Genomic DNA, 121,896 nt, shown 5'->3' on the forward strand with positions numbered 1-121,896 from the left:
GATTCCTGGGGGAAGCAGCAGGGCCCAGGCCTGTGTGTAGGCAGGTGGGGTGGCAAAGCAGGACAGCTGAGCCCTGCACTTGGAGCACCCTGTCCTCAGAGGTGGCATGTCAGGGGGTGGAGAGGTTGCAGATGGAGAAGGCAGCTGGTGGGGGGATGGGGGTGGGGGGAGTGGTCCTAGAGGGATAAAGGAGGGCAGGTGAAGCTGAGGGACAGGGGCTGAGCAGCTGGCCACTGGTGGCTAAGGGCAGGGCAGTGAGGTGAGTCACTGCAGGGCTGATGTGTGAAGGTTCACTTCCTGGGCCCCCAAAAAAGCAGATGAATCTTTCCCAACACTGCGACAGCCCCACCCTCAGGGACCAATGGCCCTGCCCTCCCAGTCTCCTCCCTTGAACCCAGGAGACCCAGGCTTCTACAGTCAGACCCTCAGTCCTTCCCATGGCAGGCCCAGTGCCCCTCACCCCTCACTGGTTGGATTCGGGGGCTTTGCCCACATCCCCAGTTGACCCTGCCACAGGCTGCAGCTGCCCAGAGATGGAGGAGGGCACCGATCTCTGCTCTCGTATTGGAGCATGGGAAAATCTCTCAGGAAGCCCCACCCCAGAGAGGCCAGTCTGACACGGATGGGAGTCAGGGTACGCTTGGAGGGCGAGGGCGCTCACGCTGCTACTCCTCAGTGCTTCCCTGCCCACCCCGCCCCCGCCCCCAACAAGGGAGCCAGCCATCCCACCCCTCCCCCTCACACACAATGTCACTTCCTGGTTTTCACAGGAAGCTGCAGTGCCAATTAAACACCCCTCACCCCCCAGGCCGCGGGCTGGGCATAGGCCTGACTTGGCCTAGAAGGGTAGGGACCAGACCTCCAAAGCCCCTCCTGGTCTGGGCCTGAGGGGCAGTGGACGCGCTTATCTTAACTCTGTGCTTCCTCCCTTTTATCCGCGGCTGCCGTGCGTCCTCCCGCCGGCAGGCTCAGTCCGTATCTCCGCAGCCCGCCCCGACGCCTCTCCCTGACCACCCCCCGCCAGCGGCGCCCACCTGCACACGGTGATCAGGTTCCTACGTTCCACGGCCACATTGCGGGAAGACGCTTTCTTGGAGGACAGCCCCAGAGCCATGGTGGTCTGGACAAAGCTCGCTTCCATCCAGATGTGCGGCCACTGCTGCCGCCACCAGCTGACCCCCCCACCCCGCCTGGAGCCCCGGCCCCCTCCCCCACCGGATCACAGCTGGGCCCTCTGCCCGCCGGGGCCCCTCGATCCCTGCACGGCCATCCCCCTGCCGCTGCTCCCGCTGCCCGGCCCCCTGGCACCCTCCCCCGGCGGCGATTCCAGAGCAAAACAAGGCCGGGGAGGGAGCTCTCCGAGGTGCTGAGCCGGGGCCTATCACCCCCTCCCTTAACTGCCCGCCCCCCTCGGCCGGTGACGTCAGGGCCCTCGGGCCCCGCCCCTGGCAGGCCGGGCACCAATCCGCAGAGGATGCAGAATTTGGGGGTGGGGGCTGGGGCCCGAGGGAGGGCGGAGGGGGTCCCCGGAAGAGGCAGCGATTGGAAGGAGAAAGAGGGGGCATCTGGCCTGTTCTCCACTCCCACACTTAGTGCGGGGGACCCCTCGCCTCGCGTCTCTGAGTTCCGACGACGAAACTCTTGTTTCTGACCTGTGATCGGTGGTGTCTCAGTTTTTCTCCTGCGGCGGGAGAAAGGAGGTCCTCACCTTCATCCCAGCCCTGCCTCTCCAACCGTTCTGTATGTGTATCTCAGCGAGGCCCGGGCCAGGTCTACGTCCAGAGAGCGCAGGTGGCCCCTGTGCGCTAACCTGGGAGGCCAAGGGGTAGTCGGAGAGACTGCATATCTGATGTTTGACTGGTCAGCACCAACGGATGGATTCAACTGCTCCTGGGGTGGGGGATGGGAATCCAGAACAAGCTGTAGAAGCCCAGGGCCTGGAACCACTCAGGGCAATGAGACTAGACTGGCAGCTACGGCCCTGGGTTCTGTGGCGGTTCCCAGCAGTAGGGCTGGTACCCATAGTGGTGCCAAGGCATTGCTTTCTCTCGGAGTCCTTCCCCCTCACATCAACCCAGGGCAGCTGGCTTGAGGTTTAACCCCATGGCTGCCAGCATTGCTGCATGGTGCCATCAAATCCCTGCAAGGCTAGGAGGGCCCCCAAAGCTGATTGCATCTTTTAGGGGAAGGTGAAGATGGATGCATGGTCTGGCTTTCTTGTCCCCCGGTTGCTCTCTCTTTCCTGGTCTCACCTGCTCCATTCCTCTACTCAACCTATTCTCTTTCATACACTGAAATCCCCAGCTCCTACAGAAATCTTTCTGTGTTGTTTAAGAGGGAGTCCACCCAGTTTCCCCACCTGGCTTTAGGAATATCCATCCTAGGGTTCAGCTGATACCTAATCACCAACTCTACCCATATGCTAGATTTACCCCCACTTTCCTAGCGTATTGTCTTATGTCTCCACATTGATTCAGATGTGCACCAACATCTGAATACGATCAGCAGGCAGAGACCCTCTGTTGGCACGATCAGAGGAGGAAGAGATAAAAGGCCTGTACAAGTTCACAACCCTGGTCTGACTCCCTGGGGGCAGGGCAAAAAGTCCTGGCTTCCGGCACAAATCTCACGCCTACTCAACCTCAGCCTCAATTCTTGGCTTCTGGGACCTTAGACTTGGTCTTTTCCATTTTCCCTTTGCCTTTCCCCTCTTACTTCACTTCTAGAAGCCCCTCTTATCATCTTCCTGCCTCCAGATACAGAGCCAATGCCAATCATGATGGTCTTCTGTTTTTCAATTGCAGGATATGTTATATGCACATAAGAGCACATAAAATACATAGGTTCAGTTTAAAGATTTAAAAATTTAAAGTTTAAATTTACATAACAAACATCCGTGTCTTCATCTTAAAGATCAAGAAATAAAAAGTTGTCAAGAACTCAGGATTTTCCATGTACTTCTCCCAGATCTTGTCTTCATCTGTACTCCCAAGAGATAACCGTGACCCTTACCTTTGCGATAATCGTTTCCTTGCTTTTCTTAATAGTGTTATCACCTATGTGTCCATCAATAAAAATATAGTTTAATGTTTCTTTATTAAAAGAAATTTCTCTCTCTTTTTTTTTTAAAGATTTTATTTAATTATTTGTCAGAGAGAGAGAGGGAGAGAGAGCAAGCACAGGCAGACAGAATGGCAGGCAGAGGCAGAGGGAGAAGCAGGCTCCCTGATGAGCAAGGAGCCCGATGTGGGACTCGATCCCAGGACGCCGGGATCATGACCTGAGCCGAAGGCAGCTGCTTAACCAACTGAGCCACCCAGGCGTCCCGAGAAATTTCTCTCTTTTTATTCGTTCTATTCTTTCCATATTATTTTCCTTTTTTACTATTCCAATGCATGTCATACTACAGTTTATCTGTTCTACCATTGAGGGTAACTTTGTGTATCAGCTGGAGCCTAGTAGGAAAAATAGAAACTGTATCATGTATTTCAGATAGAGGAGATTTAATACAGGGAGTCAGTTATACAGGAGTCAGAAGACTAAAAGCAAAAAGAGAAAGAGAACACTGAGACACCATAGAACTAGTAACTAGATGAAGCAACAAGGGCTGAGGGAACAAAAGAGAAGAGGTGGGATTACTACACCCAAGAAGACCACAGGTAGGATTCTACTCAGGCAGTGTCGTCAGTGGTCTGCTGCTTAGTCCTCAAAGGAGCCATCTACAAAGCTGATTCTTGGCATGCAGGAAGAAGCCGTAGGCTGGAGCCTACTTCCAACAAGAGAGCAACTTTGAGGGGCGCCTGGGTGCTCAGTGGTTTAAAGCCTCTGCCTTCAGCTCAGGTCATGATCCCAGGGTCCTGGGATCAAGCCCCGCATCGGGCTCTCTGCTCAGCAGGGAGCCTGCTTCCCCTCTCTCTCTCTACCTGCCTCTCTGCCTACTTGTGATCTCTCTCTGTGTCAAATAAGTAAGTAAAATCTTAAAAAAAAAAAAAAAAGAGAGAGCAACTTTGAACAAAACCAGAAAAATGGGGAGATAGTTTCTTCTCCCTTCTTCCTACGTTCCATCTCTCTCTAGTGTCTCCTATTAAAAAAAGATTATTTGAGAGAGACAGAGAGCAAGCAGAGGGAGAGGGAGACTGGCAAACTCCCCGCTGAGCAGGGAGCTTGATGGGGGGGCTTGATCCCAGGACCATGGGATCATAACCTGAGCCAAAGGCAGATGCTTAACCGACTGAGCCACCCAGGTACTCCTCTCAAATAAATCTTAAAAGGAAAAGAAAATACCAGTAGCTTCTATAATCCTTATTTCCGTAACTTGTCATAAGTTGATCTCTATAACTCTTCTCTTCCCTCATTACTCATTTCATTTTCACTTTGCCCTTAGCCAAAACCTCAGTTTGTTATTACTGTTTTTTAACCAGGTCAGGTGACCAAACTTTCCTTCTTCATGAATCTAAGTCCTCAGAATTGAGTTCCTATGTTTGTTTGTTTGTTTGTTTTCTTTAACTTTCAGTATTGGACTTGGAAGAAGAAAGAGCCATGCTAGAGAATCACATGAGTTCTAGACATAGTCCTCCCTCCCATCATTGTGTAGCAGCAACTCAATAACCCTTGGTATTTGGGATAGTTACCCCAGAAGGTAACCTCCTTCTGTGCGCTGAGCCCCAAGCAAGCCTTAATCTCCAGCTGAGTGGAACCATTGTTGCATCTCTTAAAAGGATTCTTCCCTCGGTGTAGTTAGTGTTCTCCATGCTCCTTCCCCATTCCCCAGGCCCTTGGGTACACTGGAAGAAACTCCAACTGCCAGAAAAACTGCAGTTCTTTCCCTGAGGGCTTTTCTCTGGTCACTGAAGCCTGCCTTACTAACCCTGGGCAGGCTGAAAGTCCTGGGGGATGGTCTCCCATCCAGAGCAAACTTCAGGGAATACTGGATGGGGATCAGTGAATAAATACCTCACCTCCCTCAGCCTTCATGTGGGAAGGTCCTGAGGCTCAATGATTACTGGTTCCTTGAGTTTCCCAACAGGATTTTAAGCTCTTGTGGTTCACATGCTTGCGTTGCTTGACAGTATACCCTTTATTGACCTCCTCTCCTTCCCGGTGTTACTTTCCCACCTGCTTCCTGGTGGTTCTTAGCATTGTTTCTCGAATACTTGGTTTTGAATCCTTGACTTAGGTTCGACTTCTAGGGCAAACCCTAAAATAGAGCTGGTGTCTGAGGTGGTCCCAGGAAGCAGATCTCCAGAATAGGATTCTGGAATTGGACCACTCACCTTCCAGATGGCAATAAGGATTCCATTGCTGAGGTAAGCAGAGCCCTGACATCCACTAGAGTGCCACACATCACTGCCACCATGGTGAATGTAGGGATGCACTACTAGTATTTGAGATATAAGAGAGAAATGATGATTACAAGGATTGTGGAACTGGCCAGTTAATGCATTTGTTAAATACCATCAAAGTGCTAAAAGACAACAATGAGAGACTCACTTCAGCCAACTATCAACTCAGGGTACAGTGTAAGAGCCAGAAAGCCTTTATGGCAGCATTTAAGGGAACTCTCATGTGCAGCTTGTGCTGGTCAGACTGTACTGAGAATCAATCCCATAATCTGAATGTGAGAACAGCAGAATGATATGTTTAAAGATGCAGCAAGACATGACCCTAGTAGAGAAAGAGTAGGACCCTCAGACCTGGTATGGGATCATCCGTCTAGGAAGCCCCAGGTTTTCCTGAATCCTTTGGGCCAACGGAAGTGGCCTCTTCTCGTTTGTGGAAAGAGCAACCTCTTCTTGCTTGGATACCATGCAGAGTTCTCCCCTGAGGCAAATGCCTCGCAAGATGATACATGCCCTCTTCAAGATTGGACCCTGACCCCCTCTGTGATCCTAAACCAATAACTGTGGTCAAGCGTCACCATGAACCAAGTGGGGAAGTACTGTCCCAGCAATGGGAAGAAAGGGATTATTCATCAAAAGACTATAGGATCTGGCTAACCTGTAGCAGCAGAAATTGAGAGAACATGCTTGGGAATGGATCTTGAGGGTGCTGGACTAGGGCCAGGGGGTGGAATATAAATAAGTCCGGATAATGGAGAGTTTATTGATCTGGGATATGCTACCATGACTGAGACTTCAACATTTTAAAGGCTTGGCAAAGACATCCAAAACCAGTTGCAATATGCTACTGGCATAGATCTTCAAAGTTTAGGAAATCTATGCACTACAGCAAATGAGTAGGAGATGCTGGAACTTCCTTGGCAGAGTACTGGGGAAGGGGTTCAAAGGCACAGAGAGGTGGGCACACCGGAATGAAATTATTATTGTACGTGACCAGAGAACCCTCCAGCCTCCTGTGCTCCTCATGAAGGTTCAGAGATACTTCCTTCAGTAGAGTGATAAGAAATGGGCTAGTTGTTGGGGGGCACTGGCACCATTTGTAGCTCAGTAGTGGCTCTCTAGGCAAAAGTTGATGGTAGTGGAAACTGCTGTGGAAGTGGGCTTCCAAGAGTCAACAGGTACAACAGGAGCCCAGAACAGAGGCCAAGTGATGGCCCTTAACCACCAGAGTCAAGGTGGACATGATTACTGTAATGGACAGAAAGACCAAAACGGCCATCTGGGATCTCTTGTGAGTCCCTATTTTCAATTCTTTTGCATTGCTGTGTCATATGGTTATTCTATGTTTAACTTTTTGAGGAACAGCCAAACCATTTCCACAGTGGCTGAACCATTTTATATCCCCACCAGTCATATATGAGGGTTCTAATTTCTCCACTGGCACTTGCTACTTTCCATTTTTTATAATAGTCATCTAGCAGGAGTGGTATCTCATAGTGGTTCTGATTTGCATTTTCCTAATGACTAATGATGTTGAATATTTTTTCATATTTTTATTGGCCATTTGTAGATCTTCACTATTCAAGTCCTTTGACAATTTTTTAATTGAGTTGTCTTTGTGCAATTCATTTTTAAGCTGATGCTGCTAATTTACTAAAAAATTCTATAAGCTGAAATAATTGACCTGTAGCTTCTTTTGGATTGTCTAGACACAATTAGGTCATTTGCAAAAACAGGTTTGTTTTTTCCTCACCAAGTAACAAGCATCTTTGCCCTGTTTCCGAGCTAAAAAGGAAATATTTTGTTTTTAAGTGTAATGTTTGCTATAGGTTTTTTTTTTTAAGATTTTAATCATTTATTTGAGAGAGAGAGAGAGAGAGAGAGAGCATGAAGGAGAGAGGTCAGTGGGAGAAGCAGACACCCTGCCGAGCAGGGAGCCCTATGTGGGACTCGATCCCAGGACTCCAGGATCATGACCTGAGCCGAAGGCAGTCGCTCAACCAACAGAGCCACCCAGGCATCCCTGCTATAGGTTTTTTATAGATATTCCTTATCAGATTACAGAAGTTCCCTTCTATTCTTAGTTTGCTCAAAGTGTTAATCATTAATGGATGGCAAATTTTATCAAATTCGTTTTGTTTCTGAGATGAATATATGGTTTTCACACTTTCATATTCATGTGGCAATTTACATTAACTGATTTTTCTAATGTTATAAATTCCATTTATAGGATAAGCCAATTTGGTCATGGTGTATTATCTTATATATATATATATTTTATATATTATATATATAATATATATTCCATAAAAATTTATGTTAATGTGTAAGATTGACCTGTTATTTTCCTTCCTTGTGCTATCCATGCCAGGTTTAGGTATTAAGATTATGCTGTTAAATGAGTTAAGACATACCCTCTTATTTTTTATGCTTTGTGGAATAATTTGTGAATCTTCGGAAATATTTGCTTCTTGACTATGTGGCTGAATTTGGTGATGAAACTATCTGGTCGTGGAACTGTCTTTGACTGCTGATCCAATTTCTTTAATTGTTGTGGATTATTTGGGTACTCTGTCTATTCTCTTTAGTGTTTTATTTTGACTTTGTCACTTGGTGTCCCCATTTTTAAAAATCAACATCACCGAAGAATAATTTACACACAATAAATGTGCCCATGTTAATTTTACAAGTCGGTGAGTTTTGACAGATATATACACCCACAGCAAAAATACGGAATATTTCCATCACCAGAAAGTTTTTTTTTAACCAAAAATATTTCTTTGTGCCTCTTCCCTGTCAATCCTCTGAATCACACCTCACCTCAAGCAGCCATTTATCTACTTTCTGTCACTGTAGACTAGCTTTTGTTTTTGTTTTTTTATTTTATTTTTTTTTAAAGATTTTATTTATTTGACAGACAGAAATCACAAGTAAGCAGAGAAGCAGGCAGAGAGAGAGGGGGAAGCAGACTCTCTGCTGAGCAGAGAGCCTGATGCGGGGCTTGATCCCAGGACTCTGGGGTCACAACCTGAGCCGAAGGCAGAGGCTTTAACCCACTGAGCCACCCAGGTGCCCCAGTTTTTGTTTTTTTTTTAGAATTTCATTTAAATGGAATCATATAGGAGACAAGATTTTGTGTCTAGCTTCTCTCACTTAGTGTAACATTTTGGAAATTCATTCATGTTGTTGCAAGTATCATTAATTCAGCCCTCATTATTGTTGGCAGAGATTGGTGGATAAATACAGTGGGTAATGTGTATTATTCCACTGTATGGCTGTAACACAATTTATTTGTCTGCTCACTTGGGATTGGGACATTGGGATTATTTTGTTTGTTTGTTTTTAAGATTTTATTTATTCATTTGACAGACAGAGATCACAAGTAGGCAGAGAGGCAGGCAGAGAGAGAGGGGAGGAAGCAGGCTCCCCGCTGAGCAGAGAGCCCAATGCGGGGCTCGATCCCAGGACCCTGAGATCATGACCTGAGCTGAAGGCAGAGGCTTAACCCACTGAGCCACCCAGGCACCCCTGGGATTATTTTGATTCTTTTTTAATATTTTGGCTAACACTACTACAAATAGTATTGTATAAACTTTCAATACTTGTAATTAAATTTTTTGTTTCTCTTGGGTATAACCTAGGAATGGAGTTGCTAGATCATAGGCGAAGTATGTGCTTAACTTTATAAGAAATTTCCGAAGTGGTTGTACCATTTTTTACATCCCCATCATCAATGTGTAAGAGGTCCACTTGCTTCATATAGTTGCCAAGATTTCGTATTTATATCCTTTTTCATTTTAGCCAATCTGGTAAGTGGGCGGTGGTACCCCACCATGGTTCTTCTTTATTGAGGTGTAATTTATAGATAGCAAAATGTTTAGATTTTGAGCACGCCATTCACTAATTTAATAGGTAGACGCAGTCAAGTATCCCACATACCAGTTAAGAACCCAGAATATTGGGGCACCTGGGTGGCTCAGTGGGTTGTGCCTCTGCCTTTGGCTCAGGTCATGATCCCAGGGTCCTGGGATCGAGCCCCGCATCAGGCTCTCTGCTCAGTGGGGAGCCTGCTTCCTCCTCTCTCTCTGCCTGCCTCTCTGCCTGCTTGTGATCTCTGTCTGTCAAATAAATAAATAAAATCTTTAAAAAAATTTTTTTTAAAGAACCCAGAATATTTCCATAACCCCAAAAACATTCCCCTGTGCTTTGTCCCAGTTAATCCCCACTACCACAGAAGCAACTACTGATCTCTAGAACCATAGATTAATTCTGCCTATTCTAGAACCTTATATAAATGGAATCATACAATAAATAAATACTCTTTGACACTGGCTGTTTTCATTCAGTGTGATGCTTTTGCGATTCACCGATGTCGAAGCATGGGTAAGTAGTTGTTTATTTTTATTGATGAGAACTATACCGCAGTTTGTCTAGTCATTCTTCTGTTGATAGACGTTTGAACTGTTTCTAGTTTTCCAGTAGTTATGAACGAATCTTCGATGAACGTTCTCATTCAAGGTTTTTGTGAACATGTATTTCGTATCTTCTTGGATAAATATCTAGGAGTGAATAAATGAATCGTAAGATAAATCTATGATTAACTTTTAAAGAAACTGCCAAACTGTTTTCCAGAGTGGTTGTACAGTTTGTACAATGTATAAAAGTGTAAGCTGTCCAATACTCCACCTCCTTTCCAATACTTGGTGCTGTCGATCTCTTCGCGTTTTAGCCATTTAAGTGAGTATGTAGTGATATCTCATTGTGGACTTAATTTGCATTTCTCTGATGACTCATGATGTTGAGTTTTTCATTAGCTTATTAGCCATTTATTTCTATGCATGTATGATGTATCTGTTCAAGTCTTTTGCCAATGTTTTTCACTGAGTTGTTTGCCTTTTTCATTATTGAGTTGCAGGAGCTCTTTACATAGTCTATATACAAGCCTTTTGTCAGATACCTATGTTGCAAACATTTTCTCTCAGACCATGACCTATTGTGTTTCTCAAGGGGCTGGATTTTGTTGTTTTCCAAAATGCTGGACTTGGTTCTAACAGGCAATTAATTAACTTATTCATGATAAACTTAATTCTTTTGAAGCGTATTTTTAAGATGTCAGGGAAGGTCTAAATTTGCCTTTACTCTAAGGTTAAAATGACCCTACTACTAAAGTGTTTGTTACCTTTCTGGAGTTTCTACTGAGTTTCTTGAGTGTTTTAACAAGGATTCTCCACTCTGGGTGGCCAGAACTTAACTATATCCTAGTCTTCTGTAATCTCTGAAGTCTTAGCTCACAGCTGGCCACTCACTGTCTCAGATGTAAGGAATTTTACCCTCATATTCATGGCTTAGTATTCAACAGCAGTCTCTAGGGTAATCTGATGCATATTTCTAGAGCTCTTTCCATGCATAGCTCCTTTTTCTTTAGTGTTCCATTCTGCAAATTCCAGTTGTTACAGCTTCCCCAAGCTCTGATCTCTCATCTCAACTTTAGGACAACGTCCCAGCACTGTGGTCTCGACAGTGCCCCCAGGCAGAAACTGGGACAATCATAGGGCTCATTTGTTTTTCCCCATTCTTCTAGAGATCTCGGCCCTGCACTGCCTAGCATCAGTCTCTAAAAATGTTGTCTCATATATCTTTTCTAGTTTTCTAGTTGTTTACAGCAAGACAGCAAGCCTAATCCTTCTAACTCCATCAGGATGAGATAGAATTCCCTTTTCTATTCTTGATTGGTTGAAGTCATAATTTTCTTTTCTTTATTTTTATTTTTATTTTTTTTAAAAGATTCCATTTATTTATTTGACAAAGATCACAAGTAGGCAGGGGGTGGGGGGAAAGCAGGCTCCCCGCCAAGCAGAAAGCCAGGCACAAGGCTCCATCCCAGGACCCTGAGATTATGACCCGAGCCGAAGGCAGAGGCTCAACCCACTGAGCCACCCAGATGCCCCAATTTTCTTTTCTTTAAGTCATAATTTTCTAAGACTTTGTCCATTTTATAGAAAATTTAAAAATTTTGGCATAAATTTATTCATAATATCCTCTTGTTTTTAATGTCCTTAAATTTGGTAGTGAAGTTTACCTTTTCATTTCTTTTTTTAATTTTATTTTTATTTATTTATTTTTTAAGATTTTATTTATTCATTTGACAGACAGAGATCACAAGTCGGCAGAGAGGCAGGCAGAGAGAGAGGAAGGGAAGCAGGCTCCCTGCTGAGCAGAGAGCCCCTCATTTCTTTTTTTTTAATTTATTTATTGGGGTGCCTGGGTGGCTCAGTGGGTTAAAGCCTCTGCCTTCCGCTAGGGTCATGATCTCGGGGGTCCTGGGATCGAGGCACCCCCCCCCTTGGGCTCTCTGCTCAGCAGGGAGCCTGCTTCCCTTCCTCTCTCTCTGCCTGCCTCTGTGCCTACTTGTGATCTCTGTCAAATGAATAAATAAAATCTTTAAAAAATTTTATTTATTTATTTATTTTGAGTAATGTCTACACCCAACGTGGAGCTTGAACTTACAACCCCAAGATCAAGAGTTGAATGCTCCTCTAAAAGAGCCAGCCAGGCGCCCCATCACCTTTTCATTTCTGATATTTGCAATATGAGATCTTTGTTTTCATGATAAATTGCACTGGAAATTTTTAAATCTTATTGATCTTCTATTTTATGTATTTATTTTTAAAGATTTTATTTATTTATTTATTTATTTTTATTTTTTTAAAAGATTTTATTTATTTGACAGACAGAGATCACAAGTAGGCACAGAGGCAGGCAGAGAGAGATGGAGAAGTAGGCTCCCTGCTGAGCAGAGAGCCCAATGCGGGACTCGATCCCAGGACCCTGGGATCATGACCTGAGCCGAAGGCAGAGGCTTTAACCCACTGAGCCACCCGGGCGCCCCTATTTATATATTTATAAATATATTTTAGATATTTATAGATAGATGTTTATATATTAACAAATACATATAGATATTTATATATAAATACATATAAATATTTATATTTGGTACATTTGATTTACTGCTTTATCGTGAAGAAATCCACTTACTCAGTTGGGGGGCTGGTTAGGCAAGTCCAAAGGCTATAGGGCAGGGGCTGACGCTGCAGTCCCCAGGCAGAAGTTCTTTTCCATCAGGGAGCCCTTACTTCTGTTCTAAAGGCCTTCCAACTGATTGGAGAGGACTATCCATATTATGCTTTACTTAAAGTCAACAGATTATAGGTGTTAATCCCATATACAAAATACCTTCACAGCAACACCCAGATTAGGGTTCGACAGAATGATGGAGTACGAGAGACTAGTCAAGTTGACATGTAGAACGAACCCATCACGCTGCTGCTCGGTTGGAATAGGTCTAATGCTTCTCTCATGATTAGAGGTTATAAGTATTAGGAAGGAAGATCATGGAGTCCCATATTCATCCCATCACATCAAGTATACATACTATCAACATAATTAACGGCTGGTGATGTTGACCTACCTCACAGCTGAGGTAGCATCTGTCAGGTTACTCCCCTGTAAAGTTATGTGCCTCCCCCACACCCCCATACACACTTCCCAAACTGTGGTCTTTTTGAAGGGAGTCACTATGCACTGCCTACACCTGAAGAATGGAGTATCTATCTATCTATATATATTTTTTAAAGATTTTATTTATTTATTTGACAGACGGAAATCACAAGTAGGCAGAGAGGCAGGCAGAGAGAGAGGAGGAAGCAGGCTCCCTGCTGAGCAGAGAGCCCGATGCGGGGCTCGATCCTAGGACTCTGGGATCATGACCTGAGCCGAAGGCAGAGGCTTTAACCCACTGTGCCACCCAGGTGCCCCGAATATCAATATATATTATCTAGAATTCTTCTGCTTGGGAGATTTATCTCTTCCCCTCCATTTATTAATTTACTCAATCATTTAAATATATCAATATAGACTCATAGATATTTATTTTATACTTTGGGTTATAATCCAATACTACTTTACTTTTTTCCTCAAATTGTTCTAGGTTGGACCACTGGGAACTGTGTGGTATGTATTTTCGCATCTTCTTCCCTATACCTTTCAGCATCGGTAGGCACATTCAACAAACATTTATTGAGCGTCTAATGTGTGCCATGCCCTGTGATAATCATCCACGACCTTCATGTAGTTTACCACATAAGTGGAGGGAATGGAGAGGAAGAAGGAAACTGGAAGTTAGAGCTATGAGATTTGAACATTAGCAAGGAATGACAGGCTCTGATTTGGGTTGTAGAAAGGTCATCAGTTATAGGGAAGCCAATGGATAGCTCCTTGATGATTGGCCAGATAAGGTGAAGTTTTGCAATTACTCCTGGGTTTCTGGCTTAAGCAATGGGTGGATGGGGATGTCATCGGCTGAGATAGGGCAACTTGGAAGAGCACCAAGTTACAAAAGTGTGCAGACTGTAAGGAAAAGATAGCTCAGGAAAGACAAACTTTCAGGAGCACTGACATGGGGGGAGGTGATAAGAGGAAGATGAGTCAGCCTAGAAGATAGAGAAGAAACCATCAAAGAGATAGGAGGGGAACTAAAAGCAAACGTTTCCAAGAAGGGAAAGGCTGCACCTGTCAAATGCTACAGAGAAATCCAGCTGGGGAGCTGGGCAGTGTCCATTAGATTTAGCAACTAGTTGGTTATTAGTGGAAAGGGGAGATGGGAAGACACTGGACAGTTTTGGGCAGAGCAGGGAATGAGAGGTGAGGAAGAGGAGTTGAGCTGTGAACGGGAGAGCAACAAGGCAATCGTTGTAGGGTCAACAGAAGATCGGTTATTTTAATGGGATAGACTTAAGTTCATTTAGAGCTGTAGACAAGACAGTGTGTGGGGGAGGGATGACATTGAGGAAGACCAGAAGTGGTGGGGAGGGCTGGTGACGGTGTGCTCAGGAGGGGTAGGAAGTCCTGAGCCTGAGGAACAGCCTGAGCCCCCTGGAGGGCAGGCAGTGTCACTACAGATAAGTTTACAGGAGTTGGGGGTGGAAGAGGTTATTTATTAAATTCATTAAAGTCCAAGGGCCTTTACCAGTGGAGAGAAATCCTCATTAGTAGTAAACTTGGTTTCATGTCCCATTTATTAACCTTCTGAATCTACTGAGGAATTGCTAGTGCTTTAAGCAATCAACATCTCTCTAATACTCACACAACAAATTCTCCCAAATCAGGAATTTGACAAATTAAATTTCTCTCAACATTTTCTTTCTCTAAACAGAAGCACGAATTGCCTTTTGGCAATGACAATGGAACTAGGAAACGCTGACTAGTGCGTTTACTATGTACCAGGCACTGTCTGACGTGCATTATATGCTGTATTTCATGGATCCTCACAACCCCAGGAAGAAGGTTCTAGACATCACCTGCTTCCATTCTGGCATCTGAGTGGACTAAAGCCCAGAGAAGTGAAGTAAATTGCCCAAGGTCACACAGCTGGAAAATGCTAGAGCTGGAATATGAGCTAAGTCACCTCGGCCATCATGACTCTACACAGTGAGGCACCATAATGAAAACAAGGCTGATGTGGGGGGACACTTTACACACCTTGAACAATCAGCAAAACATACACAAAGTTATTTCCAAACATAATATGTCTGGTTACCAGGCCAACTGAGGCTTCTTTGTAATGGGTATTTTCTTTCTTTTTCTTTTTTTTTTTTTAATTAAATTTATTTATTTGACAGACAGAGATCACAAGTAGGCAGAGAAGCAGGCAGAGAGAGAGGGGGAAGCAGGCTCTCTGCTGAGCAGAGCCCGATGTGGGGCTCGATCCCAAGACCCTGAGATCATGACCTGAGCTGAAGGCAGGGGCTTAACCCACTGAGCCACCCAGGTGCCCCAAGTAATGGGTATTTTCCAGGGATCTAAACTCTGCCTTTAAAGTACAAAATGAGGAGAGGGAGCTTAGAGAGAGCAACCTGGGTGTTGGGCCACATGTGGTCTGAGCGAGGACTTCCAACAGCCGAGTCCTGGATGTGAGAGGACACTCCTGTGGTGGGATCGTGCAGGGTTTCGGAGGCTGCTGGGCAGGAGGCCGATGGAGGAGGGCACTGGCCGTCCTAGCATTTGAGATTGAGAAGGGATGGTGGGACCCACCAAGTGGGTCCTATACAACACGTAAAGGCTTTGAGCTCATCTGTATACCTCTCTGCTACATCACGGTTGCGGGGGGCGGGGGTGGCACGGGAATTCCTGCTCATCCTGAGGTTTATAGGCCCAAATGAGGTATGACTTGTTGCCTGGGAGGCTCCCACGGGTTCTTGGCTGCTGCCGTTCCCTGCACAGCCCCAGGACTGTGGGGTTTACTCTCCCAGACTTGAGGCCGCAGGCCCCACAGCATGGGTTTGAAGCTTTTGTATCTCCAAATACCTAGTATGGTGCCTGACACATTATAGGGCAAAATAAATGTTATGGACCTACTCCTTGTGTGAATAAATGAACTAAGTCCCCGCCTTGTCAGAGTTGAGGCTTAGCAAACCTCCTGTCTTCCAGCTCTCTGAAAGATAAACTGAGGCACGGACTGGAAACACTTCCCCCATCCTCCACTTCCCGCCCCTATCAGACCCAGTATTTTTTCTCCAAGGAAGATGAATTAATGTCCCCTCCGAAGTCTCCCAGCTGACAGCACTGGCTTCTGAGATAGGGGCCTGGGCCCTGCAGACACTGCTCCCTACTCCCTACCCAACCCCACCCAACCCCACCCATGGCCCCTTCTGCACCCTGGGACAGGCCCAAGTTGAAATTAACCAGTGTGGGGGGGCATGGCTGAGGCTCTGGGTCCTGATTGGTTGTTCCACCGCATATTCAAAAAGAAATAAGGAGTGTGGGGGGTGGTCAGTGTTGGTGAGCTTGGATTTGGGGGCTCCCTGCCCTCCTCCAGGCTGTGGGAGGAGCCGCTATTGAAATGAGTCTGTTGGAGCATGGTGGCCTCCCCACCCAGGGACACAGAGGCACATGGAGGAATAGAGGTTTCTGATGTTTCCCCCATAAACTCTCCCCAGAGCTCAGTCATCCTGTTGGGATTAGGGGTGGGCAGCTCAAGGTCCCCTGATGTAGAGAGTTGGCAAAGGAGGAGAAGCTAGGGTCTGGGGGTTTTTGAACACAGAGACCTTGTACTTCTCCTGCCCCAGGAGCCCGGGCTTTGGGCATCTACCCCCACCTGCTGGAAATATCACGCCCCCAGGGCCCAGCATCTGGAGGCCTCCCTCAAGAGACTCCTGTGCTGACTTAGGGTTTTCTCCTTAAACGTAGCAATAGCTACTAATTATCAAACACAACTGCGAGCCTGGAGTTTTCTACAGGGCTTCCTGTACAAAATCTCATACTACCTCATAACCTCTCTGGGAGGCTGAATGTTATGGATGAAGGATCTGAGACTTTAATAATATCTGGGAACTCACTCAAGGGCACATAGCTACTAAGAGCCCAGATGCAGTTGGTTTGACTCCAAAGCCATTGGCTTAACCACAACTCCCTGCAACACACACACACCCACACACCCACCCACCCACCCACACACACACACACACACACACACACCCATAGGCCCAGCCCTGGGACAGACCCTGCCATCAGCTGTCAGCCAGAGGCGCCAAACATCTGGCTGAGCAGATAGGAGGAACAGAGAAGGGATGGAACTGTTGGAGGAGGGAGGAGCTGTCCCTTACGTCAGGCCTGGCCCTTGGCTGGAGGAGCCATCCGTCTCCTCCAGGAGAGATGGTAAGAGAAACCCCCCTCCCCCTCCTGGAAAGGGAGGCCCAGACAGGGAGGCCTACCTGCCCAGATGTGGGGCAGCCACACAGAGAGATCCCAGGAGACGCATATAAGAGACAAGTCGGGGCAAGACAGGGAAGATGGAGGGAAGATGGAAGAGGAGGGCCCCCAGTCCTTCTTCAGCTCTAGGGTGCTAGCGGCTGTCTTCCCAGACAGGCAACTGAATAGGAGCGAATTCTTGCGCCTCCTCCCCCCTCCCCGCTCTTGCCTCTCTCCCCCACCCCCCCCCCCCCCCTATCTCTCCCCTCCTCCCCCCCGATCCCCCAGCCCCGGCCCAGCAGGTGTGGAGCTGCGGCCATCCATCGCTTACTGTGGTCTCTTGTGGAGTCACAACTGCAGGCTTACGCATTCTATCAGCACTTTCCTTTAAAATAAAGGGCATAGAGAAGGTGACTGGGGGAGTCCCCTCCTTAATGCTGGGGTTCCTCTCACACAGCAATTTTTGGCCGTCTGCACATGGCACCCTGCTTACCTTGGCTCCTGGCATCAAGGATCCTCTGAGTTCAGAGGGATATATCGGCCTGGGGCTGACCCCTACTCTCCCCACCCCCACCCCACCCCCCACCCTCCGCCCCAGCCCCGCAGCGAAGGAGGCTCCTCCACACTTCCCAGTAGGCCTGGAAAGGACGGGGGAGGGCAGACAGCTTCCCAGTGGAGATTAATGATCCTCAATAGCTCGGATAAGGCGTAGGCGGCCTCCACCCCACCTAGTTCCAAGCTCCTACCGGGTGTGGGCCTGCCCTGTAAGCAGAGGGGGACTGAGTCACAGGGGGGCCCTCGGGAAGTGGAGGAAGAGCACTGTGGAGGTCCCCTCAAGAAGACAGAGAGGAGCAGCCACAAAGCGGGGCACAGTGGCAAGTCAACCAAAGGGGAGGTGGCCAGCGGGACTGGAGCTCAATTTTAAACACTTAACCAGGGGAAGGGACCAGGACTAGTCGGGCAGGACCTGGGATCAAGAGCAAGTTCACAGCCAGGAGGCCAGGCCAGGAGGTCAACAGAAACCGGGTCAGAAGGAAGAATTTGGACTTTATCCTGAGGTCGCCAGGAGCGGCTGGGAGTGGAGTAGGGAGGGAGGCCAGGGTCAGGCGGCCCCTGGAGCCTGTGGGTCCTGGAGCATGGGTCCCTGTGTGCCCTAGCCCCCTAGCCCCACAGGGAGGAAGAGAGGGCCACTCTCCTCGCTTCCTCCGCCCATGCATGGCTGCCACTCATGGGGTGCCCAGTGTGGAGTCTCTCTCCAGCCCACTCACCTGTGGGTTCTCTGCCCCACCCCCAAAGTCCCCCAGGTGTGGAGCTCCCCCCACAAACAGGCCTGCATCCTGTCCTCCCCCCACCCCCTCCACTGTCTGGGCCCTAGGTGGGGGGTGGCAGAATTCAGGCCCCAATGTGGGTTCAGCCCAAAGAAAGGGGTAATGAAGGGGCTGGCCCATCTGTCCAGCCCGCCCTCCAGGCCTAAGCTTGTAAACCTAGTGAGCCTACTGCCCCACCTGAGCCTGAGGGTCCTACACGGCTCCCCAGCTCCCTGTGGCTCCCTGCAGCAGCCCTGGGAACTCTGACTGAGAAGAGCCATTTCCTTGAGGGTGTTCCCTCCTTGTCGCCATCCCTGGCTGCCTGCGTGGGAATCCCATTCCACTTCCGCACTTATGAGCAGGGTGACCTCTGGGAAGCTACTTGACCTCTCTGTGGCCCATTTCATTCGAATATTGGGAGGATTAACAAAGAACAGCCTGTAAGACAGCTCACCTTTTTGAAGGGGGTCTTTGTGCCCTGTAATCAAGTCTTTTTTTTCTTTTTTAAGATTTTATTTATTTAATTGACAGAGAGAGACACAGAGAGAAAGGGAATGGAGCAGGGGGTGGTGGGAGGGGGAAAGCAGGCTCCCCGCTGAGCAGGGAGCCCTTTGCGGGGCTCCATCCCAGCACCCCAAGACCATGACCTGAGCCAAAGGCAGACGCTTAACGACTGAGCCACTCAGGCGCCACAGTAATCAAGTCTTTCTGTATGGCTGAGGAAGCAGAGGGTCAGAGGTTGCTGGCTAATGGGAAAAAGTTTGTCCCAAGTCTAAACTCTTCCTCATTCCAAAGCCCTTCAGTCTCGGGGGATTTGTGTGCCGTCCGTGGGCTGTGCTACCCTTGGGGACAGAGGCTAGACCATGGGGTCAGTGTTGGATGAGAAAGAACCAAAAAGGATGATTTGGACCAGGACGTGCTGGGTTGGGAAATGGAAGGGGCTAGTGCTACAGGGGAAAGAGACAGCATTGTCAAGGTTCTGCACCAGACGGTCCCACTTGTCTGGAAAGAAACCTCCTCCTTGAAGCCTTCCCTGACCACTCTGAGATTTTATCACAGAATTCCTGGGGACTGAGCAGTTGCAGCTCAGCCTGGGTGAGCAGGGTTACCTGTCATTGATAAGGGCCAACCATCTATGCATCACTGAGGCATTTCTAGAGAGCTTTCCTATGTATTAGCTCATTTAAAAAAAACTTTTTCATTTATTTACTTGACAGAGAGAGAGAGAGAAGCACAAGCAGGGAGAATGGAAAAGGGAGAAGCAGGTTCCCCACTGAGCAGGGAGCCTGATGCAGGACTTGATCCCAGGACCCGGAGATCAAGACCAGAGCCCAAGGCAGTTGCCCAACCAACTGAGCTAGCCAGGCATCCCTGTACTAGCTCATTTAATCCTCCCAAGGGCCCTGGGAGGGAAGGATGATAAGTTTACAACCTCGGGCCTAAGGTTCAGGGAAGTGTGAATGTCTTGCTCACCGAGCATCAGCAGAGACCCAAGTTGTGGCCCCCTGGTTCCAAGTCATACACGGTCTGCCCACTCCAGCATTTCTCCTGAGGGTGGGTTTGCCTCTAGGCCCGTAATTTAAATTCCAAATTTCCTAACAGCCACGGGGCTGGCGGGTAGGAAGATCTTATAAGATGGGTAGGTAGTTCTCCTTCCACTGAAACAAAGGGAAACAAAGAAACCTATCTCTTCCTAGCACTGGGTTCCAGGACGAAATAACTCATGGCTTCTATGTAACGTCCTCTCACCCAGTGATTTGCAGAAGAGTTACAGAAACCTGTTCAAACAACCAGCTCTTGTGTTGATCCCATTAGAAGATAAAGGCAGGCCGTGGTGAGAACTCACGGTGGAATTTCCCAGGGACACAGCACTAATAGACTCTACATGATTGTTTCTTGGCTTCTACCTTGATCCAAGGCGGAGCTGAGTGATCAGAGGAGCCGCATGATAGGTAGAAAGATTGAAACAACAACACTGTGGCTGCAGAGAGCAAGGTTCACATCTTGGCCGTGTCACCTGCTGTGTCACCTCAGGCAAGTTACTTGATCTCTCCGAGCCTCATTTTCCCCATCTGTAAGATGGGAATGAGAATACTTATTATTAAATAGTTATTGTGGGGAGTCATTCATTCATTCAGTAAAAATTCAGAGCCTACCTGTGCCAGACACTGTGCTAGGCTCTGGAGATACAGTGATGGACGAGTCTAGCAAAAAATTTGCCCTTGTGGAATTTATGTTCTCCTGGGGAGATAGAATTAAGCAGGAAACTATCAGCTGGTAGGAAAAAGAAGAGGATTTAGCAGGTGATGTGATTCTGGCAGAGATGACAGGGCGTCCTCTAATTTTCATTCTCCTTTTCTTCCCGTGTACTAGAACTCCGGACACAAGACTTCCCAAAATAAAGACTACATTTCCCAGGCTCCCTTGAAGCTGACTATAGCCATGTGACTTAGTCCTGACTAATGGGATGTAAGCAGAAACAGCCTCCAGGAAACGGCAGCTCTTCCTTGACCTTTTCCTCCTTCCTATTGCTTGGAATGCAGAAGTGATGGCTGAAGCTCAAGCAGCCATATTGGACCACGAAGAGAAAGCCACTTGCCAAAGATGCCACAAAATAGAAGGTACTTGGGTGAAGTTCCTGACACTGCAGAGCACCAGGCCACCAGGGACCTCCTACCTCCAGATTTTACTTCACAGAGAAATAAACTTCTGTTTGGCTTAAACCACTGAGATTTTGGGTTTTCTCTCACACACAGTCCACCCTGATTTTCCTTGACACAGTGATGGAGTGGTGGGGGTTATCTCTAAATGGTTGGTTGGAGAAGGTTTTTTGCAGGGGTGAGAGGCCTGGTGAGAAGGAGCAGCCAGGGAGGGACTGGGGAAGAGTATCCAGGCAGACAGGGGAGAGACAGGCAGGAATGATGCAGGTGCCTAGGGGGCCTGGGTGGCTCTATCCGTTAAGCATCTGCCTTTGGCCCAGGTCATGATCCCAGAGTCCTGGGGTGGAGCCCTGCATTGGGCTCTCTGCTCAGTGGGGAGCCTGCTTCTCTCTCCGCTTCTGCCTGCCCCTCCCCCTGTTTGTGTTCTCTCTCTCTCTGTCAAATAAATAAATAAAATCTTATAAAGGAAAAGAATGATGCAGGCGCCTTCGTGGAGGAGGAACGGGGGGATGGGCAAAGGGAGTAGGGAGTGGGTGGCACCTGCTGTGGGGAGTGGGTGTCACCCCGCATGGCGGGGAGTCATGAAGGATTTTACACAGAAGAGTGAGGTCTTCTGACCTGTTTCTAAAAGATCGCTCTGCAGGGCGCCTGATTGGTGCAGTTAAAGCGTCCGACTCTGGGTTCCAGCTCAGGTCCCCCTCCCAGTGTTGTGGGATCGAGCCCTGCATCAACTCTGTGCTTAGCACGGAACCTGCTTGAGATTCTCTCTCCCTCTCTCTCTGCCCCTCCTCCCCACACTCTCGCTCTCTCTCAGATAGAAAAACAAATCTTTTAAAAATATAAATAAATAAATAAATAAATAATAAACATAAAAGGTCACTCTGAATGTCGGAGGGCTCCTAGGGGGCCCAGGTGAAGTTGGGAGGCTCCTGGGGGTGGCTGAGAAGTGAGATGGTGGGATGCAGGATTCCCAGAGAGGAAGGCTGGGCTGGTTCATCCTTAAGCATCTTTCCAACTCCACTCCCATGCCCCGCCTCCCCTGTTCTCCTCCCCCCACTCCCCTCATCTGCCCTAATGATGACTGGTCCGTTCATAATGTGCAGGGATTACTGCCCCATTTCCATTAACCCCTGGCCGGCTCCTACTCACGCTGTACCTTACACCTCTGGTCCTTCCAGGTGGGAAGCCCTGCTGCCTCTTCCGATGCTCTTTTCTAAGACTCAGCTCAGAAGACTCCCTGGGGACATCTACATTTCCCAAATTGCTTGTCCCTCAGGCCCGCCCTTCCTTTGTTCACACCCCTGACATTGCACTCTGCGATTATGTGCTGCTCTCCACGCTGGACAGAAACTCCTTGAGGGCAGATGCTGTGATTCAGTACCCACAGCTCCTAGGGTACTTTACACGTGTCTGGAGCAGGTGACGTTGTCAAGCTAGTTCCCATCTTCATGTCGTCTAGTCATCATGACAGGGGATATGTCCAGCTCAAAGTCACATATCCATCTAGGTCACAAAGCCTCCTGCCCCAGCAGTTCCACAGAACCCAGACATCCCAGCCATGGGGCATTTTTTCACTGTTTGAGTCCCCACTCCATGGGGGCAGAGGAAGTCATATCTTAACCAGGAAATACCCATGGGCCCCTCCAGGTCACCTGGCCAGACCCTCTCTCATCTGGCCACCTCCTGGTTCCCTTCAGTGGGTTATGCCACGCCATCTGGACATCCCCTCCCCTTAGCGGCCACTGCAAACCATGGCCCTCTTTGTCGTGATCGTGGGCCCAGATCCTCCCTCCTGTGCCTACAGGGGAACTGTCCAGCAAGGTTTTGCTGGGGGCTTGCGGGGAGCCACCAAACTCACCAAATGTGTACCCAAGAGCAGCTGTGAGATTATGAGCCATGTCTGCCTTCAGTGGTTACTGGCCCAAGCTGCTCCACCTAACACCTCATTGCCAAGTCCATTGCAAGGGAAAGCTAACGGAATTGCCATGGAACCCCCACCGCCCCACTTCCTCACGTGGAATCTCAGCCTCTCCACCTTCAGGCCAGGAGAGAGAAGGCAACCTCCTTTCCAAGGCCCACTGTCAAGTCCTCACTTCTCACTGAGGACTGACTACATCCCGGGATGATAGAAAATGAAAAAGTCTCATCCCTTCAGGAGAACTGAACTCCCTGCCCAGAAGTTCTCCCTCTGGGGCAACCTGTGTGGTCTGCAATAACATCGTACAGGGAGGGCACCAAGTCACTGCTCAGGGTGGGGCTCCTCAGACTCAGTCCGGGGATCCACCCTTAGCTTCTCTTGTTCCTGCAGACACTTGGCCTTAGCTCCCAACCTTCCATGGGCACAGACTTGGAAAATGACACCTGTGAACATGGGGGAGGGGAACCTGGTAGGCTCTTCCCTTAGAGCTAGGAAATGGGAGCGGGGTAGGGGGACAGGAAGAGGTGGCAAGAAGGAGTCCATGGGAAGAAGGAGTCAGGATACACACTCAAGGCACCCTGGGGCCCTGCTTCACTCCCCCACTTGCCAGGCTTTCTGACCATCTCTGTCCGGCCCAGGGTCATGGCTAAAGGGAGGTCAGCCCCTCTCTTATTTGCCCAACGCCTCACCCAGCGCTAGGCTCGTGGAGCCTTCAGATGAAGTGAAGTCCAAGTTGGACTAAAATGAGTGATGGGAGCCATCCTTTCTTCCTGGAAAAGCATAAACAATCAAAATGCGACGTTGGGCAGATTTGGGGAAACATCAGCATTCAGTCAGGGCAGTAAGAATGACCCAGAACAGGTGGAATGAATAGAAAGAACCAGAAGCCTATCTGCTCTGCTGCTGCTCGGGTGTCTGGTGGGCTGTCAGGGGATGGTATCTGCAGAACAGCCCAACAGCTGGGCCAAGCGTCCTCCTAAGTCAGATGTGCCCACCACCACCCCACAGCTGCCTGTCCTTTCTGAGCCGGGGAGGGGGGCTCCCGTGCTGCCTCCTGCCTCCTGCTGCCTCTCACTCCTGGGCCCAGCGGAAGGGCAAGGTGCCCGGGGCCTCTGGGTCGCGGTGTGAGGGCAGGGGCTTCATCTGGCATCTGCTGCCGCCGCTGTCGCAACCCAGGCTGGCCAGGGCTTGAGACAGATCCTCCCAGCCCAGTGTGAGCTCCGGTCCTGGAGCAGGAGGAGGCATCCCCCAGCTGCCTTCAGCCGGGGCCTCTGTTAGAGGCTAGCATGATGGCCAAGGGCAGCAGGAGGGAGCACAGGGCTTACCATCAGGCAGGGAGTGGGCCTAAGGCCCAGCTCCAGTTCCCCCAGCCAAGAGGCCTGGGGCCGGTAGCCTACCTCTCTGCTCCAGCTTCCTCAACTGTCAGAGAACAACAAGGAGCCGAGCCTTCCTCAGAGGGGCTCAGAGAGTGCAGAGGGGTAGCGCGTCTGAAGGGCTGGGCCCAGGGTCTGCATAGAGCCTGTGTCAGGCCATCGGTTCCTCTCTTCACTGGGAAGCCACTGGACTCCTCTGTCCCTCCAGTTGCCTTTTGTGGGAACTGTGGACACAGCAAGGAGTAGGTGAAGCCCTCAGCCCAGTGTCTGGACACAGGAGGAATCGGCGGCCTCTTTCCCTCTCTGTCGGGCTCGGCACAGTGTAAATTTGTGGTCGAGACCCAGGAAATGGTGGGGAAATTGCTGGATATGCCATCGATCTGACCCTGTCTGTCTGAGTTGGAAATGGGGCTTCCCCAAGCTGGAAGCCACAGAACCGGGGGCTCTCACTTTATAGTAAGGACACTAAAGCCCAGAGAGTGCAGGCACTTGCCCAGGGTCCCACAGCCAGTGGGTTTGGATGCTGGCCTGGGATGGTTTTCCCTCTCGGTGCCTGGAGCCGTATCCATAAACCCCCTCCTCTGTCTGCTTTCAAGCCTTTCTTCATTCTTGCCCATCTGAACTCATCTTTCAGTCTCTGCTTCTCTAGCAACCGGAGCCCAGGGACAGGTGACTGGCCTGGCACCCGCAGGAGCAGAAGCTGCCCTGCTGGGGGGTGTGGGCAGGGGCACGGCGGGGGCCGAGAATGCGGGCTGCTCTGGCCTGGGGGCCTGGGCCGGGCTGCCGACAGAGAAGCCAGTGTGCCCAAACATTGCTGCTTTGTGAGCTCTGAGCTCTGTGTGGGGAAGGTTGTTTTTGTTGACCTGACATTGTTTCAGGTTGACTGAATGGCAGCGTCTTAGCACCCTGGGACCGGCTCTTTGGAGCCATCCAGGGTCTTGGGGAGAAGGTGGCTAGGGAGCCCTAGTCTGGGGCAAGAAGGGGACGGGGCCACCCGGAGCCTGTATGCATTGAGTAGGTCCCGTGGATGAGGTGTAGAGCAAGAGTGAGTTCGGGGAAGACACCGAGAGAGAAGAGAGAAGGCACCTGTGTCTCTCGGGGCCAGAGCAGAGGAGCATGGCCAGAGTGAGGACGGACAGAGGCAGGATGGGAACCCCCAGGAGCTGGAGCAGACCTGCTGGGAGGCTGAGAGCTCGAGAACCCAGCCATCACACCTTAGTCGGCAAAGGAAGACCCGGGAGAATCCCTGGGAGCCAGGAGGGCAGCAGGAGACCTTGGGGGCTGGCCGACTGGGGTGGGGTGGGCCAGAGGCACAGCTGTCCAGATGTGTGTGAGAGATAAGTCTGTTTACTGGGCACCCAGAAGGAGCAGGGCGGGGGGGTGGGAAGGGGCTCCTCGGGACCGTGGGGCGGGCAGATTAGGAGGCGGGGGCATGAGTCAGGGGTTTGGGAGCTGCCCCCGGGGTTTGGGAGCCAGGACTCGGGTGCTGTCAGAGCGGGTGTGAGCTCAGCTGGTGGTAGAGGACACCCGTAGCTGCGGGAGCTCGCCGAGGGACTCTGAGGCTCGTGAGCAGGTGAGCAGGGCTGGGGGGGGGTGGTCTTGCTGCACCTGTCTTGAGGGTTTCTGCAGTGCCCAGCCTGAATCCGTGCCCGGGGGACTAAGGCGCCCGACCTCCAAGGGGGTGCTGGTGGGTGGGATGAGAACGGTAGGATGTGTGTTGTTACCCCTAAGGGCACAGGCCTGTTGGCACCTCCAGCTGGGGAGCGCGGGGGTGCAGTGTTGGGAGAAAGACACGAGCACGTGGCGGCAGAGGTCTGTGTGGCTGGTGTTGGAGGGGGCAAGTCGAATCCCCCTCCAGGTATGGGTCTCGGTCAGGCTCCTATTTATGAGCCCCTTGGATCCCACAGACCCAGGTCTTGCCCTCAGCCATGCATGGGGACCCACAGGGCATCCTAAACCCTCTCTGTGAGGACAGTTGTTCACTGACCCTCTTTCCCATTTGGGACACTTTCAGGGACTCAACCGGGCAGACCCGGCTCTGTCCCCAGCCTAGGGGGTGTTTGAAGAGAAAGAAGGAGTCTCCCATCACAAAAGGATTTCAAAGCACTTAGGCTAATTCCATGGGAACAAAGCAACAAGATCAGAGAGAGAGGAAGATAGCAAGTCTGACCTTGGTCCCCAGTCACAGTGATAATGATGACCAACATGACCCGGAGCTCCTTCTGTGTCAGTCAGTGTTCTAAGGCCTCTACATAGACCAACTTAGTGCTACAACAGCCCCATAAGGTAGGGTTTATTCCTGTTACCCCACTTTGCAGATGAGAAAACTGAGACACAGGGAGGTTGAGTCACTTGCCCACGGTCACACAGTAAGTCACAGCTCTGGGATCCGAACCCAGGCAGGCCGACTGGAGAGCCCATGCTTTCAACCCACCAGCACTCGACCATCTTAGAGCTGTCTTCTCTTCTGGGAGGCAAATCAGCGCCATGGCGAGAGAGGTAGTGGGAGTCAGGCAGGCTGGCCTCTTTCGTCCTGCCTCTGATACCTACCTGCCAAGTTAACCTCTCTGAACCTCAGCTTTCTCATCTGTGAAACGGGGCTAGTGACATTACCCATTTCGCACAGTGCCTCGAGGGTTCTAAGAGATAAGGCAGGATGGCTCTGTGTGGTGGGGGCGGTGATCACTCAAAGGCAGTGCTCTGCCACCAGGGAGCCCTCCCCATCATCTGGTAGCCCCCCTGCCACGCCTCTGCCAGCTGTGCTCCACCTCCAGGGCTCCAGATGCCCTGCTCACCCTTATCTGGCCTACCCTGGCTGGCTGGATGGCCAGGTGTTTGATGTGCTTCCAGACGAGGGGCAGCCATCCTGTTCCAAGCTTTTATCAGTGCCAGAGCACGGCCTGCAGCTGGGCGGTGGGGCACTGGGCCCGGTGGGGGCTGCAATCTGGGTCACGGGGGCACCCTTTACGGCCCCAGCTGAGCTCCAGGCACCTCCAGTCTCCCTTCTTCTGTCTCTCACTGAGGTCTCAGAACCCTGGCAGGAAGGCCCTCCCATTGTACAGACGGGATGACTGAAGCCTAGAGAGAGGCTGGGGGCCATCAGAGGCTATTCAACCAGACAGCGTTCTCCGGCTGGAAGGCCCCTCTGCCCAGTCCACCTCTCAGATAGGAAATGGAGAGTCCCAGCCCAGCCCTTTAGCACCTAAGGCTTGAGACTGCTCAGGATTTGAGGCCCTGGCAGAGCAGAGGGCAAGGCCAGAGAAGGAAGAAAGAAAATAGAAGTGGGAGAAGAGGAAAGAGGGAGGCAAAAGAGGGAGAGAGAAGGGTGCCTGACTAGAGTCTTCATGGGCAAAGGCCCATGCAGGACGGCCCTGTCCTCGGTCCTTGGGACTGTCCCCTGGTCATCACTTTCCCTACCAAGACAGGAACCCCTGCCCTTGTCAGTTCGGTGGGGCTCTGCCATGCCCTCTCCTTCTCTCTATCTCTTGGGAAGGCAACACCCACCCCCCAGCCCTTGGAAAGAAATGTCTCTGGACCATTCTCTGTATGTCCTCCCCGCCCTGTTCCCTCACACAGCAGCCAGCCCTGCCTGGCACGCGCCTCCCTCTGCCCGCTCCTGGGCCGCACTTCCCTACCTGCCAGCCCTTCAGATCCCACCAGAGCTTCTCTGCCCAGCCCCGGGGTCCCCCCCTCAGAGACACCCAACCCGCAACCCCAGCAGTCCGACCTACCTTTCAACCTGCCACATGGTCCTTGGCACCCAACTCCTTCGGCTCATTTCTCATTGGTCTGAGGCACGTATTGTCTCCCGAAGCCCTTGGCCTCTCCTGCCTTCCCAGCTGCCTCCCCAGTCCGGGTGGGGGTCTCTTGCGAGAAGGGACAGTGTCTTGTTCATCTCAGCTCCCACTGCTCAGTGCCATGTGGGCACAGGGCGAGCATGTTCGTCACCCGACCCCAATCCCTGTTGCTGGGTGAGAGTGAAAGAGAACCCCTTCACATCCAGTTCCCAGGGAACTTCTGTGCTCCCCTCAGGCTGGGCTTCACCTTCCTGGGGGTGAGCATACCTTCCTCTATGCCAGAGGCACACTGAGCAAACCTGAGACACAGGATCTGGTCTCCTCTTGGCTGGGTCCCAGTCATGCTGACTCCTCAGTCCCAGAGACCCAAGCCTGCAAGGGACAGCCACACTTCCCTTCACCCAGCATGTACTTACTGAGCACCTACTCTGCGGCACCCATTCTGCTAGGAGTAAGGGATTCAGTGGGGACCGAGACACGGATCTTAGCACTCAGGTGGCATCCCTTCTAGCAGCATCCTCGAACAACAGATACACAAATGACTCAAGAAACCAGAAAATGACAGAGTGGGCTAGTGAATGATAGGGTGGTGGGAAGGGAATCTGAAGAGCTGAGATATGAGAAGGGATGAGGGGCAGAGGGGCACTGAGGATGTAACAACTATGTATGCAAAGGCCCTGGGGCAGGAAAGGGCTTGTAAGGACAATGAGACAGATGGGGGGCGAGCAAGAGAAAGGGAGCTCACGAGGGGGCTAAGGAGAGAAACAGTGACACTTCATTCAATACCTGTGAGCTGCTCCCAAGGATGCTACAGCCCCATGCCTAGCAGAAAATAACTGTTTCTGGGAGAAGAGGGTACGTTGTGAAGACTCCCAGGGGAACGAATTTCCTTGAAGAAGGAACAGGTCATGATGCCCCTGGAGTTGGCTAAGTCTAGGGAATGGACAGGAAAAGAAGCTAGGATAACTGGTGGATGGAAGAGGGAGTTGAGTTTGAAGGACAGCCCATTCTCTCAAACTGCCTTTGACTGATGCCGGCCAAGCTACCTCTTCCTGCCCCAGCTCTCCCAGCTCCTCCTGGACACCTGTCCTCCCAGCTCCTCCTGGACACCTGTCCTCACACCTACAAATCTAGGTCCTACCCCCCAGCTTCCTGCCCCTGACCCCACTGCCTCTCAACACCTGGGGTCCCCCTTGACTCTAATGTAGCCTCCTCTGGGGGAGGATGCCTGGGCCTCACTCAGCCTGTGCTCCCCCCTGCAGGGACCCGCGGTGTGGGTTATGCTGGGGGCTTGGATCGCTGTGGATAAGCGGACAAGTAAGACAACGCCATGGGGGACTGGCAGGTAAGTCTTTCGTGGTGTCTGCCGGGCTCCAATCTGGGGCCTCTGGGACTCCCCGGACTCCTACCTTCATGGTGGCTTAAGAAGCCCTTCCCAGCCCAGCCCTGACGGCCACTTCCTATAGGAGAATCATGAAGAGGGACTGGAGGACGTTCTAGAACAGGAGGAGTATGAAGACCCAGATGTCCCTGTGGTTCAAGTGGAGGAGCCAGTAGGTGAGCCCCAACTCTTTCTCTTGCTGGGATGAGCTGCTGAGCCCCGAACAGAGACAGTAAAGGAACTTGTCCTCTCCCTTCTCCACACCCCCTCCCCTCTGCCACCAGTCCCAGGGCCAGTTCTCCCCACAATCCTGGCTGATTGAAGGATAAACAGAGTTTTGTTTGAAATGATCACAGGAGGGGACTGGGGGGTGGGGGGGCAGGACTAGTCACCCATGGCCAGGCCCTCAGTTTGGGACAGGGCAGCCAGGCCCCTCGGGGACAAGGGCATGAGCCCACATGCCATCTGTGTCCATCCCATGCCAACTTCTAGGCCAGGCACCAGGCCTGTTCTGGGAACATCATTCTGTTTGGGGGTGTCTAGAGGTCCTGAGGAGTCAGGGGCCACAGGGACCCCCAGGGCAGAGAGACAACAGGAAACCTTCCTGGCCCTGCCAAGGTCTCAGTTGGGGAGCCCCAGATGGGGACCTGTTTACTGTCAATAGGTCTTAAGTGCTGGTCATTGGTATTGAAGATAAGAGGCCCCTCTGGGAAATGAGGGCCGGGAGTGGGGTGTGGAGTGGGGGACAATATAAAGCAGATCCCACCCAGGCTCCCAGAGCTCCACTAGGAGACAGGGAGAAGTGCTGGGCTGGTGGGATTGCTGAGGCAGCGGGGGACGAAGGAAGGGAAGCTGGTTCCAGAAAGCGGCAGAGAGGAAGGAGATCCTAGGAGAATCCTGGGAATTGCCGTTCGGAACTCTCCACTTTGGAGGTGACCCTCCCTGTCACCACTGAAGATGACTCCCAGGGGTCTTCCACAAGGCTCGGATGGGGCGTGAAAGAGCCAGGCTGGGCCAAGAATGGGCACAGGGCGCCAGAGACCCTTGAGCAGCAGTGGGGGGGGTTGGGGGCAGGCACCGGGTCCTAGCCAGCAGCCACAGGAGGGAGTAAGGAAGGCGTGACTCTCTCAGAGGCTCACTGTGGGGAGTGTAGGAGGACCCTAAGGGCGGGATTATCGGGGGGGCAACACTAACCCACCTCCGGTTTTCAGCTGACCACGCTGAGCCAACAGCCACAGACTACGAAACGGCCACAGACCCAGACGCCACATCGCACGCAGGCACCCACGAGGTGAGGACACCCGGCATCACCTGATCGCTGGGACACTGACCCTTCTACTAGGAGAAGGGAGGTGAAGAGGGTTGGGCACAGCTTCAGCAGTGGGGAGCCCCACACACAGGCAGAGAAGGCATGAGCATTTCGGGGAAATAGAAGGGAGGAGAGCACCCCTGCTGGCACAGGGGGAAGACTTAGGTCCCTCTCCCACTGAGCAGGGAGCTCCCTGGACAGAGATAAAGTGACTGCCAAAGGTCTGCGCTCCCAGGCTGGGCCGGCAGGTGCTCCTTGGGGAAGCACAGAATTGAATACGTGCCCCTCTGCCCAGGCCCGCTGGGCCCCTGCTGGACATCAGACTGTCTAGCTGGTTAGGAAACTGCATCTGCCCTCAGCAAGGCCCCTGGGAGTGACCAGCTGGCCCCAAGGAAACCCAAGGGCATGCTGAGCCCACTCAACAGTCTCGGAGACAGGAGACCCACCCGATGACCCCAAAGGCTTCCTTTTTTGTTTTCCTCCCAAGGGTCTGCTCTAGCACCCTTTTGGTCCAGAGGTTCTCCAAATACCTCTGAAATGGGGTAAGGGCTTGGTCAGGGAATTGGGGAATAGGGCTGGAGTGGAGGGCTATACCCCCCACCCCCACCCCGCCACCACACACACACACACACACACACACACACACACACACACACACACGCTTCTTATCTCACTCAATGCATCCAGGCTGTTGCTCCCACCCATCCATTCTGAGCTCAGGGTCTGCCCTGAGTGCTTCAGGACTCTGGGCCTCCTCCAAACACCTCTCAGAGCCTGCTGAGCGCCCACCATGCCCTGGACTGCCAGTCTCCCCAGGGTGCTGTCCTGGGCCCGGGCACTGATTCAGGTTTGTGGGGCCGCAGGCGTACGTGGAGCTTCAGGAACTGGTGATGGATGAGAAGAACCAGGAGTTGCGGTGGATGGAGGCGGCACACTGGGTGCGGCTGGAGGAGAACCTCAGGGAGGACGGGGTCTGGAGCCGCCCGCACCTGTCCTACCTCACTTTCTGGAGCCTCCTGGAGCTGCAGAAAGCCTTTGCCAAGGGTGAGCCCCTCGGGGCCCCTACCCGAGACCTGCATGTGCGTGCGGCATGGTGGCGGGCCGGAGGGCCACCGTCCGGCCGTCCGGCTCACTCCTCCATCCCTTGCAGGTACGGTCCTCCTGGATCTGCCGGAGACCTCCCTGGCAGGAGTGGCCAACCAGCTGCTGGATGGGTTTATCTACGAGGAGCAGATCCGGCCTGAGGCCCGAGACCAGCTGCTCCGGGTCCTGCTGCTCCAACACAGGTGCCCCTGCCCACCAGGACGCAGACTCTGCAGCCCAAGGGCCTACCTCCCCGGCCCACTGGCCTGGAGCTCTCCCTGACGGCCTAGGGGGTCTCTCCCCCACCAGACCAGGGCCCCCATTGCTTCCATGACAGCTCCTACCTCTGACTTCTTGAGGGGCGGCCGTATCTCTGTGTTCAGATGTGGGGGCTACTGGTCCTCAGGAGGGCAGGCTCTCACGGCCCCTCCCTCCCTCCCTCCATCCTGGCCCCACCTGGTCATTCCAGATGGAGACCGGCCGCTTGCATCCACAATATCCTCTCAAAGGAGGTTGACTGTCCTTTTGCCCCAGGGTCCCTCTCATCTGGTCACTGGGAAGCATTGCTTAATTCCTCCGACCACCGATCTCCATCTCGGTCTAGGTGTTACTAACAACCCAGCCCAAATAGCTTACTCAGCCCATGTCCCCTGTGTGTCCCACAGTCATGCCGGAGACCTGGAGGCCCTGGGTGGTGTGAAGCCCGCAGTTCTGACGCGTTCTGGGGACCCCTCCGAGCCTCTGCTCCCGCAGCACCCCTCTTTAGAGACACAGCTCTTCTGCCAACAGGTGAGGCTGTGGGGAGAGCCAAGAAGTGACCCACCTGAACAGGGTTAGAAATGAGAGTGTTTAGGGGAGGAGGGGGCTGGATGATCAATGTGGCCAGAGGACTCCCCTCACCACCCTCCACACCACAGGGACAGGAGAGCACAGAAGGGCATTCGCCATCTGGAATTCTGGAGAAGATTCCCCCAGATTCAGAGGCCACCCTGGTGCTCGTGGGTAAGCAGCTAGGGTCTGCACCCCTGATGCCCCCACACCCCCGAGGCGATGCTTCCTATCCCTGCCCAGCCTCTCTCTTCCAAAGTATGGACCCAGCCGCCGCCCCCCTCAGCCTGACCTGACCACCTCCCATCGCCCCCTCCCCGGCAGGCAGAGCAGAATTCCTGGAGCGGCCGGTGCTGGGCTTCGTGCGGCTGGAGGTGGCCACGGAGCTGGAGGCTGTGCAGCTCCGGGTGCCTGTGCGCTTCCTCTTCGTGTTGCTGGGACCTGAGGCCCCCAACACTGATTATACCCAACTTGGTCGGGCTGCGGCCACTCTCATGTCCGAGAGGGTAAGGCAGGCTTGGGAAGGGCTGGGGGAGCCCGAGACTGGGGGGCAGCTGAAGTCACTCACTGGACGGGCCTGGGTCACTTGAGTTTTGCTAGTCGGTCTCCCCTCTGCTGCTTCTACCATGTCTGGCCAGGGGCAGGTGGTCTGGCCCAGCCCTGCCCGACCAGACCTGGTTCCACCCAGTTAGGTGTGGCCTGGCCTCGGCTCACTGTAGCTCCGGCTGGTCTGTGCTAAGCTACCCCATTTGCTTTAGTGGATTCTCCTTTCCCCACGCTCCCCCAAACCTTTTTGTGGTGGGAAAGGAAGGGGGAGCGGGGGGGGGCAGGACAAGAAGGAGCTGGGAGAGAGGGTTCTGGTTCCTGGAGGCCACGGATGTGGACTCTTGGGTCCTTTCATCTAGCGAGTCCCCGAAGTCCTGACCCTCTCTCCGGCCCCCAGGTGTTCCGTGTGGATGCCTACATGGCCCAGAGCAAGGCGGAGCTGGTCCGCAACCTGGAGGGCTTCCTGGACTGCAGCCTGGTGCTGCCTCCCTGCGAGGCTCCCTCTGAGCAGGCACTGCTCAGTCTGGTGCCAGTGCAGAAGGAGCTGCTGCGGAGACGCTACTCTCAAAGCCCCGCCAAGCCCGAGCCCCGCTTCTACAAGGGCCTAGGTACCTGCCCTGCGGCTCCCACAGACCCTCAGGGTCCCCAGTGCAACCCTGCAAGCCCCTGCCTCCCCTCTTCCCATCCAATACCCTGGTGTCCCCTCTCTCTGTCCTCATGCCTCCCTGCCCCCTTGGTCACCTGTTCGTTCCCATCGGAAGATTCTCCCCACGATTCCTCTCCCCCCAACGCCTCCTGCCATGACCCCCTGTGACCATGGCCCTGTCCTTGACTACAGATTTGTACGGGGCTCCAGGGGCCCCTGGTGGGCCAGATGACCCTCTGCAGAGGACAGGCCTGCTTTTTGGGGGCCTGGTGCGTGACATCCGGCGCCGCTACCCCTACTACCTGAGTGACATCACAGACGCGTTCAGCCCCCAGGTCCTGGCCGCTGTCATCTTCATCTACTTTGCTGCCTTGTCACCTGCCATCACCTTCGGTGGCCTCCTGGGTCAGTGCCTCTGCATGATCCTCTAACCTTCACCTCTGACCCTTTGGCCTCTGTGTTGGCCCTGCCTTTTGACCCAATCAGACAATCTGGACCCCTACTACAGCCTGCCTGTGAAATGCTCTACTGGACCCTAGAAACAACCTCTTGACCTTGACCACACTGTAACTTCTACCCACAGGAGAAAAGACCCAGAACCTGATGGGGGTATCGGAGCTGCTCATCTCCACGGCCGTGCAAGGCATTCTGTTCTCCCTGCTTGGGGCTCAACCCCTGCTTGTGGTTGGCTTCTCGGGACCCCTGCTTGTGTTTGAAGAAGCCTTTTTCTCGGTAGCCCTGTTCTGGCCCCACCCAGACCCTGTAGCCGCCTGGCCCCCGCCTGCCTGACCACGGGGTGCCTGGGCCCACCTGCCTGACCCAGTCCTTCCCGACCCCTTTGCAGTTCTGCACGAACTACAACCTGGAGTACATCGTGGGCCGCGTGTGGATCGGCTTCTGGCTTGTCCTGTTCGTGGTGCTCATAGTGGCCTTCGAGGGCAGTTTCCTGGTCCGCTTCATCTCCCGCTACACCCAAGAGATCTTCTCCTTCCTGATCTCCCTCATCTTCATCTACGAGACCTTCGTCAAGCTGATCAAGGTGGGGGAAGTGGCAGTGTGGACACACGTGTGTGTGTGCGTGTGCGACTCTGTGCACAAACTATGTGGCCATGTGTGTCATTGTCCACGTGTCCTTGTGGCCCGTGTGTTGCTGTGCCTTCATCGTGCCTGGTTGTGACCACAGTCACGTTGACACCGGCTGCCTCTGGGCCGGTAGTCCCGCGGTGACCGCAGAGCGCCTGCGCCTGAGGGGGCGCCCCGTGTGCGCCTATGCAGCTCGTAACCTTGCCTAGAGTGACTAACAGGCCAGTGTGTATGTGAGCCTGGACCGGGGAAACTGTGTTAACGGAGGGGCAGCAGGGGTCCCAGATGCTCTGCTGTTCCCCAAGCCCCGCTGGCGCTCACCATCAAGAACCACGGGGCCTGGAGCAGCCTGTCTCCTCAGCTCCCGCACCTTCGACTGTGTAACCTGTACATCTGCATTGACTACGGAGACAGGATGGACACTGCGTATCCGCCTCTGATTCTGTTGTTTGGTGGGGCTTTCTGTTTCCAAGTCTTTGAAGCCCTTTTTAGGAGCCTCCTTGGCACTTCTTTCCTGCCCACCAGCTTTATATCTCCGAGACCCCGCGTGCTCCCATGCACACCTACACTCATTGCCGCCATGACCTGCCCCACCCAAGCTGATACTGGTCTTCACTCCTGAAAACCAAGCTGTAGAATCCCATTGTCCCTCTGTTACCCTGTCAGTTGAGGAAGAAGAGAAGTGGATGGATGGATGGATGCAGGATGGATGGATGGATAGACAGATGATGGGCAGAGGGACAGATAGATGGATAGATGATGGGCAGATTGATAGATGGATGATGGATAGATGGGTGAGGAAAATAGGATGCCTTGGTTTTCTGCTCCAGATCTTCCAGGACCACCCGCTGCAGAAGCATTATGACCACAATGTGACAATGGTGCCCAAACCTCAGGCTCCCCTGCCCAACACAGCTCTCCTCTCCCTTGTACTCATGGCTGGCACCTTCTTTCTCGCCATGATGCTACGCAAGTTCAAGAACAGCTCCTACTTCCCTGGTGTGGTCAGTACCCACCCCCGGCCCCGCTCTTCCCTATGCTGCCCTGGCCCAGTCCAAAGCACTCCTCCAAGTTCCTCAATGCCATTAACTCTCCTTCTTACCCTAGATTTCCATTCCCTATTCCAAGCCTTCCTGGCCCCCTGGCCCCCACTTCTTTAGGCTTTCACTCTTCAGGCAAGCCCATCTCCCTTTCTCAGCCTGTTGAGGCTGGGAACCCAGCGGGGAGCCAGGGACAGTTCTTAGATGGGGTGGAGAAGCTGTGGGGCCAGCAGTGGGGCTGAGCCAGGGAAAGAAAAAGAAGGCCGGTACATTGAGGTGCAGGACAGGGTGTTAGATGTCAGTGGATACCCTGGGAAGAGCAAGGACCCTGCATGAAGAGGGGGCAGGAGTGTGGGCAAGAGGGAGGCAGGAGGTGGGGAAACAACTGAGCACTGACTGGATTTTTCCACCTTCCCTCAGCTGCGACGGATCATTGGGGACTTCGGGGTCCCCATCTCCATTCTGATCATGGTCATTGTGGATTTCTTCATTGAGGACACTTACACCCAGGTGATACTCTCTTCCTATTGTCAGCTTATTCTCCCAGTATGCCCCCTCCCAAGAACAACTTTCCCAAACCTGAAGCCAGCTAGAACTCCCTCTACTCATCCTAGCCTCCCCCGAGAGCCCCAGGTTTGTCCCAGAGCCCTATAGGACCCCTCTGGTTGAAGCAAAGGTCGGGGTCAGATTGCCTTTTTACTCCTTAACCCAGGACAATAGGAAAGAATCTGTTCTGCAGCCAGGCCGATCTGAGTATGTATCTCAGGTCTGCCACCAAAGAGCTGTGTGATGCAAGGCAAACTACACAACCTCTCTGATCCTGTTTCCTCATCTATAAAGTGGGGAATGAGAAGATGTATATAAAGACCTTAGAGCAGTGACTGGGTACAAAGCAAGTACTCAGTATAAGTTCCCAAGTGCCCAGGATGCTGGCTCCCCTTTCCTCCTTTCCCCTATTCCCCTGCCTGGTGTTCTTACCAGCATCCCCCTCCCACAGAAACTCAGCGTGCCTGAAGGCCTCTCCGTGTCCAACCCCTCAGCCCGGGGCTGGGTCATCCACCCATTGGGCTTGTATGAGCCTTTCCCCACCTGGATGATGTTCGCCTCTGCCCTGCCGGCCCTGCTGGTCTTCATCCTCATCTTCCTTGAGTCCCAGATCACCACGTAAGAGCCAGGGGCAGGACTGGGCCTGGGAGGGTCTGAGGCAGGGAAAGGGACAGGCTCCAGGCAGGTGTGACAGCAAGGACTGAGAGCTAGTCTTAGTCAATCCCAGTGCCTCCCCCCCCAACCCCCTGATGAAAAGGAGTGATGGATGGGCAGGGACAGGGGCAGATTCTGTGGGACCTGACATGGTATCATTTGGGGAGGCCTTTTTAAGAAAAAGAAAACAAAATGAGAACTACAAAAGGAAGTGGCACACTTCAGAATGGACCTTTACCACATCAGCCTCATCAGCTTCAACGTAAATCTGCCTGTGGATGTTCTAGGGGCTGACTTGAGATCCTTCCACTCTTAGAGTCTGGATTATCAAGAGGGGGTGGGAGGGAGGGGAGAAAGGAACTCCAAGGGAGAGGAGCACAACAGGATAAACTAAGGTACAGAGGGACCCAAGCATGGAGAAGGAGAGAGGGGGCAAAGAGGGTGGGGATAGGGGAGAATGGTGCTTACCCCTGACCTCCCACACTCCCCAGGCTGATTATCAGCAAACCAGAGCGCAAGATGGTCAAGGGCTCTGGCTTCCACCTGGACCTGCTGCTGGTCATAGGCATGGGCGGTGTGGCTGCCCTCTTTGGGATGCCCTGGCTCAGTGCCACCACTGTTCGTTCTGTTACCCACGCCAACGCACTCACGGTCATGGGCAAGGCCAGCGCCCCAGGGGCTGCAGCCCAGATTCAGGAGGTCAAGGAGCAGCGGATCAGTGGGCTCCTGGTCGCTGTGCTCGTGGGTGAGTAAGGGCTGGCCACAGTCTCTGCCACCCTTTGGCCTTGCTTCCAGCCCCCAGCCTCAGCCTCTTAGGATCCAGAGCCTTCTGCAGCCCTCTCTCTAGCTTGGCTGCTCTATGACTGATGGCAAGTCAGGGCTCCGAGCATCATCTGGGGTGGGAGAGAGAAGACAGAACATCACTGGGGTTTATCTAAGTTCTGGAGCAGGTGAGAGTACACCTGGGGTCAGTGTGGGCAGCGCCACGGTTACTGATGGAGTCGAAGGGTGGTTTCTTAAAGGAGGCGAAGTTAGTATTAGCTGGGGGAGGGTTAGGGTGTGGGTAGGTGGCGGGGGATGGAGGCATTCTGTGCTGGGGTGATAGAAAAGTTGGGCTTCTCTGGCCTCTGTGAACCCCTGAGGCCAAAGGAATAGGCTTTGATGTCCTACAGGCAGGAGTCTGACTCCCTGATCTGCCACTTGTAGCTGTGTGGCCTTAGGCAAATTGCTTCCCCTCTCTGTTTCCTCATCTGTAAAATTGGGTACTACCTATTCAGAGAATCCACAGAAAGGGCTTCATATGGTCCCTATGGCTTCATTCTCCAGCCCCCAATGCTGTCAGCCCTCTGGGGGCCCCCGGGGCTAGGAGTGCATGGTTCTCCCGGCAGGTGTGTCCATCCTCATGGGGCCCATCCTGTCCCGCATCCCCCTGGCTGTGCTGTTTGGCATCTTCCTCTACATGGGGGTCACGTCCCTCAGCGGCATCCAGCTCTTCGACCGCGTCTTGCTCCTGTTGAAGCCATCCAAGTACCACCCGGATGTGCCCTACGTCAAGCGGGTACAGGGCCCTCGTGGCTCCCCAGCCCAGAGTGGGGTGGGGGTTGCTGGGCGCCAGGGCGGGGCAGGCAGTAACCACCGCCTCCCCCTGCAGGTGAAGACCTGGCGCATGCACCTGTTCACGGTCATCCAGATCATCTGCCTGGCAGGGCTGTGGACGGTGAAAACCTTCCCCGCCACCTCGCTGGCCTTGCCCTTCGTCCTCATCCTCACGGTGCCTCTGCGCCGCCTCCTGCTGCCCCTCATCTTCAGGAAGCTGGAGCTCCAGTGTGTGCGTGGCTGCTCCCCACCCCTACCCTGCGGACCTGGGATGGTGGGGGAGGGTGAATAGAGGGCAGAGGCTGAAGGCCAGGACCCCAGAACTGGGGGGGCAGGGAGTGGGTGTGCTCCACGTGAGCTGTCCTACCCTGGAGCCCTTGTCCTGGGCTCCTCCCATAGAATTCTCCCACAACGTGATAGTCACCATGGGGCTGCCCTGATGCCCTCTGTAGGCCCTCCCCTGCTGGGGCACCCCATCCCCAGGGGTCCCTCACCCCTTGGGAAAAACTCATCCAGACCAAAGCTAGGGGCTGAGAGGGCAGGACATGACTTGTCCACGGTCCAGGGAGAGCCAGTCCCTCTCCGTGCTCTAGAAGTGTCCTCGGTGCTGGGGGGAGGGCTCCTCTGCCCTAGCCGCTCCTGGAAGCTCACCCTCGGTCCTTCCTACTCTCCCCTCCAGCTGGATGCTGATGATGGCAAGCCGACCTTTGATGAAGAGGAAGGTCGGGATGAGTACAACGAGGTGACCATGCCCGTGTGAAGGGAAGACATGGGCTTCCGAGCTCCCTCCACCCTCCCACTTCCCCACACTCCCAGGAAAAGCAGAAGTTCATGGGTATCTCATGGACCCTCGTATCCCTCCTGGGGTAGCTACTGGAGCCCCAGGATTGTGGGTGGGGGATGGGAGGGGTGTCTAGAAACCCTTCCATGAGGGGTAAACCATCTTCTATGTCTAGAGATGGTCAGTAGGGTCCACACTAGGGATTTTGCTGTGAGGTCTCTCCTGCTGCCACGCTGTCATGTGGGGCTCCTAAGCTGGAGGGCTTAGATCTGAGCCAGCCTCTTCATAGCACAGGCAGGGGCAGTAGCAAGGGAGGTAGAGGGGGTGGGGTTCAGGTTCCTGCATGCTGTGCGACCTTGGGCAAGTCCCTTGACTTCTCCGGCCTCTACTTCTTCTTCTGTAAAATGGGTATATTTAGAATAATACCCACATTACAGGATGGTTACTGAGGACCAAAGACAAATGTGGAAAAGGGTTCTTGTCAGCTCTGAAAGGACTAGCATATGGTAGTTATCATTCTTCTCTAGGCTGGCCCAAGGTCACACAGCTCCTGAGTCCTATAGCTGGGATTTAAACAAGGTCTCCTGACTCTGAGGCCAGAGCCCTGTGTTCTACCTCAGTCACCTACCTTCCCATGCTTAGAGATGCCCCAGCTAACTCTCCACCTCTCCTACTCTGTTCCCAGCCCCATCCTGGGGGCCCTCTTCTCTGGGGCAGAGGGAGGTGTCCTGGTGAGGGCAAGATGGCGGTAAGGATACAGTCAAGTCTGGGACTCAGGACTCCAAAGGCTCACTCCCTCCTCCCATTCTCACACTCATTCACACATCCATTCATTCCACAAACATTTATGGAGGGCCCTGGACCCCCGCAGACACAGAGGCAACTGAGACGAGACCCTGCAGTGGGGTGGGAGGGAGTGGGGGGGGCAATGCACAAATCTGTTCTAGATTTGGATAGGGGTGGGAGGAAATGGGGGGAAGGGAGGGAGGTTTGTAATTTATTGATTGTATTTTCTAAGAACTCTCATTGTACTCTGGCTTCCCCCAAACACCCAGGCCTCTAGTTTGAGACGCAGTGTCCACGATCTTACTCCAGCTGAATCTTGGGGGGAGAACCCAGATTTGATCAACAAGGGGAAGGGCCAGTGGGCTCTGCAGAATATGGGCATAATCTATTTTTTTTACAAAACAAAAATATAAAAAGAGCTGGAAGTGGTGAGAAATGGTTGAAATGGAGAGTCAGGAGCAGGGGGCAGCTGCTGGGAGGCTCTTGGCGGGGGTGGGGGCAGCCCTGAAGGCTGACAGCCGCCTCTCACCACTTCCCTGTGCTATGCCTCGGATTCCTCATCAGGAAAATGGGGATGATAATGGTACCTACCTTGTAGGATTGTCATAAGGATTAAATGAGACAGTAAAGTGCATATGCTTAGCATAGCCTGATCTCAGGCCTCAGAGGAAGCGCATAGACTTTAGCTGCTGGTGTGGTGATGCTCACTGGGATGGCCCCACCCCCTCCTTCCTGCTCCTTGAACACCCCTAAGGAAAGCGGGGAAAAAAAGTCACCCACTCGGCTAGCACCCTTCCCCTTGATGCTTGGTTATAGGTTTTGCCAATAAATGCGTCTGTGGTGGAGTGACTGCCTTGCGGGCCTTTCCCTCTCAGCTTTGGGGTTCAAGGGGTCTTCTCTTGGTTGGATCTCTGCTTGGTGGGAAGCTGGTGCCAGGGTTGTAACCTTGGGTGGGGGCAGGGAGAGCCAGGCCAGAGGGGTTGGCAACGGTGCTGGGGCTGGGACAGAACTGGTGGCCGGGAGTCCTGCGGTGGAGAGGGCCAGCTGCCAGTGAGAGGGTGGGAGAGCTGAGGGAAGGCACATTGACACTGTGGACATCCTACCTCAGGACAAGCAAGACCCCTGTCCTGTGGGCCCCACGTCCTTTTGGGCCAGGCAGAGCCTTGGCCTATGCTCATCACCTCATCACGCTGGGCAACACCTCTGAGGGGGACTCCCAGGGTGGGAATGTGGTTTGCCCTCAGTTACAGAGGAACGGCGTCTCTCGACCAGCCTTTCCACTAGCCCTCACTCACGTCCCCATGGAGGACCAGCTGCTTCCAGCCATTCTAGGGGGCTGCTGAGCCAGGAGTCACTCTCCCCTAAAGGGGAGGCTGCTAAAACAGAACCCCTCCCCACCTTTCTGAGCCTTCCAGCAAGATGTCAGTGCCATGCTGGGCCGTCTGGCTTCCTTCCCTGCATCTATATTTACTTGCTGCCTATCCCCAGCTGACCCCTCCTGGGCTGCCCAGGGCAGCTGCCCAAGGGCCAGAGAGCCACCTCGGCCCCAAGGAGAGCAGTCCCGGCTGTCCACTCCTATGCACAGCAACTTCGTGTCCCCACAGCAGTTGGCCTGTCCTCGGGGTTTGCCAGAACCCCACTGGCCATCTTGAGCCAGGAAGGCATTAGGAAAGTGTGAAGGCCACAGAAATCAATCCAATTGACTTCCTGCCTGTCCTGAGGCCTTCCTCCCCTTGCATTTCCTGCCCCTACCTCAACAGATGCGGGACCCACTCTCTCCGCCCCCTCCCCCGCATTTCCTCTAAGAGCTGTCCTTCTGCCCCACTCCAACACCCCAATACATACACAGTCTCTCAAAATCTCAGCAGTTTTAAATGCTGCTCACCCATTCAACCCCATTTTTTAAAAAACCTTAACAAATGTAAAAGAACTGAAATCATAGGAAGTATGATCAATGCCCATAACAGAATTAAATTAGAAATCAATAACAGTGGGGCGCCTGGGTGGCTCAGTGGGTTAAGCCTCTGCCTTCGGCTCAGGTCATGGTCCCAGGGTTCTGGGATCGAGCCCGAATTGGGCTCCCTGCTCAGCGGGGAGCCTGCTTCCCTTCCTCTCTCTCTGTCTGCCTCTCTGCCTACTTGTGATCTCTGTCAAATAAATAAACAAAATCTTTAAAAAAAAAAAAGAGTTGCAAAAAAAAAAAAAAAGAAATCAATAACAGAAAGATACCTGGGGAAAAAAACAACAAGCCTCTAAATATTTTTTTTAAAGATTTTATTTATTTATTTGAGAGAGAGACAGTGAGAGAGAGCATGAGGGGAGAAGGTCAGAGGGAGCAGACTCCCCATGGAGCAGGGAGCCTGATGTGGGACTCGATCCCAGGACTCTGGGATCATGACCTGAGCTGAAGGCAGTCGCTTAACCAATTGAGCCACCCAGGCACCCCAAGCCTCTAAATATTTGAAAACCCAGCAAGTCACTTGTAAATAACTCATGGGTCAGAGACGAAGTCTTAAGAGAAATTAGAAAATATTTTAAAGTGAATGCAGATGAAAACAGATCAAAATTTGTGGGATGCAATTAAGCAGTGTCTAGAGGGAAACGGTATTAAATGCTTAAGTCAGAAGATAAGAAAGATTCAACTCAGTAATTTAAGCTTCTACCTTTAAAAACTGGAGAAGGGTGTCCCGCTGGCTCAGTCAGTAGAGCATGTGACTCTTCACCTCAGGGTTGTGAGTTTGAGCCCCATGTTAGGCACAAGTTTACTTGAAACAAAAACAAAAACAAAACTAGAAAAGAAGAGCAAATTAGAACCAAGGTAAGCAGAAAGAGAGAAATAATCAAGATTGACCAGAAATCAATGAAATTGAGAACAAATAATAGAGAAAATCAGTGAAACCAAAATTAGTTTTTTTGGGGGGAAAAAAATCAATAAAACTGAAAAACTTCTAGCCATGCTGACCAAGAAAAAAGGAGAATTGTAAATTTTAAATAACAGAAATTAGAGGACATCACTACAGACCCTAAGACATTAAAGAAAAATAGCAAAGAATACTACAAACATAAATATCCATAACTTTCACAACTTAGATGAAATTAACAAATTCTTTGAAAAAAAAATGCACTGTCAAAGCTCAATCAAAAAGATATAGAGACAACAATAACAACAAAACAACCCCATGCAAAAATAAGTAAAGAACTTGAATAGACATTTCTCCAGAAAAGATCTACAAATGGCCAAAAAACATGTGAAAACATGATCAACATCACTATTCATTAGGGAAATACACATCAAAACTACAATGAGATACCACCTCATACCCATTAGGATGGCAGAAGGAAGGAAGGAAGGAAAGAAAGAAGGAAGGAATGATAGAAGAAAGGAAGGAAGGAAAGAAAGAAGGAAGGAATGATAGAAGGAAGGAAGGAAGGAAAGAAGGAAGGAATGATAGAAGGAAGAAGGAAGGAGGGAGGAAGAAGGGAGGGAAGAAGGAAAAAAGGAAGAAAGGAAGATGAAACAAAGTGACAAGTGTTGGCAAAGATGTAGAGAAATTGAACCCCCTGTGAACTGTTGGTAAGAATGGAAAATAGGGTACTGCTCCTGTGGAAAACAGTTTGGTGCTTCCACAAAAAATTAAAAACGGGATTATCATATAATCCAGCAATTCCACTTCTGGGTATATACCCCAAAGAATTGAAAGCAGGGTCTCAAAGGGATATTTATGTACCTATGTTCATTGCAGCATCATTCATAATAGCTAAAACTCGGAAGCCTATCTAAAACTTATCCATTTGATGAACAAATGGATAAGCAAAATGTCGTCTGTACACAGAATAGAATATTATTTAGCTTTAAAAAGAAAGGAAATTGCGACACATGCTACAATGTGAATGAACCTTAAGGGCATTACACTAAGTGAAACCAACTGCGCACAAAAAGACAATGCATGATTCCAATTCTAGGAGTTACTTAAAGTAGTCAAAAATCGTAAAGACAGAAAGTGGAACAGTGATTGCTAGGGGCTGGGGAGGGGGCATGGGAAGTTATTGTTTAATGCCGACAGAGTTTCAGTTTTACAAGATAAAAAGAGTTCTGGAGATGGTTGGTGGTGATGGTTGACAATGTTATGAAGGTACTTCATTCATACCATTGCACTGTAGACTTAAAAATACTAAAGAGAGATTTTCAAATATTTTGAACAAAATGAAAATACAACTTATCAAAATTTGTAGAATGCAGCAAAAGCATTGCTTAGAGAAAAATTTATAGTATCAAATTCAAATATTTGTAAAGAAGAAATGTCTGCAGCAGCTGGGTATCTCCGTCGGTTAAACATCTGACTTTTGACCTCAGGGTTGTGAGTGCAAGCCCCATGCTGGGCATGGAGTCTACTTAAAAAAGAAGAAGAAGAAGAAAGCTCTAAAATCATAATCTAAGCTTCCACCTTAGGAAACAAGAAAGAGAAGAGCCATTTGTATCCAAATTAAGCAGAAGAAAATAAATTATAAAAATCAGAGCTGAGGAGGGGATGCCTGGGTGGCTCAGTTGGTTAAGCTACTGCCTTCGGCTCAGGTCGGGATCCTGGAGTCCCCGGATCGAGGTCTCCATACTCAGTAGGGAGTCCACTTCTCCTTCTGACCCTCCCTTTCTCATGCTCGCTCTCTCTCTTATTCTCTCTCTTTCAAATAAATCAATAAATAAAATTTTTTTAAAAATTTATTTGAGAGAGAGAGATTGAGAATGAGAGAGAGAGCGAGCATGAGAGGAGAGAGGTCATCTGGAGAAGCAAACTCCCTGCTGAGTAGGGAGCCCGAATTCGGGACTCGATCCTGGGACTCCAGGATCATGACCTGAGCCGAAGACAGTCGCTTAAACAACTGAGCTACTCAGGCGCCCAATAAATAAAAATCTTTAAAAAAAAATCAGAGCTCAGCGTTGTGAGATTGAGCCCTTGTCATCGGGCTCTGTGCTCAGTGGGGAGCCTGTTTGGGATTCTTTCTGCCCTTCTCCCTCTGCCCGCCCAGCCCCCATACACACACTCTCTTTAAATAAACAAATAAATAAACAAACAAACAAACAAATAAAATCTTTTTAAAAAATGATGTGAAACTCACTTTCCCACTAAGATCCAGAATAAAGCAGGATGTACCCTCTTGTCACTGTTTTTCTTTCTTTCCTTCTTTCTTCCCTCTTTCCTTCCTTCCTCCCTCCCACCCTCTTTCTTCCTTCCTTCCTTTCTTTTCTTTTCCTTCCTTCTTCCTTCCTTCCTTCCTTTCTTTCTTTCTCTCTTCCTTTCTGCTTCATTTATTTACTTGAGAGGGAGAGCAAGCAAGGGGAGGAGCAGAGGTGGAGAGTCTCAAGCAGATTCCCCGCTGAGCCTGGCGCTGACACAGGGCTCCATCTCAGGACCCTGAGATCACGACCTGAGCTGGAACCAAGAGTCAGATGCTCAACTGACTGGGCCACCCAGGTGCCCTGCCACTGCTTTTCTTTTTTTTTTTTTTTAAAGATTTTATTTATTTATTTGACAAACAGAGATCACAAGTAGGCAGAGAAGCAGGCAGAGAGAGCAGAAGAAGCAGGCTCCCTGCGGAGCAGAGAGCCTGATGTGGGGCTTGATCCCAGGACCCTGAGATCATGACCTGAGCCAAAGGCAGAGTCTTTAACCCACTGAGCCACCCAGGCACCCCCTGCCACTGCTTTTCAACATCATACTGGAAATCCTAGCTAAAACAGTAAGAGGAGAAGAGAAACAAAGGAAAAGGTACACAAATTGGGAAGGAAGAAATAAACATCTTTATTTATAGATGACACAATCATCCATATAGAAAATTTGAAAGAACTAACAATAACAACAATAAAAAACTTCCTGGAACTAATAAATGATTCTAACAAGGTTGTAGTACCAAGGTTAATATACAAAAGTCAGGGGCACCTGGGTGGCTCGGTGGGTTAAAGCCTCTGCCTTCAGCTCAGGTCATGATCCCAGGGTCCTGGGATGGAGTCCCTCATCCGGCTCTCTGCTCAGCGGGGAGCCTGCTTCCCTTCCTCTCTCTCTGCCTGCCTCTCTGCCTACTTGTGATTTCTGTCTGTCAAATAAATAAATAAAATCTTTAAAAAATACATACAAAAGTCAATCACTTTCCTATATACCAGCAATAAACAAGAGGAATTAGAAATGAAAAATGTGGGCACCTGGGTGGCTCAGTCGTTAAGCATCTGCCTTCAGTTCAGGTCATGATCCCAGGATCCTGGGATTGAGCCCTGCATCGGGCTCCCTGCTGGGTGAAAAGCCTGCTTCTCCCTCTCCTACTCCCCCTGCTTGTGTTCCCCCCTCTCGCTGCATCTATTTCTGTCAAATAAATAAAATCTTTAAAAAAAAAGAAATTAAAAATGTATTATCATTTATATTAACACTCAAAGTGAAATATTGAAATATAAATCTAACAAAATATGTATAAGAACTATATGAGGAAAACTATAAAACTCTGAGTAAAGATATCAAAGAACTACCTAAATGGAGAGATTTCCATGTCCATGGATAGGAAACCTCAATATTGTTTTGGGGTTTTAAAAAGGATATTTTATTTATTTATTTATTCATTCATTTATTTATTTATTTGAGAGAGACGCAGAGAGACCAAGCATGAGTGGGGGAAGGGGCAGAAGAAGAGGGACAGACAAGCAGACTCCCCACTGACTGAGGAACCCAACACAGAGCCCAATCCCAGGACCCCAACATCACAGCTTGAGCTCAAGTCAAATATTTAACTCACAGAGCCACCCAGGCACCCCAGAAAGCTCAATATAGTTAAGATGGCATTCTTGCCAGGCGCCTGGGTGGCTCAGATGTTTGGGCATCTGCCTTTGGCTCAGGTCATGATCCCTGGGTCTTGGAATCAAGTCCTGAATGGGGCTCCCTGCTTGGTGGGGAACCTGCTTCTCCCTCTGCCTCTCTCTCTCTCTCTCTGTCTCTCATGAATGAATAAATAAAATCTTTTTTAAAAAAAAGATGTCATTCTTGCCATTTTGATCTATAGTTTCAAAGCATTCCCAATCAAAGTGCCATCAAGTTATTTTGTGGCTATTGACGAACTTCTTCTAAGGTTTACATGGAGACGAAAACGACCTAGAATAGCCAATACAATATTGAAGGAGAACTGATACTACTCGACTTCAAGACATACCATAAAGCTACAGTAATCAAGACAGTGTGGTATTGGCCAAAGAATAGACAGATCAATGGAACATAATAGAGAGCCCAGAAATAGACCCACAAAAATATAGTCAACTATGACAAAAGAGCAAAAGCAATACAACAGAGGAAAGTAGTCTTTTCAACAAATGGTGCTAGACATCCACATGCAAAAAATTTTAATCTAAGTAGACCTTATATCTGTCACCAAAAAAATTAACGCAAAATGGATCATAGCCTTAAATATAAATTACAAACCTATAGGGGCGCCTGGGTGGCTCAGTGGGTTAAAGCCTCTGCCTTCTGCTCAGGTCATGATCCCAGGGTCCTGGGATGAAGACCTGCATCGCATCGCATCATCGCATTGGGCTCTCTGCTCCGCAGGGAGCCTGCCTCCGCACCCCTCCCCCCACCCCTGCCTGCCTCTCTGCCTACTTGTGATTTCTGTCTGTCAAATAAAAAAAAATCTTAAAAAAAATTACAAATCTATAAAACTCCAAGATAACATAGGAGAAAACCTAGATGACCTTGGATGTGTTGATCACTTTTTAGACACAACACCAAAGGCATGAAAGACAAAATCGATAAACTGGATTTTATTAAAATAAGAAAAAAGTTCTGCTCTACAAAAGACAGTGTCGAGAGAATGAGAAGACAAGCCACAGACTGGGAGAAAATACTTGCAAAAGATATGTCTGATATCAGACTATTATTGAAAATACACAAAGAAGACTTAAAAGTTGACAAGAAGAAAATGAACAACCTGTTGAAAAAAATGGGCAAAAGATCTGAACAGAGATCTCACCAAAAAAGATCTGCAGAGGACAACTAAGCATATGAAGATATTTGATATCATATGCCATTAAGGAATTGCAAATTAAAATAATGAGATATTACTACACATCTATTAGAATGGCTAAAATCCAAAAACATTGACAACGCCATTTGGCAATATTATATGTCCAATATATTTATATTCTATGATACAGGAATTCCACTCCTGGAAATATACCCAGGAGGAATGAATCCATATATCCACAAAAAGATATGCACAAGAATGTGTGAAGCTGCTTTATTCTTTTCTTTTTTTTAAGATTTAATTAATTTATTTGACGAGAGAGATCACAAGTAGGCAGAGACGCAGGGTGAAGCAGGCTCCCTGCTGAGCAGAGAGCCCAATGCAGGGCTAGATCCCAGGACCCTGAGATCATGACCTGAGCTGAAGGCAGATGCTTAACGCACTGAGCCACCCAGGTGCCCCGAACCAACTTTATTCTTAATAATAAAAAACTAGATACAACCCAAATGACAACTGAAGGCAGAAAGGATAAAGCGTGATGTTTTCCTACGATGGAATACTACATAGCAACAAAGACTAAGGAACCATGGCTACATTCAACATCACAAATTAATCTCAGACATAATGTTGAGTGAAACAGGTTGCGTGTAAAGGAGTTACATAGATAGGTATGATTCTTCATATATGAACTCCAGAAACAGACTCTATGGCAATGGAGCTCAGAACTGGTGACATCTGGAGGGGAATATTGACTCTGAGGAAGCTTCCTAGATAGTAGAAACACTCCATACCTTGATCTGGGTGGCAGTTACATTATGTATACGTACACATGTATAAAAAGCAAACAGTAAACTTAAAATGTGGGTACTTTGTTATCTGTAAAAAAAAAAAAAAGGAAAAAACTTATCAATTTTAATTTTTTTACCCATAAAAAAAGAAAAAAACAGGAGCATCTGGGTGGCTCAGTCATTAGGCTGCTGCCTTCCCTCAGGTCAGGGATGAGCCCCACATCCGGCTTCTTGCTGAGCAGGAGGCCTGCTTCTCCCTCTCCCAATCCCCCTCCCTTTACTTGTGTTCTTCTAGCTGTGTCTGTCAAATAAATAAATAAAATGTTTAAAAGCAATAAATAAAAGGAACACCCAAAGACTTAAAAAAAAAAAAAAGAAAAGAAAAGAAAAACAGGGGCACCTGGGTGGTTCAGTTGGTTAAGCATCTGCCTTTGGCTCAGGTCATGATCCCTGGGTCCTGAGGTCCTCTGATCAAGTCCCTGGTCAGGCTCCCTGCTCAGTGGGGAGTCTGCTTCTTCCCCTCCCTAGGCCCCTCCCCCTTGCTAGTGCAGGAGCCCCACCCCCTGTCTCTTGCTCTGGCAAATAAATAAATAAAATCTTTAAGAGAAAAAGAAAAAAGTAATAAGGGACAGCAGCTTAGGAAAAAAAAAAGGGAAGTCTTTATATCATCATCTTGAATAAACATTAAAAAACAGAACATTTCCAATATATATTAAAATACATTACTTTGAAAATAATGTTCATCTGTGTATCATCAAATAAATAAATAAATAAATAAAATCACTCCATGTTCCCCAGGAATTCAAGCACCACACTTTGGTTAACGCATTCCAGGCACACTAGGGGTTTGATGCGGGCTGGTGCTGGGATATTGGCAACCTGGGGAAGGGCTGGGGCCAAGTGGAGCGGGTGTAGCTAGGATTATGCCTTGTTACCAGCCTGGGCTGGGCTTGTGGAATGCCGAGGCTCTGCTTCAAGTACAGGGCAGAAAACTGGAAGGGAGGGAGGGTAAATTGGGAGAGGGGGCAAAGAAAAAGGACCAAGGGCAGATTCCCTCATGCTCTGGCCCATAGCCCAAGTCCTAGACTCCTGACCTCACCAGAGACACAATAGATGTAAAACAAGGCAGTTGGTTTCCAAGTGGGAAGAGTGCCAGCCATGATTTTTGCAGTCCAAGGAATGAAAAATCAATAATAATCATTTTTATGATACATGTTAATCCTGTTTCGTTCCAGAACACTTTACCGAAAGGCCCCTTGGCCCAGCCAAGAAGCTTAGGGCCAGGAGCCAGGACACCTGGACTCCAGATCTCTATGTGGAAGACTTGGGCCTTTCTTGGGATCTAAGATTTTCAATTGTGGTAAGTGACATTGTGGAGAATTCTACAGTTTAGGTACCTGTCCTCTCAGTTGACCCTCCAACCCTGGGAAGGAAAGCAGAGAAAGCAGGATTGCTATTCTCTTTTTATAGACAAGGAAACAGGATCAGATGAGGTTAAAAGACTTGATCAAACACGCACTGTTTAGGTGGGGAAGCTCAGGTGGGAGCTGTGACTTCCGACTCCAAACCCTTTACCCGTCAGAACAAGAAAGGCAGTTCCTGCCTTCTCCAAGTACAGTCTGAGAAGGATTGAGCCTACACAAAACACCCTGGGTATGTTCCAAGGGCAGACCTGGATTTGTGGAGACTTAACTTGTACAGTGAACAGGGGTCTTTAACAAAAATCATACCAAAGGATGAAATAAAATTAAGGATGGGGTATTGTACAGGTCCCACAGATGAGGGGTCATTAGCTCCAGGTTCATGAGCAACAAGGTAAATTGGCCTCTCCTACGCGCCCTGCACACTCAAAAATCCGGTCACACCAGATCTTAACAGGGGTTTCCTCTCTGTTTGTAAAACGTGGCAGATGTGGGCTGTGGAAGCCCTGGGAAAGGAATCTTATTCCTCCCAGGAGACAGGAGGAATTACAGCGGCAGGGAGGCCGCTGAGTGAGGATGGAAAAGGCTGCGTGCCAGGGGAGAGTCCAGAGGGGCTGGTGACCCAGCTGGCCGCGATGTGGGCAGTCAGCAGCGTCGGCGTGGGAGACTGGCCGCCGGGGAGCCCCCGAAGCCTGGAGCAGTGGGGCTACCTGAGGATCGACGGCCCAGACTGCGGGCGAGCCTGTGGGAAGCCGCCGCTCTTCAGTCGCCTGGCTCCCTGCGTTCCTGACAACCCTTCCTCCGAGGAGCGGAGGCAGAGGCGGACGACCACGGCCGACGGCAGTGGAAGGGTGGATAGTGGTCCCCGCCCAGGCCTTTTCGATCCCCGGCCCGCCGGACGGTGGAGTGCCGGAGGCCTACGCGAAGTCTGCCCCGCGGCGGCTCGGGCGGCGAGACCGGGTGCCAGGCTCCCCTCGCGGCTCCCCGCCGCCGCAGGGAGGAGAAACGGGGGGAGCAGCGCCCGCGGCCTGCTTTCCCAGGGCTGGCCAAGCCTTTTTGACAAGCTGATTGCATGGCGGGGATTGGCTGGTCCGGGCGTGACGCCGGTAACAACAAAGGTGGAGTTGGAAGAAATTAGATTAAAGGAGAGGGGGGGTGGAAATTAAAGGGGGAGCTGGCTGGGGACAGGAGGCAGAGACCGAGGGGGAGATGCGCGAAACGCGGTCTCCCGGCTCCCACTTCGCCCCAGAAGCCCCTTCGCGCAGACCCACCGGCATCAGGCTCTCCAACCCGGCCCAGGCGAACCACCGAAAGGGGGGGGGGGGGTGGGGTGGGGGTGGGGATGGCTGCTGCTTCTTGAGAAATCCCCCTAATTCCCACCCTGACACCCCTTGCTGCGGCCCAGGGAGAGAACTTTTTGCTCGGACACCTCGGATCCTAAACCCGGCGGAGGTGAGGGGCTTTGAGAACGACGAGAGGCTCGCTCTAAAACCTGGAAGGCCCTCGCGGGGAGCCGAGATCCGGCGAGGCGGGGTGCTCCCCGGGTTTTTCAATGTGTTGCAAATCTAAGAGCTTCTTTCTTGCCTTTTTTTTTTTTAACACCCCCCCATTACCCCCTCACCCCCTCGCTTTGGCTTCGGGGTTGCAAAAGCAAAGAGCAATAAAAAAAAAAAAAAAAAAAAAAACAAAACCCGCGCACACACTCAGACACACACCAGTGGCGACAGGGGAGAGTTGGAAAGACGCAGGAGAGAAGCAGGAGGCAGGAGGCAGCGGGGAGGGAGCAATGGGAGCGGGAAGCAGGCAGGTTCCCTCGCAAATCCCCCTCCGGCCCCACGTCGCTTCGCCGGCCCCGGCAGGGGAGCAAGGAGCCGGGCTAGCAGATGGAGGAGTGGAGCTCGCTCTAGGCAGCGGGCTTGGCCGGAGAATGGAGGAGCCGCCAAGCGACCGGCTGATTGGAAGAGAAACGCAGAGCGATGGAGGCGGGGGTAGGAGGACGATTTCTCTGCGGGGACTGGCGGCGGCGTATACGCCCGGGTCGGGCGCTGCAGAGCTTGGCTAGCTTTCAACCCGCGCTCGCCGGCTCCAGCCCCGCGCGCCCCCACCCCCAGCCCTCCCGGCGGCTCCGCAGGTGAGTGCGAGCTGGGGGCAAAAAACCCCAAAAGTCTCAACACGCCCGCCCTGCCCCCCAACACAAAAAAAAAAAAAAAAAAGAAAAGCATTTTTTTTATTTTTCTTTTTTTATTTTCGTGCAGCCCCCATCGCTGGTGGGAGGGAAGGGGGTGAGGCTGAGTGGCCCGGAGGAGGCGGAGGGGCCAGGCGAGGCCGGGGTGGCCCGGGAGGCGGCGGCGCCGAGGCGGCTCTGACGGGCGAGCGCTCGGAGCGGCGCTGCGCTGCGCCGAGGCGGGCGGGCGGGCGGAGCGGGGCGGGCGGAGCGCGGCGCGTGGGGCTCGCCATTAGCCGTCGCTCCGCTTCGCCATCTCGGGCTTTGTCTGGCGACTCGCGGCCCCGGCGTCGGCTGCGGCGGAGCTGCGGCTCCGCTCTTCGGCCCGCCGCACCCCTAGGTGCTCTTGGCCTGCGCTCCCCTTCACACGCTCGGTAAGTGAGCCCGGGTTCCGCGGATTTCGGGGGAGAGGGGTTGTGCGAGTGGCGGCGCCGCCGATCTCCATGCGCCCGGGCAGGCCTGGGGAGCCATGCCGGGCTGGATTGAACCGGCTCCCAGCGCGGCTCCTCTGCCGAAGCCCATCGCCCCCTTGCTGTTTCCGGGGTGTAAGGAGCAAAGGGGATTGATTTTTTTTTTTTTCCCTTAAATTTGCAGGGAGGGCATTTTGTACGGGTAAAATTTTTTTTTTTTTTTTTTTTTTTTTTTTTTTTTTTTTTTGAGTTTCGTGTGTGTGCTGTTCGGCAGCAGGGGACCGCGAGCTAGGCGCCGAAGCTTGGCGCCGCGCTGGGCGTGCGTGCGCCCCAAGCCGGTGGCCACGCTCCGGGGAAGAGGGTGGGCGCGGAGCGCCCGCTCCAGGAGGCGGGAGAGGGGAGCGAGTGAGGACTGCCGTGGAAACCCGAATCTGAGCTGGGAGGACTTGGGGGAGAGCTCCGAAGCAGGGCTGCTGGCACCCCTCAGCCTCCCCGGCCGCCGGGGGGCCTCCGGGCACCCTCTCTGCGGCCGCGCCTCGCGCCCTCCCTCCAGCGCGGGCCGAGCTTGCTAGTTCCCCCGCGGGTCTGGCGAGGTCGCTCTCGGCGCCCGCCCGCCCGCCTGGGCTCCGAGCCCCGCCGCCATCCGGGCGGCTGCGTGTCTCCCTGCCCCGGCCCCCCCTTCCCCGGCGGCGGCAGCAGCAGCAGCAGCCGCCGCCGCCACCACCACCACCACTACCACCACCACCCCCCTCCCCTCCTTCCTTCCCTCCGCCTCGGCCGCCCGGGTCCCCCCAGCTCCCGCCCCTCCTCCCAGCTGCCCCCCGCGGAGCCCGCCCGGGCAGGCTGTGGGAGGGAGCGGAGCCGGCGAGGCGGGCGGGCTGGCGCTCGCTCCCCGGGGGTCGGTGTGCGCTCTACGGGGAAGGACGCGCTCGCTGCCCCGCTTCTCCCGCCCCCCCTCCCGCTCCTCCTCCTCCCTTCTCCCTCCTCCTCCCCGCTCCGGCGGCGGAGGCTGCGGCGGCGGCGGGGGGTGTGCGAGCTGAGGCCGGGGCCGGCGGGCGGGCGGCGGGCGGGCTGCCTGCAGGCGGAGGGCGCTGTGCTTTGTGCTTTTCGCCGCGAGGAGCAGCAGGCAGCAGCAGCCACAGCCGCCGCCGCCACAGCAGCAGCCGCCGCCCCAGCGCCGCCGCCGCCGCCGCGCCCGGAGGAGGAGCCGCTGCCGCCGCGGGAGGGAGCTGCGGCTGTGCCCGGCCGAGCGGGGGAGGGCGCCGCCGCTCAGAGCCGGGGAGGGAGCCGCCGGAGCGGGAAGCCCGGAGGCCGCGCCGCGCCGGGTAACCGAGGTGGCTGAGGACGCGCGCCGGGGTCGGGCGGCGGGTAGCGAACCGCGGGTGCCGTAGACACCGGGGGGCACCCGGGGCGCCCTCCAGGCAGAGGACTGGACGAAAGAGTATCAGGGCACTGGAGAGGACGCCGAGAACCGGGGGAGGGGAGGGCAGGAAGCGAGGCCCCAGCCGAGCCCTGGCCGCAGGCAGAGGAGCCCGCGCTTCTCCGAGCCGGCAGGCGCAGTTCTCGCCGGCCGCCGGAGGGGGCGGCGGGGCCGGTGCGCGCTGCGCCCCCGCCTCCCGGCCGCCGTCCTCCCGCCCTCTCCTTGGCTCGGCTCCCCGGAGGCCCGGGCGGGGGCGCCGGCGGGGCTGGGCCGCAAGCTCGGGGGAGGAGGCGGCGGTTCCCGCCGTGGTCGCGCCTCTGCGCCGGGCTCCTTCGTGCGCGTCGGGGTGGCTGGGCGGTGGCGGCGCCTCTGGCCGGGGTGGGTGGCTCGGGGGCGGGGGGCAGGCTGGGCCGCTTCTCTCCGGCTGCTCGCCCGCCTGGGCGGGCGGGGACGGCGTCGGGAGCCCGGGAAGGGGGGGCGACGGGAATCCGGATCCAGTCCCCGGGGGCGGTGCGGCCGCTGCGCTCCGGGCCCGGCGGCGGCTGCGCTGCGTCCGGGTCCCCGCCGGGTTGCGGAGGCGGGGGGAACCGGCCGGGGGGAGGCGGGAGGAGGAGACTGCGGCGCGTGCCCGCTTTCTCGGCCGCGCGCGCCCTTTACCCGCCCTTCCTCCTCCCCCGCCCTCCAGCCTGGGGCCTCCCCGGGGCGGGCGCATAGAGGAGGAGGAGGAGATTTTTTTTTTTTTTTTTTTGGCCCGGGGGGGGGAAGGAGGGCGGAGGGCGGGCGCTAGCTGCACGCGGGAGCTGGGAGCAGTCTCTCGCGTGGGCAGGGGAGGGCGCACGCGGTGGAGCCGGACTGCAGGGGAGCGCGGGGTGGGGGGCGCACTCCCACACCCTCCGACCCATTAGGTCTGCTAGGGTTTTGGCAGGGTCTCCGCGAGAGAGTGTGGACTTGTGTCCCCCCTCCCCTTTGGGGGAGGGAGGAATAGAAAGTCTCTCACCTCGCATCCCCGCCTGAGTGGGGACTGGTGTCTCTCCAAAGGGTGAGGTGGTTTTGACCGCGGGTTGCCCGGCCAGCACGACCCAACGAGGTGGCTGGAGGAGGTGGCTGGACGGCCAAAGAATGAACGGAGAAGCTGACTGCCCCACAGACCTGGAAATGGCCGCCCCCAAAGGCCAAGGTAGGAGCACTTTAACTTACGTCCTCTTCTCCCACATGGTTGTCTGCAAGGCCCACTCCTCTTGGAAAGGGGTTAGACAGTCTGCATTTTCTGAATTGAGATGAGGGAGGTATATTCAGTTTCGGGAGTCAAGTTTGGCCAAACCCAAATTATTTGGCATCGAGGCTATAAACTGTATTTTTCACACTCCATTCTTCTGCTTAGAGAGGGAGAAGAAGGCCTGTGCAGGCCAGAGTGTGTCCTTTCCTCACCCTGTGTCCTGGAATGGGAGGAAGGATGAGGAATGTGGGGGAAGGGGGAGAAAGGCTTTCCAAGTGTTTTATTGTTATTCAGAGGACAAGGTTTTTGGTGAGGCAGGTGGAGGGAGAGGATATTTTGGTGGTCTGAGGCTCCCAGCCATAGGATGTCCATAACTAGACCTTACCCCTCCAGTGGGGACTCCCTGTGCATGGGGGCAGAGGGTAGGACAAAGCAGAGCATCTGGCCCTGACTGTGGGACACTGAGAGGAGAGAGGATTATTGTCCCATGTGACCCACCCAGTGGAAACCCTGACCCAGGTTACCAGATGCGAATGCAAATGAAGAGCCCTTTTGACTCCTAGCCCTTGGCTATCTGTTCTCCCAGCTTACCTTCCAGAGAGGCCGACTAGAGGTGTGTTTTCAATGGCTGGAAATAGCTGGTTCAGAACACACACACACCCCGCCCGCCTTTTTCTTTCTTTCTTTCTTTCTTTTTTTTTTTTTTTTTTTGCCTCCGTGGCGAGTTGGACCCAGAAGACAACCCAGAATTCTGGGGGTTCTCTTCTCCCTGGAACCAGGGCCCTGAGAGCCTTGCCCACCTGCCAGCCCTGTATGGTTTTTCCATTTCCATTCCATTTCTCTTACTTGCTCCAAATTATTCATGTCTCTAATGTTAGCTTCCAGCTGTGTTGGAGAGAAATGTCTGCATGGGTTCTCTTCAGTGCCCACACTCCATCCTCAGTCCTTGCACATCTGTGGGATCCCCCTAGAACTTAAACTTGGCATCACATTTAGATGTGTTGTGCCTCCCTGCTTCTCTCCCCTCTCCCAGTAAGTTAGCTGTTTGCCCACCAATTCCCAAATCACTGTAACTTCATTCTTTTCTCTCCTCTACAATAAGTAGTAGCTTGTGGCAACTTGGCGTGTGATCATAGTTTTGAAGGAAGCCAGACTTGACTTTAGGCCTGGCTTTCTAGGTATGATACTGCCTGGACTGGACTACCTGTTTTAATCCAGATGGTCACAGTTTTCCCTTATGAGTAGGTCATGTCTTGTCTTTGCCTTCAGATCAGAGGTAAACAGGGATTTGGGATGCTCTGGGAAAGAAGGGTTGAGCACTTAAGGACTGGGGAACAGATGAGGGGAAAGCATGAGCTGGGCGTGATTGCCTTTCTCACCCCTCCCCAGACCGCTGGTCTCAGGAAGACATGCTGACTTTGCTGGAATGCATGAAGAACAACCTTCCATCCAATGACAGCTCCAAGTTCAAAACCACCGAGTCACATATGGACTGGGAAAAAGTAGCCTTTAAAGACTTTTCTGGAGACATGTGCAAGCTCAAATGGGTGGAGATTTCTAATGAGGTAACTGACACCCCCCCACCCACCGCTTTCCTGACACATCTGTGTGAACCCCTGCCTCAACCTTCCTGGTGGGGGAGAGGAAACAGAAGTCTATAAACAGGAAGGAAAGAGACCAGGCGAGGTGCTCATGTGGTCGCCCTTGCGCATTTGGGAGGTGGCACGGTTGACAGCACTGGCCTAGAGTTCTCAGTTCTGCCACTTTCTAGCTGTGTGGCCTTGAATACTTACCGTCTTGGAGCTTCTGTCGCCTGAGCTGTTCTGGGGAATGAATGAGGTGCTGGCATGGACAACACATCGAGGTCAGGTGGTCACCTTGTTGCTGTCCTTTGGTGTGTACGGACTGCCTGGTCCTCTGCTGGAGGCATGGACCAGCGTCTGGGTGTCAGGGGCTGAGCTGTGGCTTTTGCCCTCTGCCCCTCCCCCTTTGATAAATTCAGTCTAGTGGAAATTAGAGGAGACCCACTGGCAAAGGGGGGGTACGCTCTGGGGTGGTGTTTCCCTTTCTGAACTTCCCCTTGCACTCACCGCCCTTCTTCCTCCAGGTGAGGAAGTTCCGAACCTTGACAGAATTGATCCTTGATGCTCAGGAACATGTTAAAAATCCTTACAAAGGCAAAAAACTCAAGGTAAGTTTCCAGGAGGCGGAGTGTGACCTGCAGGAGAGGAATGGGCCAGAGAAGGGATCCTGTCTGACCTTCACTGTGTCCTTGACCCTCCTTCCAGAAACACCCGGACTTCCCAAAGAAGCCCCTGACCCCTTATTTCCGCTTCTTCATGGAGAAGCGGGCCAAGTACGCGAAGCTGCACCCTGAGATGAGCAACCTGGACCTGACCAAGATTCTGTCCAAGAAATACAAGGAGCTGCCGGAGAAGAAGAAGGTGGGGGGAGGGGGGCGAGGCAGGGAGGAGGGAAGAGTCAGGGAGCAGCTGGTGCATGGTGGGTCAGCCATGACGGGGAGGCTTAGGCAGAGGGCCTCAACATTGCGTGGGGTGGGTCACAGAGCAGAGCGTAGGGCCTCAGGCAGCCACACTCTACCTCCTCCGCACGGTCAGGCACAGGCACAGGCACTGGCACTGTGGAAGGCATAATAACCGGGACTGTAGCAGGCACTCAGACCACCCTTCCCTGCCCTAGACCGTCCACAGTGTTCGCTCATACAGCATAACTTCTGGGCTCATGTTCTCACGGTCGGGCCGGCCCAGCAGTTTACCCTCTGACGACCCCCGCCCCAACCAACCTTGGTCTCATCTGATGCATGCAGTCAGTATCCCCATACGGGGAACCCCTGGAGAAGGGGTTATGCCAATTGTGTGGGCACGGAGCTGAGGCTCCGGAGGGACTCGTGTCCCCGGTCCCGCAGCCAGTGACAGCAGAGCAGGGATCAGGTGCACTTCTCACTGCCCATGCACACGTGAAGTGGGCTTCCTTCCTCTATGTGCGTGTTTGCCCAAGGATGCACCAGCATCCCTCGTGGCCTCCCACTGTCCCAGGCCGTCCAAGATCGTTGACATTAAGCAGAGGTTGCCCCGGTTTCCCTGGCAGGGTTGGACCCCGTCCCGCACTTTGAAGTCAAGTGGACCCTCCCCGCGGCTGGCAGCCAGGTCATGGAGGGGCCTGCCGCTGGGCCCTGAGTGAGATGGGGCCGGGGTGGGGTGGGGGGGATGAACAGCAAGGGTGCCGGGCCGCAAGGCAAGCCAGGGAGAGGTGTCGGTGAGGGGCAGGGGGAGGGAGAGGCGGGCACATCTTCGGGAAGAAGAGACCAAGATACACACAGCCAGCGTGTAGCCTCCCACCTTCCTTGTTTGTGCCCTGTGGCTGTACGCTCACCTCCCCCCTTAATTCTGTACCCAAAAAGGAGCCAGCTTGGCAGCGTGCAACCAGCTGTCTACCGCTGCTGCCCAGGCCCAGCGGGGGTAGGAAGTGGCAGAGTTCTCCTCGGCCCCTCTGATGGGGAGGTCATGGAGCAGACTGCGCACGTGACACCCAGACAGGGCGTGGGAGGCAGAGGCCCAGGGTCCCAGGACCGGGGAGGGCTAAGACACTATGTGGTAGAGCAGACAGGGTACTGGCCTGGGGGACCCAAGGCTTGGGCCTGATGATCTGACTACCCCTAAGTTGTTTTGTGCGTGACCTGCGGTAAGTTCCTTTGTTTCTCTGGACCTGGTCTTTGTCTCAGGTGTGGAGGGTAAGCCCAGCCCTGTGCATGAGTGACTTCTTGTTCCAAGAGCCACTGTTCTGTGTGAGGAGGGCTGTGACTGGGGCAGAGTGGGCTGGGCTCCGCTCCCTGTGTTCGGCAGGAGCCACAGAGGAAAGTGAGGCTGTCCCTGTGCCTGGTGCCTCTTCTGGGAGAGGCAGGGGTTGGGGTTCAGTTGCTCTGAGCCCCTGGACTCTTCCAAGGCTGACTCTTGTGACTCAGGGAAAAAGGGAGAAAGGAGACCTGGACATTGAGTGGTAGCCAGGACAGGAGGTAGGTAAGGAAAGGAAAGAGGTGGGAAAGGAAAGAAGAGTGAGGAATGGAGAGGCAGGAACAAGACAGGGAGGTAGTCGCGTGATGGCGGGAAAGGAGGCCAGCCTTACAGAAAGCGGTGGAGGAGAAGGAAAGAAGCCAAGGCAGAGGAGAGCCAGAGGGGTGGAGCGGGGAGGGCTGGAGGAGTCTGCCAGCCAGGAGCCAGGGAGAAGGTGATGGGAGGGGGTTCAGAATGGGGAAGGCATGTGAAGGATAGTAGCCAGGGGACCTGAGGTACTACAAGGTACCACTCATTGGATCTGGAAGGAAATCCAAATGCAGGGGACCGATCTGTTAGAATATCATTAATGTTGTAAGAGTTCTCTCTGGGTGCCTTGAACACCGTCTCCCCTCAGGCCTTGGAAGCAGGACTCGGCCTATCCCCGGCCCCATGGGCCGCCTTGGAGGCAGCAGACCAATACCAGCTGCCACAGACACGGGAGGAGGGAAGAATAGGGGCAAGGCCCACATCTCCTCCTGACTCATTGTGGGGAGTTTGCGGTGTTGGGGGAGGGGGAGGTAGGGTCAGGGGGAGTCCCAGCCCTGTCACTGCTCAGTGTGACTGGGCGAGGCCTGGTCCTGCTTCTGGGACTCTCCCTCTCTTAGCAGGAGAGACCAGGACATAGGATGTGTCCTGGGAGACCCCTGTAGCTCCCACTGTCTGGTTCTAAGTTGACAGTCTGGGCTACGGTTGAGTCTCCCCAACCCACTGGAAGGCAGGCCACCATCCCCTGCCAGCTCACGCCACCCTGTGTCTGTCCACATCACCACTGGGAGGCAAAATAGCTAGCAAGGAGCACTCAGTGGCTTTTATAGCTCAGGCTTTGGGTCGTGGATGACCCTGTCCCCTCCTCCCCCAGATGAAGTATATTCAGGACTTCCAGAGAGAGAAACAGGAGTTCGAGCGAAACCTGGCCCGGTTCAGGTAAGGCAGTGGAGCCCAGAGGAGGGCCACAGGGCACTGGGTGTGGCAGGATAGGGTAACCCCGACCAGAGCCTTGAGCTTGCCCTCTGAGGCATGGAAGATGGGATGGACAGGTCACATGTTGACCCTAGCAGGTCATACTCAAGGGCAGGGATAAGCAGGTAGCCGCTGTCCTACTAGGCCCCAATGTATAGGCCGTGGAGCCTTGGTGGGTGGGGCAGCTAGCCGGGGTCTCCCTGGCAGGGTCTCCCGCACCCACTGACTGTTGCTCCCCACGCCCGGCTAGGGAGGATCACCCTGACCTAATCCAGAATGCCAAGAAGTCGGACATCCCCGAGAAGCCCAAAACCCCCCAGCAGCTGTGGTACACCCACGAGAAGAAGGTGTATCTCAAAGTGCGGCCAGATGTGAGTGTCCGGCCCGGGGGCAGGGATGGAGGGCGCACGGTGGTGGCAAGGGGGGAGCCGCGTCAGGTCGGCCGGGCATGGTGCAGGGGAGCAGGAGAGGAGGCCCCTCCCCAGGGGTGGGCTGCATGGACAGGGCCTGGGCCAGCTGGCGTGCGAGTGTGTGTGTGCGTGCGTGCGTGCGTGAGCCTGTCCCCTTGCACCTAGGCGGGACCCCCGCCTCTCCACTTTCCCCTCCTGGCCTGTGGGGGACACTCATGTGACCTCCTGTGGCCTGAGGGGGCGGGGGCCTCTGTGCCCCCCTCCCCCCTCCCCTTCCCCTTCCCCTGGCTGCCTGTGTGTGTCTGACGGCTTTTGGTTTGCAGGCCACTACGAAGGAGGTGAAGGACTCCCTGGGGAAGCAGTGGTCTCAGCTCTCGGACAAAAAGAGGCTGAAATGGATTCATAAGGCCCTGGAGCAGCGGAAGGAGTACGAGGTTAGGCTTCCGCTGCGCTCCTCCCCGTCCGGCTCTTCAAGAGCCTCTGCCCTCTGACTCTGCAGCCTCCGCACTCTGCGGGAGGCAGTCGTTCCCTGTCCCTCCATTGAGGGAGGGGCCTTCTGGGCCCCTTGCCTCTGCCCCTACCTTCCCTGCCCCCCTCCCCACCGTGAGATCTCAGGCTAGGGCAGGGCAGGGCGCCATGTCTCGTGTGACGGAGCAGACACACGGCCACCCCCCAGCTTTTGCTCCCTGCCTCCCCTCCCCAGCGGCTCTCCCCGCCCCAGCCCCCCCTGCTAACCCCACCCCCCCGTTGCCCTCCATCCCCCCACCTCACTCTGCAGGAGATTATGCGTGACTATATCCAGAAGCACCCTGAGCTGAACATCAGTGAGGAGGGCATCACCAAGTCCACCCTCACCAAGGCCGAACGCCAGCTCAAGGACAAGTTTGATGGGCGACCCACCAAGCCACCTCCGTAAGTGCCACCCCCTGGGGTGGGGGTGGGGGGGGTGAGTGGGCCAGTGGCATCGAGGCAGTCCAGACAGCAGACCTCCGGAGTTGAAGCCCTGGTCCCTCAGGGAGGAGGCTCAGGGGGGATCGCGTCTCCTTTCCCACCGGTTCTGATAGGAACAGCTACTCCCTGTACTGCGCCGAGCTGATGGCCAACATGAAGGACGTGCCCAGCACGGAACGCATGGTGCTCTGCAGTCAGCAGTGGAAGCTGCTGTCCCAGAAGGAGAAGGACGCCTACCACAAGAAGTGTGACCAGGTGAGCCGTGCGGAGGGCGACTCCTGGAGACACTTAGGCCTGGCCTTGGGACTTTGAAGCCCGAAATCTGGCCCCGGCAAGGGGTCCGTCAGTGGTCGGGCAGGTGGATCTCGGACCCCCCCGCTCCAGACTCGGTGCTGTGCGAGGTTTGGCATCTGGGCTGTGGAGGGAGATGAGGCCCCATCCAGGCTCTGGACGTTTTGTAGAGGGCTATGGTGCCTTGAGAATCAGCAGGTTCGTTCCCAGACTGACCCTGACTCCCCTTCTGTTCCCAGAAAAAGAAAGATTACGAGGTGGAACTGCTCCGTTTCCTAGAGGTGAGTGTTCCCGTAGGCAGGGCATCCGGCAGACAGAGGCCTTGGGGTTAAGGCCCTTTGGACCATCCCCCACCCCCCCATCCCCCCGGGAGCCAGCTGGCAGCCAGGTGCGCAGCCCCACGCCACACCTTGTCTCCGGACCAGAGCCTGCCTGAGGAGGAACAGCAGCGGGTCCTGGGGGAGGAGAAGATGCTGAGCATCAACAAGAAGCAGGCCACCAGCCCAGCCTCCAAGAAGCCCTCGCAGGAAGGGGGCAAGGTGCGCAGGGGGCACGACTGATTGGGGGGTAGGCGGGGGAAAGTGGGGCTACCTGCCATCACCCCCACGGCCCCCGACCTCCTTTGTCCACCTCCAGGGCGGCTCAGAGAAGCCTAAGCGGCCAGTGTCAGCCATGTTCATCTTCTCGGAAGAGAAGCGGCGGCAGCTTCAAGAGGAGCGGCCTGAGCTCTCGGAGAGCGAGCTGACCCGCCTTCTGGCCCGCATGTGGAACGACTTGTCAGAGAAGAAGAAGGTCGGGGTCCTGCTCGCTTGTCCCCCAGGGTCTAGGTGCACTGCCTCAGCCTTGGCCTGTGTGGGCCCCAGTTGTGCCTGGGCTAGGACGCCAGGGCTGGGAGCTCAGCAGGCCGGAAGGCCGGAAGCTGTCTGAGGAGGGCCTCCGCTCCCCCGGGGAACAGAGCTGGTTGGGGAACAGAGCTGGTTGGCGGGCCAGGCTGGAGACCTCTGCACCAGCCCATACCTCCTCCAAGGAGCCGCGGGGCCCTGCTCTGGCCCAGGGGCAAGAGCCTTCCAGAGCTGGACGGGGAACGCGCGCCCCCTGGGGGCGGCGGGAAGGCTGACGCCCCTGCTCTTCCCCGGCAGGCCAAGTACAAGGCCCGGGAGGCGGCGTTGAAGGCCCAGTCTGAGAGGAAGCCGGGCGGGGACCGTGAGGAACGGGGCAAGCTGCCAGAGTCGCCCAAGAGAGCCGAGGAGATCTGGCAACAGAGCGTCATCGGGGACTACCTGGCCCGCTTCAAGGTGGCAGGGAGCCTGAAAGGGGTGGTTCCGCTGCCTGCCTACTACTGCGGCCCCCAGCCCCAGGTGACCCCTCCCATAGCTGACACCCCTGTTTGTCTCCAGAATGACCGGGTGAAGGCCTTGAAAGCCATGGAGATGACCTGGAACAACATGGAGAAGAAGGAGAAACTGATGTGGATTAAGAAGGCAGCCGAAGACCAAAAGCGATACGAGGTGGGAAGAAGGGCTCAGCTGGTTAGTGCAGGGTGGGGGCTGGGGGGGGCGTGGTGGGCTCAGTGGACCCTGAGCCACCTCCCTCCGCTTTGGGGGTCAGAGTGCCCTTGCCTCAGCGGGTGGGCCGTGGAGCCAGGAGCCCCAGCCTTGGATGTGTGATCCTGAGCAAACCTCCCACCTTCCTTCTCTGAACCTCAGTCACGCATCAGTAGAGGGGGCGGTGATACCGGTCACACGAGCGTGGTTGTGACAAACGCTTTCGAGCAGCGGCGCCTGACCCAGGTGTGAGCTGTGAGGATGTTGCTCCCTAGCTGTGCCTCCATTTCCCAGGCACTGAGGGCATGGGGCGGGAGGTAGAAATACTTCCGGGTGTGGGGTGGAGTGAGCGTGACCCTTCTGGGTGTCCCCACAGAGAGAGCTGAGTGAGATGCGGGCACCCCCCGCTGCTGCGAACTCCTCCAAGAAGATGAAGTTCCAAGGAGAACCGAAGAAGCCTCCCATGTGAGTCAGAGGGCCGCAACCCACGCTGGCCGCGGGGAGGGTCACGGCTAGCAGGTGACGGTCTTGGCATCCTAACCCTCCCTGCACCGCCCCACCTCCTAGGAACGGTTACCAGAAGTTCTCCCAGGAGCTGCTGTCCAACGGGGAGCTGAACCACCTGCCACTGAAAGAACGTATGGTGGAGATCGGCAGCCGCTGGCAGCGCATTTCCCAGAGCCAGAAGGAGCACTACAAGAAGTTGGCAGAGGAGCAGCAGAAGCAGTACAAAGTACACCTGGACCTCTGGGTCAAGGTGAGAGGGTTGAGGACCCTTGGAAGAAGGCGGCGGTTTCTGGCTGGTCTGCATTCATGATTTCGTTCAGCATCCCAGCAGTCCTGTAGGGCAGTGACTACTATCGGGGTAAGAAACCAAGGTTCAGAGAGGTTAAGTGATTTATCCAAGGTCACACTGTTAGTAAGTAGAATAATCCAAATCAGATTGCCTTTTCCTCCCTCTAGCTGGGCTCTGGTTGGGCCCCAAGCCTCTGCGCTGCTCCCCTTCTGCACCTTGGTTGAGCAGTCAGATCTGTAACATGGGGAGAGTCACCTGTGTCTGCCCCCAGCTATTCAGCCGGGTCAGCCAGAGACCCTGGGAGATCGTGAGGTTTAAGTGTCCAGAGATTTGGGGAGCCCCGGATCCCCTCCTCTGGGGCTCCAGGCTATGGAGCCCTCTTGGGAGCAGGAGTGATGATGCCAGGCTATGGTGGTCGTTGTGGGGGGCTGCTCTGAGCTGAGGAAGGACTAACTCTGGAAGCTCCGCTTGGGTACAACAAGAAGAGGGACATGAAAACCGGTAGTCCTGGGACGGGGTGGCTTTGAGAAGGACTCGGGGCATCTCCAGCAGTAGCACTGGAGCTGTGTGCTTGGACCTGGGTGGGGGGGCTGTGTGTATGGGGAGAGCGGCAGGGGTAGATCAGGGTAACGGTACGTGAGGGCTTAGCCCCCTGCCTGGCACTCAGCCACATACTCGGTCAGTGCGGGTGGCGTTCCAACCTTTACCTTCTTCTCTGTCTCCCGCAGAGTCTGTCTCCCCAGGACCGTGCGGCCTATAAAGAGTACATCTCCAACGTGAGTCTGGGAGCAGAGCGGTGCCGGGGACAGGGAGGGTTTGGGGCGGGCCGTTGTGTGGCACTCACGGCTGCTCCTTTGTCTGCATCGCCGTCCTTGCCTACAGAAACGTAAGAGCATGACCAAGCTGCGAGGCCCGAACCCCAAGTCCAGCCGGACTGCCTTGCAGTCCAAGTCGGTAAGGAGCTCCTCCCAGACGGGGCGGGGGTGTCCCTGGCGCCCGGAGGGGTGTGGCAGGGACCACCCCTGATGTCCCTCCGCCCCTCCCAGGAGTCTGAGGAGGATGATGAAGAGGATGAGGAGGACGAGGAGGAGGATGAAGAGGAGGAGGATGACGAGAATGGGGACTCCTCAGAGGACGGGGGGGACTCCTCTGAGTCGAGCAGTGAGGATGAGAGTGAGGACGGAGATGAGGTCAGGCGGCGGGGCGTGGTAGGGGCGGCGGGGGGGGGCTTGCCAGGCCTGGCCTGTGGTCACCGCATTCCTTGCCCCCCAGAATGAGGAGGATGACGAGGACGAGGACGACGACGAGGATGACGATGAGGACGAGGACAATGAGTCTGAGGGCAGCAGCTCCAGCTCTTCCTCCTCGGGGGACTCCTCGGACTCTGACTCCAACTGAGGCCCGGTCCCACCCAGGGCTCCCCTCCCCAACTGACCACCTTTGTTTCTCCCCCATGTTCTGTCCCCTGCCCCATGGCCTCCCCCACTTTTCTTTTTCTTTTTCTTTCTTTTTTTTTTTTTTTTAATTTGGTGGGGGAGGGGCTGGAGGAGCCCAGGCCAGGACTCTGCAGCCTCAGAGACATTGGCCCTGGTGGGGGGGCCCTCCAGGGAGCGCAACCATCAGACTGAGCCACCACTGGACCGGCCCGGCCCACCCCTCTTCTGCACTTGCGGTTCTGTCATGGACAATGGACCTGGGAGTGGGGTGGGGGGGTTCCCAAAGAGTCCGGTGAGGCCCTCCACACCTGCAGCCCAACCCATGGGAGGGTGGAAGCTCGGGGAAGACCCCTCCCTTCCCAGAGGGGCTTGCCGACTGGACCCCTGCGTTGGAACTGGAGGCAGGGAACGTGGGGAGAGGAGGGCAGGAGCCTCAGAAAACAGGCGCCGCCCTCTAGCCCTCTCCCCTGCCCTCTGCAGGAAGGAGCTGCCCATACTCACTCATGGGGGGAGGGGGCAGAAGTGTTTTTTATATATGTGTATATATTTTTTTTTTTAAGCTCTGAGCTGTCAACGAGACGTTTCCTACCGATCTCGGCTGCCGTCTCTGTTGTCATTTCTGGGAGAGGGAGGGCTTAGGGGGTAGGTTTGGGACTTTTTTTAAAACGGTCTTGACACGAATGGAAAAGCGTGTGTGCGTGTGTCGCCTGTACATAGCATGGGTGCTCCTGTGGATGTGTGCAAAGACGTGCGTGTGCGTGTGTATGCATGTGTGTAAGAGAAGGGGGAGTCCACCTCAGTTTGTGAATCCGGTGAGTGGGTTGGTGAGGGCCAGGGAGACACTGATCCTGGTGGGAACAGGCTAGGGCAGCCCCTCTCTCCACATTCTCTGCTTTGCCTAATCTCTGATTCGATTGGGGGGGGGGGGGGGGTTACCGAAGCCACTCTCCTGCTTCCTATAGCTGCTTCCCTCTGCCAGGGCCACGTGACTGAGCCTCCGCTGAGCTCCGGCGGGGCATTAGGAGGGGGACAGACTAGGTGATCCTAAGAGCCTTTTATTTAGTGGGAAAAGGCCTTCCCAGTTCATTTGAGAGGTTGCCTGGCTCCCTTAGGCTCAGAAACTGGGCTTCAAGAAGTATATTGAAAGCTCTTAACATATACCCCTCCTGCCTTTCCCTATATCCTCCAGCTACCCCACCACCCCCCATTCCCTTTGATTTCTCAGGTCTGCTCCCCTCCCCGCCCCTCCAAACCCCCAGCTGGGGAAGGGGTCTGCAGAGGCTGCTTTTGCAGTAGTTCCTCTAACCCTTCCTGGCCATCTCAAAATTTCTGGTACCCTGATTCCTTAGACCCTTAATAAGCCAAGCCACCTTATCTCTGTGGATTGAAATTTTAAATTTTTGATTAAATTTTGGCTTTTTTTTTTTCCTTACAATCATGTCAATGACCTATTTAGTTGGGGCTTTGTGCTTTTCTGCCTTCCCCTCTGAATGAAAGCCAAGGTGTGGGGGAAGAGTGGGAATTCCACCGGGGAGGTGGGATGAGAAAGATGAGTCCCACTCCCAAAGGAAAGCCGTCTGCTTTGCCTTGGATGTGGTGCTGGGGGTGGGGGCATTAGGGGAAAATAATCCCCACTCCCACTCCCCTTCCTTTGTCCTGACCCTCATACAGGGGTTCCTAGGTTCTATTTCTTCCCAAGAGCCCCTGCAAAGAACCCCATTTTCCTGTTTGAATGCCCCTACACTGTTGTGTTTTAGTGGAATGTGTTTTCATTTAAAAACAACTTTGAATGGGGCTCTTCCCCCGCCCCCCCCGTTTTAAAAATTGAAAATTCTTACAGTACGAACAGGGCTGTGGGGATGGGGATGTTGGTGCTGTAAGAGGTCATTCTGAGTGCATTTTGGCACTGGGATGAGATGGTTGGAGTGGGAGGACCCCGCCCCACTCTCTCCCCCTTTTTTCTAATATTTAAGGAGTGTTTTTGTAGGTTTCAACAACAACCACAACTTGAATTTGTATCATGGGAGGTGGGAGGGAGTGTCTTAGAGGTGTCTGCCTAAGCTTAAGGCCAACTGTAGAAGTTTTGTTTCCCTTCTTTTTGTACAATAAAGTGAAAAACAAAGGTTTGACTGCTGTCTGGTCACTGGAATCAATGAAGGGCGGGGTGCAGGAGGGATGCACCGGGTTCAACAGGGAAAGACTTTATTTGATAGACACATCGAGAGAGGAAACACAGGCAGAGGGAGTGGGAGAGGGAGAAGCAGGCTTCCCACTGAGCAGAGAGCCCCATGTGGGATGTGGGGCTCCTGGATCCCAGAACCCTGGGGTCATGGCCTGAGCCGAAGGCAGATGCTTAACGCACAGAGCCACCCAGGCACCTGTGGGGAAAGACTTGATGCCGGCTTGTCTGTGCCTTCTCTCTAGAACCTTCTCTTCCTAAAGATTCCACAGGCAGCCCACCATCGCTCTGTGCTCTTACCGCAGTTCCGGTTCCGTTTGTTCACCCAGTTGTCAGACCACCAAAGACAGAATTTGGGGAACAGATAACTTATTTTCTTCCTGAATGAACTGCTTTGGGAAATTGGGGGCAATGAACTATTAGGGTCAGGGGCTCGCCCAGGTCGTATAAGGACTTATCGCTGGGCCCTCCCATCTTGAGCCCTCAGCCTCCTCCCAGGTTAAAGGTGACTTTCCCAACTCCACCCAGGGCCCTTATGGGAAGTGGGCTGGGCCAAGATGACTCGCCCTCCGAGGTAAAGGAAGATAGCCTTCCCTGCACAGGTCTTGGCCTGGTTCCTGGAACCACTGGGGCCGGAGACCTAGGCCCCATCCAAGAGCTCTCCCTTGGCCCCACACCCTGGTGTCCTTGGCCAAATTGCTAGAAAGCTCACTGCCCTTCATGGTCTCCCATTTCCTCACCTCCTACTCACCACTCTCCTGGGGTGACTCTAAATTCACCAGCACATGCATCATTCCATCCAGTGGACACCTGTCCGTCTCTTGACATCTTGGTCTATTCCGTTGGCATTGGCTCCTCCTCATTCTATCCGAGGTGTTCGTCACCTTAGGAACCTCCAGTTATCACCCATAGGTAACCAATCTGTAGAGGCTGCTCTTCCAAACCGCAAACCTGTGTAAATTTCTGTGTATCCTCTGGGATATGTTGCAGGTACCTCATCCCTCAAGGCCCAAAGCGATCGTCAGCCTCTGGCTATTCAAACTAGAAACTAGGGTATCGGCCTTGACTTCTCTCTTCCTCTTAAACCTCCACATGTATTTGGTCACCTAGACGTGTCCATTCCACTTCCTGTATCTCCCCCAAATCTGTGTACCCTTCCCCATTGCCGGCATCCACATCCCATTCAAGGCCACCATCATTGCTCAACTTTTGCAAAGACTTCCTAAAACTGGTCTTCCTTCTTGCACTCTTGCCCCCTACAGTCCATTCTGCACACAGCAACACAAGCAACACAGCAACCAAAGTTATCTTTTATTTTATTTTATTTTATTTTATTTTTAAGATTTTATTTATTTGACAGAGAGAGATCACAAGTGGGCAGAGAGGCAAGCAGAGAGAGAGAGAGGAGGAAGCAGGCTCCCTGCAGAGCAGAGAGCCCGATGCGGGACTCGATCCCAGGACCCTGAGATCATGACCTGAGCCGAAGGCAGAGGCTTAACCACTGAGCCACCCAGGTGCCCCCAAAGTTATCTTTTAAAAAGAAATCTGGGGGCACCCACCTGGCTCAGTTGGAAGAGTGTGTGACTCTGGATCTCGGGGTCATGAGTTTGAGCCCCACGTTGAGTGTAGAGCTTAGTGAATGAATTAAAAAATTTTTTAAAATAATCAAAATGAAAAGAAATCTGATTACTTCTGTACTAACAACTTTCATGACTCTACGAGGCCTGGCCCCTGCTTTCCATCTCCCACCTTCTCTCATCTTGCTCTTTCTAGTCACTCACAGCGATCCAGCCAAGGGATCTCTTTTGTTCTTCAAACATGCCTACCACAGAGCCTTTGTACTTGTTCTCTCTGCTCCAAATGCTAATCCTTCAAGTCTACACACAGCTGGTTTTCTCATCCTTCAGGTTTCAGCTCAAATGTCACCTCACAGACAGGCCTTCCCTAACAACTCTTTCTAATGAGGCCTCCTCCTACATCTTTGTTTCTGTACTTTTTTTACTTGTTTGCTGTCTACCTCCTCGAGTAGAAGACACCTTATCTGTCTAAACTACAGTAATCCCAGCACCTAAATTGCCTGGTATACATTTGACACTCAAGAAACGTTTGTTGAATGAGTAAGTATGGCTTACAAGGTCCTGGGGCATCCGTTGCCCCTGCTGGCCTCTGTACGAACCCAGCTCTACTAGCTATCCATGTCTCAAAACACACCGCAGTCTCTTCCAGGGCCTCGTTCTGCCTATACACATAACCTTTCCCTCTGCCTCGAATGTTCCTTTTCACCTCATTGCCTAGTTAATTCAGGGCTCCCTTGAAAAGATCACTTCTTCTGGGGCTGGGGGGGTGGTCTTCTCTGACCTCTTGACAAAAAGATCATGCTATTTGTTTCTTCAGCAGTCTGGATGCCTTCACAGTTGGTCTTGTTTCATCCACATCAGGCTTTGCTGGGGTGTAAACTCCAGTAGGACAAGGTCTGTGTGTCTCTCTGGCTCGCTGCTGAAACCCCAGGGCTTATCCAGAGCCCAGACCAGCACAGTCTTTAGTGTTTATTGACTGACTGATGCTAACTGTGGACACTGGGCAGGTTCCCAAAGAGGCCACCACCACAGAAGCAGCCCAGGCCAAAGGCAGGATGAATAGAACAATCCACTTGTAAAGGAGTTTGGTGTGAGGATGGCCATGGGTAGGAAAGTGAGGAAGAATTTAGGTAAACAGAGAGGAGACAGGAAGGCTTCCTGCGCATGTGTCAATCCCTCAGGGCAGATATACTGGGTGTATTTAAAGACTGAGAAACAGAGCAGCATCATCAGAGTTGAGAATTCCTGATTCACATATTGGAGTTTCCTGAAGGCCTGGCCTCTCACTTCAGTGACCTTCAGAGAGTCTCCACCAGCTGGTCTCACAGTACCTACAACATACACCAAACTGAACTTGTCCTTCTTATATCCTCATATCTCCTCCTCCGAGGTCCCCATCTTGGTTTTCTTTGTCCTTTACCTCACAAGCCTTGATTGATAACAAAAATCTACAGACTCGGGGTGCCTGGGCGGCTCAGTTGGTTAAGCGCCTACCTTCGGCTCAGGTCATGATGCCAGGGTCCTGGGATCGAGCCCCACATCGGGCTCCCTGCTCAGCAGGAACTTGCTTCTTCCTCTCCCTCTGTAACTCCCCCTGCTTGTACTCTCCCCAGCCCCAACCCCGACCTCAAATGAATGAATGAATGAATGAATGAATGAATGAAATCTACAGACTCAGCATGCCAGAATGATCTACTTAAAATTCAAGTCTGATCAAATGGTTCCTCTTGAGGACTCCTCATGGCCTTTAGATCTAAAGCCCTTATTACTCAGCTCATCTTTAGTCCTGTATGGTCTGACCTGCTCACCTGCTGCTTCCCCACTCATTCCTATGTTCCAGCCAGGGCCCCAAACTGAACCATACTCCTGAAGCTTGCTGTCTGGGATTGTAGCACCTTCCTGGTCTGCCTTGAACTGGTTCATCTCCCATTACAAGAAGCTGTTACTGACCAACTCTCTTACATCATTTTATCTGTTGTCCTGTCCACCCCATCCCCTGTGCATCTCTCTTGTGTTTTTTATTTTTGTTTTTTAAGATTTTGCTTATTTGAGAGTGCGAGCAAGCGGGGTGGGGGGGGGAGGGCAGAGGGAGAAGCAGGCTCCCCACTGAGCAGGGAGGCGGACAGGGCTCAATCCCAGGACCCCAGGATCATGACCCGAGCCTAAGTCAGACGCTTAACTGACTGAGCCACCCCGGTGCCCTCTCTCTCATTTTTATCAGTGTTTGGCAATTATTTTCCTACAGTTCTGTCTACCTGACAAATTTGTGAACTTCTTGAGGAAGCACAACTGTCTTATTTCATCTTTGCATCCCAGCACAGGGCACTGTAAGAAGTCTTAGAGCACTTACGAATAACAGCTAAAATTTATAAACCAGTTACACTGAGCTAAGAGTTTCACATGCACTGTCAGTCCTCACAACAACCTAATGAGATAGGTACTATCATTATACCCGGTGACAACAGAGTAAACTGAGGCAACAGAGAGCTCACTTGCCCAAGTTTATTTGCCAGGTCCGCATATTTAAATTCAAATTTGACTCCTGGTCTTAACCACTTCGGACCATTGCCACAATATATGTTTGCTTAAGACCAAACAGCCAAGGATGATCCCCAAGTGTAATATTTAAGACTTCCCTCGTTTAACCCCCTCTTCTAGGGCAAGAGGGCTGTCAGACCCCCGTTCCAACACTCCAGACCCAGAGAATAACCGAGATAGAAGCGCCAGTCTGGGCATCGGTTGCGGCTAGGAAAGGCCTTTTCCTCCATAACGTAAAGGGGGACCGTGAGAGCGCGTGGATATGGGCACACCCAGGGAGGTGGCGCGGGGTCGAGGGAAGGGTCTGGCCAGTGCCAGGCAGGCTGTCCGAGAGGTGGGGGGTCCAGCGTGGGTTCCGGAAGCAGGAAAGCCGAGCAGGTGTGGGATCTAAATTAGTCTGAGCGCCGGGAGGGCGCTCGGCTCAGAAGGCACAGCTCGGCCTCCGCCCTCAGCAGAGGACCCTCATCTCGGGCGTTCGTTGGCTCGCAGGCCTGGAGTGGGCTGAGACCCGCCCAGAAACAGGGGAACGGAGGCTCCGACGAGCCCCTCTGGCTCCATAAGTTTTCTGCCCTGAGGTGCTAACAGATCCCCACTTCAACTCCGGCCTCTTCAGAGAAGTGGCTGCACGCTACGGGGTAAATGCCGGAGTGGGGGAGCCGGGGGCGGGGGCGGAGTTGGGGGGTGGGGGGAGAAGAGCCGGGAGCCCCGAGGGAAGGGCGGGGGATCCTGGGCCGGAAGGCGTCCCAGGCTCGGCTGGGAGCCGGCGCTCTCTTTCGACGCCACCCGCTGCCCCCGCCCCGGAGCCGGCCGGGACGGCACAACGTCTCCGCCCCCAGCGCACCGCGCACCTCACCTTGAACGTCGCTCCACCCACCGCTATCCTATTGGGCCTGCCGGACCGAGGCGGGACGGCGATTGGTCGAGGTGGCTCCCGAAAGCCCCGCCCATCTCCCCGCCCCCGTCCCCGTCCGCCGGTACTTTGGACGGCGGCGTGGCGCCCCTCCTCCCCGCCCGGTCCCCGCCCCCTGGAGCAAATGCTGCCGAGCTGCGGCCGCGGGGCAGATGCACGCGCTCGGGCCCTTCTAGCAGGCGCGAGCAGTCGCTGGGCGCGCGAAAGCGAAAGAAGGAAGAGGAAGGGAGGGCGGGGGCGGGGTGTTGAAGAGGGGCGGGAGGAGGAAGAGGAGGAGGTTGGAGCGCGCTCGCGCTTGGCCTCGCGCCCGCGCGGAGGGAGGGGGAGAGGGGCGCGCGCGCGCACGCTCGCGTTCTCGCTCGCTCCATCCATCCATCCTCCGGTCGCGGCACGCGCGCGCGCTCCGGGCTCGCGCCGCACCCCCCGCCCGGGAGAGGCGGGCTGGAGTGGGGGGCGGGGGGAGGGGCGCGCGGACGGCGCGCGGACTGCGCGCGGGCGGGGTGAGGTGAGGAGGAGGAGGCGGCGACGGGACGAGAAGGGAGGGGAAGGGGCCATGGCCGCCCGGTGAGGCGGCGAGGCGGGGGGGCGGCTCGACCCCCCGGCCCCGGGCCCTGGGCCCCGGGGAGAGGCGAGGACGGACCGACGGACATGGGGCTCCGGAGCAGCCGCCGCCGCCGCCGCCGCCGGAGGACGCGGCCCTGAGAGGCCGCCGGGCCCCGGCGCGGCCCCCCGGGCGGGGTGAGTACGGGACGGAGACGGGGACGGGGGAGGGGCCTGCGGGGGGCGGGGGGCGGGGCCCGAGGCGGGGCTTGGGCCCCCTCCCCCCAGGTCTGGGTCAGCGCCCCTTCCCCTCCCCCCGGGCCGACGCGGAAACGCCCGGCTTCCCCCGGCTTCCCGGCCCGGCCGGGGCCCCCAGCTCTCCCCCTGTCTGGGTCCCCCCTGGGCGGGGCAGGCCCGGCCGGGGAGGGGGCGCGGGGCCTTTGTTAGGGAGCCAGGCCCCAGCCCCCGGGACAATAGAGACACCCTCCCGGACTCCTCTCCCCGGCCGGCTGGGGCTGTCGGCGGGCGGGGAAGGAGAGGGGCCGGGACGCGTCCCACTCTGCCCACTCTCTAGGGGTCGGACTGTCCCGGACCGGCGCCGGCCTCGGGCGGCTCGGCTCTCCTCCCCCCAGTCGGTATGATGCAGCAGCAGTGCCGCAGGGACGGGGGAAGAGCCGAGGCCCGGCCTCCTACCCTCCCCAGTGCCCCTGGCTCATTTGTCAGTCCCCACCCCACTCTAGGCCGGCAGCTCCTTAAACTCGTACCCACCGTTCAGAGGGGCCCCGGACTGTGGGCGCTGTTTCTGAATCCTTTGGTGGGGATTCCTGGACTTTGGGGCTCTTGGAGAGACTTCCGGGCTGGTCCTGAGGGAGGGAGGGTGGTTATCTAAAAGAAGAACAGGTAAGGGGAGTGCCCACTCCCGGCATGCCATCCCAAGCGGGCTCTACCCCCTCTTCTTGATCATGGTGGCTGGAAAGGCTCCTTCAGCTCTCGGTTTCTGTGGGCTCTGTTCCCCTGCTGTAGTCACAGGCTTATTTCAAGGGAAGAGAGAGTGGGGTGAAGGTTGTAGGGTTCTAGGGCCGTTCCTACTTCTGGTAGCAGTACCCCCCCAAGTGGACATCCTGGCTGAAAGCAGAGGTGACTCTGAGGAGAGCCTAGGGAAGGGGGGGTGCATTTAGGAGTCTGTGCAGTTCTTTGCCACACCCTGTGGGTTTGCTTTGAGGCCTTAGAGTTCCTTCTCCTCCCCCTGCTGCATTGCACCATGGGTATGGAAGAGGGGTTTGAGTTTGGGGGACCTGGGGTGAGCTGCTGCCTCCCATAGACCCAGACTTTGTCTGGTAGCAGAGTCCAGGGCCCGAGTTCAGTCCTGGGAAGGACTAGGCCGCCTTTGGGTTTCAGGCCCTGAAGGACTATCCAGACTCAGTGAGCCTGGGCCTTGGGGAGGGGTAGATCCTGAAGCCAGGATTAGGCTCTGGGCAGCGAGGTGCAGAGGGGAGGTGGCGGTCTTCAGAGGTGCCTTGGCCTCACACCAGAACCCCCCACCCCCATGTGTGCAGCCGTGTTGCCGCCCGCTGTGCTATGAGCAGTCAGAGCGCCGTCTCCACAAGAGTTTACAAATGAAAATGGAGGAAATGTCTTTGTCTGGCCTGGATAACAGCAAACTAGAGGTGAGGGCTGCCCCACGCGTGCCTCTAGTTCTTTCTCTGGGCGTCTCTACGCCGCTGTATCTGGCATTCACACCAAAGAGGAATTGGGGTAGTCAGCCTGGTTCCTTAAAGGGAATAGACAGCCAAGAAGGCCCAAGGATCCGGAAGAAGAAGGGACGCGAAGTCAAGATGGGGAGAATGGCAGAAGAAAGCATGATTTGGGGCCAGGGCGAATGGGCAGATGTGGTTGGTGAGAGTTGCTCTCAGTCCAGGGGACTGTGACTCTTCCTGACCGCGGACGTTCTCCCCTGGGCCCAGGCCATCGCTCAGGAGATATACGCGGACCTGGTTGAGGATTCTTGTTTGGGATTCTGCTTCGAGGTGCACCGGGCTGTCAAGTGTGGCTACTTCTTCCTGGACGACACGGACCCTGATAGCATGAAGGATTTTGGTGAGCTTCAGGGTTGAAGGAGAGCTGTCCAGCCCCTGCACCCCGGGGATCCTTGGAAGTCCCTCCTCTGGCAGCTGGACCAGACGTAGTCCCTAGAGCTGCTGCAAGACTCGGCAGTGGAGGGGGTGGGGGTGGGTTCAAGAGGCCATGGGGCCACGGGCGGGAAACAAGAGGTCCCCCGCCTGCCCTGATCGCCACGCCTCTCCTGTCCCCAGAGATCGTGGACCAGCCGGGGTTGGACATCTTTGGACAGGTTTTCAACCAGTGGAAGAGCAAGGAGTGTGTCTGCCCCAACTGCAGTCGCAGTATCGCTGCCTCCCGCTTCGCTCCCCATCTGGAGAAGTGCCTGGGGATGGGCCGGAACAGCAGCCGCATCGCCAACCGCCGGTGAGGACCCAAAGCTGCGAGGCTCCTCTCTCTGATGCCATGTTCCAAGGCGTAGTCCCCCTTCCCCCTGGGGCCTTGGTAGGGCTCAGGGGTGGCACATGCTTGGCCTCTGCGGCCAATGGCAGAGAGAGGTGGCCGCCTTGACCCGTTCTCTTCTGTTCCATCGGCAGGATTGCCAATAGCAACAATATGAACAAGTCGGAGAGTGACCAAGAGGATAACGATGACATCAATGACAACGACTGGTCCTATGGCTCAGAGAAAAAAGGTGTCTGGGGACTCTGGGGAAGCTGGGGTGGGGGGCGGGCATCGGGGTGAGGTGGGCAAGTGGGAGTTGGGTAGGTAAGGGTCACAAGTTGTTAGGTTGAGTGAGGAGGGGAGAATGTGGCTTGGTGTGTTTCCGTAGGGGTTCTAGATTGAGAACTTAGGTTGAGTGACCCTGACCTTTTGTTTTTGTCTGATACAGCCAAGAAGAGAAAATCAGACAAGGTGAGAGCCGGGGCAAGCATGAGGGAAATTTGGGCGAAGGACAGATACCCTCCCCTTTGGGCAGGGAGTCCTCAGGTGTCTTGACTCAAGTCTGAGGTCATGGGGTTCCTCACTGGGTTTCGGGATGAGGGTGTCTGTGGTGGGCAGGAGGGCAGTGGAGGCCTTGGGCGAGTAGGGGAGGACGGAATATGGGTAGGTGGGCCTCTTACTGGGGAGGAAGAGTAGGAATTTGAGGATGTTTCTTTGTCAAATCTTTTTTCCTTCCCTGGGTTCTCGGCTCCCCCTTATCGTTACCCTTTCCCCAAAGCTGTGGTATCTCCCATTCCAGAACCCCAATTCCCCTCGAAGATCCAAGTCTTTAAAACACAAAAATGGTAAGTGGGGCTTGAACGATGGGGGTGATTCTAGGTATGTCTGCTGGGACTCATTGCTGGAGGGTGGAGGTGGGGTCTTAGGGGAACTGGGGTATCGAGGGAGGGCCTGTGATCCTTCTGTCACCCCCACTTCCTCTCTGGTTATTTTCAGGGTTCTCTGTCTGTACCTCTGCATCAAACACCCTTCCCCTTCTTTTTTCTTCTTCAGGGGAACTTAGCAATTCGGATCCTTTTAAGGTGAGTGGGTGCTGCCCCTCTAAGGTTCTCTCTCATTTCCCCAGTTGTGAGTTGGGTGGGATTTGGACAGGTGGCCATCAGAATGCCGAGGCCAGAAGCACTAGATGGGGTATTTCGGTCTTGCATATTTCTGTTCTTGCTGGGTTCCAGCCCCTTCCCGACGCGCAGGTGGGATGGGAAGAGTATCCCTGGAAAAGTGCTGGGTTGGCTCAGGGCCCTCCCCTCATAGAGAAGGACCAGAGGGACTGGTTTCCCAACCCTATCTGTCCCTTCCCTCCCAACCCCCCTGAGCCGCCTCTTCTCTGATCTGTACCTTTGCTTCTCCCCTAGTATAACAACTCAACTGGGATCAGCTATGAAACCCTGGGGCCGGACGAGCTGCGTAACCTGCTCACCACGGTGAGAGACCGGCGAGGGGGAGGCCCTTGGGAGTGGGCTGGAGCCATAGGCAGTGATCCCGTCCCTGGAAGAGGCTGGTGACAGCAGTCAGGGCCACCTAGCTTGCTCTCTCTGGAATTAGGTTTCCCGCCTGTGGTAGTCTGGGATTGTCTGTTCTGGATACCTTGGGGCCGATTTCTGCCTGTGCCATCTAGCGTCTGTGCAGAAGAGAATACCTAGTGTCTAGAGTGGGCTCCCCTCCGTCCCTCCTTTCAGCTTATATTCCTCTTCCAGCAATGTGGGGTGATTTCTGAACACACCAAGAAGATGTGCACAAGGTGAGCTCAGAACCTAGAAAAGGGGGCCGGGGGCCCTCCCGCACACTCACCCTGGGCATGGGTCGAGAGTACCCTTGGACTTGAGCAATGGGGCTCCCACCCTGTCCCTCCCTCCTCTAATGGTCAGGCCTTAGGCCACAATCTGGGGGCACTCTGTTTATCCCTTCCCTGTCTGTGTCCGTTCCTCCCACCTCTGCTAGGGGTAAGGGGCTTCACCTGAGGTCCCCAGACTCTTCCCGCCTTGTCAGGGTCTGACGAGTTCTCTCCCCACCAGGTCCGTGCGCTGCCCCCAGCACACAGATGAGCAGCGGCGAGCTGTGCGCATTTATTTCCTCGGACCCTCAGCGTAAGGGAGCCTCCGGGGAGGGTGGTGGGTTGTGAAAGGTTAGGATGGTGATTGGTATCCCTGAAGCCCTCCTTTGACCCCTCCTCTTTCCAGCGTCCTTCCAGAGGTCGAGAGTTCCCTGGATAATGACAGCTTTGACATGACTGACAGCCAGGCCCTGATCAGTCGGCTTCAGTGGGACGGCTCCTCTGATCTCTCGCCCTCCGATTCAGGCTCCTCCAAGACGAGTGAGAATCAGGGATGGGGTCTAGGTAGGTGATGCATCTGGGCCCCGTGGGCTCTCCGCCCAAAGCCAGGGCTGTGGGGACACCCGTGTTCTCCTGACAGCCCGGCCTGCATCATGGTGCCTCTCTCTCTTCAGGTACCAACAGCTCAGAGTCACGGAAAACCAAGAAAAAGAAATCCCATCTGAGCCTGGTAGGGACTGCCTCCAGCCTGGGCTCCAACAAGAAGAAGAAGCCAAAGCCACCGGCACCCCCGACGCCCAGCATCTACGATGACATCAACTGACTTGGGTGCAAGGGTTAGCCTTTGGCTGAGCAGAGCCCTCTCTCCCAACCCCCACCCAGGTGGCAAAGCCTGGCGAATGGACGGCTGCTGGGGGTTTGGGCTTGGGAAGCTTGGTGGGGCCAGGCAGGCAGAGGATCCAGTTATGCGCCCCTGGGGGGTGTCAGGGTCCTCTGCGACGGAGCACGACCCCTTGGCATGCAGGACTCAGACCTGGACATATTATGCCTTGGACATAAGTTCGGTGGGGAGGCGGTTTTCCTATTTATTCTGTGAGTTACTGGATGTCCAGCTAGGCCAGGGGCCTGACCTGGGCACTGTGCCAGGGCACTGCCTGCCCCCCACCCCAGGAACTGGACTAAGCCCTGCCGAGAAGCATTGTGGCTACCGGGGAGGCTGTGGGTTGGAAGCTGAGCCTGGAGGGGGCCTCCCCCAGCTGCCCTCAGCAATGTGAATGGGTCCGGTGCTTGGAGCTGAGGGGCAGGGCTGGGTGTGTCCTGTCTGTGTGCAGAATCCTATCAGATGCCCCCAATCCGAGGGGTAGGCAGGCCCAGCAAGCTGTCTGCTGAGGTGGGCATCCGGAACTGCCACCGCCTTCCCTGCCCCTCCCAGGGGCAGCCCTTTCCCCTCAGTCCCCACGGGCCTCCTCGGCAGCAGGGGCTGTCCTTTTGTCGTCAGGCGCCAGGAAAGGGCCTCCAGCCTCTGCAGCTTCACGGAAGAGGCAAGGGGAGGGTAGGAAGAGGGAGCTGTGTATCAGAATGACTCCCCCGCCCCACCTTTCCTCCCTGACCCAGGGCTGGTGAGGAGTGGGGCCCCAAGGTGAGAGGGAACGGTGCTGCTTTATTTGAAATGTTTTCTTACCTCATTCCCTGCCCCAGGAAGGGGCCCAGCCTCACCCTCCTGGGGTGGCCCCATGTCCCTCCTGCCTCCCCTGCCCCACTGCCCTAGCAGGGCAGTCCAAGTTCCCAACTGCTGCTTGCTACCCCCCTCCTTCACCTTGACCAGCTTCAGTTCCTCTCTCAATGCTCCTGCCTCCGAAGCCTGCCCTGTTTCCCCTTCCTTAGCTGCTTTTAAGTTATTTATTCTGTACTCGTGGTTTGGGGCTCTGAGGAAAATCCTGATCTTTTACCTCTCCCCCTTTGCTAGGAGTTGGGGTGGGCAGAGGCTAGTCTCTGTGCTCTGGGTTGTCAGTGGAGGGCTGTCGTGCCTCGGCATTGCCCCTCTGTGGGACTGTCATGCCAGTGTGCCCACCTGCCTGGTCTACATCCTGAAGAGATGTACCGTCCCACCTCCACGTGGGCACCATCGCTCCCAGGAGCCGAGCTGGAGGACTACAGTCTGGGCTGGGAGCAGAGCTGACTGACACAGGGATGGAGTTGACCCTGAGCCATGTTCTCTGGCATTTGCTGGATGTGAACCCTGCCCTCTTCCCAGGAGGAGCCATCCCACATTTGGGTAGCTAGTACCCAGGACTGGTTGGACTGATTTTGGGTTAGGGACCCTAGAGGGTTAAGGGAACAACAAGAGATAGGGCTGCAATACCCTGTCTGGAACCCCAGTCCCCGCCCCTGGGGTGGTTCTGATTGTGGCTGATGCCTGGTTACAAATTGGTTTTTAACCCAAGAATTGTGATTATTTTTTAAAAAGCCAAACAAATTTTGGCAGGAGTTAGAATAAATCCTGGGGCCTGGGCTCCTCTGTTCTTGACCCTCCATAGTCTTCTCCCTCTAAGGGGAAGCCAGAGGGAAAGGAGGATTTCAGCCAGCCTCCAGCCTGCTTCCAAATGAAGTCTTGGGAGTGGGCTGAAGGTGAAGGGAGGACGGCTCAGGCCATTCTCCCTTCTGAGAGGCAGCTGCAGCTCAGGCCCTACCATACCCTTTCCCCTCTAGCCTCTCCCTTTCCCCCCTCTGGTTGGAGGAGGGAGAAGTGGGAAGTAGTTTGGGAACTGGTTTGTCCACATCCACTTCCCCATTGTTCCTTGGCCCGCCCTCAGGGCACAGCCCCCTGCCCAAGCTGGGTAAGAGATGGGCTTGGTCCAGCAGGGACCCTGAGGGAGTAAACCCCTTTCCTTCTGGGGAGAGTGTGCCCCCCCTACCATGTAGTTGAACAGGGGCTAGGAGCTCTCCACTCCCCTCCCTCTAACAGCAGGCTGTGTGGGTCTCAATTCCCATCCTTCCCACCCCGGCTAGGTGTCGTCCACCTGTATCCTATCATGTGTCTGAGTGTGTGTGGGGGGGTTCTGTACTAATTTCCATGGCCGGTGGCTTTTCCTTCCATGCATCACTCCCCCCCGCATGCCCAGGGGCCACCCGCCTGGCATTACCGCATGCTGGGGTCATTGGGGGAGGGGGGTGGGGCTCACGCTGTCCTGTGGTCTTGAGATTTTTATTTTTGCATATGTAATCCATCCTGTACAGGTAGCTAACTTTGTAAACGCTGTGTATTTCCCCTGCCCCCATGGCTGCTGGTGTAAATAAACTGCATCTCCCGTTGGTAGCCCGGCCTATCCACCCTCCTTACCATGTCAATGGGGGCAGAGCAAAGCCATTCTCTTAACGTCACAGAAGGAGGCTCTACAGCCATAAAACGGAACTTTATTTAGTCACAGACACTGACCCTCCATCTGAGAAGCCCAGAAGCAAGGGCCTGGGACCCAGGGCTCCGTACCCAAAGCTCGTCCTTGGAGCTGGGCAGGGTAGGACTCTGGCTGAGGGCCAGAGCTGTCTCTTGCTTACAGCCTTAGGCCTAGGGTAGCAGCAGCTGTGGCTTGGCCTCTCCCAATGCTGGGGGCTTGGCTTTGTGCCCCAATCCCCTTTCTGACTGAGCTCTATAAAGGACTACTTAAAAAAAAAAAAAAAAAAAAAAATACAAGCAAAGTGCTTTGAAAAAAAGGGAAGAACACTGGAAACTATCCAGAACACAGAGAACATCCTATTCCTGCTACAGGGGCGGAGGGAGAAGGTAAGAGGCGGCTAGGTGCCTGTAAGGGAAGCGGACACGACCTTCATTCCTGCTGTGTGACTTCAGTCTCAAAAGACGGATATTCCCTTAAGAAACAGAAAAATACTCCAGGCTCCCTACAGAAGTATGCTGGGGCCATGCTGAGCTGCCCTGGCAGGCGGCCCTGGGTACTGAGGAGCAGACATGCAGGACAATGGGAAGAGCTAGGGCCACAGCGGGGAGGGAATCCTCGGAGCCCAGGCTCCCCACTGAGCTGGGCCATCAGCTCAGCTCTGAACTTCAGGACCCTACAAGTGAAGGAAGATGACATCCTTGTTTCTACCTGAGTTGTGCTTGCACAGAGATGGGCTGTCTGTACCCTTGTGGACGTGAAGGGGAGGCCCTTTACCTGCCTCCTATGTCCTACGGAGGAGGACCTGCCACATCCTTTCCACCCCTCCCTCCCAAGCCCTTGGGCCCAGCTCTGGCCAGGAAAGGGGGGAGGCCATAAAGGAGGAAGACCATGCCTTTCATTTTCTCCCTATGTCCTTATCGTCCATACATCCCAAATACTAGGAAGCTGAAGAAGACAGTGACCCCCACCAGGGAGACAGTGGCAGGTGCTGTGAAGAACTGGCGGTAATTGATACGGAAGTACCAGACCACACCCAACAGCACCACAAACACAGGCACCATGAGGCTGCCCACACTGACGCCGAGGCTGGGGGGTTCAGTGGCCGAGGAGGGGGCCAGGGAGGCTGAAGGGCCTGGAACAGCTGACCCTGGGGGTGAGCGGTGGCAGTGAATCACACAGTTGTCGGTAATGTTCAGGGAACGCAGTGTGCGGGCTGGGTCCTGCAGCAGACGGCCCTGGTAGATGAGTTTCATCTGGCTCTCCTGTCCAGGGAAGTATTTACTGTGAGGACGAAAGAGATAGAAGGCAAGACAGAAGGCGAGGAATGAGAAGGCTGACAGGCCTGGGCCAGAGAAACAAGGCAATGAGGGAAGAAGTGAAGGGTAAGTTTCTAAGAGGTATCCCACCCATCCTTGGTGGGGGCCGGACCCAATACCTCCCCGCCACTCCCAGTTGGATACCGGGCTCCTCTTAGGCTACCAAGGGCTGTGGGCGTGGGGTATGAGCAGCTGCCCACTTTCCGGTCCACTCACCTCTTCAGGGCACCCACAGTATCCTCCGGCCTGGCTACAGCCAGCTCCTCGGTGTCATTGAGGAATTTGAGCCGCACACTGATGAGGCCAGGGCTGGGAGGGAGGCAGCCGCTATCCTCAGATCTCAGAGGAGCCTCTGGACTGCTGCTTTCCGGGCCCGCATGTCTTTTGGGAAGGCCTTGGATGTCAAGCAGATGCTCGAGGCTTGGCTCAACACCGCCCCCAGCTCCAGGCTCCCCTGTGGAGTCTCCCCCACTTTCGCCAGCCTCTTCAGCCTTCTCATCATTACCCTCTGATGGATGGGGGAGTTCGGTTGGCTCTGGGGTGCCTTGGCCTGCCACTAGATGGTCCACATGCCCCAGGTGGAGGACGGATGTGTCTCCAGCTGACACAATGGTGCCCAGGAGCTGGTTGCTACCGCTGTCTGCTACGTAGGTAGAGAGCCAAGCTAGGACCAAGGCTAGAATCAGCACCACCACACCTGCCACCACAGTCACCTCATTACCCACACCCTCAATGAGGGTGACATCAGAGAACTCCATGGCCTGGCTGCTGACTGGGTCGACACTGCAGGAACAAAGGGGGATAGCATCAGCAAGGCATGTGGGGTTGCAACCAGGTTCCTAGTTTCTTCAGGTCCTAACTGACTCAGCCCTGAAAGAAAATGGAGTTCAGTGTCCTTCAGAAGGGGGAACAAACCTTCCTACCCTTGGACCCCCAACCTAAAGCTAAGGACTTACCCTCTGCCTCTATTGTGAAACACTAGCTTTCAGGTTCCACATCTTTCCTCTCTCACATTTCGAGCTCCCAATGAGCGTGGATCATCAGGAACATTTCATGGCTTTGTTGTGGTGACTGCTGCTGTCACTGGCTGTTGCTTTTTTGGTAGGTGGGGAAAAAACGTTTGCTTCCTTATGCCCTGAGTTTCTCTAGGATTTCTATCACTTGGTCTAGCAACTATGCCCCCCTGAGAAGCCTCCAAGGTGGCTTCTGAGAGACCAAAAAAGCCTGAAATATTTTATTTTAGGGTCTTCTGGAGGCATAGTGCAGCCACTCTTGCCAGATTTTTCCATTTGAACCCTACCTCATTCGTGGTCACGTACTCAGGTTCAGATGTCAAGAACCAAAAAATTAATTTTTCATCAGAAGCATGGTCAGACCACCCCAAAGGGGACACATCTGCAGGAGCCATCAGCAGACATCATGCAGCAGGCACCGTGTCTGCCACCTCTGAAATCCTTCTGACAAGTCCTAGGAAGCGAAGGAGGACAGACACCAGAAACACCACCAGAGGCTCAAAACTGCAAAACCACTAACTGGAAAGGATTTGGAAAAGATTCCAAAATAGCTCTCACAATCCATATCCCTATCTCTCTTCATGCATGGTGTAGTTTCTCCCCTGGCGATTTCTTAGAAAGGCAGAAGGACAGTGGCTTGCTCCTTTAGAGTACCTACTCTTTCCCTCACAGAATGTGTGGCTTTCACAACTGTCCCCAGGCAAATCCAATCTGATGATTAGCATCAACAGAGTATTCTCACAATACCTATAAAACTTCATTATACTCCTCTACCAGTCCATCTTTTTCTCTACTAGACTTCTGAAATATAGGATCACATGTATTTTTCTATGTACCCCAGTGCCCAGCATAATGCCATGGTAGCCGCTCAAAGAATATCTGTAGTACATAGCAACATCTGAATAGCTTCCACATCCTTATTTAGAACATGGGCCCTGGAGTAAAACAAAACAAAACAAAACAAAAACAAAAAAACCTAATTATAATCCTGGCCTTGCCTCTTACTGGCTCTCTAATCTCGGACAACTTTCTCAGAGCCTCGGCTTTCTCATCGGTAAAATGGGGTTAAAAATATTACCTACCTCATAAGGTGTTTTGACGGTGACGGGAAATCAACGAAGCAAAATACTTAGCACAGTGTCTGGCACATTGCAATGGTTCAGTAAATAAATGGCAGCAATTACTTATCGCTCCCACAACTAGCCCCTAACGGTAAGATGGTTAATGTCACCAATCCTGATTTACAGAAAAGGAAACTGCGGCAGAGGCGAAAACGACTGGCACAGACACAGGGCACTTTCTTGGGATGGGGAGGACCCCACGTCTCCCGCCTCAGAGGCCTTTGGGGGTCTCCTCAGTCTGTAGGCGACCCTGACCGCGCGGTGAGGAGGGGTCCCGACCGTGCCTTTTCTGAGGCGAAGACTCCGCGTGGGGCGGCCCTATTCCCGCGACGCTGGAGAGGAGTTGGTGGGCCCACCCGAGGCGAAAGGCTACCTAGTTCCTGGCCGCCAAGCTCAATTCTCCCAGCCCACAAGGGGTAGAGTCCGGTGAGGGGGGTCACAAACCATTCACACCCCTCAAACTTTGGGGCGGGGCTGGGGGCCTGGAGGCGGGGCTTGAGTACGCGGGGAGTCATGGGAAATTAAAGGGGGATTGAGCCGGTACTGTGCCTGGATAGGGAAAGAAGTCCTCACCTGAAACGGCCAGACTAACTGTTTCGACTTCGCCAGGACGGCCCATGGACTCACCTTTCCGTAGGGGCCGGGGGAGGGGCTGGCTATCTCCGATTCTGTCCAGGGTCCCGTCTCTTCCGGCTTCTCCCGGAAGCTGTTTGAATCAGAGACAGGAAATCCCGCCTCCGCGCTCTGCACTGATGACGTAAGTTTACGTAAGGCGGGCTGACGTAAACGTATTCTTTAAAAAGGACTGGTTTCTTAGCGGAAGAAGGGGCGGAGTTATTGTTGGCGGGATCGTCGCCCTCCCGGGGCGGGGCCACGCTCACTGGGCGGAGCCTAAAGAGCCCACGGGGGAGGGGCAGGACCACATAGAGTTGGGGGTGGTGCTTGGGGGAAGGCGTGGCTTCGCGTCTGGAGGACCGGCGTGCTGGCATAGCCGGGCAGATCGTGAGCCGCCCTTCCCCGATCCGGGCTTGTTCTTTTGGCCTTACTCCCAGCCTCCAGGGCTGATTGGATTTATTACTGCTCTGTAACGCACCTTGAGCTCCTGGTTAGCGGGATCAGTAGGGACTGGTCTCTCTAGAGACCTCCAAAAGTTCAATTCAGGGCTAGTCGGGAGGCCGGAGGCAGTTAGTTACCGTCTGGGTTGGCTCCAGGTATTGTGGGACCTTGGTAAAAAAAGCCAGAAAGCCTTTCAAAGAAGGCACGGATTCAGCGCAGGCTTAAGGCACAAGGAAAGGAGCCCCGAAGAAAACAGGAGAAATTCAGCTCCCAAGAACTTAGATTTTTGCAATTAAAATTCTTTAGGGAGCCCTGGCTAGCACAGACGGGTTGTGAGTTCGAACCCCACGCTTGTCCTAGGGATTACTTAAAATTTGGGGGGAAGCTCTGTGGCTCAGTCTGTTAAGCGTCAGACTCTCTCTCTCTCTCTCTTTTTTAAAAGATTTTATTTATTTATTTGACAGACAGGGATCACAAGTAGGCAGAGAGAGAGAGAGGAGGAAGCAGGCTCCTGGCTAAGCAGAGACCCTGAAGCGGGGCTCAATCCCAGGATCCTGGGATCATGACCTGAGCCACCCAGGAGCCCCAAGCGTCAGACGCTTGATTTCAGCTCAGGTCGTGATCTCAGGGTCATGAGATTGAGTTCCCCCTCCCCAGGGGCTCCATGCTTAGCGAGGAGTCTGCTTAGTACTCTCCCTCTCCCTCTGCCTCTACCCCCTTCACGCTCTCCCTTCCTCTCATTAAAATACGTAAACAAATCTTTAAAAACACTTTTTTTCAAAAGACATGTCAGATTTTTGTTGTTTTCTGGTGAACTTTTGGTTGAAGTATAAAAAAGGCAGAGAGGGCAAACAGACTAGTGAAGAGTTCGGTAGTTTTCACCAACTGAACTGATCGGAACTGAACTCAGTGGAACCAGCACTGAGATAAAGAAATAGAAAATGGGGGCGTCTGGGTGGCTCAGTGAGTTAAGCCTCTGCCTTCGCTCGGGTCATGGTCCCAGGGTCCTGGGATCAAGCCCCGCATCAGGCTCTCTGCTCAGCGTCGAGTCTGCTTCCCCCTCCCTCTCTCTCTCTTGGCCTGCCTCTCTGCTACTTGTGATCTGTCAAATAAATAAGTAAAATCTTTAAAAAAAAAATAGAAAATGACCCCAAAGTCCCCCTTCATGTCCTCTTCCAGCCATTACCTTACAAAGAGTATTATGACTTTTGTTACCATAGATTAGTTTCCTCTGTTTTCATACCTTGTATAAATGGAATCAAGCCATCTGGCTTCTTATTCTTTTTTCCAAGCCTTATTGTGAAATACACATAAATTTACCGTTTTAACCCTTTTATTTTTTTAAGGTTTTATTTATTTATTTGACAGAGAGAGACATAGTGCAAGAGGGAACACAAGCAGGAGGAGTGGGAGAGGAACAGCAGGCTTCCCGCCGAGCAGGGAGCCAGATGCGGGGCTCAATCCCAGGACCCCCAGATCATGACCTGAGCCAAAGCATGTTTTTATTTTGAAGAATGCAGGAGGGGTAGGGTGTCACAGTACAGTTAAACAGAATTCTGAAGAATCAATAAGGTTACCAAGCAAAGTTCCAGACAGAGTAGCAAGTTCAAGGGCTCTCAATAAATGCTTGAGGGAATGAATAAACTAATGAGCTGAGCCACCATTAATGCTTTTGAGGGTTTATTATGTGCCAGGTACTGTGCTAAGTACTTCATAAACCTTATCTTATGGAGCCCTGTCAAGTAGCTTTTATTGTACCCATTTTATAGGTTTGGAAACTGAGGCTTACATAATATCCAAATTTACCATTAGTGCTATAGCTAAAGTCATCTAGTGCTTGAGCTCACTCTTTCATTTCCTCTCTCTCTCTATATGATCTTATTGTCAATATTCGGCCCCCTCCTTTTTTCACTCAACTATATACCATAAAACTTTTCCTGTGTCATTGAATATTTTTATAGCATCATAGCATAGCTTTAAATAGCTGCTCAACAGTACCATTTTCCATATTGCTCCCTAACTTTTTAGCTAATTATCTCATTTGGATGGACATTTAGATGGTTTTCAGTACTTTGCTTTTAAACAATGTTTTCATAAACCTCTTTATGCGTCTTTGATGACAGATTTTTGTCCACACCCATGATGTTTTTCCCTAGGATAAATTTCTGAAGATGGGATCGCTGGATCAAAGGGTGTTCACATTGTTTGGGTTTTGATACACCTGGTGCACCTATTTCCATTTCCACGGCAGTGTGAGTCGTGCCTACTACTGTTTCTCTTCCCCTAAAACAGGATGGAAGTGAGAGAGAGCAGGGAATAAATGGATGGAGGTTCTGAGAGACATGACAACCCTGAAGATGTTTATAAGACATTATAAGGAGGAAAGAGTGGAGGAAAAGGAGGGAAGTGAAATCTGAGAAGGGAATAAATGACTGACCAGTGACCTCTGAAGCCCAGGAGGGCAGAGCCCATGGCCAGGCCTGCCCTGTCCAGGGGCCAGCACATCTGGCTTTTTCACGGCTCCAGGTACCAGGTATCCGTTTGGGGTTTGGTACCTATAGTCTGTGTTTCCCAAGCTGCATGGACTGACTTCTGCCAGAACACTTAGCAAACTGCGTTGTGGTGTTTGTTTTGCTTTGTTTTTAAAGATTTATTTATTTAAAGGGGCATGGGGAGGGGCAGAGGGGGAGAGAATCCAAAGCAGACTCCCTACTGAGTGCAGAATCCAACGTGGGGCTTGATCTTATGATGGGAGAGCACGACCTGAGCTGAAACCCAGCCGGACCCTTGACTGAGCCACCCAGGTGCCCCATAACAGTGTATTTTTTTTTTAAGATTTTATTTATTTATTTGACAGAGAGAGAGAGAGCTCACAAGTAGGCAGAGAGGCAGGCAGAGAGAGAGAGAGGAGGAAGCAGGCTCCCTGCTGAGCAGAGAGCCCGATGTGAGGCTCGATCCCAGGACCCCGGGATCATGACCTGAGCCTAAGGCAGAGGCTTAACCCACTGAGCCACCCAGGCGCCCCACATAACAGCGTATTTTAATGGATCTGAGCACCTTGGACATTTTTCATGATAGAGTTCTTGAGATGTTTGCTTTTCTTACACTATGGAATTTAGGCATTTTTACACTTTTGCGTGCAGTTAAGATGGCTATTGAATGGTGAATAGATCTGTGAGTCCTGGAATGCTGCCTTAAGCCAATGTGTGTATAATAAGTCTGTTTTACTAAAACTGCTCTTTCCCTAGCCACTCTCTGTCACTCATGCCATGTTTGCCAATCTCACAGACAAAAGCATGTCTGTTCCTTTGATTTCATTCATTGGGTCACTAGTGAGGTTTTCAGTTTTTCATGTTTCATCAGCCACCTTGTAAATTAACTGTTGGGTCTTTTGAGTTTTCTTCCTTTAAAAAAATTTTACCCAGGCTGCTCCCAGGAGTACCCCCCTATTTAGACTCCTATTGTACCTGTCCGAGGGTGGTGATTAAACTTACTTCAGGGGGGCGCCTGGGTAGCTCAGTCATTGAGCGTCTGCCTTCGGGTCCGGTCATGATCCCAGGGTCCTGGGATCGAGCCCTGCATTGGGCTTCCTGCTCAGTAGGAAGCCACTTGTCCCTTGCCCACCCCCCCTGCTTGTGTTCCCTCTCTCACTGTGCTCTCTCTCTATCAAATAAATAAATAAGCGGTGCCTGGGTGGCTCAGTGGGTTAAGCCTCTGCCTTCAGCTCAGGTCATGATCTCAGGGTCCTGGGATCGAGCCCTGCATCGGGCTCCAGGGAGCCTGCTTCTCCCTTTCCCACTGCCTGCTGCCCCCCTTGCTTGTGCTCTCTCTCTCTCTCTCTCTCTCTCTATCAAATAAATAAATACAATCTTTTATAAAATAGTGGGATTGAAAATTTAAAAAAATTTCAAACCCGGACCGTAAAATGCCCCACTGGCACAGTCTTCTTCCCTCCCCGGAGGAGCATTCTTGGGCACCTGCTTCTGGACCTTTTTCTCTTCCATCTACAATCACGGGGTTTGGCCTTGTTGGCTGTACATGTCGTTTTCCGACCTGTTTCTTCTCTTTAACGGCAGTCTAGGCGATCTTTTCAAGGCCACACCTATGACAGTCACTTGGCATCCCTCCCTGGTTCCTTCCCGGCGGGGACTACCCTTTGTAAGGGCTGCATTGTATTCCAGAGGAAGGATTTGTGCACCACCTCCCACATGTCGCGTTGTTGCTGGCAGTGCTGGGGTGAATGTTCCATGCGTAGCAGCCTTTTCAGGAATGGGGAGCGGTGTTTAAGGGTAAGGGTGCTGCTAGATTGCCTACCAAAGAAAGCAATTTCCTTTCCCACCAACAGGATGAGCAAGAATTTATATCTTTAGATCTTCATGGGTGCTCCCTGTTATTGACCTTCACCATTTCCCTCTATCTAGCGGGGGAGCAATATCTTCTGATTGCTTTAATTTGCATTTCCCTCATGGCTGGTGAGGTCGACTCGTTGATTGGGCAAAGAGTGGAGTGTCCAGTCTCTGCAAAGCCCTGCACAGCCACCAAGTCACCAGAGGTCGAATAAAACAGATGCCGTTCCCATCCTCCCAGGTGAAGGAAATGAAATCTTTTTTTCCTTTTTTTTTTTTAAAAAAGATTTTATTTATTTATTTGACACAGAGAGAGAGATCACAAGTAGGCAGAGAGGCAGACTGAGAGAGAGAGAGGAAGGGAAGCAGGCTCCCTGCTGAGCAGAGAGCCCGATGCGGGGCTCGATCCCAGGGCTCTGGGATCACGACCTGAGCCGAAGGCAGAGGCTTTAACCCACTGAGCCACCCAGGCGCCCCTCTCAGTTGTTTTTTTAAGTGGGTCTTTTGTCATAGTTGTAAATACAACAGAAAAGGCTGAGCTCGCTGGGGTCTGCCTCCTGGAAGAGGGTAGACAGCTCAGCATCTTCCTCCCCCCACCGTCCCCACAACCTGAGAGCGAGGCTTCCAGCTTAGGCCCAGGACCACAGAGCATTTCTTTCTCTTCCGTCCGGCCTTTTGGCTCTGCGAAATGAAAGCCAACATTTCTTCTAGAAAGGAGAGTTTGTGGCTCTACATAAGAAGGTACAAAATTGTCTTTGCGTTGGAGAAAGGGAAGGAATCTCTGCAGATACAACTCTCCACAGAGGTGAGGAGGCTGGCGACAGCTGCGGGAGGCCGACCCCGGGACTCCTGTCCCGTCTCTACTGTATGACTCCAAATGGTAATGGCAGTGGACAGCCCAAGGTCCCTCAAAGGACCCTCCTGTGGTGGGTACTACAGGCTTGGGGTCTGGTAATGGCCCTCTGTTGTTCTTACACCCTTTTTCCTATCACGAGAGCAACAGTTGCTCCGTGGTGAGGCGATAAACATAGAGTGAGAGGCACCTCAGGCACATGTGACCTAACACATCCACGCTTGGGTTCCGGGCACACATTATTTATTTGCATTCACAAACACTGGCTTGGCTTAAAAGATTCCTCTTGAAGATGAAGGATGGTACTTTTGACTCTGGCACCAGAGGAGGGTATGAGAGAGTGAAGGGACAGCTAGTGGCTTGTCTGTCACAGGCCCTTAGAGACCACACATGTAATGATCATTGTTTAAGACATCGTGCATCCCTGGTTGGGGCAGGGTAGGGGGGAGACTCGACCATAAAAGGGTCCCAGGGATCATGCATTTCTTCCTTCCTCAACAACCATTTGCTGAAATGCCTTTTCAAGGAATACAGTCCCAGTCCCAGCCAAGCTGAGGGAGGCACAGTCCCTTAAGTAAGTGCAGTCCAAGGAAGGCTCTGAGGAGACCGTGCTATTGGGCTGAGTCAAATTAGCTTTGACCCAGACCAAAAAAATGTAGGAAGGGTGTGTACCAGGCAGAGGGAACAGCACATGCAGAATGCCCAGAGGCCAATCAGAGCAGGTCATATCCAGGAACCCGTAAGTCTGCCTGGTTTGGTGAGGCTGGATTACAGGAACCTCAGAGGGGGAAGGGTGATCAGAAGGCCAGAGAGCTTGGCGGAGGCAGGGGAGGAAGATGGGTCTCCCTTACTGAATTTAGATTTTAGCCTGACCGGCGAGGAGCCACCAGGAATCAGAGTTGTGATTCCCAAAAGAAACTCCGGCATCCTTGTGCGGCGTGGGTTTCAAGGCCAAGCAGGGAGGGCCTCCCTTCAAGCAACAAAGGCAGTTTGGGCCGAGGCATTTGGGGCACAGGCAGAGTAGCTCACTCTTTAGGAGGCCAAACAGGTACACGGATTGGGGGGCAATAAGGATCACCCCCAACTGGCTTGGGCTGGAGGGGCCATCTGCTTAAGCAAAAGAGACAGAGGCGGATGAAGGCTGAGTCTGCAGACTATCCCGTTGGAAGCTGAAGCTCGGGTCGGGCGGGAGGTCGGCAAGTAGCTCTAGAAGCCGGTGAATGGGGGAGCTGGCGGGGGAGGGCACAGGGCGTGTAGACAAGAGAGCCAGGGGTTGGTCCTCCGGGGTTGTAGGGAGACGACGGATGGAGGGGGCAGTATGAGCTCCGGGAGCACCCTCGCCTAGGGCTCACTGGATATGCCCCTCAATACGCAGCAGCAGGTAGTCCCTGAGGACAGGGGGCAGGGGGAGGTGGGCGGCGGCCTGTCGGCATCGGCTGCCCAGCTGAGCACGCACAGCCAGTCGGGCCAGGTGCTGCAGCCGCCTCGGCTGGTTCGCCATGCTCAGGGCTGAGATGTAGAAGGCTTCGTGCTCCTAAGCCAGGAGTGGAACACAATCAGATGGCCCAGCACCCTTGACCCCGCCCTTCCATCTGGGGATGACCTAGCACTGGGGGCCCCGGGGAATTTGCAATACCCACCCGGGGGTTTGGTGCATCTTGAAAGACTTGGGTTCAGAGCCCAGAAGCCCTGCAGAGGTCATGGAAGATGGGACCACTCTGTAGGGTGGGGGCTCGGCCATGTCTGCACCCACCACTCCACAGATGCTGGCACAGTGCCCTCTGAGTCAGAGCTACCTGATTAAAGCCCACGCCGGTGAGAGAGGCTGGGGAGATGTGTGGGATTAGAGCTTGTTCTGAGCTGCTTGTGGGGGGGCACAGGAGACTCTGGGAAGCCCATTCTGGAGGGATGAAGCCTAGGGCTCGTCCTTCCTCTCCATCTCCCCAGTGCCCAGGAAGGAGCTGTGCCCCTGGGGTGGACATACCTGCCACAGCTCTGGGAGGACTGCGTCCATCCAGGTATCACAGGAGGGGACACAAGGGTAGGCATTGAGCAGGACTTCCAGGGCCCGAGGGAAGTTGGCACAGTGTTTCAGCATCTAGGAATCAAAAGAGGGTCTTAGGGTCACCATGGCTCTCCCAGCCTAGGGCAGAACCAAGGTCAGCCTAAGCCAAAGCCTTACTCACATGCAAATTTGGGAGGTTAAGGTCTGAGTCTCTCCTCAGGCCTTTTCCTGCCTCAGTTTACCCCACCTTCTGGAGGCTGCAACCTCTTGGCCCCCACCAGTTTCCTTGGGAGCTGTTCTCCTTCCACACGCTCCCCTATAGTTCTCAGCGGTCCTTCTCAAGGTGAGGACAGACCTTTGCCTACAGGACCTGGCTCTCAGTCTCTTGTCACCCCCTTCCCTGGTGGTAGGGGAATTCCAGTCACAGGCTCCCCGCGCCTCCTTTCACAGGTTCTCCCCGCTCACCTCCGGGCGCACAGGCTGGGCCCCATAGTCCAAAAGCGCAGCGAAGAGGACCTCGGGCTCCCAGTTGGGGGCGTCCTGGACGGCCTGCAGGGCGCAGTCCATGGGTGTGTGGCCCGCTGCATTGGGCACTCCAGCGCAGGCGCCATGGCGCAGCAGCAGCTCAGCCAGGGCCCCGCAGCCATTGGCACAGGCGTTGTGCAGCGGCGTGTGGCGCTTGCGGCCAGCAGCGCGGGGATCAGCCCCCGCCGCTAGAAGACGGCGCGCCGCCGCATGGTGCTGTCGGCCGCTGCCCGGGCCCTCGGCCCCCGCGCACGCGGCGTTCAGGGCTGTCTCGCCCTGGCTGGTGCGCAGGTGTACGTTGGCTCCGTGCTCCAGGTAGAGAGCCACGTGCTCCTCCAGGCCGCGAGCCGCTGCCACGTGCAGGGGGGTCACCTCACTGTCCTGTGCCGCCACGTTCACAGTCGCTCCCGCCTCCAGCAGCAGCTTGGCGCACCTGGGGTCAAGGCACAAGACCCAGAGACAAATCCTGAGGTACCAAGACCTGGTCTGCTGTCATCCCTTTCCCCCCTTCCTTCCCATCCTGCATGCCCGCAAGGCGAGCCTTGGTGTCCACCATCAGACTCACGGAAGCCCCATGACCAACAACAGAGCTGCGAGGTCCAGGATGTCACCAGGAGCATCTTCAGTCTTCTGAAGGAAAACTCAGCCGAGGAAGGCAGCAGTACAGCCAAGGACACACAGCAGGGTAGAGGCTGTGCCAGAATGCTCCTCACTGCCTCAGATGGTCCCTCCCAGAATCTGTTTATTTCCTCGGTAAATTCCAATCATGGGCTAATCTTTAGTTCCAAAACCTGACTCCTCGAGCAAATTGGGACCCCAAGACCTGGTTCTGAATCACGTGCCAGTGGTCTCCTAACATTTTGATAGCACAAAAAGTTTTGAAAGCCCACTACCGTGTCCACTATGAATGTTACACATAGAAAATTAAAGGGATGGGGAGGCTGGGTGGCTCACTGGGTTGAGCCTCTGCCTTCGGCTCAGGTCGTGATTCCGGGGTTCTAGGATCGAGCCCCACATCAGGCTCTGTGCTCAGCAGGGAGCCTGCTTCCTGCCCCCCCTCTGCCTGCCTCTTTGCTTTCTTGTGATCTCTCTCTCTCTCTCTCTCTCTCTCTCTCTGTCAAATAAATAAATAAATAAATAATCCTTAAAACAATTAAATTAAATTAAAGGGTATGGGCTGGAAAGAAAAAGGAATAGAAGTCCTAATATTTTCTTCTGCCACCAAACTTGAAGAGCACCCTTCCAGACCAGTGACACCCGCTCAAGCAAAGGAAGGCATTTGGGGATTGACCTGCTCCACTTTCCCTTAGAGAAAACAAACAGAACCAAACAACAACAACCAGATTTTAGGGAGCACATGTTTCATGGTCTCCCAATTCCTGGAAAAACTATAGGCCAGAGCATGGGGCACCTGGGTGGCCCAGTGGGCTAAGTGTCTGACCCTTGATTTCTGCTCAGGTCATGGTCTCAGGGTTGTGAGTTTGAGCACCACTGGGGCTCAACACTAGGTGTGGAGACTGCTTAAGATTCTCTCTCTCCCTCTCACCTTCTTCCCCTCCTCGTCCTCCCCTCATCTCCTCATCTCATGGGAGCGCATGCTCTGTCTCTAGAAAAGGCCAGAACACTGTTGAGGCAAATACGCATCATTAATCACCAGGGGGTAAACCAAACATGAAACAAACTCAATGATGCCATTAAACTGGGCACCTGGGTGACTTAGTCAGTTGAGTGTCTGCCTTCGGCTCAGGTCATGATCCCAGGGTCCTAGGGTCAAGCCCCACATCTCTTTTCATCAGGAAGCCTGCTTCTCCCTCTCCCACTCCCCCTGCTTATGTTCCCTATCTTGCTGTGTCTCTCTCTCTCTGTCAAATAATAAATAAAATCTTTTTAAAAAATGCCATTAAACTAACAGTAATTTATAATTAAAAAGCCAGAATGGCAGCCACTGGAAACCCAGGAGCAGACACAGCAACACCAAAGAAACCCTGATGAGGCAGGGTCCCTCCCCCTCAAATGGCCAGAATTCCTGCTCCTGTCAGTGCACAGGTCCAGTAGGTACTTGGCTAAGGGGCAAAGGGGCAAAAACGCAGTAGCCGCCAGCCATCTATGAAACTGCTGAACTTATTTCCTCAGTCAATTCTAGTAATGGGCTAGGTTTTGTTTCTAAATACTACATGTAAATAACACTGAAAAGCTCATTCAGTAGGGTTTCAGTAAGTTTCACTTAAAGGGATAAAGTCTGTTGGAAAGCACACTGTGAATTCAAGAATTCAAGAAATTCAAGAAAAGGGGCACCTGGGTGGCTCAGTTGGTTGAGCGACTGCCTTGGGCTCAGGTCATGATCCTGGAGTCCTGGGATCAGTCCCGCATTGCATTAGGCTCCCTGCTCAGCAGGGAGTCTGCTTCCCCCTTTGACCCGCCTCCCTTTTATGCACGCGCTTGTGCTCTCTCTCTCTCTCTCAAATAAATAAATCTTTTAAAAAAGTTTTTCAAGAAAGGGCTGGAAAATTGAAATCACTTCTGGGTCCACCACTGATCTGGATCCGGCTAGGGAGAAGTCCCCAGCATGTGGGCTGTGGGGTGTCCACCACGGCCAGCCCTGGCTGTGGACCTGATTTTTTTTTAAATTTAATTTAATTTATTTATTTGACAGACAGAGATCAAGTAGGCAGAGAGGCAGGCGGAGAAAGAGAGGGAAGCAGGCTCCCTGGTGAGCAGAGAGCCCGATGCAGGGCTCGATCCCAGGACCCTGGAATCATGACCTGAGCCGAAGGCAGAGGCTTTAACCCACTGAGCCATCCAGGCACCCCTGTGGACCTGATTTTTGAAAGTACAAATACCATCACGCAGGAGGTCAAAAAGCCCGTTGTTGTTGTTATTGTTGTTTTAAAGTATAGTTGACACTCAATGTTACATTAGTTTCAAGTGTATAACTTAGTGACTTGACAAGTTTATACATTATGCTCTGTTCGCAAGTGTAACTACCATCTGTCCCGTTTCCGTGCTATTACAGTATCACTGACTAACGCTGAGCCTTTTATTCCCAAGCCTTACTCATTCCATAATCAGAAACCTGTATCTCCCACTCCCCTTCACCCATTTTGCCCAAACTTCCACGCCCCCTCTCAAAAAAACTGTTGATCTTAAAAATGTGGGAGGAGGGAATTTGGGGGGAGGCCTTGCACTAAGGTTGGGAAACATCTTTCTTGATGCTCACCTTAAAACAGGTAGGAATTCGGCTACAGAGGACTCAAAGGGGATAGAGGACTATAGCTGGAACAGGGTTTTCCAAAAAGGCAACAAGGCTTCTGCCTCCTGGGCTTAGCATATGTGACCTTGGACAAGTCCCTAAACCTTTCTGAGCCTCAGTTTTCTCACCAGTGGAATGAGATCTGTCTCCCCGACTGTTGTGAGGATGTGGGTATGTGAGGTACACACACACACACACACACACACACACACACACACACACACACCCCTCCCCCAGGTACCTACTGCAAGGACTCAGGCGCTGTACAGAGGTGCAAGGGGGTCGTGCCCTCCTCGGACAACATGTTGGCCTTGGCACCGAAGGTCAGCAGCAGCTGCACACAGTCAGACTGGGCCCGGGCGCAGGCCTCATGCAAGGCTGCCCGCCCCCCAACCCGGGCATCCAGCTCGGCTCCCTGCCGGATCAGGTGGCGGGCACAGTCAGTGTAGCCTCGGCTGGCAGCGATGGTGAGGGGCGCTGTCTGCTTTGTCTTGGGGGTCAGCACCCAGAACCCTGGGGAGAGCAGGCAGTGTTGGGGAGAGGTGCATGAGCCTCACAGGGCAGGCCCTGACCGTGGCTGTCCCTCTGTACCCTTGGCCCAACATGTATCATGCCCCAGGCTGTAGCTATGGAGAGGGGCTCATTCAAGCCCTCAACTGGGAGTGTGTATTGGAACTGCCTTTCAGAACAGTTTGTCAATCTGTATAGTATGTGTGTCATAGAAAAAAAAAAAAAAAGTAATTGCTCTTTAAAATCACAAGGGCAACGGAAGGAGAGTTAATCCTGTTAAGGAAACCTCTGGCTCTTTGAGCTCCTGATGGATTCCTTGGTTCCTGGTTGTTCACTAGGGTGTTCTGGCTGTGGGGTTGGGGGTGAGTCTGAGCTATACATAGAAGGGCCTGGAGCTGAGCTTGGGAGTGACCAAGGAGCCTAGAGGGGGAGAATAAGAGATGGGGGCAGGGAAAGAAGAGTGGGCTGAGAGGTTCATCTTGGGACCCCAAATCTACCCAGTCTATTTGGGGGCTAGTTATATAAACCATGGGACCCTCATACAATATGAATTATGTGACTATTTAAAATATTATGTGGGGACAGGGAGACTGGGTGGCTCGGTTGGTTAGGTATCCTATTCTGGATTTTGGCTCAGGTCTTGATCTTGGGGTCCTGAGATGAGTCCCACAGTGGGCTCCACACTCAGTGGGGAGTCTTCTGGAGATTTTCTTTCTCCTCCCCCCTCTCACCCTGTCCACCATATGTGCAATCTCTCTCTTTCAAATTAAAAAAACTATATATTATGTGGGGAGGACTGGCTGACTCTGTTGGTGGAGCATGAGCCCCTTGATCTCAGGTTTGTGAGTTCAAGTCCCACAGTGGGTGCAGAGATTACTTAAAGATAAAATCTTACAGGGGTGCCTGTGTGGCTTAGCGGGTTAAAGCCTCTGCCTTTTGCTCAGGTCATGATTCCAGGGTCCTGGGATTGAGGCATCAGGCTCTCTGCTTGGCAGGGAGCCTGCTTCTCTCTCTCTCTCTCTGCCTGCCTCTCTGCCTACTTGTGATCTCTGTCAAATAAATAAATAAAATCTTTTAAAAATAAAATAAAAAAATAAAATCTTACTTATTTTTAAAATTTAAAAATTTTTTTTTTTAATTTTAAGTAGGAGCGCCGCCTACTGGGTGGCTCAGTGGGTTGGGCCTCTGCCTTCAGCCGGAGTCATGATCTTGGGGTCCTGGGATCAAGCCCTGCATCAGGCTCTCTGCTCAGCAGGGAGCCTGCTTCCCCCTCTCTCTGTGTCTGCCTCTCTGCCTGCTTGTGATCTTTGTCAAATAAATAAAATCTTTTAAAAAAATTTCTTTAAGTAGGCTCCATACCCACTGTAGGGCTTGAACTCTCGACCCTGAGATTGAGTCTCATGCTCTCCCAACTGAGCCAGCCAGGTGCCCCTTGAAAATAAAATCTTTACATTATACATATGTGTAATTATATATGTTATATATATATAAATTATAATATACATATATATATACATGCACACATATTCAGAGAAAAGATTGCATTAGAATATAACTGTGTTCCTATGTAATTCACATGGTAATATAATTTTAATCCTGAAAAGACATACAAACCACTAACAATGCCTCATCTCTGCTAAGTGAAAAGCAAAGGTCTAGTCTGTGTTCTGGAAGGAGGATGGGGCCAAGCCTTTCCCGTCCCTGTCCCCTCCCTCTTCTCCCTCCGTCCTCCTCGGCCCCGCTGGTGCTCCCTACCCTGTTCAGCTGACCAGGCCAGCTGGTTGCTCACAGTCTCCACAATCATGTTGGCAGTGTCTTCCTCTTGGAACAGGGCTTGGACCTGTTGTAGGTCACCAGAGAACAGAGCGTTGTGCACGGCTGGGTCTCGGCAGCAGTGGCGCGGCCTGGTGAGTCGGGCCCGGGCACTGGGGGGGCACCTTTGGCTCCGGCACTGCTGGGCCGCAGCCCGCCGCCGGTCCTCCCACTCCAGCCACTCCCGCTGCAGGCGGAGAGCCCGCAGCGTGGACGAGGTGAAGGGGAAGGTCTCCTCAGCCATTGGGGAGGGGCCCGGGGGGTCTGGGTGGTGGCAGCTGGGCACAGCCGGGTTCCCCTCAGCCCGACTACCACCCTCGTTCGGAGGAGCCGCCCTGCCCCTCACTCGTGACCCGGCCAGAGGAGCAGCTGAGGCTATAAATAGTAATGGTAAACACCATTTGCCCAGAGTCATGGTCCTGGTGTAGAGAAGGTACTGGGCCAACCCCCAGCCCAGGGCCAGGGCCAAGCCCTGCCCCTGTTGATACCCTCTGGAGGGGGCATCATCCCAATCCTCTGGAGTGAGCGTCTTGGGTTGGCAAGGTCCCAGGGGAGTGGAACAGTCCATCTGGGAGATGGTCAGGACAGGGAGGGGGAGCTCAAGCCCCTAGCTGCTCAGATTGGCTGGAGGGCAGACCCCAGCCCGGGAAGTAAGGGCTGGTGGAGAGGAGTCCAAACAGCCTTCCAGGGCCTGCAGTGGTCCCGGTAACTACGCACTTGTGCACGGGATTTGCGATAATGACGTCACTTTCACATCCATCTTTACTCCAGGGGCCATACTTCCTGGCTCACGGAGGGGAAAAGCTTGGTTTTGACAATGAGTTATATAATCGGGCTAAGGACCACAGTGGAACACCTCTGAAATGGGTGCTTTTCTGTCAATTTAAACCATGAGGAACTGAAGGCTTAACAAGGTAAAATTTCTCACTCAGGGTCACAGTTGGTGAGCGGTGGAGGACTAGGACTAGGACCCCAGCTGGCCAGACGGCGTAGATGGAGCACTTTGGCTCCTGCTGCTGTGGCCACCTGAGGATGCACAGTGATGGGAGCCTCTCCCCCACACTCCTAGCACGACAGCACGATCTCTAGAAACCACCCGCCACAAATCTTGTGTCCCTCCAGCCCCCAGCTCCTAAAACGGCTCACCTGCTTGCCTGAGGAAGGCCAAGGAGTTGACCCAGGCAACTCTGGGGACTCTGACCAAAGAATTCAAGCCACAAATCCATTCACCCTCAGGAGAAAGCAGCTTTGCTTCCAGAAGCCTCTAGGGGGAGGAATGAGGCCATGAAATAGCGCTCGAAGATGCTCTACCAAGAGCCCGGGAAGGGAAGGAGAGGGGAGGGCAGAAAGGGTGCTAGCCCCAGCCTCCCCCTCGGAACTCTCCTAACCCATCCCCACCTCACCCAGTGTGCTGGCGGGGAGCCCCTCAGCCCCGCGGGGTCGCCCTGGTCCGGGGCGCCCTGGCCTGTCTCCCCCAGCGCAGTGGACTCCCCCCAGCTCCCCTGCCCACCACACTTCCTCCCCTCCCTGGCTCTGCAGCCACCCCAGCTCAGAGACCTCGGACTTCTTCCTCTCCCTGTCCCGCAGGCAAACAAGTTCCAGCTCCCATTCTCACGCTGTCAGTCACCGTCTCAGTGCCCCTCACCGGGACTAGCCCAGTCTCCTGGTGTTCCTCTTTGGCCACAGCCTCTCTGCTCTGCCGCCCAAGGGGAAGGATCTGTCTAAAATGGTTCATTTCCTAGTTTGAAAACTTCTGCGGGCTTGCAACCTCAGCCCTCTCCAGGCAAGACCAGTGTCTGGGCTCAGAGCCTCATGGCGGCCCTTCAGCCTTCCCGGCCATTCCCTGACCCCTGCTCTGGGAGGACCGCACACGGACTTCATCAAGGGCCTGTCCCGACCTGCTGTGGACGGAAGTCTGCCATGCTGGATGGGGGCTCCAGAGCAGGACCCGAATTTATTCAGCAGGGTCTCTGCAACCCAGCCGGGCCTGGCACACAGTAGGTCTCAATGTGGGGTTCGGGAGCGCTTGGCTCGTTGCAGGCCGGTCCCTTACGTGCAGGGCATTGACTGAGGGCCCTTGTTCTCGGCCAGAACAAACACTCATCTGCCTGCCCTCGTGGGTGGCAGCAGCCCGGGCCGCTTTCGGCACTGCCCTTACCCTGCTCTTCACCCACTCCAGGCCCAGCTTCTTGGCGGTGTTCCAGGGTGGGGGGTTCCCAGATCCCAGAAGGAGGAATGAGATCATGCCCTGCAAGGTCTTGGAGATCCTCAGAGAAAGGCGCCTCTATAAAGGCCGCTGTGATTAACCCTGTTGGAACCCATTCAGTGTTTTAATTGCCCCGCCAACGGCCTGGCTGAGCACCCACAGCTGGGTTCCCAGGGCTGAGAGCTGACAGGGCCGGGTGGGGCCAAGAGGGGCCAAGGTGGGGTAGGCGTCCCCTTCCTTCTGAGGCATACAGTAGCCATGACGTGCGGGATGCAAGGCTGTGTTGACCTCCTCAGCCTCTCTGCAGGCTTCTTGTCTGTGTCATATAAGCCTGAGGCTACTCGGACTGCAGCCCCATCCCCCAGAGATGTCCTGTGTTCTGTCTCCTGTCCTTAGCTTCCTGAGGGCAGAAAAAGGCGGCTTTGACTCCAACCCACACACGAACCCACAGGGAGCCCACTTCAGTGCTAGGGGATTGGACCCCCACCTGGCCTTCTGGGGGCTGAGCCTGTAGGGTGACGAAGCACCCAGAAGCCAGGACCCTGTTCGGGACCATGAGCCCTAGAGATCAGGGCTCAAGGGAGTTGACTGGGGCATGGTAGTGCGGGCCAGGGGTATGGGATGGTTTAGGTGCGGGAAGACCATATAGTATAGGCGGCCTCTGGCCCAGGCCCAGGTCTGAGCGGCATCCGCAGAGCTGGGGGATCAGCAGTGGGCAGGAGAGCTAGAAGCACACATCTGTTCAGGTAGGAGGGCTGCGGGTGAATTAGCCCCTTCTTGCTCCTGGGCTTGGAACACAAAAGTCTTCTAGAACAGGGCCCCACTGCAACCAGCAGCCAGCTGAACGTGGAATTCTTCCAGCACTCGCTCACTTCAGCTTTGAGGCTGGGATCCAGGGGATCAGCCTTTCTTTGGGAGAGTAGTACGAAGTAGTACAGAGCCCACAGGAGGCCTCAGACTCACAGCCCCTTAGGGAAGGCAGGGGCTGAGGCAGGGGAGGCCGGCGGTCAGACTAGGGTCTTTAACCCACACTCCCTCCACCACGAGCTGGGGGATGAGTCCTTTCTTCCCTTCATCCCAGAAAGGAAAACAAGGTTGGCGACTTGGTATAATTAGGCCTTTTACACTGCACAGGTGCCCCTTGTCCAGCTCCGGTCTGAAAGGTGGCAGAGCAAAGCTACGGTGACAAGGAGTTGCTGGGCCACACAGAAAAGCAGCATTGGATTATAACCCATCGCATAAAACAATACCCACGGTCCAGACGGATAGGAATGTAGGACTAAGAAATGCGAGAGAATTCCAAATAATCTGTAGATTATTTATAATCTGTAGAATCTATCTATCCATAATCTGTCCTTAGAGAGAGTGGGACATAACTCTTTGTTCCTTAAGTGTGGGCTGCACCCAGTGACTTCCTTCCGAAGAGGACAGTATGAAGATGGAGAAGAAGCAAGTTTACAGTGGAGAAACCTGACAAACGATACTTCAGTCAGGTCATCAAGGTCAACATCCATCCTTGATGTGTGATGACAATATGCCTTCCTCTGTGGCCTTCCTCAGCAAAACACACAACCCCGGTGTCATCTTTCTTTAAGGAGACAAATTCCAATAGAGGGCATCCTAGACTATGCCTGACCATCATCTCCGTACTCTCCGCAGCTGTCAGAGCCAGGAGGAGCCTAAAGAGGCCCGGAGACTAAAGGGAATGTGGGATCCTGGAGCAGAAAAAGGACGACAGGGGAGCCACGTACATCTGAATAAGGCATGAAGGTTGGTTCATAGTAGTGTCCCAACAGCGGCTGGTCGGTTGTAAGCCGTGTGCATCCTAGTGTAAGAGGCTAATGACAGAGGACACTGCGCGTGGAGTATATAGGAACTCCCTGGATTATCTTTGCAATAATTCTGTCAATCTAAAACTGTCTCAAAGGAAAGTTTATGAAAAGAGAGTGAGAGAGGGAAGGAAAATGAGCAGCTTGGCTCTGTCCTGGCCAGGCACCGCCGTAGGCCGGGCGGGACAAGGAGCAGTGGGGGTGGAAAGGAGAGGGGGAGGTGAGTGAAGCAGACAGCTGCTTTATTTCCGAACAAGACGCCACAGCCTTGTCCCACCCCTGCACCTGGGAACCCTGAGCACAGGTGAGCCGGGCAGCTGTAGGCCTGGAGAGACAAAGCAGAGGAAGGTCTGAGTGTGTTCCTCCTCTAACCAGAGGGATGGGTCACCACGACTGTGGTGTGACTCTTCAGCTGTCCAGGGAATAGGGAGTAAAGGGATCAGGGTCCTCGAAAGTCAAGGTGAAGCAGGAGGGGGACACACCTTCCCTGTTGGCAGGAGGAGAAGGGATGGTGGCATCCAAGGGCTTGGAGGACAGTAGAGCAGAAGGGCCATCCTTGGGGCTGGGTTCTAGAATGCCAAAGGAAGACCCAATGTGACAGCAGTGCAGAATCTGAGGGACGAGGGTGTTCCTGGGAAGGCGTCCAGGATGGGGGCAACCACAGTCCTGAGCTTTGTTGGCTGTCCCATCAGGCTGGGCTTGCTCTCTCCCTGGGACCCAATCAGACACAAGCAGAGGCTCGCCTGGGTGCCGAGAGGCTGCCTGCTCATGGCGGGGGCGCTGCCTTGGGGCAGTCCCAACTGCTGGTCCCACAGAAGAAGTCCTCAGGGAGCTCACTGAGGAGTCCATCCAGGTCATCTGCAGGGGGACATGGAGAGGGTAGACGGACTTAGTGACGACGTTAGGGTTCCATGGGACTCGGGTCCCAAGCTCCTGCCTCTCAGGGGGTTCTGGACCTGGCTGCACAGTTGGGGAGTTCCCTCCCCCTGGGCAGTGGTGACTGGGCCTGAGGCTGGCCGGACTCCCGGCTTCCCTCTGCTTCCCACACATGCACACATCACAAGAGACAAGGACAAAACACCTGGGCCTTTCTGTCAAGAAAGACGCTCCCCTTGGCCTTGGGGATGGCCCTCTTTCCATCCAGAGGCACAGTGCTTGACCAGAGAAGCTGCAGAGGTCTGCCAGCGCAACCCGCTCACTGGATGGAGGAAGGCAAAAGGCCAGAAAAAGCCATCAGACGCATTCAGAATCACGGCATTCGGGAATCCCATTTCTCACCTGAAGAGCGTGAGACATGGGTCCCTTCCCCTGTCGGCCTTCCTGGGCGCGTGGAATGAAAGCAACTCTCCCTGACTGTAGTTTGCAGCTACAAGCTTGTGTCTGAGAACTTGGAAGCCACCTATCTCAGTCATCCCTGCTGGGACTATCCCAGTTAACAACAGCAGCTACCGCTCTCTGAGCCAGTGCTCCTGGCCATACCTGCTGTACTCATCCCTTTCCGAACTCACAAAGCCCTTTGGAGGGCGTGGTTCCTCTTTACCATCCCCGCTTTGAGAGAATGGAGTTTAAAGCGGTCAGGCAACTGGTGGTAAGCGTCCTCAAGCTCCATCTGAGGCCAGAAGCACACAGCTCCCAACCAGGGAGCTCCGGTGTGATGGATGGGCTCAGGCAGCCCACGGGGTCAGAACTGGACACCACACCTGCAGAGGCTAGCTTCCGGCCTGGCACAGAGCTCCTGACAACCACGCTGCTCAAAGAAGTCCGCTTGCTGGCATTCAAAAAAAATTTTTTTGGTAGGACTTTTTTTTTTTTTTTTTAAGATTTTATTTATTTATTTGACAGACAGAGATCACAAGTAGGCAGCGAGGCAGGCGGGGGGGGGGGGCAGAGGCTTTAACCTACTGAGCCACCCAGGCGCCCCTAGCATTCAAAATTTAATTAAGGTGCCTGGCACTGTACTTAGGGAGTGAGACTGGAATTTGATTGTAACAACAAAAGGTGATGGGGCGCCTGGGGGGCAGGGGTCGGTCGGCTGGGCGGCCGATTCTTGATTCTCGCTCCGGTCATGATCTTGGGGTCCTGGGGTCGAGCCACACATCTGGCCCTGCGCTCAGCCGGGACTCTGCTTGCGATTCTCTCTCTTCCATTCCCTTTGCTCCTCCCCCACCTCAAATGAATAAATACATCTTAAAAATAAGAATAAAAAAAGGTGTCCCTCACTCGTTACACTATGTTCGGGGAAACTTGATGTTAAATGAAGGGCAACGAGCAGACTCTGTGGGCCTAGGAAACTGGGAATCAGAGTAAAAACTAGTGTTGGTGGGGTGCCTGGGTGGCTCAGTGGGTTGAGCCTCTGCCTTCGGCTCGGGTCATGATCCCAGAGACCTGGGATCGAGCCCCACATCAGGCTCTCTGTTCCGCGGAGAGCCTGCTTCCTCCTCTCTCTCTGCCTGCCTCTCTGCCTACTTGTGAGCTGTCAAATAAATAAATAAAATCTTAAAAAAAAAAAAAAAAAGAACTAGTGTTGGTGTCTCCCGGCTCTGTCCAGCCACGGCTGGTAGCTGCCTGCTTGGCGAGTCTATCCCTACAATGGAGATGTGACGCCAGCCACAATACTCTACAGACAACTCTCCTCACTTATTTCATGAGCTCCAGTAACCTCCTGATGATGGTTTGGCTTGTCAACCAGCTTACTTACAAGGAAAGAGTGCAACATCTCAGGGAAGATTCTAGCATAAGGGGTAGATACCTTTTCGTAGGCTATAAGTAAATTGGCTTATGTGGTTTATCCATTAGTCCAATGTGAATTTGATTAACGTGAGACGCTTACCCATAATCCCATGAATTTTGGGGCTGGACAGGGTTGAATTTATGGAATCCAAAAGCTAAAGCTCACACTTGGACCGTGTACGCTCCACGTGGGTGATGCTCCCTCCCAAGGAACAAGCTGGTCATACCCTGACAGGTCTGTGTTTGGGCTTCTCAGGTCTGTTTCTTGGTGCCACCCTAAACCCATGGATGTCTGACTCCTCAGCCCTGCCTGCAGGATCTCTGAGCTTAGTCAGAATGCGGAAATCAGGGACGCCTGGGTGGCTCAGTTGGTTAAGCAGCTGCCTTCGGCTCAGGTCATGATCCCAGTGTCCTGGGATCGAGTCCCACATCGGGCTCCTTGCTCATCAGGGAGCCTGCTTCTCCCTCTGCCTCTGCCTGCCATTCTGTCTGCCTGTGCTTGCTCTCTCTCCCTCTCTCTCTGACAAATTAAAAAAAAAAAAAAAAAAAGAATGGGGAAATCAGCCCCCAGAAGACTCAAGGTGTGGCACAGGGGTGGTGCCCGTCCATCCCCTCCTTGTGGGTAACCACATGGCCTGGAAAAGGGGCGACCCGTGGATACCACTGTATTTGTTTATGTAGCCCCAATCACACTGCTATAGTTAGTTTGTGGCCTACAGCCTTGCCAAAAAAGATACCACATCTGATTTCTGGAAGATTCTGTAAGACCCAAAGATTCACAATAGGAGGGAAAAGATGTAGCCAGATTCTCCTGGCTGTGCTATCCAAGAGGAAATAGAAGGAGAACCACTTTTGCTCCTGGGTAGGCTGACTGCCTTACCTGCTTCTGGGAGCTCTTCCTCGGGGTATGCCCCTGCCTCTGCGTTCAGTGCTGTTCTGAAGCCTTTTCCAGACTTTGCAGTCTCATGATGGGGGCTGCCAGGGAAGCTTCCCAGGTTCTGGGGACAGAAGGCCTGGTTACTAATGTCTGTGCCCCCGACATCCCTCTGGATAGTTCCATACCACCCAGACAACCTCAAAAGAATAGGTAGGGGCTCAGGAAAGACACGACAGAGGAGTGTGGAAGGGGCCAGTCACCCAGGGGAGGGAGCTGAAATACCAAACACCCCAAAGAGCAAGTAATTAAAAACACAAAAAACTTTTTTGGGCCATTTTCTTTCCTAATTCTGTTGGTATCTGGTGTTTTAGGAAATCTGTATATACCAGGAACAGAGTGAAGAGGCCATTCAGAAATATGTTGAGGATTTGGCCTGGGGTTAAAAACGAGCTTTTAGGGGGTGCCTGGGTGGCTCAGTCATTAAGCTTCTGCCTTTGGCGTGGGTCATGATCCCAGGGTTCTGGGATCGAACCCCACATCAGCTTCTTGCTCAGCAGGAAGCCTGCTTTCCCTTTCCCACTCACTCTGCTTGTGTTCCTGCCCTCACTGTCTGTCAAATAAATAAATAAAATCTTTAAAAAAAAAAAAAAGATGAGCTTTTAGGGGTTGGGAGATTGAGCCCCATGTCACGCTCATGCACTGGGTGTGGAACCTGCTTAAGATTCTCTCTTTCTCTCTTTCCCTCACTAAATGGAGCAACAACAACAAACACCAAAAAAACCTTTTAAGAATCTGCAAACTAGCTAATATACAGGTAGGTAACGGAAATTAGTAATTAAGCTGTTTTTTAAAAGAATATAAGCTTTTTATTATTTTTTAATTTAATTAATTAATTAATTTTTATTTGACAGAGAGAAAGAGATCACAAGTAGGCAGAGAAGCAGGCAGAGAGAGAGGGGAAGCAGGCTCCCCGCTGAGCAGAGAGCCTGATACAGGGTTGCGGGGCTCGATCCCAGGACCCTGAGATCATGACCTGAGCTGAAGGCAGAGGCTTAACCCACTGAGCCACCTAGGCACCCCAGTAATTAAGCTATTGACCATCATTCGCCATAGGGAATGGGAAAGGAGAAGAGTAAGTTTTATGTTTTGCTTTATTTTGTACCATTTCAATTTTTGTCAATGTGTATGGGTAACTTGACATTTAAAAGAAAAAGAAGGCTGAGGTTTTGGGAGTGGGGTGATTTTGAGAAAATGTGGAAGGTTAAGGGGAAAGATGAGGGAAATGGGAAGTAGCCCCACCGAGCGAAAGGTGTAACTTGAGTAGAAGTCATCAAGTCTAAAGCATTCGCTTTTTAGATGAAGCAACAGCAGGAGTGGGGATGGGACCCATGCAAGGTCAAGTTACAAATTACCAGCAGAGTGGAGACAGGAGGTCTCCCCACCCCCAGGCCAGGCCCAACAACCCAGGACCCCAGGAAGGGGGGAGGTGGACACAGAGGGGACACCATGCTCCGAGTTAAGGGCCAGCTCTGCACTCTTAACCTGGAGTGGAGCTGCCTGGAACCCCAGTCTCCCTTAGTTCCCAAAGGGGGGGGGGTGTCTCCTCCTGAGTTCTGTGCGGGTGCCCCCCCCCAACCAGTCGAGGTGGAGGCCAGGAGGGCAGATGCAGAGCAAGGGCTGGCTCACATGACAGGCCGTGCGTAGCTCCCTGCTCTGCGCCCCGCCGCCTGTAGCAGATCTGACCCTGAGTCACTTACTGAGGGCCACACCACCCCCCACCTGGGAAACCCACAGTCTCCTTAGTTCTCAGGTGACTCCATCCTCCCGGGTGCTCAAGCCCGCCATCAGATCACCAAGTAGCCAGCTGCTCTAGGTCCTGTTACTGTGCCATCTGGCAGGCGGGGGCCCTGGGAACAGAAGGATGCGGCACCGTCTCCAGAGGCATCTCCAGAGGCCCTGTCGGTCCCCATTCCATCCTGCTCCTCTTACCTTGGGGAAGGGCTGAGACGGCTTGAGGAAGCTCCCATCCCCGAACTCTGGGCTGTAAACACGGACCAGGTTGTTGGGTGTCACGTTGAGGTAGTGATTCCGGAGCGAAGGAGAGAACACTCCAACCTGGAGCCGGGGACGGGGGAAGGTCAGTGTCCTCGTGGAGCCCTAGACACTGTCAGATGCCACCCGGTCCCCGCCTGCGTCTCTCTTGCTGGCCTCGGCACCGGGGTCACACGGATGGTTTCGCCCCAGCCCTGGGACCAGAGCAGAACCGTGTACCACACCCTCCGTCCCTCATAGCACCACCCCTCATCCCCACCCACCTCCGAAGGATGGGAGCCAGGCCAACCCCTCAGGGACCTTCTCCAGAGTGGGAGGGTTGGAGAGCAGGTCCCCATTTGGGGCGCCCCTCACCTGCTTTAGCAGCAGCACCGAGCCAGGTTTCAGCTCACTCTGGCGGGTCTCGAGCAGCAGCCTGTGCACTGTGCCCCGCATCTCTCCTGCAAATACCACGTGGCCCATCAGGCTGGGTCAAGGGCAGCACAGGGACGGCTTTGGGCCCTGGCTGGGAAGTGGGCCACTCACTGCCTCAATTTTCCCGTCTGCAGATGGAGAGGATGACTCTTCCTCATCCCCTGAACTCAGCGAAGGCCACTCATCAGACCCGCTCAGGGCCTGACTGCTCACCTGTGGGGTCCTTGAAAACCACACTGGCGTCCATCACGCTCCGCCTCAGGGACTTGATCATCACGGCCATGTGGGGGACCTTGTTCCTAGGGAGCTGCTTTAGGGCTGCCTGGTTACGAGGAGAGGCATTTGCTGAGCAAGCGGCATCCCACCAGTGAGGTTCCCAAGTGGGCCAGGGCAACTGGAGTGGGGAGGGGGTGGGGAGGGGGGCCGAGGAAGACATGGTGATCTTCCTTTTGTGGAGGGCAGAAGGGCGGTCTGAAGGCCTCATCCTGTCTCTCTAGCAGACCTGAGGCTGGCAGGGCCTTCATTTATCACTACCCCCTGCTTCCTTTCTCCAGCATATGTGTATTTACACAGAGCTCCACCTCCGCGGGCCATGGGCATGTGTCCTCACATGAGGTGGGAACCTCTTGGGAGCTTGAAGGGTAGCTGTGTGCTCACCCCATCTCATCCAGGGCCTGGACACGCAGAGACATACCCATACCCCACTTTCACCTTCTACCTGTGACCAGTAGTAGTGAAATGCTGGGTGAGGAGAAGATACAACCAAAGGGACTCCATGTAGCTGCTTGGAGATAGGCCTGGGGTGAGAGGGAGCAAAAGGACAGCCCCCTTTCCTAAGGTGGAGGAGGACAGCAGGTTGGTAGAAAGGGTAGAAATGGTCTTTCTTGGGGTGCCTGGGTGGCTCATTCGTTAAGCGTCTGCCTTGGGCTCAGGTCATGATCCCAGGGTCCTGGAATTAGGCCCCACACTGGGCTCCCTGCTCAGCGGGAAGCCTGTTTTTTCCCTCTCTGCTCCCCCTGCTCTTGCTGTCTCTCTCGCTGTCAAATAAATAAATAAAATCTTAAAAAAAAGAAAGGAAAAGAAATGGTCTTTCTTGCACAGCTCAGCACCCAGTATCCTTACCTTCCGCAGCACCATGACAATGCTATAGGCACAGAGGAAGCAGGTGGGGTCTCTCTCGTCTAGGCCCAGAGCAGATTTCATGGCCAGCCACGGCCCTCGCCCAAAGTCCTCCTCTGCTGATGCCTGGGAACTGGTAACAATCTGGTACCACAGAGCAGAGGGGGCCTGTGTGAGTGGATCCACTCACTTCTGACCTTGACTGAGACAGGATGGGGGGCTGGGAGGGAAGGGCGAATTCCCTGTAGCATGGTAACCAGTCTCTTCCTCTCCCACGTCACAAAACGGTATGAGAGATTTTGCTGCATAGCATATCTTTCACTAAGCAGCAATACCAAAGGTTTATTTTATTTTATTTTATATCAGGTCCTAACTTTGGTTGCACTGAAGCCAAAGGCTATGTCACTTGTGTAATAGACTCGAGAAGTATTGGGGCCGTGGAGCCCCCGCCCTCACACTGACAGGTTTCCAGAGTGCCTTAGCCATTTTGAAACCAGTCACATTTTACTTGGGATGCCTCTGGCTTAACTACTAACCTTCTTACACTAAAAAATGTTTGGGGCACCTGGGTGGCTCAGTCGGTTGAGCGTCTGACTCTTGATTTCTGCTCGGGTTGTGGGACTGAGCCCAGCGCTGGGCTCTGCACTCAGTGAAGAGTCTGCTGGTCCCTCTCCCTCTGCCCTCCCCCAAATAAATAAATAAAAAATCTTTAAAAAAGAAAAGCTTTGGGGCGCCTGGGTGGCTCAGTGGGTTAAAGCCTCTGCCTTCGGCTCAGGTCATGATCTCAGAGTCCTGGGATCGAGCCCCACATCGGGCTCTCTGCTCAGCAGGGAGCCTGCTTCCTCCTCTCTCTCTGCCTGCCTCTCTGCCTACTTGTAATCTCTGTCTGTCAAATAAATAAATAAAATCTTAAAAAAAAATTTTTTTTTTTTTAAAAGAAAAGCTTTGTAACCGGATGGATCTGTGGATGGGCAGCAAAGAGAATTAAAAGCAAAAGTGGGTCTGAGGGTAGAGCAGGTCAACCAGAACCCCGGTGAGGAGGGAAGATGGGTCTCACCCACCCAAAAGGAACCCACTGGAGGCCAGACGAAGGCAGATCCTTCCCAGCTCAATTCCCAGAAACCTGCTGAGGAGGGGTTCCCGAGACACAATTTCCTAATACTTGTGACACTGCCCTCCCCTGAGGGAAGATGGGAGTTAGCTGGGCCTTCTTTCTTAGGTGAGAAAGAAGACTGGACGTGTGACATCGGTCGGCATCAGGACAGGCTTCATCTTCGGCCAGTAAAACCACCACATCCCCAAACGGCCTTCCCCATGTACCTCTGGTGCGGGAGCCCCGGAAAAGGCCTAGTACCCCAGACTCCGCTTCTCAACTCCTGAAACCCACAGGGGTGTCCCTCACCGTTAAACGATGCCCAGAAAGTCAGCATAGGCGTGGAACTAGTTACCTCTGTCCGGAATTTAGCCAGAGCACCATGAGTCGGAGTCTGGGGCGTAGAAACCATGATCTCCTCCAGATGCTTTCCGCTGAGCTACAAGGGGAGAGAGAACGGGAAGGCGAGAGCACGCGCGGCAGCTGTTACTCACAAGTACAGCTTCTTGTCTGGGTTACATAATGAGTTCAGGAAACTATTGGGGACAATTAACACATATCACAGCTCTCCTAACGAAGTCTCAGGAGCCTTGCTGGCAGCTCAAAAAAGATGCTTTGGGGATTGTTTGGGGAATGTGAGGAAGCTGGAGCTGGCCCAGGAGCAAAACCCAGGGCTTCCTGAAGGAGCCAATGACCCGGATAGGGAGGCCTGGGATAGGCACAGAGGCAGCTTTCTCCAAGTCCCTTCTCAGGGACCTAACCCTTCCCCACAGGGATCCAGCCCAGGAGGAATGTGGATGGCCTCCTTGGATTTCCCTTAGAGTGCCAGCGAAGGGCAAGGAACAGGCAGAAATGATTTGAACCAGCATTAAAATGAGGAAAGGAGTGCACCAATCACACCAGACCAGACGCTCAGGGTCCCGTTATCTGGGATCTGATCCAAGATGGTTTGACGGAAACTGTCCCTCCACCACCACTGACTCCAAACAGTTGGCACAGCACAGCTTCCCCCTGCTGACACCACACGCCCGCCGCAGTGGCCTGTTCTGTGTACCTCTGACAGCATCCTGCCCTTCTGCCTCTGGGCCTTTGCACCTTCTCTTCCCTGTCTTCCCACTGCTGAGATGTCCCCCAGAGCACAGCTTTCCTACACGCACCTGTCCATCTACCTCCTACCTGACCCTCCAAAGCCCACTCAGTCACCCCAAGGAACCCAGAGTCTCCGCAGCACCGAGGGACACTCTGCATTTTACGTTTCACCGCTCGTTTGCATCTGCTGCTTCTGCTGTGTTGTGGACAACTTGGGATGGGAGCCATGCCCATCTTAACCTTCGTGTTCTCAGCTCCAAATTAGCAAACAAAGTGAGTGGCTCTTACTGCCCCAGTGCTAGCAAACAGCAGGTGCTCAACAAAGGAAAGGTGTGAGGTTCTCAGAGCCTGGAGCGCCTCTCTCACCTGTGGTATTCAGTTCTTCCTTCCCACTTCTTTTAACTTCTACCGAAGCTCTGGAAACCCTCTCTCCACACTTCATTCCCTCCTCCGCCACCCCCCACCCCCCATGTCTGGGACAACTGTCCCTCACCTGGTGAGGCAGGACCCCGGCTGGGCCAGGGAAGCGCCGTGTTTTGGGGCTGGCGGGCTGCTGGGGTGTCCGGTGGGCGGCAGTGACCAGCCGCACCAAGTGGTTGGTGACGATGGGCGTCTGCAGAGCTGTCTGGGGAACCGGGGAGGAATGGGTGCTCTTTGGGGTGCTGAGAGGACACCTGACAGAAGACACTGGTGCTCTGGGTCTTAAGGGGCTCTGAGGAAACGATCCGGAGATAGTCCTTGAGGGAGTAGAGCACATGGAGTTGGGAGTCCGTGGTCCGGGAAAATGAGATTTGCCAGGTATGGAGGCGTCTGGACACTGGAATGAGTGACCAGGGAAACGGTTTTGAGGGCAGCTCTGAACAGGCCTGCCAGCTGCTTGGGGAGGCTGTGGTGCCTGAAGAAGGGGGCCCCCCCGACAGGCTTCCCAGCGGGGCTGCTGAACAGGAATGGGAAGGTCATTGGTGGCAGCCGATCTCGCATGGGGCTCTGGAGTCCTGCAGTGGACAACAGGCTCTGGAGGCTCACCATGGGCTGACAGGACACTAGTCATGTTGGGGGCAGGCACGGGCCCCTTCAGGCAAGACCCACTCAGCTCAGTGACCCGGGCCTTTTTAGCCACCGCTGAGTCCTCCTGATGCCAGGTGGCCAAGATTCCTGGGGCCTCACTGCTGCCTCCAAGGTCCAGGTCCATGCTTGCGAGGACCTTATCAAATTCATCTTGTTCAGGCCCCTCGAAGCCCCCAGTTACCGGCTGCTGGCTCTCAAACCCGAGCAGGGGGTGGGAGGCAGAGGTTTGGCGTCTGGGTGGCACTTTGAGCACTTCCGCCAGTGCCACTCGTCTCTGATGGCCAGTCCAGCTGCTAGAAGTCGGGATAGGTCTTAGGGAGGCTGTTCCTACAGAAGGTGGACCCCTGATGGCCGCGGGCATGCTGGAGTTAGAAAGGCGGAGTCCCAGGGCTGATGGGCCCAAAGCCTCTGAAGGAGCAGCGGGGCCGGATGGCAGCTGCCCGGGAGACTGTGCCTGCCCAGAGTCCCGTGGGCTGGAAGAGGAGGGTCTCAGGCACCCAGCCTTCATAGGCCGCGAGCCAGCAAGCCGATTCTCTGCATCCTCCACGGCAGACAAGAAGTCCTACAAAGAAGCAAAGATGGTGGTTCTTGGCATCCGGACATCAAGAAACACTCTGCTTCTACTCTTGCAGGGATGCAGCAGGTACATGGAAGCAGATACATGGAAGCGGGAAACCAAGGCATGAAAGGCCATGGTGGGGTCTTTTACCACCTTTGACCTTGCCTATGAGCCCACTTCCAGACTTCTAAAAAAGATTTTACTATTATTTTTTAAAGTAATGTCTACATGCACTGTGGGACTCAAACTTGTGATCCCAAGATCGAGAGTCGCATGCTCCACGGAATGAGCCAGCCAGGCGCCCCACCATCCCCAGACTTCTACCAGAACCATCCAGGGGCGCCTGGCTGGCTCAGTGGGTGGAGCATGCGACTCCTTATCTCAGGGTCGTGAGTTCAAGTCCCACGTTGCATGTAGAGATTACTTAAAAATAAAATCTTTAGCACTGTATGTTAACTAACTGGAATTTATTTTATTTATTTTTTAGATTCCAATCATTTATTTGAGAGATAGAGAGCGTGAGTTGGAGAGAGGGTGGGTAGAGAGAGATGCAGACTCCCTGCTGAGCCAGGAGACCAATGTGAGGCTCGATCCCAGGACTCCAGGATCACAACCCGAGCTGAGGGCAGACGCCTAACCAACTGAGCCACCCAGGCGCCCCACTAACTTGAACTTAAATAAAAATATGAAGAGGGGCGCCTGGGTCGCTCAGTCAGTTAAGCGTTTTACTCTTGATTTCGGCTCAGGTCATGATCTCGGGGTTGTGAGATGGAGCCCTGCATTGGGCTCCACGCTCAGCATGGAGTCTGCTTGAGATTCCTTCTCTCTCCCTCTGTCCCTCCCCTCTCTAAAAATAAATAAACTAATTAATTAATTAAAATTTTGCAGAAAAAAGTCTTAAAAAAAAAAAGAAACATTCTAAGGCTCAGTCTATAGGTAGCTTCTCTCGGGGCATGGGGGAGCAGTGGTACTCAGGGGAGCAGGCAGAAGCAAACATACCAGGGCACCAAGGAATCGAATCACCCAAGATTACACACCCATCTCAAGGAAATAAGTTTTCTGGTGTCCAGCCTGTGCAACAGGGGTCTCTCCAGCGGTCATGCTGCCTGTCCTCAGCCCACTCCTCTCCCCCTGCCCCAAGACACACACACACACAACCTTCAGTAAGCCAGAGAGGCCCTGGATCCAGCAAAATAGGCAGAAGTTAAATATAGCTTTTCAGGCAGGTTAAATTAAGTATGGATTCCAGTTGGGAAGCAAGGTGAGATTGACACCTTCGAGAGCAACAGACCTGTTCTGAGGGTGTTTTTGAGTCAGAACTGCTGATTTAACTGACAGGTAGGTCCCCTCCACCTCTTCCTTTGGTGCTGCATTGGATTGTCTGGGCCAGAGAAGGGTTTTTCCCTGCTTTATGTATTGTCAGGAGAATGGCATACCCCAGCGGGACTGCCATGGGGTTTAGCAATAACGATATTAGAATTACAGTAGCAATGAAATCCTGACAATCCTTTTCTCCTAAAGAGCTCACTCTTAGACATGATGTCATCTGCCTGAGGAAGGAGGAAAGAGGCTGGTCTTAGAACAGAAACTTGAACTGTCAGAGTCCTTCACTCTTTTTCTTTTTCTTTTTTTTTTTTTAAGTAATCTCTATGCCTAACATGGGGCTCGAATTCAAGACCCCGGGATCAAGAGCCAACATGCTCCACTGAACCAGCCAGGTACCCCAGAGACCTTCACTCTTAATCCCATTGCCAGCCCCGAAGTCCTCTCATCACCTGGTAAGACCCGAAAGGGACACTTAGCAGTCACTTTTTCAGCCTGTAATTACACATCTCCAAAGCTGAAAGGCAAAGACAGGGACACATCTCCTCAACAAAGCTGGCAATTTTGAATTTTTTGTAAAAGCAAAATTCAAGTCCCCAAGTGATGACAAAAACATCTTACAATTTGAAATGGCACTGGGTGCCCGGGACCACATACACATTTTACCGGAATTCTCTCAATGAATTTTCACGATGGTCCTAATAAGTGTTATTATTATTCCTGCTTTATGGATGCAGAAATGGAGACTCAGAAGTTAAATAACTTCACAGAACCAGGACTAGAACCCATATGTGTCCCTGTCACTATGTCTTAGGGCCTCAATGAATGAGACAAGCCAGAGACCGGTTTTTAAGAGGTCTGAGGAAGGTCTGTCTTCGCTTTCAAACCTTAGGTTCCAAAAGCCTCAAAGGAAGGGGAGTGCGGGCCTTGGGCTGCCAGAGGGTCCCCGGTGCAGCTTTCATCACCAGACTAGATACAAATGGGGCATCTTGACAAATTCTTTTTTTTTTTTTTTTTTAAAGATTTTATTTATTTATTTGACAAAGAGATCACAAGCAGGCAGAGAGAGAGGAGGAAGCAGGCCCCCCTAGAGAGCAGAGAGCCCGATGCGGGGCTCGATCCCAGGACTCCGAGATCACGACCTGAGCCGAAGGCAGCGGCTTAACCCACTGAGCCACCCAGGCGCCCCATCTTGACAAATTCTAAATTCGATTTTTAAAGCACAGTGCTGGGAGACAAAAAGCAAGTTTGAAAGGTTTGTCATTGATAAAAGAAAGCAATTCTACTCTATAAATATAGTTTAGTATCTATGTATGTTAGCCTGGAATCAGGAGGCCAAGACCTCATCCTGGTTGTTGGTGGTGTGTTCTTAAACAGGTTAATTTACCTCTTTTGCATTTTGCCTGCTTAAATCCTGCCTCTTTCTGAAAAGGGTTTCAGGTATCCATTTTGGGCCTCCCAGACCAAACTATATCCTTTGGATCTGAGCGGGAAGAGAGCTGCGGGGAGTGCTAGCTAGTTCAGTGATCTCTGACTATACCCCGAGATTAGAAACAGCCCTGCCTGGGCCCATCCCCAGAAATTCCGATTTAATTGGTGTGTGGAAAGGCCTCAGCAGGGGTGATTCTGACGTGCTAGCTTCTGATATAGTCTAATCCCTCATCTTCTGAGCAAGAGGAAAGAGTATTTGAGGCAGAAGAACATCCCTCCTATTATAGAAGAGAAAACAGAAGGCCAGAGAATGAAGTAATTTGCCCTGGCTCATGTAGCGACTTGGTGACCCCAAGCCTCCTGCCATCCACTAACTGTGTTGTCTGTGGCTCTCCATAAACTTTCTTCCCACCTCAAGTATGTCATCATAAAGGTGAACTGAATCATTCACATGACACAGCTTCCAGGCAAGGGCCCTAGTAATTTAAAGGTATGTCAATTAGGCAGCTCACATCTTTTGTTTTTCTGTCTCTAAAACAGTTAAGTGGGTTGTTTACATGTCTCATCTTCTCTCAGCCTCTCACAGACAAAAAAGCTATACATGTCAAGTAAAAGGAGGCTGGGGCAGACTGCTTCGAAATGTTCTGGGTCTGGGTGTTGACAACTCAAGACGTCCTCTGCTATCTCTGATCACCAACACTTCCTTACCTCATCTTCAAACTCCTCTTCCACAGTAAACAGCTTCTGCAAACTGCATGCCTGAAAGGAAAACAAAGCAATTGAGGTTGGAGGAGAGATACTGCTTACAAGTACATTCTGTCCTTACTACGCTTCTTTCCAATTCTAACAAGACCATCGGGTGTACTGTTTTTGTTTTTGTTTTTTTCCCCCTAGTGTTGAGGGAGGAATAAGGGATGAAGAGGGAAGAGATCGGATTTACTTAAAGATTTAGAGGATTCAAAAATAAACAAACAAAAAAAGATTTAGAGGATTCAGGGGCGCCTGGGTGGCTCAGTGGGTTAAGCCTCTGCCTTTGGGCTCAGATCATGATCCCGGGGTCCTGGGATAGAGCTCCACATCGGGCTCTCTGCTCAGCAGGGAGCCTGCTTCCCCTTCTCTCTGCCTGCTTCTCTGCCTACTTGTGACCTCTGTCTGTCAAATAAATAAAATCTTTAAAAAAAAAAAAAAAAGATTTAGAGGATTCGGAATCCTTTCTTGCAAAATAATCCACTCGGGTCCATCTGTATTCACCTTGGAAGAGGGAGGAAGAGGCAAGGGGAAGGCTTAAAAGGGTGCATGGGTCATTCTTTAGCATGAGCACTGGGCACATGGGCTGAAGGATTTTGCAACATCCCAAAAAGTTGGCCTGGGGAACCTATGTGAAACGTCAGAGAGGCTACCATAAATCCAAGCATGCCCAGTACAGTGGCCTCGTTTCTGAAGCAAGTGGTTTCCTTCTACCTAATCCCATGTGCCAAAGCCAGCGTCCCAGGAGGGTTGGATGCCCTGGCCCAGAGTTCCTTCTTTCTAGGCAGCAGGGCTGCTGTGGGCAGTTCTTAGACATGTGTCAAGCTGTGCCTACCCCCGCCCCCCGTTGCCAGAGCAGCAAGAGCTATAGTGAGACACACCGCCGCAACCCAGTGCTCAAGGATCAGGGGGTACGGGGTGGGGGGGGAGGGGGTCGGCTCTGGAGGCGTGACGTTCGGGCACACCGAGAACCACGAGCAGTTCTCCAAGAAGAGAGGTAAGAGCAGCAGGAGGGAAGCAGGCCCAAAAGGAGGTGCGTGGAGAGAACCTTCCCAGGGTCTCCAGGCAAGCCCTGACTAGAGCCCAGGTGTCCCGAGGCCACCAAGCTCTGACCCAAACCCTAATAACCCGGTTGTGCGGCAGTTCCACCGCCTCGGGCGCGGCATTACCATGGCGACGGCAGGCGGCCTCTGACCCCGGGCGGGGAGGGGGTTTAGCCGGGCAGGCCCCCCACTCGAGGGGTCGCCGGGGCCTCGGACTTGTCCCGGGCGGGACAGTCGGAGTCCGGACTTGCGGGGTCTCTGGTGCGAGGTCGGAAAGTCACGACTCTGCGACTCGGGCGGGGGCCGAGAGGGGGTCGCCGGAAAGCCGGGGGCTGAAGCCCGTGGCTGCTTTCGAAGTCGCCGCCACTCCGGCGTCTCCGCCCTCTTAAAGGGGCGGGCCTATTTCTATCCCGCCGACGCAAAGACTCTTCTTCCTCTGTCTTCCGCCTCGGCCTTAAAGGGAAATGAGTGGGCTCTCGGTCGCCCCCCAGCGGCCCCTCGGGCCAGGTTGGTTGGTTCAACAGGAGTTCTGGGACCACAGGTTGGGAATCTTGGGTCCCCAGTTCTGCCCATCCTCTTCTACAGAGTTAAGCACACTGGGGACTGGGTCCTGGAGCATAACTCTCATTTACATTAGAATCCGCCCCACTGGCTGTTTGTTCATCTATCCATCCATACTTGCAACACGAATATTAAGCAAAGATGTTCTGTCTTGTTCTTTTTAACCCTTAATATTTCAACTTAGATCTCAGATCTTCCCTGTCACCTCTCAAGTAACATCCCTCCCCCATCCAACACTCTGTTCCCTTCTCAGCGCTTTCCATATTTTATAACTGTCATGGTTTACATCTTTATTGTGTGTCCTCCTCCCTAAAATATGAGCTCCTGGGGTTCAGCACAACAAACAAACAAACAAACAAAAATGAGCTCCATGAAGGCAGGGACTTTGGCTTGTTCAACTTTGTGTCCCCAGCACTTAGCACAAGTCTCAATAGAATTATTGGAGGAATTCTACAATGACTGCCGTGTATCTGGCACAGTACATAACACTGAGGATAGAGAAACTTAAGACTCCTTGTGCCCTCAGGTTCACAACTTAGGAAGACAGGTCAAAAGGTAGTCTAGGCTAGTTGTGCAGAGAGATGGGCAGGGATGCTGTGAGCTGGCAAAGCTAGCTTTCATGAGCCAGTCCTCAGTCCTCCCTCTGTTTTTCTTCTTGCTTGTCACTATAAGGCTAGTTGGAGAAAGCCTAGGGCTGCATAGTTTTAAGGACTCAAAAGACAGGAGGAAGGTAGCTGACTCAAGTTCTTAATGATCTGATCTGAGCCAGCCTTGGATCTTCCCCAGGGTGGCCTGGACTGGCCTCTCCTCTGGGCAAGCATCATAGCTTCTTAGGGACCAGTTTACCTGTCCCACATCAGAATGGAAGCCAGAATGGTGATGGGAGATGGAAGCTGGACCCCTGCTAACTCTCACCCAAGTTAGAAATTCCCTCACAGCCTCTGTGCTTCTTCTGAGCTGGGGTGCAAAATCCCAAGTCTCCCACTTGCAGACCTCCTCTTCCTAAGTGCAGCTCATTCTGCTCAGCTATGGATAGTCCTGGAGACCCATTTGGGGTCCTGGGGCATCTGGGCTCTGCCAGCTCCAGCTGAAGGGAGATCACAGAGCCCAAAAGACCAAGAGGGCTAAGAGCAACTCCTACCCACCCTGAAGTTTGCAGCTTCCAATTTTAACCACTAGCTGATTTTGTCTTCACAAAGATCCCATGAAGAATGGGGGGCCGGTATTATTTTACAGATTAGGAAACTGAGGCCCAGGAGGTAAGAGAACCCATCAAGGCCACACAGTCCCTCAGTGGTGGATCTTTTAATGGGAAATCCTGTTTTCTCCTCCATCACTTTTCTAAGTTCAATGAATTTGACATCTATGGCCCCCACCTCCTGTTAGAGCTTGGATGGTGGGTGGAGGAGGTGGTCAGAGCTAATGGAAAATGTGGACCTGAGACATTTTAGAGAGGAGCTGGCAGGACACAGTGAGGAGGTGGTCTGTGATTTTAGAGCTGGGAAGGACCCCCATGCTGAAGGGTCCCCTTTCCCCCAAATCAAATGTCTTCTCCCCAGCACTGTCATCTTATGGTCAAGGCAAGAACTGGGTCTCCATGGTGATGGTGCCTATGTCCTCTTCTCCCTCCCCCCCTTTTTTTAAAGATTTTATTCATTTATTTGGGAGAGAGAGAGAAAGAGAGAGAGAGCACACACAAGCAGAGGGGAGGGGCAGAGGGAGTGGGAGAAGCAGACTCCCTGATGAGCAGGGAGACCGCCAAGGGTTTTGATCCCAGGACCCTGAGAACATGACCTGAGCCTGATCATGACCTGAGCCCACACTTAACTAACCGAACCACTCAGGCTCCCCTTCCTCTTCTTAGAAGAGAGGTTAATGTTAAACTCTAAGAACCAGGCTTGAGGATAATGGAGACTCAAGCCAAAAAGGAAGGGGTGGGTTCTGGAAAAGGGCAAAATGGGTGTCAGGACTCAGGCTGGAGGGCCACACTAGACGACACCAGATCCCCAGCTATGAAGTGGGGTACAAAGGAGAATAAGTGTAGTGAGGGGGCCTTTTTAAAAAAAGATTTTCTTTATTTTTTTGAGACAGAGAGAGAGCATGCACAAGGGGGAGGGAGG

At 53.4% G+C, this 121,896-nt stretch overlaps 7 protein-coding genes across 17 annotated transcripts in view; 3 read left to right on the forward strand and 4 right to left on the reverse strand.

Moving 5' to 3' along the window:
• LOC111158142 (RUN domain containing 3A) overlaps nucleotides 1-1,156 on the reverse strand; it is an 8,806-nt gene extending 7,650 nt beyond the window's left edge. For 3 of the 4 annotated variants that reach the window (XM_022520023.1, XM_022520025.1, XM_022520024.1), the window contains exon 1: nucleotides 1,035-1,141. In XM_022520023.1, the coding sequence (XP_022375731.1) occupies nucleotides 1,035-1,141 (107 nt within the window). Of the gene's footprint in view, nucleotides 1-1,034 lie in introns of all 4 variants that reach the window. The other variant, XM_022520026.1, reaches the window with a different exon arrangement.
• A 28,316-nt stretch (nucleotides 1,157-29,472) lies between these two features.
• Nucleotides 29,473-39,614, forward strand: LOC111158140 (solute carrier family 4 member 1 (Diego blood group)). Its single transcript, XM_022520021.1, has 19 exons — nucleotides 29,473-29,487; nucleotides 29,609-29,699; nucleotides 30,735-30,814; nucleotides 31,696-31,876; nucleotides 31,983-32,118; nucleotides 32,581-32,704; nucleotides 32,833-32,917; nucleotides 33,068-33,249; nucleotides 33,687-33,897; nucleotides 34,128-34,340; nucleotides 34,519-34,667; nucleotides 34,780-34,974; nucleotides 35,849-36,022; nucleotides 36,479-36,568; nucleotides 37,056-37,222; nucleotides 37,750-38,003; nucleotides 38,647-38,816; nucleotides 38,910-39,086; nucleotides 39,534-39,614. Exons 1-19 carry the CDS (start codon nucleotides 29,473-29,475, stop codon nucleotides 39,612-39,614), a joined length of 2,775 nt encoding a protein of 924 aa, XP_022375729.1.
• A 15,928-nt stretch (nucleotides 39,615-55,542) lies between these two features.
• On the forward strand, nucleotides 55,543-66,384 carry LOC111158064 (upstream binding transcription factor, RNA polymerase I). Of its 2 annotated transcripts, XM_022519867.1 has the most exons (20): nucleotides 55,543-55,856; nucleotides 57,285-57,460; nucleotides 58,003-58,086; nucleotides 58,184-58,339; nucleotides 60,828-60,892; nucleotides 61,179-61,299; nucleotides 61,662-61,772; nucleotides 62,117-62,250; nucleotides 62,403-62,544; nucleotides 62,820-62,861; nucleotides 63,006-63,119; nucleotides 63,217-63,372; nucleotides 63,720-63,875; nucleotides 63,978-64,088; nucleotides 64,501-64,589; nucleotides 64,692-64,881; nucleotides 65,649-65,696; nucleotides 65,803-65,874; nucleotides 65,967-66,110; nucleotides 66,193-66,384. In XM_022519867.1, the coding sequence occupies exons 1-20, from the start codon at nucleotides 55,799-55,801 to the stop codon at nucleotides 66,316-66,318; spliced, it is 2,295 nt and encodes a 764-aa protein (XP_022375575.1). In that variant the 5' UTR covers nucleotides 55,543-55,798; the 3' UTR covers nucleotides 66,319-66,384. The 2 variants fall into 2 exon arrangements, with proteins under 2 accessions (XP_022375575.1, XP_022375576.1); XM_022519868.1 differs by lacking the exon at nucleotides 61,662-61,772 and having other exon boundaries at nucleotides 55,544-55,856; nucleotides 66,193-66,318.
• Nucleotides 66,385-74,558: 8,174 nt separating this feature from the next.
• LOC111158061 (ataxin 7 like 3) lies at nucleotides 74,559-81,749 on the forward strand. 2 transcript variants are annotated; one of them, XM_022519857.1, is made up of 12 exons: nucleotides 74,559-75,767; nucleotides 76,065-76,197; nucleotides 76,413-76,584; nucleotides 76,755-76,852; nucleotides 77,051-77,073; nucleotides 77,402-77,447; nucleotides 77,656-77,684; nucleotides 78,015-78,083; nucleotides 78,357-78,400; nucleotides 78,675-78,746; nucleotides 78,840-78,997; nucleotides 79,108-81,749. In XM_022519857.1, exons 1-12 carry the CDS (start codon nucleotides 75,717-75,719, stop codon nucleotides 79,254-79,256), a joined length of 1,044 nt encoding a protein of 347 aa, XP_022375565.1. In that variant the 5' UTR covers nucleotides 74,559-75,716; the 3' UTR covers nucleotides 79,257-81,749. The 2 variants fall into 2 exon arrangements, with proteins under 2 accessions (XP_022375565.1, XP_022375564.1); XM_022519856.1 differs by having other exon boundaries at nucleotides 74,560-75,767; nucleotides 77,381-77,447.
• An 82-nt stretch (nucleotides 81,750-81,831) lies between these two features.
• LOC111158062 (transmembrane and ubiquitin like domain containing 2) lies at nucleotides 81,832-85,962 on the reverse strand. 6 transcript variants are annotated; one of them, XM_022519858.1, is made up of 4 exons: nucleotides 85,240-85,764; nucleotides 84,445-84,611; nucleotides 83,361-83,927; nucleotides 81,832-83,109 (listed from the first exon to the last, which is right to left on the reverse strand). In XM_022519858.1, the coding sequence occupies exons 2-4, from the start codon at nucleotides 84,447-84,449 to the stop codon at nucleotides 82,743-82,745; spliced, it is 939 nt and encodes a 312-aa protein (XP_022375566.1). In that variant the 5' UTR covers nucleotides 84,450-84,611; nucleotides 85,240-85,764; the 3' UTR covers nucleotides 81,832-82,742. The 6 variants fall into 6 exon arrangements, with proteins under 6 accessions (XP_022375566.1, XP_022375571.1, XP_022375569.1 ...); XM_022519863.1 differs by having other exon boundaries at nucleotides 83,361-83,538; nucleotides 83,650-83,927; nucleotides 84,445-85,764; XM_022519861.1 differs by lacking the exons at nucleotides 84,445-84,611; nucleotides 85,240-85,764 and adding an exon at nucleotides 85,906-85,962.
• A 6,919-nt stretch (nucleotides 85,963-92,881) lies between these two features.
• LOC111158198 (ankyrin repeat and SOCS box containing 16) lies at nucleotides 92,882-99,879 on the reverse strand. Its single transcript, XM_022520114.1, has 5 exons — nucleotides 99,579-99,879; nucleotides 97,559-97,826; nucleotides 94,004-94,496; nucleotides 93,518-93,631; nucleotides 92,882-93,067 (listed from the first exon to the last, which is right to left on the reverse strand). Exons 1-5 carry the CDS (start codon nucleotides 99,877-99,879, stop codon nucleotides 92,882-92,884), a joined length of 1,362 nt encoding a protein of 453 aa, XP_022375822.1.
• A 4,355-nt stretch (nucleotides 99,880-104,234) lies between these two features.
• Nucleotides 104,235-119,368, reverse strand: LOC111158153 (chromosome unknown C17orf53 homolog). Its single transcript, XM_022520041.1, has 10 exons — nucleotides 119,342-119,368; nucleotides 118,134-118,184; nucleotides 113,538-114,674; nucleotides 112,311-112,394; nucleotides 110,866-111,006; nucleotides 109,957-110,065; nucleotides 109,684-109,769; nucleotides 109,267-109,392; nucleotides 107,281-107,398; nucleotides 104,235-104,528 (listed from the first exon to the last, which is right to left on the reverse strand). Exons 1-10 carry the CDS (start codon nucleotides 119,342-119,344, stop codon nucleotides 104,437-104,439), a joined length of 1,947 nt encoding a protein of 648 aa, XP_022375749.1. The 5' UTR covers nucleotides 119,345-119,368; the 3' UTR covers nucleotides 104,235-104,436.
• Nucleotides 119,369-121,896: the final 2,528 nt, after the last annotated feature.

Source organism: Enhydra lutris, unplaced genomic scaffold, assembly GCF_002288905.1.
Source record: "Enhydra lutris kenyoni isolate GAN:26980312 unplaced genomic scaffold, ASM228890v2 scaffoldscaffold57, whole genome shotgun sequence".
In the NCBI taxonomy this organism is placed as follows: Eukaryota; Metazoa; Chordata; class Mammalia; order Carnivora; family Mustelidae; genus Enhydra; species Enhydra lutris.

What these genes read in the sequence shown, in the direction of transcription:
- LOC111158061 (XM_022519856.1), top strand. Translation starts at nt 75,717, where the DNA reads ATGAAAATGGAGGAAATGTCTTTGTCTGGCCTGGATAACAGCAAACTA. An exon ending in GCAATTCGGATCCTTTTAAG is followed by an intron (nt 77,685 to 78,014) that starts GTGAGTGGGTGC and finishes CTTCTCCCCTAG; the next exon opens with TATAACAACTCAACTGGGAT. An exon ending in TATTTCCTCGGACCCTCAGC is followed by an intron (nt 78,747 to 78,839) that starts GTAAGGGAGCCT and finishes TCCTCTTTCCAG; the next exon opens with CGTCCTTCCAGAGGTCGAGA.
- LOC111158064 (XM_022519867.1), top strand. Translation starts at nt 55,799, where the DNA reads ATGAACGGAGAAGCTGACTGCCCCACAGACCTGGAAATGGCCGCCCCC. An exon ending in ACAAAGGCAAAAAACTCAAG is followed by an intron (nt 58,087 to 58,183) that starts GTAAGTTTCCAG and finishes CCCTCCTTCCAG; the next exon opens with AAACACCCGGACTTCCCAAA. An exon ending in AACTGCTCCGTTTCCTAGAG is followed by an intron (nt 62,862 to 63,005) that starts GTGAGTGTTCCC and finishes TCTCCGGACCAG; the next exon opens with AGCCTGCCTGAGGAGGAACA.
- LOC111158062 (XM_022519859.1), bottom strand. An exon ending in ACTGTGGGTGCCCTGAAGAG is followed by an intron (nt 83,110 to 83,360) that starts GTGAGTGGACCG and finishes TCGTCCTCACAG; the next exon opens with TAAATACTTCCCTGGACAGG.
- LOC111158153 (XM_022520041.1), bottom strand. An exon ending in CCGGGGTCCTGCCTCACCAG is followed by an intron (nt 112,395 to 113,537) that starts GTGAGGGACAGT and finishes CTCCCCTTGTAG; the next exon opens with CTCAGCGGAAAGCATCTGGA. An exon ending in GGTTTTCAAGGACCCCACAG is followed by an intron (nt 109,770 to 109,956) that starts GTGAGCAGTCAG and finishes TGGTATTTGCAG; the next exon opens with GAGAGATGCGGGGCACAGTG.
- LOC111158140 (XM_022520021.1), top strand. An exon ending in CACAGCTCTTCTGCCAACAG is followed by an intron (nt 32,705 to 32,832) that starts GTGAGGCTGTGG and finishes TCCACACCACAG; the next exon opens with GGACAGGAGAGCACAGAAGG. An exon ending in TTGAAGAAGCCTTTTTCTCG is followed by an intron (nt 34,668 to 34,779) that starts GTAGCCCTGTTC and finishes ACCCCTTTGCAG; the next exon opens with TTCTGCACGAACTACAACCT.
- LOC111158198 (XM_022520114.1), bottom strand. Translation starts at nt 99,879, where the DNA reads ATGGCTGAGGAGACCTTCCCCTTCACCTCGTCCACGCTGCGGGCTCTC. An exon ending in GGCCTGGTCAGCTGAACAGG is followed by an intron (nt 97,827 to 99,578) that starts GTAGGGAGCACC and finishes TGCTCTCCCCAG; the next exon opens with GGTTCTGGGTGCTGACCCCC. An exon ending in TCCTCCCAGAGCTGTGGCAG is followed by an intron (nt 93,068 to 93,517) that starts GTATGTCCACCC and finishes CTCCTGGCTTAG; the next exon opens with GAGCACGAAGCCTTCTACAT.